This window comes from Rhea pennata, chromosome 1 (assembly GCF_028389875.1).
Source record: "Rhea pennata isolate bPtePen1 chromosome 1, bPtePen1.pri, whole genome shotgun sequence".
Classification (NCBI taxonomy): domain Eukaryota; kingdom Metazoa; phylum Chordata; class Aves; order Rheiformes; family Rheidae; genus Rhea; species Rhea pennata.
Genome location: NC_084663.1, coordinates 88,971,598 through 89,114,079, shown reverse-complemented (window position 1 = coordinate 89,114,079; position 142,482 = coordinate 88,971,598). Strand labels below are relative to the sequence as shown.

Genomic DNA, 142,482 nt, shown 5'->3' with positions numbered 1-142,482 from the left:
AAGTGAATTACCCTTCAAAAAGCATGAATCCCTTTTGATTGCCTCTTTAAACCTCATTTATATAGAGACCTCATGGTGGAACACATCTCACTTTATCTGCACAGCGGCTGCTTTTGTTGCCTGCTTTAGTGTGCTGTAGGTAACTTCATCCTCTAGAGAATCTAGAGATAAGGGAGAAATGGATGAGTAAAAATAGCTTATTTGCATCTAGCTGCATTCTCTAGATTTATTGAGTAAGTAGGAGCTGCAGGACCTTGTTATCTCTGAAGTGAATGGCACTGTACTGTCCAGAGGCAAATTGCCCCAACATTCACAGATGTATTTGCCACTGAAGAAGAAGATTTTCAAGGTGAAGGCCAATGTGTGGCACTTGCTGCAACATAGGCAAAATGCTGGTGGACACAGAGGATCCCACAGGAAGCACTAGGTAGGAGATAGGATTCTTTCCTATTCCAGGTAGCATCCACTACTGGGATCTAACATCCTAGCTGTCCCAGCAAATGCAGACTTAGGCTGTGACAGTTGCAAAGGGGCAAAGAAGAGTTGCTTTCCTGTGTCTAGCTACTAGCTACATGCAGTTTGTTGGCAAGAGCAGGAATATCACAGAAGGGTCAAGGTTGGAAGCGACCTCTGGGGATCATCTAGCCCAACTCCCCTGCTCAAACAGGGTCACCTAGAACATGTTACACAGGATCCCGTCCAGAAGCCTTTTGAGTATCTCCAGAGAAGGAGATGCCACAACCTCTCTGGGCAACCTGTTCCAGTGCTCTGTCACTCTCACGGTAAAGTTTGTCCTCATGTTCAGATGGAACTTCCTGTGTTTCAGTTTGTGCCCGTTGCCTCTTGTCCTGTCACTGAGTACCGCTGAAGAGTCTGGCCCTATCCTCTTGACACCCTCCCTTAAGATATTTTTATACCTTGATAAGATCCCCTCTCAGTCTTCTCTGCTTGAGTGGAAGCTGCTGTATCCAGCAACAAGAGCAAAGGGCTTTCCAACCCTTGGACTCTTACCTAGAATCTGCTAAAGTTTTTCTGCATGCCTGCCTTCTTCTCTCCGTGACTCTGCTTTCCCATCCCTAAGATGGGCACAATAAAACTCCCTGCTGCAAAACACTCTCTGGGTCTCAAAGTAAAAAATGCTACAGAAGGATTATGTGATGTACATGCTATTAATAACAGCAGTAGGCATTCATATAATGCCTGCACTATTTTCATAATGCCCATCTTCTCCACTCATTGCATCTAGTACTACCTACCCCTAGAATTTGAGCAGCCCACAACTGCACCACAAACAATGAAGGGTTAGAAGGACATTTTATATATATATATATACATAAATACATATACGTGTGTGTATATATACATATAAAACACCAAATCTTCAGAAAAGATTCACAATTACTCCCAGCCTGAATTGAGCGGGACTCACAAGCCATAGAGCAAGAATTTTCAGGTATTGAAACCTGACTGGATTTAATCCACTGGCAAGAGTGAAGTTCCCTGCATGTTATCTCTACTTCTCTCAGTCATCCTGCCAACATATCAAAAAGAGTTTCTAATTGCTTGTAGATACTGAAATCAGAACTTTCCTGTTTTTTCTAAAGCTAATCTCTCTTACAATTGTTTTGGGAGGAGAATACAAGTACTTTACCCTCAATGTCTGATTTTAAACAATGATTTTTCCTTTGATCCTTATGGATTTGATCTTAATTTAAATCACTGCCAGTGAGAGAACTGGGATGAATTTTTCTCCTGAAAGAGATACTAGGTGTAAGTTTACAACATCATCATTGCACACTACAGTTTCATATCATGAAGAAATGGCAACACATCAAGTATCCCAAAGCAAACAGATCAAATTTACACTATTCCAACTCAGCTATACTGTTTAGGCCATAGCTGTTTCAATTCAAGTGGCAAAATGTCTTGGAAGTTTTTTGGAGGTTTTTTAGTGTCACATATAAGATGCTTCACAGCTACACTGAAAGAAACTGAAGTTTAATAAGGAGTGAAAATCGAATGAGTAGGTGATTTCAGTTCAGAAATTTCTAACCAGTTCCTAATACCTCCCTCAGCTGGCAAGATCTAGCCCTTTACGGGAAGTCTTAAAAGAAAGCCTGAAAGATGAGTAATGAGAGCTAAATGAGAGCTCTGCCTTGGGGTCAAGATGGTGCAGCTTTGGAGGGGGACTGCTGTTCAGACGCCATGTGTTTTCTAGGTAAATGGAAGGCTTTTGTCTGTAAGTCTGTCAAAACAGTGCCAGATCCAATAAAGACCTTCAGCAGCATAAAACAGATCTCAGGCAGAAGGCTAAAAATGTGACTCCAAAACCCCCTTCTTCCTTGCCCTCTAAAAATGCATCTGAGCTCACCACAGGTTTTTAAAGTTGACTATATTCAGTCCCAGCAGTGCCTCAGCACCCTACAGGCCAAGCCATTCGTAAGCCCAGCTGGAATCCCAAAATGCAGTATTCATTTGTCTGCATGGCATCAGCTGTGAGATCCACTCATGGCTCTCAAAGAAGGTCTAACAGGCAGTGACAGAACCAAGCTTCACAAATGCTGTGGAGCCTCCTACCAACCAGCCAGGAGATGGTTTTAGTGGCATCTCTGTCCCTTGCATACAAGGGTCTGTTAGCAAACAGGTTGATCACAAAGCTCTTGTCCAAGACCTGAAAGGCTTAAGTTTGCTGCTGAGGGGAGTTTCAAACCCTGCTTACTAGGATAGTGGTTAACTACCTGAATGCAAGTTCTTCTGTGCGAGAAAGTTCTCAGCGCTCCCAAAGCTAATCCAGTGTGTTCTGGCCCACAGATGAAGAAACCTCCTGTGGGGAAGAGGCCCCTGAAACACTTCCATGGTGGATTGGGTATTTCCCAGCTCATACGTGGTCCTGTAAGCTCTGCTAAATTGTCATGAACAAAAAACAGCAGATGCTTTAATTTTCTTTGCTGGTGTACGAAGACAGAACTAAAAATCAAACTGATCACACACAGAGTAGCAACTTTGGCATCCATCTGTTTTTCCCAGATTTTTAAGTACAAAAGGGATGATAAGGATCACCTAGTCAGACTTCCTGAGCAATATAGAGCATAGAAGCCTGCCCCATAACTTTTTGCTGAGTTCTGACCACAATCTGTAGTAATTATTGAAGTTTAAAGCCTTTAGAGCTATTTCTGTCAAGTTTATTCACATCTGCTGGCATACAGATGAACTTTAACCTTAGGTTAGCAGGTTTCATTTCAGGCATCGTGTCACCCCAGCCTTCCAAGCATCCAATGTGGTAGCAGAGAATAAGAGAGCGACTTTGATGGAAAGGCACTGCCTGAGGTCTTGAATCATTAAAGCAGAGCTGGCTTCAAAGTTAGATGGGATTGCCCAGAGCCTGGTCAAGCCAGCCTGTGACACCTGCAAGGATAGCAATGCACCTGCCTCTCTGGGTACAAGCCCCAGTGCAGCACCACCCTCACAAGCAAAAGAAGTCATCTCCAAGTCAGAACATCCTTTGCTAACACTTATATACTCTGTGACAAGCCACGGGGCCAGATCTGAGCACATCCCATTCCTTTTGGTTCAGCCCCGTTGCAGACCAGTGATCAGGAACAGCCGTACAGCGTGCGTTCCTCCCTGCGGTGCTGCAGAAACCAGAAAGGGGAAGAGCATTGCGAGGGAAGCCCACGGTCCTCCTCGGTGTGACCACGTCACCATCCTGACACGGCATTTGGCACTAAGCAGCACTGCTCACCCACTGCTTCAACTCAAGCAGGGCTTCCTGGTTGTTCTTGGGGAAAAACAAGAGCTGTGTTGCCTCCGGGACTGTGTTTTTCAGGGGAAACTCACTAGCTTATCTGCCCTTCGGTTCTTTCTGATGTTCTGTCAGGGTATCAATGGAGAATGGTTGGATTTCGGAAGGCAAGGATCTTCCTACCTGTGGCTCAAAAACGCCAGGGAGTGATTCAATATTTGCTTAAGGAATGCAAAGGATACAGCACAGTCGGTTCCTACTGTGACCTTGGAGACTCCTGTCGCCACGTAATTTCACTGACTGTAAATAACGGCCGTTAGCGATAAATTACGTAAATCTCACCCCACTTCACAGTTCCTGGGAAAGCCGGCGCAGTGGGGAACGAGCCCAGGCACCCTCGGGCCGGCGCGGCCCGACATGGCGGCGGCTCCGGCGGCCCCGCGAGAGGCTCCGCGCGGCCGGCGGCCGCGCCGCAGCGCCCCCCGCGCCGCGCCGCGCCGCGCCGCCGCGCAGCGCAGCGCAGCGCCCTCAGCCACCCGCCTCTGCACTCCCCGTTTCGCCCCGGCTGCCGGCTCCGGGCAGCCAAGGTGAGCCCCAAGGAGCACCCGCAGCCGGCGGGAGGGGCCGAGCCCGCTGGCAGCGCTCCCGCCTACGAGTCGTTTCCCCCCCTTCCCCCGCGATTACCGCCGCCCGCGGGCGCGGAGGGGCGGTGCGCAGGGGTGGGCCGGGGCGGGGCGGCGCGGCACAGAGAAGGCTCTTTATGCGGCGGGAAGCTAGCCGCATTTGGAACAACGGGTGGCTGCAGCGAGAGCGCGGAGCTATCCCGGCGGGGGCAAGGGCAAGGGGGGCGGGGGAGTGGAAGGGAGGAGAGGCGGCGGCGGCAGCAGCAGCAGCAGGAGGAGGAGGAGGAGGAGGAGGAGGAGGAAGGCACGGAGGAGGACGGAGCCGCGGGCGGAGCGCCGGCGCTGCTGCTATTGTTCCGCACCAGGCGCCAGCCGGGACACGTGGCGCCGCTGAGCCCCGCACCGCGCTTGCATCTGCGGGTCCCGCACGCAGCCGCCCGGCACCATGGGCAAGGGGGTGAGCAGGGGCGGCCGCTGAGGGGATGCAGAGCGGCTGAGGGGCTAACCGGGGCGGGCTGGCGCCCCTCGAGCGCGCCCCGGCGGCGGCGTGAGCCGCGGCGGGGCGGAGCGCATGCCCGGGGCGTGGGCATGCAACCGGGAGTGGGAAATTCAAGGAGCCGGAGCGGGAGCCAGGGCTGGTCGCCGGGCGGGCGGGTCGTGGGGGGGGGCAACGCCGGGTCGGGGCAGAGAGGGGGGCCTCCCCCAGGGCCCGCCTGCGGCTTGCGCCGTGGCTGCGGGGGCTTTGCGAGCGCCTCGGCAGATGTGGCCCGCCTTTGTCTGCCCCGGGCTGGGAGACGCCGGGGCCCTTCGGGCTGGCAGCGGCGGAGGGGGAGGGGGCGCCTGGTGCCGGTGCCGCTGTCCCGGGGTAGGGGGGGAGGCTGTGAGCGGGGGGGAGGGAGGCGCCTGGTGCCGGTGCCGCTGTCCCGGGAGACAGAGCCGGGCGAGGGGAGCCTAGTCGGGCGGGGAGGGAAGGCGGTCGGCGCTCCGGCAGCCGCGAACGGTTGCCACGGCGGCCAACGGCTGCCGCAGCCGTTGGCGGGTGGTGCCCTCCCTCCCCCACGGCGTGCTCCGGGTGCCCGCGTCGGCCGCCGGCGCCCTCGGGGCGGGCAGCTTGCTCCGTGAGAGGAAGTAGCGGAGATGTCTGCGAGAAGGGGGAAGGCAAAAGCCCGGCACACCGCGGGCGCCTCCTCCTCGCCGGGAAGATGGGCGGAGGGTGGGGTTGAATAAGACGTGGTTGAAGAAATGGCCGCGCGGCGCTGTCAATGGGCCCCTTATTCTGGTGGTCGCAACGGCGGGAATCGCGTAGCGTTTCTGTCCCAGGGAAAGCCGGGCGGGGAGGGAAGAGCGGAGGAGACAATTATTTAAAAGTTAAACCTCACAGCCAGAATATATATAAATAGGAACCTGAGGGTTTCATTTTAACTTAAACTCTTTGGGAATAGTCTCCTAAAATTTATCCGGCCAGGTTGGTAGCATTTGCTTTGTGTTCGCTCCCGGTATGGTTTCTGTCCACGCAGGCAGCATAGAGGATGGAGGTTAGGAGTGCTGATTTTTAAAAGCTGGGTGATGTCCTGTCCTGGTATGAGGTTTTCCACAGCTTGTTCTGTGGAAAATCTCTCGGCTACGGTTCCGAGGTGATAAACACTCCTTTTCGTTATGCATGCTGTTGGTGAAAGCGTGCTCCAGGTTGAAGGTTAGCCTGACAGTTTTCTAGTCAGCATGGAAACAGAAATGTGCTCTGTAAGTGATGTTATCTGATGCCCTTTTGGAGCTCAGCTTGAAAGTGTGGCTGCTCTAATATCTTTTTGGCTATTATAAGAGTACTTTAGACTTCTGGAGGCACGAGGCCTGGGGGTAGGGGAAGCTGGCAGGCTAAAAGGCCCTGCTTATTAGTGCTAATTTGCTTATTAGTACCAGTGAGGATATGATAAGATTTGATGGACTAGAGAAGGTGATCATTCAAGACTTTATCATGTCCCTCTGGTTAATTGGTGTGATAAAGTCTCCTAGAGTGCTGTGCGGCAGTTCCTGTATACTGGGGTGAGGAGTTATATCAGCACTTTGTTTCCTTTTAGTCTTCTACCTTATAACCCACAATGAAAAGTCCTTAATTCGGATTATTTCTTTTTAATAAAAGTATGTATTTGAAAGCTCTTGAAAGCAGAAGTCAAGATTCTGGTTTTTGATCACTGTATCAAATTTTGCCATGTGGGGAGCAGAAATACCTCTTGAGTTGCTCTGATTTTGTTCTTCTGATCTTGTTCGGAATAAACAAAAGCAATTTCTCTGAGTATGGGTTTATTTTTTTATTTGTAAGAACTTTGGGGTCTTCTCATTCCAAATACTTTGCTTCTAGATGTTGTACAGTTGGGGGAGGGGAGTAGGTAGATTTCTGTTTACCTCCCCCCCCCAACTCTTTCCTGGAAAAATTTATAATTTCTCTACTTCCATGAAGGCAGCATAACTGCAAGGTTCCCAGAGATATAGGAATAAAAAAAGATTATTTCCACTTGCTTGTTAGTGCTAGCTGCTTACAGTTGTTCTGCATTTTCAAAGCGCTGTTCAGATGTTGATCTGGACAATGTAGAGTTAGTCAGTGCTGTATAGCAATGGCAATATTGACAGGAGTATGTGAATGATAGGAGAACAGCAAACACAGCTGAAAAGACAATTATTTGAAAAAGGTGCCCTGAGGAGCATTTCCACCACCACCTATTAAGCTCAATTGCCCAGTGTAATGTATTTCAGTCTACTGTGTAGTTTAACTGGTAGTAGTCACTTGGAAGGAACAGACACGGTGCACAGTACGAGGTCACCTAAGAGATAAATATGGGGTGGTGGGGGAAGAGTTAATAAGACTTCTGGATGTTCTAGTTCATCAAAGAAGGATGCAGAAGGTTTCAGTGGGGAGTTTAGGCTATCTCTACTTGATCACTGAGAGTTAATTTGTGATGAAAGTAAGATTTACATACCTTACATGCATAATAAGCAATTTGGGCTGACACTGAACCTCCTACATGAGGGGTAATACAGCAGTGTATGGCTGCCTCACGCTTTCTGCTATTAAGTCACAAGATTGGCTCATTTAGCAGTGAGGAAAGCATGCTCTAATAGGCACACCCTGAAAAAAGTGGATGTGAAAGAGCAAGAAGCTGGAAAAGACTGTATATGATTGCAAAACTGAACAGCAAATGCCTGTTCTGACTTAGGGTTCCTAAAAAGTAATTTTTTTTTCTTTCCCATGGGAAAAAGAGCCTTAAAGAGCGAGAGAGAGAGGTGTGTGTGTGTGTGTGCATGCCCTGTGTGAGACAATGTGTGACACAGATCTCTCTTTAAGCGTTTGCATTTTTCTTTCCCATGGGAGCCTAGCATTGAAAAGACACTAAGAGTGTGTGACACACAGATAGACCTCTCTGAGTGCTTGCATGTATGGGTGAAGAAAAGCTGACTGGAGCATCTGTTTTGCTTTAAATGGTAATGGGGCTAAGGGAGGGGGCCCCAAACAGGAGATTTATCAAAGGCTATGTGTAGTGGAGAAAAGCAGACAATATTTCATTTCTGCTCAGTATTTGCCTGGAAGCTGTTTGTGGACAGCAGCATGTTTCATTATATTTGCCTTGCTACATGTATGTAGAGTATAATCATTAGTGTATTCAGTTGCTTCAGGAGAACAATATTAATGCCTGAAACTCAGTTAAGCTTGTCTGCTGTTAGAAACTAGGAAGACTTATTTCTTAATGGATCAACTGGGGGAAAATTATGCAAATCAAAGCATTCCTTATCTAGTGTGCTTAAGTCTTAATATGTTAACCAGCACCACCTCCAAAATCATCTTTGTTCCCGCTTCTGTTAGTATGGGGGGGTGATAGAATATTCTTTTTGCCAAAGAAAACCCTTGGCCCCAGCCAATACTTTTTTTTTTCAAGACAGTGCAGTGGAATAGGAGGGTCTTTGACAAGTGTTCTGTACTTGTGTGTTGCAGTCCCACAACATAAGGGGAATCCTGATGTGCCAAAAGCACAAAATAGCACACTTCAAAAACCCAGACCCTTTCAAGGGACAGTTGAAGCTGTTGGTTGTTGTAGGGGAGAACTGTGTCCAGTCCATTGATCCTTCATGTGTTTGACAACTATTAGAGAGTTCTAGGTTGACAGTACACACACACACACTAATGTTCCAGGTGCAGAATTGTGGCAGATAACACTTCATAGCTGGCACAGCACCAAAGAAAAAGGAAGGGCTCCTCAGTTACACACCAGTAGTGTTTGGAAAGCTAGTTCTGCTCCTGAGTCTTCAAGGAGCAGGGGAGACTTTGGCCCTATTACTCAGAGGGCTTGGAGAAAACGTAGCGTATGAATGGTCACATTTCAACGTTGATGGCAAAGCCTTGCTTTTTCATGTGAGCAGGGGTTGTCCTGCAGGAATTTGGGACTATGAAGCAAGTCTGCTTGCTCAATCCCAATAGGATGTGTTCACAATGAGAAATTACGGCTGCTTAGTAAAAGTTACATAGTACTGCCATAGTTCCTGAGAGTCTGTTCAACTGATGCAGTCAGTTAGACTTTTGATTAAAGATGGGAGATTGAGCAGAGCTTCTGAAAGGGACTGAGAAAGTTCCAAAGAGGGTATTTATGTCCCTTGCTAAAATCACGTATTATCTCTACAGAGCAGTGTCTCCAATCCAATAGTAACAGTTACTAACATGACTCATCTGGTTAATGTATTTACTTAAGTTTGTCTCATGAGACAGCAGGACAGTAACTTTTCCATTTGTTCTGCCCAGTTAACTACCTAAATACTAGAACAGACTGGGTCTCCAGAGACTACTTAAATCATCTTTTACTTAACATTGCCGGTAAGGGTAGATGATATCAGAACCGGGTACTGCTGAAATTGTCTGTTGACTCGCACTCCTCCCATTTCCTTGTTAATGATGGTTCACGTCTCAGTATCAACCATAAACGGCTCAATTAGCACAGAGTGGAAAAACACAAGTTGTATCTTAAAGACAATAGGGCTTTGGGGAGGGGGTGGTGCATAAAACTTCTTGCATCCCTGTGTACAAATGTTCTGCTTCAGCCAATGGAAAAAGCTTGCATGAAAAAAAGGTTATATTCTGTGGCTTTTCTTGTCACAGTTTTGATGAGTCACAGTTCCTCAGCTAAGCGAAATAGCAGAGGGGGCATTTCTGATGAGACAGACCTTCCTTTGTGTTCAGACCATGTGATTAATTCTTGATAAGATGTAGGTCAGGAGCCCCATATGTTTTCTTCATTGTATGGCAGGAAAAGGAAGGGGAGAACAGGGAAATTTTACAATGACAAGGGGGTGGGATGAACCCCTCATCTCCTTTCAGTGCAGGCTGCACAGGCCTTTGAATATATCCTGATCTTCTTGCCAGAAGAGAAGCACTGGCCATTAAGGTAGAAACAGGGTCTATGTGTCAAATTCAGATTTGAATGATGGGACAGGAAGTCCAGTTTCTGACTGAAGTAACCCTATAGCAAGAATTGTAGCTGATGCTACTGTCTTATATTTTCGATAAAGTTGGGATGCAGTAGCAAGGCAACGAAGGAGTAATATTTTTTTAACTGAGGTGCTCTGAGCTCCTCAGTAGGATGACAAGTACTCAGAGGCTGAAGGAAACAAGTAGCTTCACTTTTTTTTTTTTCTTGATTGCAGCTGATGGCTTTTCTATTTCTTTTTGCAAATCATGCTTAAACAGAGGCAATGTGCTTCTTAATGTTTGTCTGCTTGTAGATTGCCTTTCTAGCTACAAGAGCTAGAAGCTCTTACATTCTTGGGTTGTTTTCTTCCTTCCCCTCTGAGTGTGTTAAGTAACTGTAGTTCTCAGTCTTCTAAGAACCAGGGCTCCTAGACCACCTGCAAAAGCTTGCTAAGCTGTTTATGAAGAAGGGAGTGAAATAAGATGATAGAATGCTAATCAAAGCCCCAGCTTAATCACCTTCATTGGAAGCTACTTTTCATTTTGAGCAGTAAACAGGAAGCATGTGTTTTATGTGGGACTATGTCTGGACTTTACTACTACTCAAGATCTAATATTTATTTGAATCTGAGAGTAAAGTTAAAAAGGGAAGCCTCATGGTGACTTTCTGCAAGTTGCCCTGTGGCAAATTCTTGTGATCCTGGAATGTGTGGACTGTGCTGTTTTAAGTTCTGTGGTTTTCTCTCTTTTTTTATTTTTTTTAACAAAATAATGAAATAGGAGTTCTGGTGCAGAAAGGAGAATGTCAAGAATGCTGACAGTCTGTAGTCTTGTGCCTTTTTTTCTGGATAAAAGGAGGCAACAGCTAGAATCTGTTGCATTTATTTAGTTTCCATTGCACAGCTCTGGCTGCATGCAAGGATATGTGGAATTCAAAGTTTATTTCCCCTTATTTGAGGAGACTTCTGTGTCTGAAATGTATGAATATGTTTGCAGAATGGTGTGCATGGGGCTTAGAAAAGAAAGAAAGAAAGAAAATGGTCTTGTCTAGATGTGTCTGACGGGTTCCTTAGAAGTTGTGATTTGTTTCATTTGGGCAGTTTCACTTTTGTTTTTGGTTTCTGCATCTATCAGGGTAAGTAATAACAAAAAACCCTTCCTGTGTTTGTCATTCAACAGGTCAATTCTTGGATTATAATAATAGTTTGTGTCCGGATTGCTGTTGCTCTAGGGAATCCAATTTGTGGTTTGAGGTGCTCGTGCAAACAGCAAGGCAGTGACTCAGAACCTTCTTCTTAATCTTGTTACTGGTTTGACTATGTTGCTGCTAACTGCTGTTTCATCTCAAAGTACTCCTCAGTTCTTATTGGGTGAAAGTGTCATGGCATAAAACTTGGAAGGGGTGTAATGTCTTCTGCAGAAGAGAAGGGAGGAAAAATCTGCTACTGGAGGCTTGTGAGAGCCTGGAAATCTGTAGAGGGTTTAAAGGAGAAACTACATTACAATGCCATACTGGTGCTTGGTTTTGGTACCTTATAGAAGGGGGTTTACCTTTTGTTTAGGATTATACTTAGGACCACATCTAAGTATAAGATAAAAACTTCATGCAGAAACAGTTACAATTAAAGGAAATAAATCCCTCTGAATAAAGATTCCAGCTGAAATACCAATTTGAGAAAGGCTGTTTGGAACCTGTCCCCCAAATTTGACAAGAGGTAATACATTTGACAATAATACATTTGATGAGGTAACACTTTAAAATCTTGATGGGGTGGTACTTCCCCTCCTCAAAGATGTGAAAGATTGTGAGGGAAGAGGAGTTAATGCTGTGAAGGAAACGTACATTTGCACCTATGAATTAGATTCTTCTGATCTTCTACTTTCCGCTTGAGCTGAAGCTCACGTGTGAAAACTAATCTAAGAGCATGCAGTCTGATTTCCTCCTAGCTGATACTGTACAACATCTGGGTGTAACCTGTGCATCATGGATGCTGCTGAGTAGTTGTCCGTTTACTAGCCTATTTAAGAGGCATAACTTTATTTAAACCATAATCATTTTATCTGTCCCACAGTCTTATATGTACAATTGACTCTGCTGTAGAAGCTGACTGTAGGTGTTTCTTACAATACTATGTCTTTTTTTTTAAAGGCTGGAAGAGACAAATATGAGCCTACTGCTACATCAGAGCATGGCACAAAGAAGAAAAAGGGGAAGGAGAGAGACATGGAGGAGCTGAAAAAGGAGGTCTCAATGGTAAGAGTGTGTGACAGGAGAAAGAGCAGCTTTAAGTTTGTTCACTACCTCCAAAGCTCTGTATCTCACACAGTTTTAGGAGGAAAGCTGTTGAGCTGACAGCATGGTTACTAATGGCACTGATCTTCCTTCTGGTCCCCTGTGTCTCCAAGCCAGACATTCTGCAAGTATTTTAGCATCCAAATGAGTGCTCAGTAGCCTCTGAAAACGTCACTTCTTGAAAGGCACTTGACATAAAACTCAAGCGTCTGATTGCCCTGTGTTACACACAGCAAAGTATAGCTGCATTTCCTCACTCAGGCTGTCTAGATAGTGGCGGTTCAGACCTTATTGTGCTGTCATGTGGATGAAATTGCTATTTTTACTTCAGCTGAGGAGTTGAATCTGTATGGCTTTATTTGCTGTTGGCCTCTGCTCAGACAGACCTCAGTAGCAGCATTCCTTTTAATCACATATGATGCCATGGAGAGATTCCCATGCCTGTCTGAATGTTGGATGATGCTGTACATCTGTGTACGAGCAGCATCCAGCTTAGAACAGTTCTTCTTGAAGTTGATAAGGTTTTGCTGATGTGCTGTGGATTTTGGTCTGGGCTCTCACTTTTTTGGCACTGCTTGTTAGGAAGAGGGGAGGCTGAAACTTGTTCTAGGAACAGATTTTCTTTTCAGTAGCCAAACTGGTTTAAAGTCTCTGCTCCCTCCAGCAGAAGTGTTTATGCAAGGCAGTGCTGTTCACCAGTTGGGAGCTTGATCCAGTTGAAGAACCTGGCTATAAAAAGGAGCCTCTTTAGGGGAAGAAACACTGCTTAAGCTGGCAGTGTTACTGAAAGCAAGTGTGAAATTACAGGGCTAAGCTTCTGTATACTTCTGCATTCTTTCCTGACACCCTCCTGCCTGAAAACTACTGAGGGTTCACAATCTGCAGCAGAGGGTGGGAGAAAGACTGCACTGAGATGTAGTCAGGTTTTTAGAAAGCTGTCACGTCATCTCCAAATAGCCACAAGAACAAGGATAATAAGGCTGCCTTGAGTTGCTGAGTGAGATAGAGATTCTCTTTGGAGAGGAAATAAGCTAGAGCCTTGCTGTCTCACTGAGCTGTTACTGATGGTGGTGGGAATTGGAGGGGAACAATCACTGAGCTCTTGCTGACCAATTTGCAGGGACTGTTATCTTCCCTCACCTTTTCTTGTCTTTCAGGATGATCACAAGCTGAGCCTTGATGAACTCCATCGTAAATATGGAACAGACTTGAGTCGAGTAGGTAGACTTTGTTTTCCCTCCTGCTTTGTCCTGATCTGAAAAGGAACAATCTCACCTGAAAGCATTTCATGAAGGGGAGATCTGAGTGGTCTTTTCTTTTTTAGTCTCAACTCCTCCTGTTAAGTTTCTTAGACTTTGGGGAAAGTAGTTGAGCTCACAAATATTTTTCTCAGTCCTCCCACAATGCAGCCTGGCTGCAATACTTTCATGACTTTGTTAGAAACAAAGTCACTGTTATCTGCCTCTGGATTGTTCCAAGGTCAAATTCATTCTTGGATTTTTCCCTTAGAAGCCTTTAATAAAGGCAAATGTTTGTCTCCTGTTGCAAATAGTCTAGTGAGCTAGCACATGCACAGAGACTAAATGATGGCTAGTGGCAGTTAAAATTTTATTATTTTCATAAAAAGAGGAGTGTAAGTGGGTTGGCTAACCTTGAAGTCCCATTCAGTAGCACTGCAGTGGTTTCATGGCTTTGCTCACTTGCTTTTTATTTACTAATTTTTTTTGCAGGGTTGCATATAGCAACAAGTCTGTTCTTACTCTGTAACAGTGTAGAGATTTGCATACTTCTGTCAAAGGCCTTGGCTTCTGAAAAGCTCAACTTCCTGGAAAACCAGCTGTCATCTTCGCGGCCCCCAGCTTTCACTTGTCCTATAATTTGGACTGGGATGCTTCTCAAAGCTTGAAAGTCCACTGTTGTAGCTTTCTTGTCCTGTGCTTCTTCAATGCTTTTTAGTCCTATGGTCTGCAGGCTCTTCGTGTAGCATGCAGCTTCCTCTAGCTCCTCTTTCAGTGTCAAGCTTTCACATCCTGCAGTTGTGTTGCACAGTCCTGACAGCTTTGCAGGCTTTGATTCCCTGTTACAATCTCCTTTTTGCTGTGACAAGACTCCTGCATTCTTGAGCTGAAGATGAATGAATTCAAAACTACCTTTTCTGGTCAGTCTTGCCACAATGTCTCTGAAAAGAACTCCTCTTTTCTCTTCACTTCACTACTAGGGTTTGACACCTGCACGTGCAGCTGAGATTTTGGCTCGTGATGGCCCAAATGCCCTCACCCCACCACCAACCACTCCTGAATGGGTAAAGTTCTGTCGGCAGCTCTTTGGAGGATTCTCGCTTCTGCTGTGGATTGGCGCTGTTCTGTGTTTTCTGGCTTATGGCATACAAAGTGCAAAGGCGGAGGAGACCAATAATGATAATGTAAGTAAAAATGTCTACTTTACCTCAAAGGCAGGCTGAGCAGCCTGTTTGGCTTCAAGCAGATCTACTTCCTGTAAGCATTCAGTCCAGAAACTTTTCACATAAGCATGGGAAATTTGGTGGGTGAGCTTAACATGTCTTGGAATGCCTCCACATAATGAAAAAACAGCCATCTTCCTTCATGTTGGGCACTTAATCACTTAGCAACTGATCTGGAGAAACTAGGCCTTTCAACCAGATCATGTTCAGTCATTCTTTCTATTCCTTGTAGCTATACCTCGGTATTGTGTTGGCAGCTGTGGTTATCATTACTGGCTGTTTCTCTTACTACCAAGAAGCAAAAAGTTCAAAGATTATGGAGTCCTTCAAGAACATGGTGCCTCAGGTATGAAACAACTCATTTGCTTGACCTTCTGAGCTGTAGCTTACTTGGGGCTTTTACCTGGTTTAAACATGGGTTTTAATTGCGAAAGGCCTGCATTGATGGGAATGGTGTGTATTGGCCTTTAGCAGGCAAGATGTTTCCTGGGCCAAGCTGTTGCTGTGGGTAACTTGCTCTGAACATTGAGGAGTACAACACTCCCTCCAAGTATGCTCCCAGTGATTATGCTAATAGTCCAGGGCAGTTCCTGGCACTGTGAGTTCTGCAAGTTTCCTAACACTTGTAGGATACTTTCTAGATAGTCTGGAGAGTAGAGTAATTTGTGTAAGCCTTTCATAAACAGTCAGTATCATGCTTAACCATCTTACTACCATCCTGGCAGCAAAGAACTTTATCAAAAAACAGCTATTTTTCTTAAATCACATGCCTATCTGAGGGCATGCTATTACTCTAAGCAGAAGTTTTCTAGAACCATAGAACAACTATTTTAAGAAGGTGCATGAAACCTCTGAGTGTCTTATGAGCTGCTTTTGACATAGATTGTTTTTTTACTATCTTTCAGCAAGCTCTTGTAGTCAGAAATGGTGAGAAGATGAGCATAAATGCTGAAGGTGTAGTAGTTGGAGATCTAGTGGAGGTGAAAGGAGGAGACAGAATTCCAGCTGACCTTCGTATCATATCTGCTCATGGTTGCAAGGTACAGTGGTGACCATGTCTCTGAAAACCTCATGCCATAATGAAGGATGATAAACTGATCTGTTTCGAAGAATGTCTTCTATGTTGTCAATGGGTGGTGGAAGAACGACCCTGCTTGAGCAGGGGGGTTGGACTAGATGATCGCCAGAGGTCTCTTCCAACCTTACTGATTCTGTGATTCTATGAAAGGTGTGGACTGCATGGTGTTAGCCTTCGTCACGGAAGCATCTGCTTGCTTGTGTATGAAGCAGTAATCTCTTCCATGCAGGTGGACAACTCTTCTCTCACTGGGGAATCAGAGCCTCAGACCAGGTCTCCAGACCTCACCAATGAGAACCCACTGGAGACCAGAAACATTGCCTTCTTTTCTACCAACTGTGTGGAAGGTATGCAACTATCCTAGTTGTGTAAGGTATTAATAGTGCTAGGGAACAAACTGCTTCATGCTTAGTGTGCTAGTTGGGAGACCAGTCGTATTGCCCAAGAGCAGACTGGAAGTTCCCAGCAAAGGCTTTGTCTGTTCCAACTACAACACTGTGCAGTAGGCAGAGAAGACTCTACAGCACTGCTAACAGGTTTCTTGCTTCTCCAAGAGGATGTGTAACTTTTGCAACTCATGCTGGAGAGAGTACAGTAAATAGGGATTGTACTGGCAGCTGTGTGGTGGATCTTCAGGCCTGACTGTCTAAATACAGCAGTGTTAAAGTATAGATACCAAGCATGAAGCAAAATGGTCAGGCAGAGTTATTGGAAATAATACAGCTGTTGCAGAAGGCAGGAATTCTAGAACATTTCAGGCAGAACTTCCAGTAGCAGCTTTGAGTGTGGTAGTAAGCACTGCATGTGTTAAAGCCCGTGGTATCTTGGCTGATCTGCAAGGGTATAAAGGTATGACTATCCAGGGATGGTATAATCCTTAGCATATCATGTTCTCTCTTGACAGCAAACGGCCCTAAAAATTAAAATGTCTTTTGTACTTGAAAGCTTCCCTACTTTTCCCCCTCTCCTTCCCTCCATCCCCACCTGCCCCAGACTTTGCAGTAAAGAGGCATATTCTTGATCCTCCTCAAGAGTCTTGGTGAGAAAAAATGGGCCTCCTATCAAGTAGGTGGTACCCTCTTCCCTTCTTAAAGATGGCTTCCTGTAACTCCCTATGTAATTGACACTTGAACCAAGTGGATTCTTGATTCCGTGGGAGAGAAGGGAGAGGACATGCCACATAGTCATACGGGAATTCTGTGCCAGCCCTTTAGCAAAAGTAACTGGAGCTAGACAGTAAAAAGCTTGCCCATCTGCAACATTTTGGATAAGGCTTGCTGAGTTCTGGGACAGATCGAAGGAACCTTTGCACATCTGGTATTAGTTTGTACTTGTCCTAGAACATAGTACACTAAGTATTGTTTTCTAATGCCTCCCTCTCTTCCAGGCACTGCCCGTGGCATAGTGATTAGCACTGGAGACCGCACTGTGATGGGCAGGATAGCCAGTCTGGCTTCTGGACTGGAGGGGGGGAAAACTCCCATTGCCATGGAGATTGAGCACTTTATCCACATCATCACTGGAGTAGCTGTATTCCTGGGCTTCAGCTTCTTCATCCTCTCACTCATCCTTGAGTACACTTGGCTGGAGGCTGTAATCTTCCTCATTGGGATCATTGTTGCCAATGTTCCTGAGGGACTGCTTGCAACAGTCACGGTGAGTGAAGCTGGGGGGAGAATGTTGAGTGGAATGGGTTACACACATGGTTCTTTAGGAAACAGTGCTTTGTGCTTGGTGTGTGCTCTCAGAGGTAAACTTTATTCTCAGTGCTGAGTGCATAGAGCCAAGTCTTACAGACTTACTCAAACCAGTCGCCCAAATCAATGAGGAGCCAAAGTCATGTAGGTGCCAGGTCTTGCAGCTGTTTAATATAGATGTGTCCCTAATTTACTGATGTGCATGGAGGCTTAGTATCACAGAACTGAAATGAGCAAATCCAGGAGTTCTGGACTTGTCTTTTTTCACTTTTTCCACAGCAGGGAGGGGCCCTTCCATTAGGAAAACAGTTGATTTAAGGTTTCCTCTGCACACATGCGCATCAGCCCCTCCAACCTGAAGGACTAGCAGAGCATCCAGTAAGTTTCACTTGAGTCCAGCTCTTGATCTGGGAGCTGCACAGGGCCTTAAAAATCTAAATTTCACAAAGAGATAGTGGGAGTACCTAGGCCTGCTCAGCTGTAGAGTGGTGGTGGACAAGGCTAGAAACCATGAAACCTTAGGGTGCAGAGCAGCAGCTGAGTTGAGGAGCGAGGAGTCGGTAGCTAGCACCAGACAGAACTTTTGGTGAGAAAGGGTGCTGGGGCTGCTTGCGTGCTATTTTGGGCCTCCTTGTACGTGGCCTGTCTCCACTTATTTTCAGAGTTTCTGTGATTAGAGTTGCAACACTAGCTAAAATGTTAGTCTAAGGTGTTTCCTTCCTAATGCACTGAGAAGCAGAAGAGTGTACCTTGTGAGTCCTTTTTCTTGGAGCTAAAAAGCATTTAGCTCTCTGGCCTTGTGCCCCAGAGCTCTGTTGGGACTGTTAAACTGGATCTCAAAGACCCCACTCCAATGAGAAATGGGTCTCTTCTGCAAGCAGCATACCTGTGATGCAGTACCTGTAAAGAAGTGTACAGCACTTCCTTCTGGAGGCTTTGTGAAGTGCAATATCATCTATACCTAACTGCTGGGCCAAACTGGTGCTGCTTACCTTGCAGTGGGAGGGTGAGCATGGAGTTAAGGAATCATTGCAGGGCATGGAAGTTTGTTATCCCAGGTCTGCAGTGAGTTGCGAAGCAGAGCAATGGTGCACAAGGATATATGAGCTGTTGTCTTCTCCCTTGCCTCCAGGTATGTCTGACGCTAACAGCTAAGCGTATGGCTCGTAAGAACTGCTTGGTAAAGAATCTGGAGGCTGTGGAAACCCTGGGCTCCACGTCAACCATCTGTTCTGACAAAACAGGCACTCTGACACAGAACCGCATGACAGTTGCACACATGTGGTTTGACAATCAGATTCATGAGGCTGATACTACAGAGAACCAGAGTGGTAAGCCTATCTCTTTGCACTTGAGGCATCTCATTGTAAAGGGCTTATTGTAGGCCTTTCTGTACACCTGTACTTCTAAGAACTCCTGTGTTTGTAGCTCTCCAGTCAAAATCTGGTTCATAGTGCAAATATTTGTAACATGATCTATAACTAGTGTTAAAAGGCTTAGCGTGAGCTGTAGAGAGTCTTGCACTATACCATGGCTACTTAATCTATTAATGCCATAAGCTGCTCTTGCTCCAAATTTCTCTATTAGAATTTGAGATTCAGGAATGTTCAGCCCTTTAAGTTTGTCTTGTAGGTAAAAATATTTGCTGTTCTGTTCTTGAACACCTGATTATTTTTGCTAAAATATACCAAATGGAATTGTCCATCTTAAGTCATACATATAGCCTTGAAAGTGCAAACAGGAGAGGTATGGACCCTGATAATAACTACTTGAGATGGGTCATAAGCTGGAAATTGCTATGTTGAAATAGTCGGCTACCCTTAAGAACAGAGGTTTTCCCAGAATGTCCTGGCTGTGTTCAGAGTGGTAGCAATGAATGAAATGTCTGTAAGACTTACCAGTATCTGGAAGAAACTTTCTGTTAAGAATTCGAAGTCTCGGCACACTATTTAATTGAAAGAAGTACTTACCTCTCCAGAACTATGCTTAGTGCAGCCAAATTCAGAATTTCTCTAGCTCTACCATCCACCTTATGAAACATTGTGGTTGTACCACATTACTAACATAATCTTTTTTTCCTACTCCCTCCCTCCCTCTACCTCAAAGCATCAGGCTTGTAGGAACCATTTTTGAAAGCTGCTTTATTCTTGGTTGGTACTTTGTACTGGTGGTTTAAAAAAAGCTATAAATACAAAGTGTTATTTGGAAGCACTCAGGATCTACTTTGGCAATGCTTGGCTGCAGTAGAAATAAAGATTTCCCTTCATGGAAAGTATATTAGTTAATCAATTATCTGTCTGTTCAATTCATCTCCTTTTGAAGACAGCTTAAGAGCCAGCAAGGGTGAAGTAGGATCTCTCTGTGTGTAGGCATCATTCCTTTGGGAGCTATTCCATTCAATTCCAAGTGAAAGAAGGTGAAACAACCTAGAGATGGAGCCCAGTATTGCCTTCTTTGTCCTACCTGAAGGGATGTTATTTGTCTTGATTTTTTTGTGCTTTTTTGTTGTCAGCCAAGCTTCTGCTGCTGCTGGATGTAGCTATTGCCTGAAATTTTGAAAACAGAGGTATCCCCTTTCTGTGTAGCTACTTTATCCTCAGATCTTCTAGTAAAAAGTTACCAGATACATGCAAAGTAGCAGGGAAGGGAGAGAAGAAATGTAGTGTGCTAACAGGCTATAAGCAAGTTTCATTTTCCAGTGAGGTAAAGACTTCTCACCATTAAGCCTGTTTTCTTGACACACTTCTGCTTTCAGGTGCTTCCTTTGACAAGAGTTCTGCCACTTGGACAGCCTTGTCCAGAGTTGCAGGTCTCTGCAACCGTGCTGTGTTTCAAGCCAACCAGGAGAATGTGCCTATTCTTAAGGTGAGTTCTTAAAAGAAGCACTTGTCATATTCTTTCTCCCCACCCTACGTGACAGTGAGGCTAAACACCATGTGTTGGGAGCAACTGTGGAGTGGACAGGCATGTGCTGCTTAGTCTTTCATTTACTTTCATTCACTTTAATAGCCTGCTTGCTGCAGGCAGAGTAGATGAGACTGGGAAGACGCGTTTCCCACAACAAGCTCCCTGCTGTCTGCTACTATCTACAATCTGTTTGGCAAGCAGGATATTTGACAGAGCTAGGTAGTGTGATTAGAGCTTTTCTAGGCAGTTTCCACTGCCTAGCATTCCAAGAATTACCCTTTCAGCATTTGTATGTTTAAAAGCAGCAACACTGTTTTGGAAGCTGGGAGAATTGGACGCCAGAGGTGGGGGAGCAGCAGGTCATGGGATTGTTTGTCTTTAGCCATTCTGTTCTCACTTGTGAGTCTTAGCTTTCTAAGCTTTTGCTGGTTCAGCACTAGTGCAAATTCTGTAAAATCAATCCAGATTCCAGCATCTGAACTGTGGCCTAGCCAGAACAGAAATTAATGTCCATCAGATTTTTTTTGTCTTTGTACAAAGGGGACAGAAAGGAGAGGAACAATGGGTTTAAATTACAGCAGAAGGAATTCAGACAGGACATTAAGAACATTCAGATCTCCAGGGCTGAGAACTGTCACCCCCAGTTTCTGCCAGTGCTAACCTTAATCTAGGAAAAGCAGGTTAAACCTTCTGTGCCAGATGCTTTCTAAGGTGATCTTGTATTGAGGTGGGAGAGTACATAAGGGTGTGTTTCTTTGTGTCTCGTTAGTGCTTACTGTATGTCACTTGCCATGAAGAACAGCAGGTGAAGAGAGAAATCGCCTATTCTAGTTCTTAAATTTCCCTTCTAGCTTCATGTTTCTGATTGCATGTAGTGATCTGACTTTCTTTGCCCTTTAAAAAGGGGCTTCACTGGCATCAGAAGACTACTGTTCTTTCAGACTGGAAGGTCTGACATTCTGAACTGCAGTGTTTGTTGTCAGTGCTAGATAACAGAATTATTTATCCTTTGATGCTCTCCTATTACGTTATATTGAGCTAGAATTGGGCTGATATGAATATGCCCTTTCAAAATGTCTGATCGTCTGTGGTGAGTCCACTGGTTTGTGCTCTAGTTGATTAGTCTTTTCTCTTTCCTCAGAGGGCAGTGGCTGGAGACGCTTCTGAGTCTGCGCTTCTAAAATGCATCGAACTGTGTTGTGGTTCCGTCAAGGAGATGAGAGAAAGGTACCCCAAAGTGGTGGAAATACCATTTAACTCTACCAACAAGTACCAGGTAAGTGTGCGCCCTCTTGAGGGAGGGCTGTTACTTGAAGCATTTATGTAAGTTCACATGCAGTGTCCCAAAGCTTATTTTGGTACCAAAATCTTACCTCACCAGCACTACCTACAGAGTACCCAAGACTTAAATTAAGTAACAAGTTATGCTCATTTACACTGTGTAAGGGCTTCCAGAGCTGCCTTGATGCTGAAGTGTCAGCTGCCGGAAGAAAACCAGGCATGCTTTCTGCCTGTGCTGTCAGGATATAGGGAGAATAGAAGAGCTCAAATCTGGGAATTTGCGTAGAAATTTGCAGAGAGATGATCTTAAAGATAGAACTTGGATACAAGAAAGCCCTGCCACAACTGTGGTTATATGATAATGTTAAAGAATATTCAATAACTCCCCTGTTTGCAGGAATCTTCATAGTGCTGATGAATGTGAAAACTAGAGCAGAATGTTGCAAATTGTTCTAAGCTACTGTAGTCACAGAACACTAAGTGATGATGGTTGTTCATGGATTTTGCTGCACATGTCTAGAAAACTGTTCAATTTCTTCTACCCTAGCTGTCAATTCACAAGAATGCAAATCCAGCAGAATCACGTTACTTGCTGGTGATGAAAGGAGCCCCAGAGAGGATCTTGGATCGCTGCAGCTCCATTCTCATTCATGGCAAAGAGCAACCACTGGATGAAGAAACAAAAGATGCTTTTCAAAATGCCTACCTTGAGTTGGGAGGCCTTGGAGAGAGAGTGTTAGGTGAGGAAAAGCAGTCCTAGCAAATAACAAAAGATCTGTCCCTCCCACTCCTGTGTAGAGTCTTGCAGATTAAATGTAGGATTGTGCTCTGTTCCCACAGTGTAACCATAGCACTGAGTCAAGGTCACTTCAGCAATTCACATAGGAACCGTCCTGGCTTTAGCCTTTAATCTAAAAGGCAGTCTGCAGGGTCTTTTCTTACCAGCAACTGGGTTGCTTAGATCAAAACGAAGCTAAGCTTTTGGGACCTTCAGTTTCCATGGGCCCACATCATATTAGATTTGCTCCACTGCATGTGAAACAAGTTGTGGCTGGGTACCTAGCAACAGCCATTAGTTATCAGAATATGAGCGTGACTCCTATCTCAATAGCCCTGGCTAAACTCCTAAACACTGAAGCTGCTCTGTTGTTCTTGCATAGCTGTTTGCAGAAGCAGTAAATGTTCAGTGCTCCCTATCTATGCTTCCCAGTATGTAGGAATAGAATAAATGTCTTTAAATGTGTTGCAGGCTTCTGTCACTTGGCTCTACCTGATGATCAGTTTCCTGAAGGCTTCCAGTTTGATGCAGATGAAGTAAACTTTCCTGTAGAGAAACTCTGCTTTGTAGGACTGATGTCTATGATAGACCCTCCTCGTGCTGCTGTGCCAGATGCTGTCGGCAAATGCAGAAGTGCTGGAATCAAGGTAGCTTCTTCCTGGGCTAAAAATAGTCTTGCTTTTTTTTAAACCTGTAGGTATAAAGGACTTCCCATATCCTGTGCAACACTTAAATGTCAATGAAGGGAAGTATTGATCGGATGTATTTCTAAAGATCTAGTTGTTTAGGGTTTAACAAATTCTTCAGGCTTAGTGTCCTCGAGTTAAATTCCAGGGATGTTGTTATGTGCTGAAAAATGAGTTAAATGCCAAACTTAGTGCTCTAACAGGCCGCTGATTGTTTGGGGTTTTGTCCCAGAGCATTTGATTTGGCCTAGGTGTCCCATGCTAATGACAGAGCAGAGACGAGCAAAGCACAGATTGGAAATGGAGCTGGAAATCTGACTCAGGACTAACAGGTTTTGTCTTCCTTCTACCTTAAACCCTTGCAAGTTGCTAACATGTTATATTGCTTCTACCTCAGACTTGCTCTTTGCCAAGACCTTTTCGTAGAGCATGCGGCCTTTGGTGTCAAGGGACCTTATCTCTGGGGCAGTGCTGCTCCATGGTATAGGCAAGGCTTTCACAGCAGTCTGCTGTTTGCATTTCAGGTTATCATGGTTACTGGAGACCATCCAATCACTGCCAAAGCCATTGCCAAGGGTGTCGGCATCATCTCTGAGGGCAATGAAACAGTAGAAGATATTGCTGCTCGGCTCAACATTCCTGTCAGCCAGGTCAACCCTAGGTACTGACTGGTGGGGAAGGGCAGGCAAGGTTGCCAGAGCTGCACAGAGAATAATAATCCAAGACAATAAGAAGCAAGTGCTTAATCTCTCAGCATCTCTCCCCAGACATGAAAAGCTCAGCATCTACTTGGCTCAGCATGTTATAGCTCTTCATGTGCTGTGTAAAGAATGCACAAAGCTGTCTTGAATGTTTGTAAACACTAGTCTCTTGCACAGGGGAAGTAGTTAGGGATAAGGCCTATATAGAAAACTTGAGCAATTTCTTTGCTCCTTCTGTTCCACAGCTGCCTGTCCCCACGTTAGGACAAGAAAACAACTGCCCCCCCACCCCTTCAAGCTGAGGATTTCCCCCATTGGTTCATGTCACTTGTAAACTCTATGTGTTGGCCCAGTGTAGAGGGCAGGTAAGAGTAGCTAGGAAAAAGGATATGGGGGAGGGGGATGGCTGCCTGGGTAGTGTTGAAGTGCTACTACAACAAAGTCTGAAACCACAAACTCCTGTGATTTCAGGTCTTTTAAATAGAGGCCAAGTCTAGTTTTGCCCCCAAACATATATTTAGTCAAGCTTATTTAGTAAGAACTGCTTATAGGTTCATGGGAAAATTCTGAGAGGAATTGAGTAGTTAGTAACAATGCAAACTGAATGGGCTGAAAAAGGGTCAACCCAAGTTAACTGTTTTATACTATTTAGAGAAAGGAGCTGAAACACTGTCTGTGGACTTGGTCACTCAAAGCGGTGTTCTGTCCCTTTTGCTCTCAAACTCTGTTCTGGGTCTAACTGCAGCTGGACAAATAGAGCAGGTCTAGGGCTAGGTAGAAGAATTGATGGTAATTGGTTACTATAAGCAGAATCAAGGCATTTACTGTTAAGATGGTATTCCCTTTCCTTTTAGGGGTTAATGTTTGCCTTCATAGCCTCATGTAGAACTGAGACATCCTAAGAAAATGTGGTTTGGCATAAGCAGGCTGTTTGCAGAATGGCTGGGCTGTCTGCATTGCTTAGCTTGACCCAGCCTCTGTTTGGGTTGGAGGGTAGCCATATAGCTTATGAACTGTGAATAGAGACACCCTGTGGACTGAATTGCTTGGTGAAGACAAATATTGTGGCTGAATTCCTCTCTTTTTATTGAGGGTAACTTCATAACCTAGTAATGCAGGCTGAGGATCACTGGGCTGTGTGACTGAGCCTTTTAGCAGCTGGCTGTAAGGGTGGGGAAGGAATTTCCATGTCTAAACTGTGTGATGTCACTAGCTGCAAGAGTAGTTTACTGGACCTATAAGGGATGGTATGCTGGGTTAGAGAGGTGCTATTTTGCTGTAGCATGCAGGGTACCAAACTAGTCTAAATATAAATGTTGCATGCTTTTTCTTGCTGAAGAGCATAAAATAGAGACTGAACTGGCATAGCAGGAGCTCTATGAAGAGCCAAGTGTAGATGAACAGTTTGTTGCAAAAAGGATTGCTTGGAGAAGACTACAGTGTCTCTTCTGATGTTGAAAGCTTACTAAGTCAGATGTTCCCTTCTGCAGGGAGAGCAAGAGCTCTGAAACAATCTTTCACTCGATGCCTTCAAAACCATAGAAACAATTAGGCTGCTCATAGGCTTTTGTTGCTTGGCATGGTCATGTTGCATTTTTCCTTGCGTTGCCCTTCTGTTTTTAAACTTGGAGCATCAAACTTCTGTGCAGGAGCTACCTGGACTGGCATTTAGTCCCATGCAGCAGGAGCTAGGTCTCTCCATGACAGTACTGAAGAGTTCATAGATTAGTAGAGGTGAATGCAACTAATAAAAGTTAACTGGTGATTACCTTGTCTCTTGATTGCAGGGATGCGAAGGCCTGTGTTGTTCATGGCTCAGATCTGAAAGACATGACTAGTGAGCAACTGGATGACATTCTGACTCATCATACAGAAATTGTCTTTGCCAGGACATCTCCTCAGCAGAAGCTTATAATTGTTGAAGGCTGCCAGCGACAGGTAAAGAGGAAGAGAGCCCAAGGATTTACAGTAGAGAAGTCCTTGGACTTGCATATAAACTACCAGCCAGTGTTGCTTGCTAAAATGGCAGGGCGTAGCCATCTTGATGTCTTCAGATAAAAGGCCAGACTAGAATTTGGCCTTTGTCAACAGCCATGGCTGTAAGTGCATGCTGCAGGGTTAGTTCTGGCTACTCTGCAGTGTAGAAATGGGTCTTGCAGGAAGCATTGCAAGAAGCATTGTTGCAAGAAGTTAATATACTTAATTTCTAAATGCTCTGAAGGTGCTTGGAGGAGAAAAAGATGCAATATGGCTATAAACCATTCAACATCTCTCTTGGAGAGAGCAGCATGATTCTCTTACAAGCCTAATCATCTTCCCTGCACCCCTTTCCAGGCTTCAAAGAGAAATTGAGGTCTCCCTACTGAGGTCTCCCTACTGTAATGTGAAATAGCTTTCTGCTTCTCCTAGAAGACAGAAGACAGGTTTTTGTTGCCCAAAACATCATATACCTGTTTTCAGTCTTTCCTGCCTCTCTCTTTGTGGCTAGGGTGCAATTGTAGCAGTCACAGGTGATGGTGTAAATGATTCCCCAGCCCTGAAGAAGGCAGACATTGGTGTTGCTATGGGTATTGCTGGCTCGGATGTCTCCAAGCAGGCAGCTGACATGATTCTGCTGGATGATAACTTTGCTTCCATTGTCACTGGGGTTGAAGAAGGTGAGTTTAACTTGTGAGCAGTAGCATCCAGAAATATGTGGGCATGCTACAGCAGCATTACTTACTGATTCCCTCTGGCATAGAGGTGTGTGAAGGGCTTTCCTTCATTTGAGTCTGTGTAATGAGTGTTTTTGAGAGTAGGAAGATGTTTCCCCCCACCACTAATCTTTTGTATTTCTATGGTACCTGCACTGCCCTTTGGAACTGGTAGCAGTGGAACAGGTTCCTGAATTCCAACCTGGCTATCTAAGTCTCCAGAGGAGAACAAGGTGGGAAGCAGTTGAATATCAAAGACTACTTTGTCCTCTTGCCTATCACTGTGACCTCACAGTTATCTTTACCTGCTGAGTCTGACAGATTTCATTCTATGAGGAGCAGAAGAGAGGGTACCTCTAGGGGCCCTTATTTGATCTCTTAAAAAGCAGAGTCTGATACCCTACTACAGTATGCAGAGAACCTGGACTGTGCTGACCAGGAACATTGCTCTGCATAGATGGTAGCTTGCTTGGAGTACACAGGCCTTGCATCTTCATGTAGCACCCTTGTGTGTAAGAACTCCTCAATTTGCTGCACTAGTACTTAGCCCTAGAATGTTGCCACTGAAACTGCCTATGAGCTACCTGGCTACATTCTGTTAATAGGCAAGGGTTATTCATTTCCCTATTCCAGGTCGTCTGATCTTTGATAACCTGAAGAAGTCGATTGCTTACACCTTGACCAGTAACATTCCTGAGATCACACCCTTCCTGATTTTCATTGTTGCAAACATACCCCTTCCACTGGGAACGGTCACTATCCTCTGCATTGACTTGGGCACTGACATGGTGAGTCTTTCCATCATGTGAAAAATATGTTCTAGGTACCCTTGAAAAGACAGGTGGAAGGAGAAAGCTGAAATACATTGTTTGCTTTAGTGTTCTGACTTAAATAAGTGACCACTTGATGCTCCTGTAACCTACCATTCCAATTTCTTGACTCTCCAAGTCAGAGGATGCCTCAGTCCTATCTAATGACAAGCTGGCGAAGGGAAGTCCTTTGAATCCTGCAGCTGGGGCACTGGAGCAGTACTGTTTTTCAGGCTAAAAACAAGATGCAGGGAAGGCAATGTGTGGTGGAGAGTAACAACTGTTCTAACAGCTGTTCTACCACCCCCAAGGTTCCTGCTATCTCTCTGGCATATGAGCAAGCAGAGAGTGACATCATGAAGAGGCAGCCCAGAAATCCCAAAACAGACAAGCTGGTGAATGAAAGGCTGATCAGCATGGCCTATGGGCAGATCGGTAAGCTGGTCCATTTGCTCTGGCACCAATTTGAACCTGGTGGTGGTGAGGCTTATGCACCATCCTCAGTCGGTGACTGGTCTGCTTATTTTAGTGAAGCTGCGGCTTTGGGATTTGTAAATCAGAACCTTGGGCTGTTGAACTTGCCATGATTCTGCGCACATGGCACGTAACAGTGGCTTGTGCAGCTTGAGCCATTGAATCGCTTTCACAGTAATTTTGTTTAATTGCTTAGCTCTGTAAAGAGCTGGCTGACAACCAGCTCTCCTCTGGTTCAGACTTGTTTAGCAAGAACATAGATCTCATTGTTAGTTTAATTAGAAGTAAAGGATTCTCTCTAGCATATCCCTAAACACACAGTATTAGGAGCCTTGATTAAAGGCAGCTACAAAGACATGCCCAGTTCACAGGATGGGAGCTCATGCTTAATTGCAGCAGACCTTAGGAGCCTTTTTGACTGTATTTTGCAAGGGGTGGGAGTGAGAAAGGCTTAATAAGAATACAAAGGGAGTTTTATCTGGTGTCCTCGAGTACCATGCCTTCATGGCGCACAGCTGAACAGAGGTAACTCTGTACAAAGTTGGGAGAAGGAGCTGCTGGGCAAAAGGGCTGCAGTTGGGTTTGATCTTAGTGTGAACTATTTCTACAGCTGCTGCTTGGGAGACTGAGTCCCACAAGGAGCTATTTCTGATGTGATTGGAGTTTCCAAGAAAATGCTTGTCTCTTATGACTGCATCATGCAGTAGCTTTATCAGTTTTATTCCTCCTTTCTCATCTCATCAGGTATGATCCAGGCCCTTGGAGGTTTCTTCACCTATTTTGTAATCATGGCAGAGAATGGGTTCTGGCCTTCTGGCTTGCTAGGGATCAGAGTTCAATGGGATGACCAATGGATTAATGATATGGAAGACAGCTATGGGCAGCAATGGGTACGTCTCAAGGCAGAGCTTGCCAGCCAGAGTGCTAACACGTCTGTTGGACTTAATGTGAGCATGAGAGGAAAGGCATTAGTTCTGACACATTGATGCTCTTTGCTTTTTGTCTGCTTTCTAGACTTACGAACAGAGGAAGATTGTGGAATTCACTTGCCATACAGCCTTCTTTGTGAGCATTGTGGTTGTGCAGTGGGCAGACTTGATCATCTGTAAGACCCGAAGGAACTCTGTCTTCCAGCAGGGGATGAAGTAAGTAAGGGTGTCCATGAAGGATTTAGGTTGGAACTCCATGTTTTCTGCAACACATGGCATTGTAGTTCTTCACCCCCAGCAATGCCTTAGTAGTGGATAAAGGACTAGGTGAGTTTTTTGTAGTATCTACTGCAGTCTGTCAGGCTGGGACAAAGTGAAATGCTGATCTCCAGTGGTGGTGTCTGTGGGAACTGGCCCAATTCTGCACCAACTGTGCACCAAGTAGATTAGCTGTGGTCACCAGAGATCTGGTGACATGAGTCCAAGCCTTCTGAACTTGTGATGAAGATAATGGCTGGTTAGTCTGGTTGTAAACTGGATTATCTGCCTCTCCAGAGATGAAGGCTACCTTTGTGACAACTGTGCCATCAGTTTGAATGGCCTGATAGCATCAGCCTGATGGATTGTTGGGCTAGGTCAGAATGTCTGCTTCCACCCACTACTCTGTGGTAACTAGGTGGCTTTTAGAAAAAGTCATCCATGAAAATCTTCTGTCCCTGACTGCTTTCCTGTTTCTTCTACTAGGAACAAGATTTTAATATTTGGTCTCTTTGAGGAGACCGCTCTAGCTGCGTTCCTCTCCTACTGTCCTGGAATGGACGTTGCTCTAAGGATGTATCCCCTCAAGTAAGTTGCATTATACTTTCATGAAACAGAACTATGGAACAGTAATGCTTGGGTGGGGGAGGCAGGTAAGAGGAGATGACTTCGTCTTAACCCAGAAGATCTCAAGCTAGAGGAAATGAGTGAACTTGTATTCTGGCACAACAGGGATTTGTGTTCCTTTATTGCTTGTAAATGCTTGTGGAGATCTTGTAGTTCAGTGCCTTCACTAAACATAAACAGCACCACTTCAGTTGTACTGGTATGTTTTACAGCTGCTGTTGTACTTGCTTGGGATTTTTTGTTTTATGGGTAAGGGACTGTAACTCTAAAGAAAACAATTAAATTGCTCTGAATATAGTCTAGTTTTTTTCTGAACTGATGACAATATCTTGTGCCTTTTCCTAGTCCCAAAGAATTAGTATAGGCTTCAGAGTTTTCTTTTTTTGAAAGATGCTACATCAGTGCAGGTGACCGGTTGGTGCATAGGAATTTTCCCAGTAGTTGGGAGGATGGCAACATTTTAAGCATTACCAACAGTGTTGCAGTGTTTCATGGCAAGATTTAGTCTTTAACAAATTTTTAACAGCCCTCTGGTCCATGAAATTCCCATGGCAAAAAGTTCTAGTACATCTGGCATTCCATTCAGAAGTGTTGTTTGGGGTTTGGTGTTGAAGCGTTAGTGTTTTCCAACAAGAAATCTGGCATCCACCCAAAGCCTACAGTGGCTAGATGTTAGCACGTTTAAGTTGTAAGAGGAAACCAATTCAAATGAGCAAGGCTATGGGCACAAAGATTACGTGTACTTAGAGGAAATATTACTAGATTAATAGTGGGGAGGTACTGGCACTGAGCTGGTCAAAGGTGCTACAACATGCCTTTTGTTGGAATTATAATCTGAAAATGAATTAATTGATTACAACAAGAAATTTGGTGGTCATTGTTGGCTCAGGAGATTCTTGGCTGAACCACAGCCTTATGGGAGTTGGCACACTGGCAAGCCAGGACCTGCTTGCCTTCCAAGATCTCCCATTGACACAAACTCTGTCAGGCAAGGAGTGTCTCTGCAATGTACTGCCCATGTTCTCACTGACTCGTCTCCCAAACAGACCGACCTGGTGGTTCTGTGCCTTCCCGTACTCCCTCCTCATATTCCTGTACGATGAAATCAGAAAGCTGATTATCAGACGCAACCCTGGTGGTAAGAATGTGCTGCTAAAATATGCATGTTTCCTTCCGCGGTCCCTGAGGATATGATCTCTAAGGACTTTGACAAAGCCCAGGCCTTGCAGTGCTGAGCACTGAGAAGGGGCATAGAAAGTCTCTGCCTTGTAGATGTTCAGTCCCTGAGCAAGATTGTGGAGGGGAGCTGTAGGGTTTTGTTACTTCAGCAAACCTGCTGGATTTGCTAGAGTGAATATAATTAAAGGCAGACAGGACAAAAGTTGGAAAAGGAGCAATAATGCTAACTGTTTACTGACTGTCATCCCTACTCTTCATCTAACATGTAAAACATGTGGAAAATGTCCTGCATGCTCAGTGCTCTGCTAGGATTTTTTGGGGTGTGGTTTCCCTTCTTTGCTCAGCTGAGCTGGTTGGGACTGCAGTGAGCTTCAAGGCAGTTCTTCTCTCCCCTCTTGGAGACTTGCTAGTGTTGCTCTCAGCATCGGAAGTGGTTCAGATTCAGGACTTCCTTTGTCATCACCATCCTGCCTTCTTCCCTAGCATGTGGAAGTACCAATATGCTAAACTAGATAGAAAATAAGAATTAATGCTTGAATAGTTCAAGAAGATCAGAGCAGGACCTGAAAGCTGTGGAACATCGATTTGGCAAGATTTTCCATTATGCAACAGGGCATTTAACTTGGTGCTAAACATACGTGCTAGTTTCAGAGCCTAAAAGGAGCACTTGTGAAGTTCACATCCAGTCTATCTTGTAAGACTAATCCTGTTCTTTTCCCTTTTCCTTTAGGTTGGGTGGAAAAAGAGACTTACTACTAAAAAGCAATTGTAAAACATTCCACGCACAGCCCACCGCCACCTCTCCGCCATCTCCCCTGTGTGCATACTTCATCTTTGCGAGCGCAGAATTGTGCCTGGGCAGGAATGAGCTGAAACTGAAGGAAACATGAGGAAGCATGGACTGGAGGAGAAAGCAAGGGGGAGGGGGAGGGAGTGTCTGACCATCAGTCCATGGGGACAAGAGATTAGGTAGTTCTTATGTGCCTTTTTGTTTTTGTAAAAGGAAAGAAACTGAAGATTTTATATGTGAATTTTTACAAATAAAGATGGATTATAAGAGGATGCCCCCACACAGTCTTAGGCAGATGTTTTCTCAAGGCAAAACTCTGTTCAGGGCAGTGGGGAAGCCAAGTAGAGGGCCAAACGCTCATTAAGATATGAGAATGACCATGTGCATTAGTACTTGGCTTCCTATCTCCAGCGGGGAACCAGAGCTGCTTGACCTGGAGACAACAGTGCAGTTCTTAAAGGCCTTTGTGATCTTGCTTTGTAGAACAAACATGTTGCAAGTGCTTGTGTTTTGGAGCCTTAAGTCCAGGAAGCTCTCTACCCTCTATAATCCTATGTCCTCACTGCCTTCTGCAAAGTCTTCTGCTAAGCAAATGTAGCATCAGAGGGAGAGAAGAGCTTGTGGCTGCTCTGAGAGGCTGCAGTGTGCTTTGTTTTCCAAATGAGAACAGACTGCCACTGACTGGCGGTTAGATCCAAACCTCCCTGTTCTTAAAATCCCCAAACTATAACTTTCCTGGCTGCTTTGCTAAGCAGACGCTAGTCCTCATTGCATGAACACTTATTTCAGAGCCTGTTCTGGAAGAGTATTGCCTCAGTCCTGCTGCCATTGGCTCATGTCTGCAGTGGATGGATGGCAGAGGCTCGTTGTGGATAGAGTACAGGCTCTCTCTTCCGCTATCCAAAGTTTTCCTCTCCCTCTCTTTTCTCTATTTTGTTCTGTTCTTGGAGTTTCCTGGCCTCAGCTCTGTAACCATACTCAGCCAGAGCAGACAGTGGGAATGAGGAAGAGGAGGGACGAATAGTGGGACATGGGTGTTAACATTTCTCAGCCTTATCTCACACCCAGCAGTGAGGGTGGGTGATGGCTGCAGATAGGCCTCTCCCTTCAGCCAGGTCGTGTACTTTGAGTATGGTGCCAGGGTTGCCGAGCTGACTCAGTGGGCCCTCAGGCTGAAGTGGGAAGGTTGTGCTGCTTTAGTCTGGCTTTTTAAACAGTAAATCAAAACATATGGGAAATTGCTTATGTTTGTATGGTTGGCTGATGAAAACTTAATAGGAGAACTGGGCTGTTATCACATGAGCACTCAGCACCATGAAGTCCTAATTTTACATGGCTTGTACTGTTTTGGTAGAGCTGAAGGTACTCCAGGTCCTTGGTCCTCTTCTTGAACTGCCTGTCTTCGCTGCTCTTGGACGTGCTCCTACCTCTGCATAGGGTCACTTTAAACCTGAACGTTGATAGGGTCTGCAGCCAAAACTTGTCATCCCTCAGTTGTTTTAAACTTTTTGAAGAGTTATTTTAAAGCCAAGTCATTTTCCTGATCTCCTGTACAATACTGACTTGCAAACAGCTGTAGCAGTACAAGCGGGAGGGAGGGAGGGATGAAGTGAGAGGTGAGGGTGGGACCTCTGTAAACTGTCTCGGACACTGTAATGTGGAACCCTCAGCTGGAGGATTTAAAAATAAAGTGCTCCACTTGTCTGAGTCTACTCATGCTAAAAATTGATTTAATGCAACTGAGGTTGAGATCATCCTATCTGTGATGGGGAGATGAGTTGTGCTAGAAGGGGGAAGGAGGGAGGTGGGGTGAAGTTTACTGGATGATAGAGCAGTGCTGAAGAAATTACACTTACTGTACCCAGAAGTGGCATTTGCTTGAACTTTTTAATCAGTGCCTGAGAAGACTTCCTCTAAGAGTCCTGCTGCAATGAAGTTGTGAAATCAGCCTTACTATCTGATACAAGAGGAAGCTGTTCCTCTTCACCCTGATATATCAGCTTTAACCATCCTTAACTGCAAACCTTTAAGTTGAATCACATGAAGGTTTAGGCAGGAAGGGGCCCTGAAGGTTTCTAGTTAAACTACCTGCTCAAAGCAGAGCCATTTTCAGTTTGCTCAGGTTGCTGATGGCCTTGTTGAGCTGAAGTTTGAACATTTTCAAGTGGGATGAGATACCATACCTCTCTGACATAAGCATCAGAACTGAACCAGCACACTGCAATTAAAAGCTTCACTGATGGGCTGTGCTTGTGTCAGTGTAGCCAAGGCCCCTTTGCAGCAATAGCTGAGCACAGCTATGCCCAAGCCATGACAGCAGGAATGCTTCCTTGTTATACTGACTGCTTAGGAGTCGCATCTCACCTGGACACCAGCTCAGGAGTGTCTCCTGCGTTTTGTACTATTGATTTGTCATTGTAGTTGTAATCTGAAAAAAAAAATACTGTGAAGCCACGTCTGAAATAACTAAATTGCTAATGTTAAAGGAAAGCTTTATCTACCTGTGGATTGCTGGGTGCTTTATCTTACATAGCGAGGATAAGACACAGAGGAAGCTGTAGCTGGAGGCAAATGGGATTCTGACGATTAGGAAAGGGAGCAGGAAACAGGGAGGGGGAGGGAGGAAGGCGACATAAGATATTTTATATTGACTCTAGATGTTTGTCAATATTTACAAGCTCAGCAGCATATAATAATCAGAGACCAAATGGTAGCAAAGGTGGAGTGCAAGGCTTGGGCTAAAAAAAGTTACAGATTTATATAATGAATGGCCTATACACACTCCTCATACCACTTTGGGAAGTCAGCAAGCTACATGAACTAAGCCAGACAAGTCCCTTCCTTCGAGGCACAAAGGTTAGAAGGCTATTTAAATGCAAGTTCGTTTCAGCAGAACTTTCCCAACTCTGATAGTACGTTGGAAAGTTCTCCAGGGCTAATGTTTGCTGTGTTCCATCTTTTGCTGCATTCACAGAGTCCGCATGAATTGCTCAGAACTGGGCAGCCATTGCGAAGCCAAAGGCAGAGGTATGGTACTGCTCTGCACCGAGCAGAGCTGCAGCTGAGATGACCCAGTGTCTGGCGTAAGATCTGTGAGAGCAGCACTTGCCTATCCCCCTTAATTTTCTGTTCTAAGGGGAACTTAATGCACTTGCAAGGTCCAGCCCACATTGCAGGATTCTTAAAGCCTTAAAAAAGTCTTCTTGATTGGGATCAGTTTAGGCAAAAGTCTAAATGAAACAAAAAGTGTGATGGTGATTTCTTGCCACATAGTTAACAACGTGGACGAAGAATTTCCAGACTTTTGGCAAGTTGATATGATGCCTAAATGGCACTGCTCTTGAAGAATGGTGTGCTGGCTTTGCTCCCACGCTGACTCACCAGTCCCCTTCAGCCAGACCACGGAAGGAGCGAGGCTCAGGTCGACCCTTGTGGGGGCTCTTGTTTCACTGACATTGAAGCTACTGTGGTAGGACACAGGGCCAGGCAGAGCTGCAGGCACTTGCCAGCATATAGATGTATGGTCAGAAAGGCAACCAGCTGGGGCTGCATCCCGGAGAACTTGGAGGGTGCCTGGGCGTTGTGCTCACTGCCGGCTCGAAACCAGGCTCACAGGGCAAGAGATGTGCAGAAGGTGGCTCAAGCCTTGCAGCTTGCCTGCTTTTTGGGGAAGTGAGCTTGGCCACCCCACTGTGCAGAGGTGAGATCCACCTGAACTTGCCCTGCCAACGCCAGATGCGGAGGGCTAATCACTGCTCCATGGCAGGCAGGCCAGGCAGGCAGGTGAAGCAGGCAGGCCAAGAAGAAACACTAGGCAGCCTGCATAAACAGTAAAAAAGGAAGAACTGGAGCCGCTTCCATGCACCCCTTGACCATGGCTTTGATGCAAGGCTTCACCCACAACCCAAGCATATCTTCATGAGCAGTGGTTTTGCCAGAGGTTGTGTGAATGGCAGAATGTGGCCAGATGCGTGCGTACCCCCAGCCGCTGAATACACAGGTGGACCAGCGAATCCACCCACTCCTTTCTCCCCACCAGATAGTTATGCACTTCTCCACTGCCCCCCTCTAAAACGAGACAGTCCCCTAGCAGCTTCCGGGTGGGAGGAAGCAAGACAACCAGGGCAGACTTGGGATTAGCTGGCACAAGGACAGTTGTGAATAACAGGAAGGTTGTGTCTGCTGTTATTAAACAACGCAAGACCTTGAGTGTCTGTCGGCAGCCGACTCGGCGTCACTACACTGCCGACATTGTTTTGCCTGCGGTTTCGTTGCCTTGCCGGGGAGAGCTCGTGCGAGTGGCCTTGGGAGCCAGCTGAGGTTCTGTGCTGTCCCTTTTCTTACAACTTTACTGGCTCTGAATAAGGCTCTGGGGCTTCCTTTTGTTTCCAGCTCAGGAACTGGGAGCTTTCCTAGACATGCTATGTGTTGGCACTTCAGAGAGGCTTGCTGGATAAGCGTTGGAATGTTTTTCTAAAGGAACAAGGTGGTTTTTTTAGGGACCAGATTAGAAACCTCTCTTGTGAAAGCACTGTGGCACTTTGAAGGGTTCAGACCCTCCCAGGGCCTTACAAGCAACGAGGTGTTAGAGCAAACATCTGCTTGGCAAGCCTTGAGGTCACTGGGTCCTTAATGTCTGCATGGCACAGCTGCCCTCAGTATTTTCCACAGAGTGGTGATCCTCCTTGGTGACATCCTTGGGGAAAAGCTCTTTCAGCTCAGGTCTGGCAGAAGGGGTAGCATTTACAATAGCTCCTCTTTACTGCAATGAACTCTTGCCACATGGCTGAGCTCATCTTCCTGACTTTTTCCACCCTCAGACAGCAGAATGCCCTTCTGGTGGTAACAATTTCACCTTCAGCTTAAAGTAACAGGAAAGGACTTGTATGAGACGTCCATGATTCACTCCCTCTCGGTTGGGCAATGGAATTGTAATAGCAATATTATAGCAGAGCGGATGTACACAGAAAGGCTTCTAGAAGGCAAAGTTCAGAGAGGGCAGAGTGACAACAGCAGTGTATGCCTGGCCTGCACTTCTGCTTTGCTCAGGGTGAGACTCTGGGGCAGAAGGGCAAAGACTGGGTGACAGGCCAGCCAGGACCAGCTCACCAGGCTGGTGATGCCCACGAGGACATGGGAGTCTCAGCAGATCCCTACAGAGAAGTTTCTTCTCTTAGTGCTAGTCTCTAGCTGAGGTTTGGCATTTCCCCCCCCCCCCCCCCAGTAATCCTTCATTTTCATGACACCCATAAGCGGAGAAAGGAGACAATTCATCCCAGGGACCTGCTTCCCAAGCATCATTCTTGAAAGGATGAAGTACTTTTCTCCCAGAACTGACAGCAGGAGGTAGAGCAGCTCCAAGTCTGCTTCACAGCTGTACTCTCTCCTGACTCCACAACATGAAAAGAGAGGGAGGGAAGACCACCAATCTATGAGGCCTCTGAACCAACTGATTAGCCCAAACATGAAGCAAATCAACACCAATTAGGTGGCAATGTTTAGACAAACATACTGGGTAAAGCCGAGTGATTAGCTGAGGGCCTTTTGGATAGACAGAGAGCCTGAGTGAAAGCATAGGGAGCTGGGATCTTTTCCGGCCAAAGACTAGGGCCACCTTACCGTTGTCTGAGGCAGCTCAATCTGCCCAAAGGGTGAGGGCGACTGTCAGAGGAGGGCAGGAAGAAAATGGCTTTCTGGACGACTGGGCTTTACTGATGAAAAATTTGCAGAGGCTCCATATCCACAGGAAGGTTCATATCCCTCCCCGTCCTTCTTGTTAAGCTCATCTTTCTTCCAGTGAGATCATCTGTCCTTCTGCTTCTTTCCCCTGGTTGTCCCAAACACAGCAACATATTCACCTGGGTGAACTTTTGAACCCTCCAACTGTTCAGACAGCTGGAAGGCAAATGCAGCGAGTTTGCCCAGCTCTAATAACAACAGTGGCAACGGGATCTTGCATTTCTATGGCTCCTTTCACTTTAAAAGGCCCCAAATTTCCTTCAGAGTAGACATAAAATGTCCCTCCAAAAGGCTTGTGCTGCTGTCAGTCAAAGAGCCAGGGAGGGAGGGGAGCAGAGAGATGTGATCAGGAGACAGATACAGAATATTTGTACCCAAGTGAAGTGCCAACTTGCCCACTGCAGCAGGACGAAGGTGTGCTTCCTTGGCAGCCTGGGACTCCTGTGGCCTGGAAAGTTGGTCTTCCACCCGCAGAGACTTGCCAAGCTTGCACCCTCCACCCACCCCCCCCCCCAAAAAAAAAAAAAAAAAAAAAAAAAAAAAAAAAAAAGTGTGTTTCCGTGTTTCCAAACTGGATCTGTGCTGTATAAAAACCAACTGGGGACAGAAATTGGTAGTTTGAAAACTAGTTGTGAGGAACAGGAAACCTCACTGCCCCAAAAGACCAAGTCAATTCCTTGCTGTAGTGCTACATAAAGGAGGTAGGAAGGCCAGCAAAATTAAGACAGAGATTTTTTTAAAAAGTTTTTTTATAAAAAGAAAAAAAGTGTTCTTGACTGTGTGTGACCAGTATGGGCTTGAACCCATAGGTGCCTGAAATTCAGGTTAAAAATAGCCATTGACTCTAACGGGCTGGGGCAGCTTTAGGTGAACAAGTCCCAAAGTGAATTACGAAATCTAATATGCATTCTCTCCATAACGAGTTTGTTTTCTATTTAGGGTTATTTACCTTGGTCTTCATACCTGCTGGAAATAGAATACTACTCTCAGATTTCACACTAAACAGATCTGGGCTAGATCAGGAGACAGCCATGTAGCAGACAAGGGAAGTATTGTTACGGAGAACACAACTCCGTATGACCTCTTCTTAGCAATAGTGTTAGTCAAAGGAGTTTCTGGCCATATCTTCTGGCCAGGATCACTGGCCTAGCTGAACTGTGATGCTACTCAGTGAACCTGGGCTTCAGACAAACCCCTGATACACTTTATTTATTTAATATCTGTCTAGCCACAAATATATTTGGCAATATATTTGGCAGTGAGGATCTGATTATTTATCCAACCAGTGCACTTCTGCATTGCTCAGCAGTATAAATCTGATCTGGATCAGGCAAGATGATATATCAGTCAAATTAGCTAGAGCGCTATATGCATTTGTGTCAGCTTTGTGGCATCTTTGGGAAGGCAGGCAGCACCTGATCCAGAAGAAAAGAGCAACACAGGCATAAAGCCTGGCAATACTGAGTTATTGTGTCAAAAATTCATAAGCAATTTTGAGCCAACCGAGCAAGTTTATACTCATCTGCCCTTTGTATTGCATGGCCAGGGTGTGTTTGATCTGATGTCAGGAGCCCAGCAGTCAGATTTACTACATTGTCGAGCTACAACCTGAATCAGCTGGGAAGACTCTCCCTTCAGCTCGTGCTGTCCTAGAGCCTGAAGCTGGTCCCATGGGCAGAGGCAGGGTGTACAGTGTAGGGAGAAGAGGCTTGACAGGTAGCAGGGTTTTCTTATCCCCAGTAAGGCTATTTTCCCCTGTGATTTTCAGTAGTAATTACAGCTAGTCACCCAGACCTTTTATTTCCCCTCATTTTCCCCCTTTTAAAACTGTTTTCTAAAAGGAAATCAGTGCAACAGCCAGTCTGAGACATCACTCTCCCCCAGCCTCCTTCTCTTTCTCACATGCCTGCGCACGTATTCTTATTTGCCTGCTCTCCCATTTTTTTTTAGGAGGCAATCTGTCCTCAACGAGACTAAAATAGAAATGCAAAGAGCTTTCCACTGGAGAAAAGAATATTTTCAAGTGATCTTCTTTCTCCTTCTCTGTAAAACTTTACCATCTTGGATGAATTGCTTAAAACGAGAGCTTATCCATTGCAGGCTTTCAGCCAAGTCATCTCAGTACTGTGCATGCACATGGTTGCTGGCTCTTCAGCTAACACACACAAACCTGCCCCTCCCTGCCCCCAAACACATGCATGTTTCAAGGAAAAACCATGCTGTAACATATTTATTGGACTAGGTAGGCCTTTTCTGTCTCTGATCATACACTCCTTAAGGACTGTGCTGTCTTCACTCACGTCAGTGAAATATTGACACCTGAACATCCCTGCAGGCAAAATCTGGTTGCTTAAATACATGACCATCTCCAGATATCATAGCTACAGAAATACTTTTGTATGACCACCTTTCAGGCTTGAACAGACTTTTCCCAGCACCTAGGTAGAAGGCAGCAGAGCTGTTGCTCCCATGATGTTACTGGCCCTGACCCCATAAGCCTGGCTGTGCCCTCCAGGAGAACAGGGAGCTCGCACTGGGCATCTGCTGGGAGCAGCCTTGCAGCTCATTTTCATTCTTTTTCTCATCAAAAAGGGGAGTCTGATGAGGCTCACTGATTGCTTTCTGTCAATGTAAAGCACTTGGGAGCAGATAGCTTTTGCTTTAAAAGACAGCTTTTTGCTGATCCACAGGGAAAACAGTATCACCCTTGATCTGGGAGTGCAGGGCTAGCCAGATTAGAGGTATTGCTCTGTACTCACATCATTCCCAGCTCCCTAAACTTCCCATCACCAGCCAAGGCATGGGGAAATGCTGGTTAGGGTTGGCAGTGGAGGAGAAAGAGTTCTTAGGAGAAGATCAAATCTCAAAGCATTGTAATTGCACTCATCAGGAGGCAATAAAGAAGCTAGGCAGGCAAGAGAATTAGAGATAAGGGCAAAAAACACGCTGTTCCCAGACCGATGTCCTGCCCACTGGTAAAAATGGGGGGCGCAGCCCGATACATTCTTGACATTTTGTTCTCCCAGCTGATGCCAGGTCAGTCCTTATCAGATATCTCCACGGCCAATGATTTTTCACAGTGGATAACACTGCCAAACTCTATAGGAAAAAAAATCATAAACTTCTGTCCTAAGTAGCTGAGCACAATGTTCCCCTCCTAGCCTTCATGCAGAGAGTTTTTATAGTTTTACCTTTTCCACTGCTCTTCATTTAACCTCTTTTCTGCCCTGCATATTGATGGCGCTGAGCAACATGAAGATGAGGCTGGGCGGTGAATCTTTACTAAGTGTTCTCGAGGTTTCTACCGCTGCAGCTGTATTTAATGTGCAGGCATGGAGTTGGGACAGGGCTGCACAGCCAGAAGAGGGTTGCCCTCGTGGATCGGGTTAGTAGCCCAGAAAAGCTGTGTCTAAACCCAGACATCCCTATCTCTCCATGGCAAAAAAAAAAAAAAAAAAAAAAAAAAAAAAAAAAAAAAAAGCCCCATTCCTCTCTCCGCACTGAGGTAAGCCACTCCTGTGCTAGGGTGTTCCCAGATCTATAGTTTCCAAGGACTCCACGTCCAGTGTGGAGGTGTGCAAGCGTCCCCCGTCATTTCCGATGCACCATGGGGATCGCCCTGCAGTGAGTGGAGCCGCCTCTGGCAGCAATGTAGCCCTGCGTGTGTGAGACTGGCCTCCCAGCCAACGTGGCACCCAGAGCTCCCTCTTGAACAGCTGAGCTGATTTTGGCCAAATCTCAAGGCTGCTTTTGCTGCCGCTCTTCCTTCATGCTGAGCTACATGAACCTGGGCTTAGTGTCACTGCATGGTGTGAGAGAGACACCCTCCTTGTTCTGCTGGGTGTCAGATTCTCGGTCAAAGCAATATTTGGGCAGTGCAGTTATGTATGCCAAAGCCAGGAGCGCTGGGGAAGCAGGTTGAATGCTACCCTATAGGTCCTGTGCACTGAAATAAGAAAGTTTTTCATTATTACAGACAGTCAACAGCTTTAAAAGCTGTGCCTTACCCAGGGCACCATGTGATGATATTGTTAAAGTGAGCTTTTCTTAAAGTGAATTGTTAAGACGCTGCTCTGCTCTCCACCAGCTCATGCCCCAGTTTGTGCTCCAGAGGACTTTTCAGCACTCCCTTGAATGGGTCCTCCTAGCTTGGGCAATAAAAAGCATATTAAATTTGGCCAGGCAGCCCTGGCCTCAACCAACCCAGGCTGCTCTGCCCTCCGTGGAGTAAGGAGCCTGGCCGGGCGGATAGGGGGCTCCTGCCCAGGAGGCTCTCAGGAAGCAGCATCTGCACCCCAAGGTGCCAAGCACAGGCCCTCGGGCTCCTTGCAAGAGATCGGCCTTATCCTGGGCCTCTGCTGAATGTGTTGCAGCACTCTGCCCAAATCATCCGGGCTGTACTTAAACATACTGTGCCCTTTTCCTCATCTTCCTTTTCAGACCAAATGGGAAGAATAACAGCAGGGTTCATTAGTGCAGGGCATAGCTATAGCCAGGCAGAACAGCCCACCTGAAAAACACTGCCTGGTGCAGCACCTAGTGCTGTTGTTCAGACCTGCAGGATTGCTCCAGGACATCAGATGCTGCTAGCTGGAGCAGGCTTTTTGCTTGTCTGGCTGTTTCCTAGCCCCTGCAGGACGCAGAGATCTCATCCTTTTGTACCACTTTCCTGCTCTCTAGCCTCAGATTTTAGGGGAGAGTTGTGTTTGCTGTTTCATCTTCCTTGTCCCTTTATTCTGCTTCAAATCCTTCGTGCCTCTGACAGCAGGGTGTCTCTCCTCAGATTTCTGTTGAAGGTGATGTCAGCTGGTAGAAACCAACTCTTCATTAAGAGCTTTACTGTAATAAATATAATGTATATTTTATAACATACATAATGTGCATACTATATATATATATACGCTGCCTGTGAATGTGAATATATATCCACACACACAGTTACTTGTCTATAATGTGTGTATTTATTTATACACACTATACTATATATTACTAGTTACTCTGCAGTGCTTTGCAATAGGCGTTTCTTTTAACCATGATATAAAGGCACTCATGGGTCAAGCCTTGTGGCTTGATCATTTTATCAGATGAACTGATATAGCTCATTAACTAGGCAAGTTTCTGGGCCAGTTTAAACTGTTCTTTGGGACTTTCTGAAAAGAAGAAGGATTATTTTCCATTTTGTCTATTCCTCCACTGTACTGGCAACAAGAAGCGCTAGCAGCTACCAGTCTGTCTTCAGTGCAGACTGCTCTACCGCAGACCCTCTGAACTGTAGCCAATTTTGTGCATAATCAGATCATAGCATAAGATATCAGCTATGTCTAGCCATATTCACATTTTCATGTCTTGCATAGTTTGCACAGGGCCCACACAGAGTCTTCCTTGACCCACACACTGAGCTCTGCAGTCCTAACTCCTTTGGTCCCTTTTGCTGTAGTGCTGTGGATCCCCAGCTGAAAGACTAGCTCCAGGACCCTACTCATGTGACTGTAGCCATTCTTCTGGAGGGGATGTGCTGTGTTGCTTGGCACAGCTGGGGTTAGTTTTGGCTCTCCAATTGTCTATCTAGTTTTAGGTTCCAGCCATGGGCTGGTCTCCTCTAAAGTTGTTGGCCATGCTCCCCCTTTCCTTTCTCCTCCTCTCCCTTCGCCTCCTCTCCCTGCGGTGTGATTTGCTCATTTGTCACAAACTTTGCTACTGTCATTTTCCTTTGATGAAAAAGGCATCTCTCATTTAATGTGGAATGTAGAATGCCTCTCATTTCTTTTAAGCTTAGCTTTCTTCACCTTAAGATGCAGCCCCCTGAAAACTACTAAATGCATCAAGTGCATCAGAGCCAGCTAGTGTAAGTACTAAGGATACTTTGCAAGGTCTTGTTATTTACTTGCACCTTGTACAGACACAGAGCAAAACTCTGACCTTCCTTGGCTGCTTCCCATGTTCTGGAGCTCCAGTGGAGCTTTAAATGCTCCATTCTTCAGCTCTGACATTTCCTCTGTATTTCTGGCACCACGTCATCATCAGTGTTTTCTTAGCATTTCAGGTATTAATTTGTAGGAAAGGGGCCTGCCTATGGTCAATAAAGAAGTGCCTTCTTATTGATTGCACTCAAATTCTGTCTCTTCTCTACTCCAAGACATGTTTCCTAGCACCCTCTAACCCATGCCAAGCCTTCAATACAAAGCACTGGAAGCCACAGGACTGCCTGTTCCCAGATCCTTGCAATAGCAGTACTGGATCTGCTAGATGAAATATCAGGGAAGCAAATTATACCCCCACAATTCTTCCCTATCTGACCAGGACAATTTTTTTTCCTGACTTCAAATCTGGACACTGGTTTATCCCTGAATATATGAACCAGATGCACCAGCGAGGTCTTTGAGAGCTTTCCCAGCTCACCCTGAGCACATACTACTCGGTCTCTATCTATGGTCAATCTCTAGGACCTCAGATGAGAGTCAGTTGAGACCATCCTGATTTTACTGGAATACGTAGCAATGGGGAGCAGTTAAACAAGTGGCAGGTGGAGAGGCACAAAATCTGGCCAGACTGCATGCCTTCCCTCTGACTCTGCAGGCAGTAAGTGCATCTTTGAGAAAGAAGGAGAGAGACATTTAAGAGAGTCTGCTTTGCACCTGGGTCACAGCTCAAGAGCAAAGGGAAGCTATAGCTCAACCAGCTTGTTGAGCTGTTGTATAATGACAACAAACTGGGCACCACATGGGCACTGCTACACGTGCAAGGGCTTGACATGGACAAGCAGAAGACTCTGCAATCTGTCCCCATTTCCCTTCACTCTACCGGCTGTGCAGGGCCCTGAAAGTGCAGTGTTCTGCCTTGTGCAAGCCACATGACCATAATACCCGTTTGCAACAAATTGAGGAAGCCACTTTTGCACAGGGCGGACAGGTGGAGAGAGCAGAGACAGCCCTCTCCGAGCAGGTGTCCCACACCAAGCTGGTGCTTGCTCCAGTAGTTGTATAATGACAACAAAAGTTCATCAAACAGTGGCCAAGCTACGTTGCTCAACACCCATTCAGTGTTCAGGCAGACAGACAGCATGCCACTGCTCTTATGCTTTACAGTCACCCTCTGATGCCCCCAAGGGGACCTGCTGTTGCTTCTCTCCCAGAGGAAGCTTCCTGGAAGCTCCTACTGCAGCGTTTACCCTAGTCACCACTAAAGCAGCCTGAAAAAGCAAAATGCACTGCCCCACTCATTTTGGGGGATGTGACACCACTGGTGCACACACTAATAATTTCGGTGGTTAAAACTGTTTGCTTCTCTGAGGGCAGCATTGGCAAAAACATTCAATCTCCTTAGCAATATAAACCCAAAGCTGCTTTCTCCAAACTGGAGGTGGATGGAAGCAAGCTGAGTGAAAGTGTGTGTGTACTTGTAGCACTCACGTTGCAGAGAAAGAGAGAGAGGAAATGAGTCTTAGTGCAAAATAGAGGAAGTGGAAGAAAAACAACAAAAAGAAAATGCTGTGTCCATTGAACGGAACTTGAATTGTTATCTGGGCTGCTCTTTGACTGACTTATGGTATCACTAAATCCCATTCTCCCTGCACAGGGAAAGAAACCCTGCAACTGTGCATTGTCAGTGTGACGGAAGAAACAACGGCAGCTGATCTCGGTTGGGGCAGTATTCCTCCCGACCTCACAGACTGGCCTTTGTTCCCAGTGCGGTGACAAAGAGCTCCCTTCTTTCTTTTACCTCCATCAAGTTATTCACTGACATGTCAGAACAGTGCATTTTTTCCAAGAATAAATCAATCCTGGCTTGGATGACTCGACCCATTCCCCTCAGGCCCCCAGGCCACCTCCCAGCTGTTGGGAAGCCCTCATCTTGTACACGGATGCCCAGGGCCCAACCTGACCCATCTCGGCACAGCTCGGCAAAGCCACATGCTCCCAGGAGTCCATCATTACCAACCTACAGTCAGAAGCAGGTCACAAGCCCAGAGCCAGCAGATCCCTGCGGGAGTTTCGCGTGCCAAGCTGGAAGTGTGCATGGTGCTCATATCACCTTCCCAGTCGTGTGTCTGGTTGCCCTCAGCACTACCTAAAGTTGTCACTTGGATGCTCTGCCCTCTTGTTCTCTTCCAACAGATGAGCATAGGGGAAAGGAGAAGATACTGGTGGATGTTAGCTGTTCTTCCATGTTACCACTTTCTCCCCTCACACGAAAGAAAAGATTACAGAAGATTTCACAGATTTTACCTGCACTTTCACCTTCATTACTTTTCTCATGTTTGTGGTATGCAAAGACGAATCCACTCACAGATATGCAGCGATACAAAACAAGGTCCGCACTCTGACCCACACACACTGGTCCTGATACACAAGAAGACACATCTGGAGGCATAGGCACAAACACCTACTTGCAGTGCAAGGACCTTTCACAAACAAAGATAATAGTACATGGAGAAAATGATATACAGATAGACAGACGTCTTATAGTCCTATCCAAGAAATCCTAAGCCTGTCATTGTCCTCTAAAGGAATCTGACAAAAGCAGTACAGTATATTATGGAATCTCATAGAATTACAGAATGGTTGAGATTGGAAGGGACCTCTGAAGATGATCCAGTCCAACGCCCCTGCTCAAGCACAGTCACCTAGAGCACGTTGCACAGGATCACATCCAGGAGGCTTTTGAATTATCTCCAGAGAAGGAGACTCCACAGCCTCTCTGGGCAGCCTGTTCCAGTGCTCTACCACTCTCACAGGAAAGAAGTTCTTCCTCATATTCAGGTGGAACTTCTTGTATTTCAGTTTGTACCTGTTGCCTGGCACCACTGAAAAGAGTCCAGCCCCATCCCCTTGACACCCTCCCTTAAGACATTGATAAGATCCCTGCTCAGTCTTCTCTTCTCCAGGCTAAACAGGCCCAGCTCTCACAGTCTTTCTTCTTAGGGTAGATGCTTCAGTCCTCTGATCATCTTCGTAGCCCCACATCGGACTCTCTCCAGCAGTTCTATGTCTCTCTATGGGGAGCCCATAATTGGAGGCAGTACTCGAGATGAGGCCTCACCAGGGCTGAGTAGAGGGGCAGGATCACCTCCCTCCACCTTCTGGCAACACTCTTCCTAATGCACCGCAGGAGACCATTGGCCTTCCTGGCCACAAGGACACATTGCTGGCTCATGGTCAACTTGTCATCCACCAGCACTCTCAGGTCCTTCTCTGCAGAGCTGCTCTCCAGAAGGTCATCCCCCAGCTTGTACTGGTGCCTAGGGTTATTCCTCCCTAGGTGCAGGACCCTGCACTTGCCCTGGTTGAACTTCATGAGGTTCCTCTCTGCCCAGCTCTCCAGCCTGTCCAGGTCTCTCTGAATGGCAGCACAGCCCTCTGGTGTGTCAGCCACTCCTCCCAGCTTGGTATCATCAGCAAACTTACTGAGAAGGCACTGTGTCCCTTCGTCCAGGTCATTGATGAGTAAGTTAAACAAGACTGACCCCAGTATTGACCCCTGGGGGACACTGCTAGCTACAGGCCTCCTACCTTAGGTTGTAAATATCTTGTTTTAGTGTCTCATTTTCAGAAAATGGGGAAATAATTTTCTAACCTCTGAGAGCATCAGATAGGAGTGAATGAAGGAACCTACAGCATAGGGATCACAGCCTCTGCTATGGTTTTGATCCACGACAAGCGTTCAGCAGGAACATCACACACTAGCAATCATTTACACACACAGTCAACACCACTAGGAGATGACTGCTCTCAAGTGAGCCAAAATCCGTCCTTGGAGGTTGTGTCTCCAGGCCCCATTTGTACACAAAAGCTCAGCTACAAGAAGTGTCCTGCCTTGAACAAAAGGTGAACATTTATGAATGGAAGTTAAAAAGTTGAGGCTGACCACATAATTCAAAACAAGGTGCTCCAGAACAAAGATGTTCTCCTCCTGTTCCATTATACCTCCCTTTGGAGCTTGTTTTCCTTTTTAATCTTTTGGCTGTGTCTGATGCCAGGCAACATCATAACTCACATGAAGTCTAGCAGGCACTAGCACATACATAGCGATGAGACCTGCCACTATCCTGAGGCTCCTCAAGCAACCCAAGCACATTCAGCACAGCCTCTCATCCAGGATTTGGGTTCCAGGTCTTTGATTTTTTAAAGCAGGGATGGGCCAGATGACTCCACAGGTAGGAAGAGGAAGCTCAGGAGAACAACAATGAAAAGGGAAGATGAAAGACAATTTGTGGTGCAAGACCTCTTGCTAACCCATGCATGTTTATTACGCTTACCTCTTGGGCTACTGGCCAGATCCCCATCAGAAGTGGTACTAATACATCCACTTGTACCAGAGAACACACAACTGCAAAGGCTGTGCCAAACCTGTGCATTTGTGGGAGGTCACTGAAGAAGAATTTCTTCCTTTGGCTTATAGCAGTCATCCATGCCTCCATATTCCAGGAGAAGTGAGATTGGGGCTGTATTTCATAGCTCAAGCTAAGGTGGGCCAAAACACTTAACTTTGCACCTACGTTTTTGGGGGGAATTGACCTTATGCAGTTGGAACAGCCTACAGCACAGCTTAGCTAATACTTCCCACAAAAGATCAGGGTCATGTAGGTTGTAATCTTTGTAGCAACAAAACCTTAGAGAAGGGTGAAAGAGATGTTTGTTATGATGTTATTTGGGGTTAGTCGAGAGAGAGGTGGAGTTTGGCTCTAACTGGCATTTATGGCACACATCTGAGAATAATTTACATGTGGCTAGAAAGAAGCCTCTATGTTATTATGGCTAAAATCATCCCTCAGTATCTAGCTTCTATTTTAAGTAGGTGATGTATATATGTTCTCATGCCAGTACTCTTCAGTCTTTTAGCTGAAATAGCAATTCTTCTTCACTGGGATTTACCCACCTGATGTATTAATAGGCAGCAATCATACACCCTCTTAACATTTATCTTGCTGGCTAAAAAAAGCGAAACCCTTCTAGACTCATATGATTATGTCTCCCTTTTTCTCCAGATTACTTTAGTGCCATTCTTTGCACTTGTTACATCTTTTTCTCTCCTCCTCCATTTCTTCTGGATGGCACTGCTGTCCTCCTCAGTGGTGGTAACACCATTTTAACTTGAACAGACACCTAACACCCATATTCTTCCTCCAAGGAAACACCTACATTTTTCCTCCAAGGTCATAAATGAAATTGACTGCTGCCAAAACCAGCCCATAAAGGAATTTCACTAATGGTTGCATTACAGACACTAGGTCAAACACAGCAGAAGCTCTGATCAGTTTGCTGCCTCTTTGGTGAAGAAATATGTCAGCTAGTGCCTCCAGGAATAGCTGGGTCCAGCCTTTGCTAGTCTTCTTTTATTCTACTCTGCATCTGGCAGGTTAAAATCTCAAGAAATAACAATTCCTCATACTGTATGTCTCTAAAAACTTTGGAGACCTTCACCCATATACTGATCCAACCATGAACAACTGCAGCAGAAGTCTAGAATCTTTCCTTAAGGTGATTTGAACCCAGGTTCTGTTTTATCATCTCTACTGCTTCATGTTTCTTAATAGTCGACCATAACATGAATGGGCAGTACTATGACACACCTCCACTCTTCTTCAGAACAGTGAAAATCCTTCAGTCTCAGCAGTCCAGCCATGACAGCTGCCTGCCATGCACCTGGGTAGACAGTTTCATAGTTCTAGCTTCACATTATCTTGCTCATAAGCTCCTTTTCTTAATGTTCAGTTGTTTCCATTGTTTCTCCCATTTTCCCACCTGGACTGGGTGGGTATAATATTGGATGGAGCATCTGCTTCCTGCTCCAATCACTGCTATGCACTTGCTGTCATATTTTCCTTTATTCATCACTGTATCTTAGTTTTTATGCTCTTTATTCAACTACACATCAAAAGCAAGCATGAAAAACACACAAATCCCAACTAAAAAGCACATACAAACTCACAAATCCTCCTCCCTGTGCCTTAATTTAAAGCCCATCTTTCCCACTTCACTCCCCAAAGGCTATGTTCCTGCACATGCACCCTCCAGCTGCTAAGGAGAGCCCTCTTTCTGTGGATACCATCAATGTGACAACAATTGGCAGCAGCTCCCAAGTGATCCATGACATCTGGTCCAGGGCTTTGCCCTTTATTCCTTTGTCCAAATTTCACTGAGAAATGAGCGCTGCTTTGTGCAGTGTCTCCAGTCATCCTTCTTCCATTTCAGTGGGAATCTGGCCATGTCATTTGCCTCAATATGAGGGGAATTGCTGGTTTATCATCTCAAGCTCCTTTTCAGTTCCAGATGTTTATCTCTGTTGTAATAGGGATGATGGTTTGTCTTAAAGAGTCCCCACTCACATAGGCTGTCTTTTCCTGGACCTCCTGGTGGTCCTTGGCTGCATTCTGGCCCTTTCCCATGGCAGATCATCCTGTAGCTTCTCCTCCTTTGCAGGTTCCTGGGTGTCACTCTCATTCTTGAGTATGTGCCTCTCTATACTGTACTTAGTGCACGGGCAGGTCCTGGGATGGGATGGCAGGATCCTTACTGCAGTGAGATTTCCATCTGGACCAGCACACACCTTCCGATAGCCTAAAATCAAATAAAGACCTCCTTAGCAGATGTGTGCAAGTAAGTGAAATATGGCAGCTGTTGAGCAATTTGAAGGAAAACTACCATACAGCCTTAGCGTTCAGACCACAGGGACATTTTATTCCTTTGAAAGTGCTGGCTGGAGCTAGTTAAAGAGGAAATCTGAACTCACAAAAATGGCCATGAGATTTCGTCAGTGTGGAAGCTTTCACCCTGATTTAGCTTTATCCAGATCCCAGCTCTCATGCTTACTTAAAATAGCAAGGGCAGGCTGCAACAGCACAACACCAGAACACACAACTGCCTTTGTCTCAAAAGATAGCAACTCTGGTTACAAGTTTTAGCTGAGAATCTCATTTCCCCAGGAAATTGGCAAATATTACTACACTTCTGGTATGGTGCAGTTGACTGACAGCTTTTAAGTGACCTGGTCACTGCTTGTGACAGAAGCCAGTCAGACACCACAAATCCAGACAGCTACTGCAAGCCCTCAGCCCTAAGTGAGAGCTTGGAGTGGGGCAGGATTCAGGTTATGTGCCTGTATGGCAGATGCTGCTTGAACATGTCACCTAGATTGCCTTTATGATCAGAGGAGAGACATGGGTGCATCTAGAGTATGAGTGCTCTGGTCCGTCTGAGAGGTCTCCTCAGCTGAGTCCACCCGCCACAGCAAGGACCCTCTCCTCATCTCTCTCCATCAGCTGCAGGGAGGACTTAGAAAATTAATTTAGATGGAGACAAAGTGGACACATCTTAAGCATCCTAGAACAAGGGTCACACCTTCTCCTCCCCAACACTACCCTTTTCTGTTGCAAGACTGCCAGTAGCATCACTCAGTAGAGCACGTGCGTTATTTCCATCCCAGACAAATCTGCATTGCCAGGGTGAGAGATATGGTGCTCCTACTTGCTGGCTGGGAAGCAAACTGCCACTGCAGAGCAAAGTGAGGTGGCAGCGTCATGCGACTGTGCCCCCCCCACCTCCTGTTGGCCTTGCTCAAGGTCGTGCTGCAAGGCAATGACAGGAATAGTGCTTTTGAATGCCACCTCCTTATCCCGCTTGTCCCAGTGCCAGGCGCCCGGATGCCCAGCCCTGGGCCCCACGGGGAAAACAACAACAACAAAGAAAAACTCGCCTGAGTGCCTAAGTGAGCACAGCGGCAATGGCTGGGTGTTGCCACGAAGTTCAAGAACAGGTTAACACCCGCACTGCAACACCGGCCACGTACACAATAGAGGTGCAAGGTGCCAGCGCTGGAGGTGGAGGCCCAGGGAAACATCGTGCTGGAAACCAGGGGCCCCATGCAGCTGTGTTGCCACTCTCCAGCCGTGGAAACGCAGACCTTTGTGGGCAATGCCCAGATGGGATGATGAAACAAGCCAGAGGGGAGAGGGAGGTCATTTACACTCCTTTAGACAGCTATCAAAATCTGTTAGTAAGGGCTCTGAACAGTTTGGAAGACTTGGGCATCTGTCTACTCTGTAGTAAAAATGTGTTTCTTTTACTTCAGTGAAAAGGTCACGCATCACAGGCTACTGTCAGCTAATGAGAAACGAGTCTGGACAATTAATCAATATATAATCTCCTCCGCTAATCATATTGATGGAAGATGAGCTCCATCCTCCAGGAAGGGCAAAGGCCATGGAGCAAAACCATTTAGTAGCATTTATTTATATACTCAGTGGCTCAGTAATTTGAGTCTTGCCTGATAGCATCAGGCCCCAAAGGGATAGGAAATACTGTCCATTTGGAAGAAAACCCTACCAGATATTTCATAAGAGAAAATAGCCTTTTAACAGAAATGAATACTGCAAAAGGCAAATGCATTTTTTTTCTTTAAATTTTCAACCACACGCATGTGTACACAAAGAATTACCAAAATACTCCATGCAAATGGTCCAACAAATGTCAGTAGTTTCTAATGGAAATATGCAAGAAAACATTAGCAAGATCTCAGGGCGTAGACTGGTCTCAGATGCATCAGAATGCTCTACCCTAGAGATCTGAAAAGAGAATTTGCCCCTCACACATTCATCCCATCCTTCTCCTCTAGCAGGCACAAACTGGCATGTAAAAAACTTGGCCCTTTAGATAAGGTGAGTTCATGCTTGTGCATTTAAAGCCTATGTTGTAACACCTACGTACCAAGGGACAAAGCTGATGTCAAGGCACAGCTGGTTTTGCAACACAGCTAGTTTTCTGGCACCCTGGCACAAGTCCTGCTCTTACCAAGCTGCAAAGAAGTAGGGGTAAAACTGTAAACTGGTAATTGCAGATTGTTCCTCCTTTTCTGTATGGGCCTAGGCTGCCCCACGATCTCCATGTACTCGCAAAAGCTAGCACAGCTCTTATATCCACCTTCTGCCAGACTCTGTAACCTGCAGAGAAAGGCACTGGTGCTAGCAAAGAAGCTGTTTACATACGCGGGTGCCTGCTGGGACTTATTTACAGAGCACTGCTGAGAGCCACCAAATCTGCTTGTATAGCTCTGGAGACTGTTCAAATCCTCTGTTCCCAGACCAGCGATTAACGCTGTGCAGAGAGAAGTTAGGACTGAGGATAAAACCGAGCTTTCAGAACAAGGGCCGCTGATCTCAAACTGAACAAACATTTCCCCTTGCCTGTTTCAGCTGGTTTGATGTCCACTAAAAGGGCAGATTGCTTTGGAAAGTGCACCCACACAGGTGAATTACCTTCCTGCTCGGCACAGAGAGCTCCTGCAAGTAGGCTGGCCTGCTCTATCAGGTCACAGAGGGAGCTCCCTCTGCAAGCAGCTAGCTCAGAGTAGGCTCAGGGGGAAGTTTCTCAGCTCAGATCTTGGCAGGAACAAGATGATACTCCTCAGAGCCTCACCCCCTTCATTAACCCTTACCTATAAACAGCCACAGGACAAAGGTGTGCTCGGAAGGTGTGCCTGACCCTGCTGGCAGCAGATCGCAACACAAAGGCATCGATGCAACAGCTAAACCTGCCCTTCGACAGGACTGCAGCAGCCAGAGCAGGATTGTCTCACATTTTGAAAGCATCTCTGAACAGGATAGACTTAATTGCGTTGGCAAGGATGTGCTGTATGTGAACAGGGTCTGCGGTGAGAGCCCCGTGATAGCAACAGCCTGAGGCAGAGCCTGTAAAACGCACAGTCCTCCTTAATACCGGAGTGCGCCTCCTCCACTGCTCTGTGTGTGCCGCACACGGAGCACACAAAATGTGGTGAATGATTACCAGCTGCCCTTAAAGGCTGTGTCCTTTAATCTATACATACAGAGCATACATGGAAGGATAGAAACATACACGTGTATGCACAGGCTATCATTCATACGCTCATACTATGGAAAGTTCATCTAGCCAGCAGTTGTTGCCTTCTCTACTGCCAATGACTGATGAGGTCTTGCTGAAAAGTGCTCTCAGCTTGCATGTGTTCCTGTTTAATTTTGTGTTAGTCTTTCCCAGCTGAGTTCACAGAGAACATTGCTATTGTGCGGGCCAGAGCCTTTCTGCCATGCCAGCACACGCAACGGCTGACGTTTCATAAGCTGCCTGCCATCGGGAGGACAAAGTCTCGTTGAGTGGGCATTGGCTCTGCCTTTCTTCACAGATAGCAAGGGATCAGCTGAATGCAAGTTTGGCAGTGTCCCAGGGCATGGCACAAGGCTAGCCAAGCATGTGAGGCAGAGTCATTATCATCAGAGCCCTGTTCCCAACAAAGTGAAGACATTCATTTTCGTCTCAAACTAATATTTGTCCATACTCTTTCCAAGTAGAGGAAGAAACACACACACACACACACACACACATACACACACTGTGTCAGATCTTCTGCTGTGATATATTTCTCCTAATATGTTGCCTGTATGGTTACACCACTGTACTCTAAAGGGGCTGCAAACATGGGAAAATACCTTAAAATCCGAATCCAGGGATCACATCCAATAGTGTAAAGTAGAAACAATAAATAAGAAGTCTTTAGGGAAGGAGGCTGGAAAAAATGACTTAATTCCGTGTGTTTTCCACTGCAATGGCTAAGGAGGCTAAGGGAAAACTAAAGGGCAAGTGAAAAAGGCTTGTTCATTCTCCTTTAGGTGAAAGGAGGTGTTGGCGTCTGCCCTGGTATCTCCTAGTTTTTCTTTAACACCCGAGGCAGAAAAGATGAAGTGCTAGGACCTGTCTCTGCATTTTAGCTCTGGTTTAGGGTACAGGCCAGTTAGTCGGGCTCACAAGCTAGCCAAGATTCTCAAGGAACTTCTTCCTGTTGAGTATAATCCTAATTCCTTATAGCATTTGCTTGTCTTCTTTGTAATTTGACTCTGTCCACGAACCAGATTCGCTCACATTTATAACTAAACAAAATCTTTCTTTAAACAATGAGTTAGGACAAAGCTGAGCCTGAGTGATCTGACACATACTGGAGACACTTTGCTTCTGCGGGGGCAGCAAATACATTATGCAAAATTGTCCTGGGGAACTTCTTGTATTATCTACTGCCCACAAAGTAGTGGGGATGCTGGGAGTCCACAGAGTGCTGAGTTGCAATGCCCTGTCCCAGGCAGGCAAGACAAGCTGTCTGCCACAGAGAGGTGTCTCCGTGTCGGCACAAGCACTCAGTCCAGAATGATATGAGAATGATCATTGCAGACACCAGGGTAGAGGGAGGCAGGATACAACAACTCTGCCATGGGGCTCATGCAGCTACACACCCCTCTCACCAAAAAAAAAAAAAAAAAAAAAAAAAAAAAAAAAAAAAAAAAGTGGAGCTGTTTTATATCCAACAAGCTCAGAGCACAGGAAAAGAGACAGGGGCTCTGTCCCCCATCTCTGCAGAGATATATCCCTTGCCTGCTTCAGACAGGAACAAAACAGAGCAGTGGACCTGCAGCTGGGCAGCTTTTCAGCCTTGCTGTTTATTCATCTCCCAGCTTTCCATGGTCTGCATAGATGTGAGTCCCTTCAGATTGTCCCAGCATGATGATGTCTGGAGAAGGTGGTTGGAAGCAGAGTGAGAGTCAGTGACAGAATGGACAACACAGCTCTGGAGTGGGCAGGTGTCAATCCCTTTTCTAGCCAACTTCCTCTCCTTTAGCAGCCTGCAGGACATCCTTTGCAGGTTACCACAGACCTCTCCTACACCATCTGTGTCCTTGAGAGGGAGGCAGTGGAAAGGTGTGCAGTGCACACAAGGAATGGGACAGGACCTCACCCTGTGCCTCAGTCTTCCCCCTTCACCAAGGTCCTCACCTTCAGCTGCAGTCTGGGCATTAGCTGGCCTGCACACCCAGCTAACCAGCCTGCAGCTGGCCCTCAAGCTTGCATGCTTCTTTCCTCCTCAGCTACTTGGTTGGCATCTGGAGGTAGGTGTCCTCACTCAGCTTCTCTGAAGACACAGAGAAACAGCTGCTAAATGGGCCAGCCATTTTCTTATCTCTATGCCTAAGCTCACTGCCCTCATCTTTAGGGAGGCCCCACGGGGCTCCATTTGTGGTGCCATCTGAGTGGGAAAGAGGTGACTGAGAAGTAAAGCCATGGTCAATGCAAGCTGTTTAAATGCATGCTGCACGGGGCTGGGAGTTGGGCAGTGCAACAGGTGGCTGAGCTGGAGCTAAGCTCAACATGGCATCAGGTGTGCAAGGGCATCTTGCACCTCCCTGGATGCCGTAGATGCCAGGCTCTGAGTTGGGGCTGGGTGCAAGGTTGGGTGGGTGCAGGAGCAGCTCTGTCCTGCCCATAGGGCCCACAACCTGCTGAGGTGGTGGGGAGAGCTGGAGAAGTCACACAGGGCACATATTCCTCCCTCTGTTGGGGGCTGCCCTTGGGCTGGCAGCAGAGTTTGTCCCCTCCAGGCACTCCTTTTGCATCCGGGGGTGACCAAGGTTGCTTGAAGTACTTTCACAGGGTGCAATGAAGAAAAAAGACAAGGGCCAAGTTAAGCTTGTGAAGAAAGGCAAGAGCCACCATAAACACAGCAGAGCCTGAGCCCAGCAGGGGCAAGGGCTTGCTCTGTGTTGTCCCTTCAAACAACACTTCACGGAAGCAGGATAAGCCAGTGATTGGCTCCCAGGAGCCAGGATTTCTGAGTCCCCTGGCCTGCCTTGCCACTGACCTTGATTTTTGACTTTGCCTCTGTGTTTCTGTTTCCCTGCTATTGCAGTGAAGGGAGAGGGCACCATCCACAAGACATTTGCCCCTGCTGAGAACAGCAGCAGAGGGTCACTTCTGCTTGGCATTGGCCAGTAAGGAGAGGGAGGGCGTAACGCCTTCGTCATGTACCCAGGCTGCCTGCCAGAGTGCTGCGAGTGCAGAGCTTCAGGAATTAAATCCTTGGGGAAATGGCAAGTTTCGCCCATCTGTTTCCTTCTGGACACCCAGCAGTGCCCTGTCTCTGCAAGGCTGCTCTGGAGAGCAGGGAAAATCAGCAGCTCAGGAAGCTGCTGCCGCAGAGGAATGTAAGTAAGTACCTGCACACCATGCTGTAGACATGAGCCAAAAAGCTAAGAAACGTGTTAGCCTCACAGAGCCTTTGATCTCCTGCTGCTCCAGCACCTCAGCCAATGCCCATCTGCAGCTAGGGGGGCATGCTTGAGCTCTGCTGGGCCTTAGCAGTCACTACTGTGGGACAGGCTCTTGCTATCTCTAGCTCAAAGCGTGTTTCCTCATCTATGCTACTGCTTTACAGCCTGCTGGGGCCTCTGCACTCAGACCAGGAGTTAATATTTCATCTCGAGGTCCAGGAAAGCTCAGGGAAAATTGCTTTGAAATGCCAAAGGTACCTTTAAAATATTCCCTTCTGGACTCTGAAATGTTTCTATTAGAAGTGTATTCACTGATAAGGAAATGGCGCTGGATCTAGGTTAACAGCTGAGGAGGTTATTCATGGAAAGCAGTGTCACGATTCTCTCTTCATTGTTTTCATTTGTCTTTCCCAAACTCTACCTTTACGAAGACTAACCACATTGTTCTTGTAGCTCTAGGGAGGTGAAGCGAAAGCAAGCTCTCCAGCAGAGGCAAATCTGGTCATCCTGAAAAGGTTTCTTTGTTCTCATTGCATGGGATCATTTTTCTACCATGAAGCGGATTTATGTGAAGAACAGTGGTTGCACAGGGAATAATGATACCATTTTGCTTAATAATTAACCTGCGTGGTTGCCTGGTGCCTCACGTTCCAGCAGACTCTCAAGACAGAAAGAGAGTAGTGTCTGGAGAGCTAAGCACAAGGTGAACAGTCAAGAAAAACTGATTTCTCCTCCTTCTGCTCACTTACTTTGTGCCTTGACCTACCTCTCTTTGCCAGTGTTTGGATTTCTCCATTAGCAACTTTACAAAGACACTAGCACTTATATGCCTATCTTCCTACCTACAAAGCACTATCCTGACAGTGCTTTGAACTCTGCATACACTGTGTGCAACACTGCAAAGCAAACTATGCTGCAAGAAGTAAAAAGAGAAGTCAAGAGAAATTCAACTCCTTGAATTCTCTAGCTACCGTGAAAAAGCACCATCTTGCAACCTACCGCTGCTGAGTTCAAAAACCACCAGGAATGGCCTCAAAGACCCAAGATACAAGTTTCAGTAGTATTTGTTGGAAACTTTCAGCCAATCTTTTTTTTTTCAAATTCCAATACTATTTCATCACAACCAAAACATTTCCAGGGAAATAGTTGCTTTCAAAAAATTTTTCAGCCTGAAGTTTTTGGAGAAAATTCTTTTTGTGAGTGTGAGAGAAAATTAGACTTTTTTTTTTGAAGTTAACCCCCCCTAAAATTAATAATAATATTTCTAATATTTCTAATATTTAATATTTCTAAAGAGAATGTTCTAAAATTACTCAAACAAAGCATTTCAGCTCAAGTAAAAAGAGCTTTTTTTTTTCCAATAAAACATCAATTCCTTGAAATCTTACAGACTACAACTTTTTATCCCAACTCAAGATACAGAAATTTTCCTCAATATCTGGAATCCTGGGAAGAGGAGGAATCTATCTCCCACTTTTCTTGAGTTTTAGAGAAGTAGAATTCCAGAAAGGAATTTGGCTGCAAAAATCTCAACCTGAAGCAGAATACTTTACTTTGGTGAAAATGAATGCCTGAGATATTAGCACATAGCCCATTGCCTATGACCTGAACTCTGTTCCTGTGTCTCTGTCTATTTTAAGGGTGTGCGATTTGCTGGTGCCTCATGGGGAGAAATGTGATTCCTTCTGGAAACCATCTGCTCGGCAAGACAGCTGTGCTTTTACTGAGGGCCAAAGCCACAACGGGCAATGCAGAACGTGAGGGGTGGGTGAGGATGCCCCAAGCAGTGCTGTCAGCAATAGCTGTACAGGCTGAGTGCATCTGCAAGAGGTGTCTCAGCACCTCCTCGGACCAGATTTCCAAGGTTTCACAACCTCGGTATTCAGGCTAGACTAGTGAATGTGGGAGAGACTTTAGTTTATTCAGTTCACACAACTCCCACTTCTTTCCAGTCCTCTGACATCAGGCAATCTTCAGCTACATGCTAACACCCACATCCTCCCCATCCACCCCACACAACTTCCATGTGCAGGCCTCCTCCACCCTCTGCAGGCTTTAGGCCACAAGGCCTCCTGACAGCTTGTGCCAGGTAACTGCTTCTCCACATCTTGTGGAGGTTGCCAGCCAAGCTTTGCTGCCCTGCTAGTCCGTCTGAACTGACCTTCAAGAAATTGGCAGTCAGTTGGAAGTGCACAAGCAGATTGAAGCTGGTTATTCAGCATCCAGAGATCAGAACAAAAGAAAGGAAAGCTGGTCTAACTGTCTCCTGCAAGGTGTTTCTGTTTAAGTTGGTTTTGGAAGCCCCAAAGAAGAAGTTAAGTGGACCTGAAGGCCAAGATAACCAAAAATTCAGGGTCCTGGAGGGCTTCTGACTGGGCTCCCCGAAGAGAGAATGAGAACCAGTGACAAGCTGGAGCATATTATTGCAGACCATGTCTAATGTGGATACTGAGGTGTTGACCCAACCACTACCCTGCCTTCTCTGCATTTCCTACAGTCAGCCCTAGGGAAATTTTTGTACGATGATGTAATCTTTGACTCCTTAAACCAAAGTGGGAGAGACAGCAGTCCAAACCAGCTACAGGAATCGGGAAGTTTCAGAAGAAAGCCTTGAAAGCCTCCCCCCCGGCCCCACCCCAACCCATAGTCCTAATTGTTCTTGAGAGCCCTAATGCAGGTTTCACTTACTCTGCAACCACTGAATTGTACTACAATGTTCCCTTCCCATACCACCTGGAGAGCTTGCAGAGTGCACTGGCTTGTGGCGGTGGGGAGGCAATTGAGAAATTGCACCCCAGGTGCCTGGTCAAATCACATGGTCGTGCAAGTCCTTCAGAGCAGAGGGGAATGATCTGGGGGAGAGAGGATCTCAACCCCCCTGCTTTTTCTTAGCACCACCGCAGGCCTTGAGCAATGCCCAGTCTGTAAAGCTGGTCCCTCAGCTAATGGAGTACTAAGGATTCATAGCTAAAATTTTCCCTTTCCAGGCCCTGAATAAGCAAAAGTGTCTCATCCTTCCCAGCCCATGAAGCTCGCTGGTGTGTGACTAACTCTTTCATTGACCAAAGCCCAACCATTTAATTCACGTGACCTTACATAACTGCTCATCTATTTAGTTAATGAATGGAGCTTGAGAAAATTTCCATTGCCCAAGGCCCTTGGGGGAAAATGCGTGAGCACAGTCTCCACCTTTTGTGTGCCGATGTGGGATTTTCCTATGGATTAACTGAGTACAGTGGAATTTTTTGTTGTTGTTGTCACTGGTGCCTGAAATGGCAAGCAAACAGCAGAGCACTATGGAGAAAGGAAAAAAAAATAGTCTCGTGCCTGAGCCAGAGGAAACAGGAGACTCCCTGTCCCAGGAGAAGCGGTAGGGACAGCGTCATCTCTGCAGTCAGGAACTGCTCCTATTCCCAGGCAGGTGGCAGCTGCCAAGCAAGCACCGCTGTGTTTGCTTAGTGCTGTACAGAGCCAACATACCTCCCAGGCCTCTCACTTCCCTCCCCAACCACTGACCCAGCAGCACGAGCCTGCGGGTGTCCTGGGGGCAGCAGGAGAAGTGGTGGATGGGCCAGAGCCAGTCTCGGGGCTGGCATGTGGCTCTTACTGATCTACCAAAAGCAGGACTGAGCTAAAGGGCTGCCAGGGTTGCTCTGCAAGCTAAACTCCTCAGCGAGCTGTACAGCTTTTCTTCTGCTCACAGGGAAGGCATCCATGAGCCTGCTCTTCTTCCCTCAAATGCTCTGTACATCTCCACCTCCCAGTTTGATGGTGGGCAGCAGTGAAGCAGGGTGGAGTATACCCACCTCCTATATAGGCATTTCAAAGGCAAACACATCAGTATTTACTGCAGGTAGGAGCAGGATGGAAGCTGGGGATACTGTGGTATCTCTATAAGTTCATACTCATGCTTCAAACTTTCCTGTTTTAACCACTGTTCTGTGAGGTTGCCTAAGATGGAAATGAAGGTCCCCCCGTGGCTGACAGGCTGTAACAGGGGAGTTGTAACGCTTCCAAAGCACTGTTGTGCAAAGCAGTTTGTAAGTGCTGGAGACATGATTTTTCAGAAACATGATTCATGCAGTTCTCTGAGGATGTACTTTGGAATAAAGGTATTTGTCTGGTGTGCAGTGTGAGCTCCTCACAGCACAAGCTGCAAATCTCATGGTCAAGAGCGTGAGGAATGCTGCTGAAGTAGACAGGGCAGATCAGCTCAACTCCTCCTGGACACTAGGTTATCGTGGCAGATGGAAGTGGCTGCACTGAAATACTGGAGGATGCTCTTTCCAATTCATAGAGGGAAAATGCAAATGCAGCCCCAGCCTTTGTAACGTCTGGTCCATGTGCAACGATGAGTGAATATTTAACTGCAGGAAGAACATTCCCTTCCAGAGATCGAAGTGGCCAAGTTAATCAGTTCCAGACTATATTCAAGTCACAGGTGCCAAGAGGACAATGCAAGTTCAAAACTTGGAGGATGTTCAAAGTCTTCTGCTACTTCCTGGGCAGTTGCCAGGACACCCCTGAGATGCTAAAAAGGAGGATCTAGTCACCTAGTGGGAAGGGTGACAACTAACTTACTCAAGGACATGTTTTACAGAGGGAGGGTGAGGTGGAGAAACAGCAAATAGGGAGTTTGGAGATCCTCCTTTTGGATCCCAAAGGGGCTTGAGAAGCTTGTGAGCAGAGGCTGCCACTGCAGCTGGGCAGGGAGGGCCCTCAGACAGGTCTGCTGAAGTTTCCCAAACAACATCTTTCTGGATATTCACAATTTCCTGCAACGCTGAGCTCCTCATGACAGAAGTTGTCACTGAAAGACTTTTCAGGCTTTGGAAAGTCCTAAGTTTCTGCTAAAGCCTCCTTTTACACAACAGCATATTTCCAATTATTCTTTCAGCACAATATAGTTAATTTGCCTTCATCTGCCTCTCCCCCACAGAGCCAGTCAGTTCCCTTCAGAAATTATGTAGTGGGGAGAGAAAGGTTGTTAGTACTCAGCTTTATAACAAAACAAGCTCCTCCAGATGTTATGTGACTTCACTTAAAAGCCAGCAGTGGAGTTTTAAAGGCATATAATTACTTGTAATGTCTGTAGGGCTGGCATCACAGCCCTGGAGGCCTCAGATAGACATTTAGATATTTGCCCTCTCCCACCCTGTCACTGGAGGACAAGCTAATGAGCTGGGCTCATCACTGCTCACCCCTCCGCTTCTCTCTGATTTCCCCCGCACTTCAGTGCAGACACGTCTCTCCATAGAGGAAAAACACTTCCAGAACTCATTTACTTGTAGGCTCTGCTGTCTTCCCTACAAAATCCCTTGAGGTCCAGTGTGAGTGGTTCCAGCGCCCCACACCAAAGAGTAGTCCTTTCTCTAGGGCCCATTTGGTTTGAAAGACCACCATCTGAAGCTGGAAGAAGGTGGGAAGTGATGCAGTGGCCTAAGTCCAACTGGATGGCTGAGCCTCTCTTAAGCACTTCAGTCAAAGCACTTTATATTTGCTTTGTTGTTGTTGTTAACAGCCAAAGAGGCAAAGATTTTGCCATACAGTTGAAACTTTCATTTATTATTCACTCTTTATTATTCCTCCTACAGGAATGATAGATTAGAAGCTGTAAACTGCATGCCAGCTACAAAATAATAGAAAAAAAGTCTGTGTTGTTACTTTTCACTTTGGATTCAGGCCCTCTGGACTGAGCTGCCCTAGCCAGGCACTGTGAAGGGTTTTTTCCTGAAATAAGATGACAGGTGTAAGGGGCCCAGGCTAATCTGATTAGCACAGCTAAAGCTGTAGCACATTGCCCTGGTGGGGCCATACGATCGATCCCTGGGGTGAGGAGTGAGGAGGCTTCCCAGGGAAGCAGCAGGCACGTGATGTGCTGGGGAAGCCAGGCAAAACGGGCACTCAGGCTATGCCACCACAACGGCCCATGCACTTTTCGAGGGGGTGGGGGGGCTGCAGCCACCACGGGAGCACGGGGACGGACGACAAGCCCTTCAGAGAGCCATTTCCTCAGGAAAGCGGCTGCGACAAGAGCACAGAGGTTATTTGGGAGGCAAGCAGATTAGCGGCTGCCCCCTCCAGTGACGTTTTTATCCTCGCCTGTGCAGCTGCCGGGATGGTTTGCTGGGCCTCATCCTGCCTGGCGGTTCCCGCGCTCCTAAATGGCACTGGGAAAAGGCCAGGCCTGAGGCTTTGGAAAAAAAAAAAAAAAACGTAAGTCAAAGAGGCCACAGGCAGTGGAAAGTTAGTGCTCAGCTGCTTGGGGAACCTGTATTATTAAACAGGTGCAAACAGCAGCTGCTGCTCGCCCTGGGAGTGGCGTACGGAGAAGGCGGCTTTCCGCAGCGCCTTTGCAAACCCCTGCTCCTGTCACGCTCGGGAGTTAGAAGAGCCAAATCTCCAAATAATGTTGGAGCTTCACCACAGTTTTACCTGCTCTCGTTTCTTTGCTATTTTACATTCCTGCCCTGCTGTAGACTAAGATTATTTGCCAGCATCTGCCCTCCAAAGCAAGAGCGAGCACTAAGCAAGCAAGCAGGGGCACAGAGAGTGGAAGAGATCAACCTCTATTATTTTGCTAAGTCTCTATTGACTTTGAGGCAGGACTCTCAGGGAAAGGTAACAGCTGGTATTAGACAACTGATACAGCTCAAAAAACCAGACAAGCTTTTAGATACACAAATCCTTCTTCCGGGCTGAATCAAAAGACTGTAAACATCAAGCTAAGCACAGGCTGGAAAGGTTTGCTTGAAGTCTTCCTTTTTCAGAGGAGAAATGAGTCTCCACTGTGAAAGAATCTGCCTCTCGACGTACAGCAAAAGAGAGGATCCCCGATGAAAAAGCTCGCAGGTTCTTCTGCCATGAGATGGGACTTCCCCATCCATGGAATTCATCGCTGTGGCTGGATCCAACAAACAAAACCTCCTGTGACATGGAAGTAGCAACTTCCTGCAGCACTGGCAAATCTTTGCCCCATTTCATGACTGCCCACCAGCAGTGCACAACTGCAACTCAGACCAAACCTTGTAACACAGAGCTGTGGTGTACACTGGCTCCAGAGGTTTCAGGTCACTTCATGCAACTGCTTCACCTCAGTCTTTACTGCAAATAGTCATTGCATCTTATAAAAACAGAACAGTTTGCAGTCCATGGGGGGAGCCATCAGCACTGAGCAGAGCTCAGAAATTGTGCTGGCGCTAGAAGAAGCAGGTGAGTTAGAGGGGGCATAGCATGATGACACTGTCAAGCTGCAGCTCATGGCCAACGAGGCAAGCTATACTTTGTCTTTCTGAGACAAGCACCAGAGGCCCTATCCCAGATGCAGGAGCTAATTACATTGCATCCTGGGATCTGTAGTTCCACTTTAGGCCAGCATGCTCAATTTGAACTGCAGCCCCTTTTGTCTGTGGATGGACGCCTTGGCTTGAGTATTGCACAGTGTGATTTGCACAGAAATGCATTGCATTTGGGCATAACCGCCTCAGGCGTCACAGGAGAAACTAGCCTACAGGTGGCAAATGCTGGCCCTGCAAATTATTACTCAGCTCTGCAATTTCCCATCGCACGGTGTGGCCATTTTCAGACCTGCTGCTTCAGGCCTGTCTCACCCGCTGCTTTCCCTGCATTACGAAACCTTTGTGATGCTTCCCCAGAAACAACACCATTTTGAGCAGGAGAGAAAAACCCAGAACCGATTAACGCTGCTATCAACAAGCAGGTGTCTTCGGTGGCAACAAAAGCAGCAGCATCAATAATGGAGAGGGCAGAGAGAGAGAGAGAGAGAGATGCAATGAAGTGGAGAGAGGGAAGCCAATCAAGTTAATGAAATAAAGCGCAAGGTTAGTGAAGGGCTATTTATAGACTCCAACTGGTTCAGCCCTGTGCACTTAGAGGCTGGTTCAAACTGGCTCCTTAACAGCAGTAATAATCATTACAGAAAAGAGAAGGGGGAAAAAAAAAGTGAAAGCTTGGAAAATTCACTGCCGGAGGTAAAGCTTTAGAGCCAGGGCTGGCTGAAGTCAGAAGTAACTGCATTACTGAGAGATTGAAAGGTTAATAGGAAACCAGCTGACACTGAAAGGGAACAATTAGAGAGGTTAAGGGGCTTAATACTAGATTAATGGTTGCCTGGAGGAACAAAAGCAGAGATTTCAGGAAAACGGTAAGTGGTGCGCAGAAAGCTGTTTTTCATGAATGGAGATCCCCAGGTCTGCTCCTGCAGCTCCCTGGGTGAACTGGAAGAAGGTTGCTCCTCTGCTCCGCAGCAGTCTTGTTCAGTGTTCCCAGTGTCTCTCTCTCTTCCTCTCCTATCCCCTGTGTTTGTCTCTTGAACTCCCTTCAGGTTTGCTCTTCCCCCCACATGCTGTCTGTGTGGTCTTCTCTTAATGTCTTGTTTGTGTTCCTCCTCCATCCTCCCACCATCTCTTTAAAGGTCATAATAATAAAATGATACTTAGCCTTCCCATGGCCCTGACATCCGTTTTCAGCATGTTGCTCTCCAGTGGCAAAGGTGATGGGGATGGGACATGGCACATTTCTGCCCACTACCCCTAATAAGAAATCTAAGCTTCAGAGAAAAACAAACAAACAAACAAAACTGCCAAAGGTCTTCTGGCAGGGCCAATCCCACCTCCCAGGTCTGTGCCACAGTAGCTTCTTCCCTCTGGGTAGATAGATGGACAATACTGACAGTGGTGGAGCCCCTGACTACCAGCAGCCATTTGAAAAGGTTTTCTTAGCAGGAAGGAGTCGGAGATACTGCAGGGAACAACGATTTAGGAAGATACAGGCTTGTGACATGGATTGATGGCACCTCCAGGCCCAGAAGAGGGACTGAAGTACTAAGGAGGAGACATTCAACCCATGGACAATACTACTGAGAAACTTCAAGGAACATAGTCCAGTCAGATGAAAAGCCACGTGTTTGCTGCTGCTGCACGACATGCTGAATACTGCACAGATTCTCCAGCCATAACCCTGGCCTGTCCCATGTCCCCAGGATCACTGCTGTTGCCAACATACTCAGTCCCCTGAGTTCCCCATACTTTGTCGCATAGTGTGCAACAGCTGCTGCTTGGGACAATGCTGGGAGCATTAATCTGCTCCCTGTACCACTCTGAGGCACTGCTGAGGCTCAAGGAGAAATTCTTCCCTCCTGCAACACCCCCACCCCCCACCCCACCTGCTGCACTCAAGGATCTTCCAAAGGCACACGCTCCTCCCACAAGATTGGGAGAACTTTCCCAGAGTGCCTGGCCATTGGCTGCTGCCTGTGGACTCAAACAAGCACAAGCTGGCTGGATCCATCCATATCTTACACTGCTTCCCAGAGCACAGCCTCCCCTCTGAAAATGTCCCAGGCAAGATTAGAAAGCAATGCACTCAGCATTTCCTTCTAGGGCTGTAAACGCCAGCGTGGACTCAGACACTGTGCAGGCACCAGATAGAGAAGTTTCCCCACTTGTGATAATGACAATGAATGCCCCACCCTGGACGAGCTGTGGCCATTTGTGGCACACTAGCTCCAACACACGTGAAATGCTGTGCTCTGCGTTAGTACAACATCTGGAGGCCAGCCAGGGGGATTCACAGGGAAAAGACCAAGGAGACCAAAGACAGCTCGGGCTGTTTTCCTCTTATGTGCAAGGCAGTTGAGCACCAACTTCTCTGTTCCACCTGAGACACAGCTAGAAAGACCATAAAATTGCTAGAGATACAGAGGAATGTTCAGGGGATGGACTCCTCAGGCCTTTCTTTCACCTGCTGAAGAGCAGCAACATCTGCTGAAGAGCAGCAACCACAGCCCTCTAAAAGGACAGGCTCTCCCTCACACCCTTCTAGTCTACTCAGGAACATTTTCTAGGTCTAACAGAAACCTTGCCTGTGTCTGGCAGGCCGCATCCCTGGGACTGCATCTCTGCTCCTGAAGAGCTGATCCAGTTCCAGCACTGAATTGTGCCAGAGGCTGTGGATACCCATCACCACCAGTTTACAGCACCCCAGAGTTAAAAGCATATTTCAACTAAGGATCTCAAAGTGATTTACAAACATGCATTAATCCGAGTCATTCCTAGTAGCCAGGCCTGCATTTATTTCGCTTATCATTTGTCTCTGGAACTCACTGTGCTGTTCCCCTAGTCTGGAGAGGAAGAAAAGTAAAACAATACCCACCATTTCGTAACAAATTGCAAATTAAATCGACTCCAGCTCAACCATTAAGCAAAATGCTACCTTTTCCATAATCACCCCCTGCAGGCAAAAGCCTAAGAAAATGTAGCAACAGCTATTCTTTAACAGTTAGGTAATCTTTGACACAAAATTTTGGTGATATGCTCTGAGTCAGACAGGCAACAATGGGCAAATTTCTGAGAACAAAAATCAGGAACCCTACCTCTTGGTTTCTTGTTTTACCAATTGTAAATCTCAATTGTCTTCCCCCCCCCCCAAGATAACCATCTAGCAAAAAGAAATGCAGCGTATGCCCTTTTTTGTGTCTTTATAATAGACTAAGGAGCCTGTAGGATTTCAGTCTAAGGGAAAAAGATTAAGTAAGTGTTTTTCCACTTGCCTTCTTATATTAGAAATGCAAGTATTTTAGAGCCTAAAAGTCTCCAGTCTGTTTAGCTTAGATCATGACAAAACAGGAAAAAACGAAAGACAGGAGAGCAAGAGCAGGGCAGAGGGAAGGGCTGGGGAAATTGAGTGAGACTCCCCAAGTGCTCTTTACAAGCTACAACTGCATCAACCTAACACAATGATGAACAAAATATGGGTAAGAAGAGAGATGCCATTGATGACTTTACTCTCTCGCTGCTTCATCAGGGTGTGAGACCCCGCAGCAGTCAAGCTCAGAGTAACCCAGAGGTCTACCAGGAAGAGCACATAGGAAGACCAAACCAGGTATTCTTGACATTTCAAAGGAAAGAGGGGGGGGGGGAGATGAAAAGGACCCTCACACCTTCCTGTTCTCAATGAGAAGGTATAACGGCATGAGATCTTAGATAAGCTGGACCCAGCCTACAAGAACGGGAGGGCTAGGGCAGAAAAGCAGAGCCATGGCCGTCCTTTTTGTTTCTTCTGAGCTGGCTGGGTTCATGCCAAGGGCTCCCTAGAGAGGAGATGCTGAAGGGAAAGAACATAGAGGTGAGAGGGAAAAACTAACAGTACAAAAGGCAATTGCAAAGTGAAGCAGAGGTAAAGAAAGTGGCTGGAGGACAGGGCTTGAGCAAACATCAGTACACACGGGAAATTGTCCCACTCCAGTCTGGAGCACGGAAGGGTCACTCAACTGTTTCTGAGTGGCAAAGCTGTGCCTTTTGCAGACTTTCTCTACCCTCTTCCTACACTTCCCTCCCCTAAAGCCTCAAGTAGGCAGGGTTAGACCTGCTCAGGTCTAAGCCCAGAAGACAGAAAAGAATAATTCCAGCAATTCCACCTCCTCTTGCCTCTACCCCCAATTCAGTTGTACCTGTTCAAACTACTTCTGTGGCTGAGAGATTTAATTACAGTCAGGCTGAAATATACAGGCTTTGGGCTGCTTTAATAGTCTGGGATTGAAACCTGAATGGTCATGTCTGGAGGTGGCCAAGGGATACACAAACTGTGTGGGTACAAGGGCTCAACATTTGTAAATCCCTGAGAGCTCTAAGGGCTGCAGTCCGATTCTTTAAGTAAAAACCTTTCCTTAGGAAACCTATTTTTCCCAATTTCCTTGAGAATCCACTCAGGTAACTCCTGCAGAAACTCTCAAGCACTAAGCATTAAACAACAATCTGTTTAAATCTCTCCCCCCCCCCCGCCCGACTCCCTGCCAGGAATATGCCGTTGCTATTTCTATGTGCATTGAAACATAGAAATCCTAAAATTGTCTGCAGTGACTAAGTGCAAATCTTGTGGGAATGCCTTCCCAGAGTCAGGGAGCAGGTGAATCCACACAGTGTCCAGCTGAGAGCCCCCTCGGACCCAACCTGGGCTTTCCAGGGCCATCTGATGTCTTGAGCTATGGTCCCACCAGCCAAAGAAAGGAGCTGGCAGGCAATGTGAGGGGCTCTTGCTGAGCACATGCCACGGCAGCAAAGTAATTGCTGATGCTAGAGCGGTGCCTGGTGGCTGGTTGGAGCAGAAGCACTTGGAAATTTTTTGACAGGATGAATTTGCAGTCAAGTTTGGGAAAACGTCTATAGGGAAGAGTGGCTCGTCCAGCCCAGCCGTGTTTCTGCCCTGCTGGAGGGCTGCCACTGAAGTTCCTACGTGCTGCAAACAGGATACCCCAGTTTTATGAATCAGTCTGGTATTTATTTTTATTTGATCCCTAGCCCGATGCCGCTCCTGGTCTTTCTTTAGTTTTTTAGGTTTTGTGATTTTTTCAAGCCAGTCTCAAGGTTATGGGAGTCTTGATTACTTTGGAATAACCAATGTAGTTTTGATTATGCAGCTCCTCTGAAAGTCCAGATTCTGGACAGTGTAATCCCAGCAAGCCCCTCAACCTGACAAGTGATAGATGCTGAAAACATAAGGCACTCCAAACCACTGTGAGCTTTTGAAAGCTATGCCTTTCATTTTAAATACTTTAACAGAAACCTGCTCAAAATGCCAATACACCACTGTAGGTGGAACAGGTATGAAAAACTCTGTCCTTTTACTCCTTTTCTAATTAAAGAATTATGTGCTGGGTGAGAGAAATCATGCTGCAATTGAAACAGTTCTCAACACAGAGGGAGTAGCTTGGATGCTCAGGAAATGATGTATATGAAAAAAGGGAACCCCAAAGAAATAATCTTCAGCATAAAAAACTTAGAAATGTTGTGCCACCTCTGCAGAAATGTAACAATGAATTACATTAGACTTTGACCTCAGTCCAAGGATTTGGAGGCAACTTAGATACGAATGAAAAAAACCAGTTAGTATGTCATGTAATTTGTGAATTTACTGCATAAAAGAACTTGGAGTTCTATCAGAAGATTGGGATTATGTCCTCCTGAGCCTATAGCTCTTCTACTGCTGAGTGACAACACACACTTAGACACACACACACATGCAGAGTAGGAAAGAGGCTCTGTTCCCAAGGCTGTAAAGTTTAAATGGATGAGACTTGTAATGGCAAAGAAGGATGTATGCATCTGCCCAGATCTGCAACAGTAAACTCTGTCTTTTGGCCAATCTCTGGCCCGTGTTTTCTCACTTATGGCAGGCGGTGTCGTGTTAGTCAGCCTCAACTAGAGACTTCCTTTTATTCACAGTTGTTTGCTATTTTGCCACACTTTTAAACTGTCAGGCTGGCACATTGCATCCTCAGCAGAAACAGGGTAGATGTAGGCAGGAGGTGGGCAGGCAAACAAAAACAATGATAAAGCCTTCCTGAAGAACTGGCTGTTATCTTTGCTGATGTCTGAGCAACTCTGTGCTCTATAGAAACCCAAAACATTCAGAGTGGAATACATATTTAAGGTAGACACCAGCCAAATGCTTGTGTGGGGCCTGTAGTCCCCCAGAGTTTAATCATCTTACTCTTTCTGCAGATGGTAGCACCGTTCTCCTCACAGCTGCTCCAGCACCTTTCAGTAGAGACTGATAAACCTCAGAAAGAGAGGCCAAACACTTCACAGGCCAGTATAAGCACTGGTCTCCTGGCAAATACTCCAGTAACCTAAACACCTTCTACTCTTAAAACTCCAGTGCACTAAAAGGCTAATAATTTACTTCTTCAACATATTTCCCTCTCCTCCATGAGCAGCGCACAAAAACAGATGGGGACATTCATATGTGCATGTAGAGAACGTAAACATATGCGCACACCCAAACCACAAGATTTCCAAACACCACTGCTCTTTACTTAACAAGTCAAAGCATGAGCTCGAACAGCTCACTTACTTAAAACCAACAATTCTCCTGAGTGCAGCATTACTCCTTCTGGTAGATGAGGAGAAAAGAGCCAGAGGGAACTCCATCTTCTCTGCACCTAAACCCACAGAGTTTCACCACCAGACAGAATTCATAAATGGGCTGTCATTCTGCAGCTATTTGTATATTGTCCATTTCCCCACATGTGCAATAAGAGATCTTGCTAGTATAATCTCTGGCTGCTTGCAGCTGCAACTGAGGGTGAACAGAGCTCTACTTTAACCACCCAAAACCACTTGAGCAGGATAGAAAGCCAAGACTTAGTCATATGAATGCATGTTCCCTAAATCACTGAATATATCTTACAGACTTAGTCGTAATTCATTGTATCTCACTTTTCCTACCTGTAAAAAGGGGACAATACCAACAGCTACCATGAGGAGTAGGGGTAAAAAGACCCTGAGGGTTTATGAAATGGTCAGATGCTATAGCATAAACATTGAAACATCAACACACTGAAAGGACAGTGAATTATTTAAGAGTAGGGCTTGGACTGTGTCTAATAAGGAAAAGCAGGGGCTACACAAAATAAATGCACTAGTTAGAATGAAATGTAGAAACAGGATCCATTTACTGCCAGAGACAGGGATCTGCTGAAAATACCAAAGCCACTTTCAGAATGTGTAAGTATAGGGGGAATAAGCAAAGACTGTGCAGGAAATCTTAAATCTAGCATTCTCTAATCTGTCACTGTTTGATTTTACTAGAATAATTAACTTTTATCATCATTTATTTGGCTCTAGAAAACCAGAATTGAAAAACAACATGACAATGTTGAAATATTAATATGGAGTACATTCATTATGTTTCAATTCACCAAATACTTGTTGTTACTACTGTGATTAGAAAAAGAGTATTAATTCAGTTCTGGCTGATATGCTGCAGAGCTGAACCAAGGAGTATCATATTTAACTGGCATGATAGAGCAAAGCTCATGGTTCAGAGCTGTGAGCTCGTGCTTCAGCGTTGTGACAGAGACAGAGAACAACATATTCTGGCTGCATTTGATACATGACTGTGGTACCAAATTAGGTATTATTTCCTAGGACCTATTTTTCCTGCCACAGGCACCATACCCACAGCAAGCTGATGAGACTCTTCTGTCAATACTGGCAAACTTTGGAGCAGAAGTAACTTAGCAACTGTTTGAGGATATATAACAATACAATTTTGCATGGAGACTCCTCTACTCCACAACAACATAGGCAAAATTTTGCTGCCCTGGGGCCGGTCTGCTCCCACAGAGAGACCAGAAAGGAGGAGTGGTGGACATGGGAAGTGTAAGGGCTCCCAAAGCTTGGCACATAAGCATAGGACACCAGCAGTTTACAGGTAATGGGAGATTTGATCAACAGTAACCCTGGGTCACCACATCTTTTTGCAAGGCTGAAGTCCTCCAGTTCTGGGCTGGCCTTCAGCCACACCTCAAAGTCCCACAGCCAATTCCTCACAGCTTTCTTCTTTTGAAATGTGGACTTTTGCCCATCTTGCCTGCTAGGCCTTGCATTACCCTTAAGTCAATATGAGGCTTCTGAGATCATTTTCTTGATCATTTTCTCCAAGGATCCAGACCCTTCTCTGTGATGATAAAAAATAATAAAAGAAAATCTTGAGTATCTCAGTCAATTTTAATCCCTCCCCAGAAAATTCTTACTGGCCCCTGAAAACATCAGCAACAAAACATCCCACAAGGTGAGCTCCCCTCATCCTTGCCAAATGTCCCTTGTCTGCTGAAGTGAGTGGCAACCAGTTTTCTACAGCTCTGCAGGCAGAATGGCGTTTTGTTCTCAGAAGCCCGTTTCTCTCCCACCTCTAATCAGATCAATGGACTTCTCTACCTCTCCAAAGTACAGAGGGGTAGGCAGTGCAGTAACCTGAAAATAACCCACATCACAGTTACTCTCCACGTTCTCCATTCTGCCATCAGGTTATTTGCAGCTCCAGGCAAGGCCTGCCCCAGTCAGTCACTAGGCTGGCAAGACCACCTGGAAACCTGGAGCTTTTGAGCTGCCGCTCTGTTAGCTAAAACTTCATGCTTTTTTTCTACTTTTACATTATCTCTCTGGGACAGTCCTCTAGCTGGAGTGACAGACACCACCACCACCAAAGGCCCTCCTTGATGAGTTTAGTTAATTTAGTTCTTTAGGTTACTTTAACAGTCACAATTAAGAACTCCAACTAGAAGTAAAGCTTCTGAAGATGCAATTCTCAGTCAGAACTAATAGGGAAATGCCAATATTAATGGCCAGGAAAGGCCTCTTGTGTTGCCAGGACAGCAGGACACAGCCAAGGCAAACATTTCAAGAGATCATATTGATACAAATTTGCCACTGGAGCCCTGAAATGCAGTTTCTTTTGCACTACTGTAAATAGAATTTGTGAACCTTATCCAGACTTCCCTCCACTTACTGTTCACCACTAACCTCCGCTCTGTTCCATCTTCCTGTTCCAGTTCTCAGCTCTCCTTGTTCCCCGCCCACTGAGAAACAAACAAGCATAAAAGGAGAATCAAAAATGCATGCTTGAAGAGCACGACATCCCGACATCCCTCAGTGAAGAGGATGGCAAACAAGCATAACTAGACATTATAGAAGCAAAATAGAACAATATTGAGATTTGTAAGGCTGAGAATTAATTTTCTAAGTAGACAGGCACAGTTTGCCTAACAGCTAGAAAAAGACAGAAGCTGCATTATTTGGGTCATATAAAACTTGACAAAGCAGAAATGTAGATGCCTCCTTGGGCATAGGATACACTGATTTCTCCCATGACTGAGCTAGCTAAGTCACAGTAGTCCACGCAGTGCTCCAACGGTCAGCTCTGCTCAGCTGCTTTCACTTCGTGCCTCAATTGCCAGTAAGGCAAATTGCATCAGCCACCAACCAAGCCTTCCTACACTCAGACCCATATACCTTTCATGTAAAGACAGCTCACAAAACTAGCATTTCTGTCTTCTGAGAAGATAAGATAAACCTGAGGCTAATATTGCAAGGTACTTAAAGACAGGCAGAAGCAAAATCCTCTTGAGATTCAGCCTTAAGGCAAAGCTCTTCAAGATTTTGTTCACATGCTGAGCAGGGTCCTTAAAATTGTTTCATGCCATTGTGCCTATGCTGCAGTTTAAGGTGCACCAGAGACAGTGGGAACACACAAGCTCACCTCCCCCTTGCTGTTTTGAGTGTCAGTAAGCTTATCTGCTACCACTTGAAGACCATTGCAAACTTACGCTCCAGCAGCAGCATCTCACATAGGATTTGCATCATCTCCTTGCCCTCTGGTAGGCCTTATCAGTCCATAGTTTTAAGTCATAGATGCAAGTCTGGTGGGCAGACTATCTATGCCGTCCATCTACACTGCCTGTTGATGTTCCTACTGTCCCTTGCTTTTGCTGTAACCCTGCTGCTGGAAGCCAGGGTCCTCACTAATCTGTCTGCAAAGCTCTGTGAAAAGTTGACTGTCAGGAATTGAAGGCTCTTTCAACCGACACAACTGCTTTCACACTGCATTTGATCGGAGAGCTTTTCTAATAGTCATACGGCCAACGACAAAGCAGGGATGATGTAATTTTTCAACTAGCGCAGCTAGATCCAGGAAAGGGTGCCTGAAAATAACTGAAAGCTAGTTTACACATGTCAGCACAAACACAGCTGCCTTCGTTACTGTGGTTTAATAGTAAAAAAACACAAAATCATTTCTACATCAGTACTCTCGTTCTGATCTCAGTTATTCTGGGATAAATGAAGAACAATGTCTCCTGCAGGTCATTGCTTCCATAAGTTAAAACCAGCATAAAGAAAGGGAGAATCAGGCCCAAGGCATCGACTGGGATGTGTATTATGAATATAGCAAGCATTTATCAGCAGCTCCTACACAACATCAGTTTCTGTTAGTAGTAGTACTCAGGTCTTAGCAACAGCTGGAACTCTTGGGTGTTGGAGGGCAGGCACACTTCCTGGAACAGAGTCAGTATTTCCTGGACTCAGGTCACACACCAGAGAAGTAACTGTTTTCTTCTAAAGTGAACTTCTGCTCTTTGCTACTGAAAGCTGCTTCTTTTGTGTTCACTGAGAAGTAAGACTGGACACAATTTTTTTTTTGCAGAAGGAATGTTTATTTTTCCTTAATTGTTGTGCAGGAGATATTCAAAGAGATAGCCATGGGGAATAGTACTGTAAATACTGTCACCAGAACTGGCAGCAAATCAGCCTAGCTTGTTCTTCTAAATGTCTGGCTTCACATTCCTCTTAAAAAACTACCCATTTTAAAAAGCAAACAAAAATAACTTGTAAGCTTTAGTCTTGCTTTGAAAATTGCCAAGTCTATACTTTGCAGCCTTGGTAGAAGCCACTGACATGCACACCAGAAGCTGTGCAAAGTTAGGGGTGGGGAGAAAAAAAGGCAGTGAAGTACTGGAGAGGCTATAGTTCTTGGTCTTATGCCAGACTACCATAACATGAGTTTCTCTTCTTCTGCTGAAGCCTCAAATTCCATGAATCATGCTGAATTCATCTCTTTAATAACTAATTAACCACTACAGTGTACTCTTTTTGAAGGTTATGGGGTTTTGCTTTGGAAAGAAAGTAGATATCCTCAGGTGTCAATGAATTTTCAAAACCATACTCTATGCAAGACTTTTGCATCCTGTTTTGTATTAAATTGCACAAGATGGATGCAGCAGAACTTCTCAACATGATCCTGATAAACCTGCTGAAGCTGCAATGGAGAAGAATGCTTTGGGCAGAAGCTATATGTGACTTGCAAAAAATGGTTTAGGGTTAAAGGCACATTGTTTTAATGATCAGTTACTGAACTTCAGGATTAATTAAAAGAGTATGTATCTGCATACTGTAAAAAGATACTGCAATGTCTATCCATTTTTACAAGAGTCTTTTAATAAATTATGAGCAAATATTTACAGAGAGCAGCAGGACAGGCCATGGGCATAAGTTACCTACAATCCTTCTCATAATCTTAGTTATGCATTTGTTGGGTTTTACTACCACAAAAAGCACACAGAAGCAGCTTAAATATCCTACAGAGCTATCTAATGTCACATCTTTGTCAAAAACTGAGTAACTTGGTAGGAAAAGCCTTAAAATAAGAATGATGGGAAAGGGAAATCATAGGGATAGTTAGGTTTAGCTCAGTTGGTTAGAGCGTGGTGCTAATAATGCCAAGGTTGTGGGTTCAGTCCCCATACAGGCCACTCGTTTGCGGGTTGGACTAGATGATCTTCCAACCTTACCAATTCTATGATTCTACGGCCCAATTAAGTGAGGTAACAGAGGTCAGGGGTCCAAAGCAAATGGTGCAGGCTGACAGGAACAAAGGAGAACTCAGGTGTGATAAAATAGGGCAAAAGAAGACCCATCGCAAGTGTATGTAAAGAAATACATGTAGTCTAGTAAGCAAGTAGGAAAAATTCCAGCTCTCCATGGGCTCACAGAATTATGACATTATTGGAATAACTGAGACATGATGAGGCAGCTCAAATGACTGCAATGCTGTGATGGATGGGTATAAGCTCTTCAGGAAAGTCAGACAAGGAACACATGGAGAGTGGCTGGCCCTTCTGTAAAAGAGTGGCTTGACTGTATAGAGCTCTCCTATGGAACGGGTGACGGATTGGTTGAAAGCTTCTGGATCAGGATTAGAGAGGCCAGTAAGGGTAACACAGTGGTGGGAGTGTGTTACAGACCACCTGATCAGGGTAAGGAGGTGGATAAAGACTCGTTTAACAACATGAGAAGTCTCTGGATCATCACACCCTGGCACTTAGTGGGGGAATTTTAACTTCACTGACATGCTAGGAAGGCAAGAGGCAGGATGCAAGCAGACAAAATGACTTCTGGAGGGCTTAAGGGACATCTTTTTCATCTAGATACTAGGTGGGCCAAGAAGGGGCTGATGCACAGTGGTATCTGCTGTTAACTATCAAGGAAGAACTGGTTAGGTTGTGGTAATGAACATATGCATTGGCAGTGGTGATCATGAAATAGTGGAGTTCAAGAGGATGGTGAGGTGAGGGGTGTAAGGTAAAGGTAAAGCAGTACAGATCCTACATTTCAGGAAAGCAAATTTCAGCTTACTGAAAATTATTTCAGGAAATTAGTAGATGGGACCTCATGGGAGGCAGCTCTGAAGGGCAAACTTGCTCAAGAGAGCTGGCATGCCTTTAAGGATGATGTCCTCCAAGCATGAGAACAGACCGATCCAATACTCAGGAAAACAAGCAGACGTATCAGGAGATCAGCTTGGCTAAGCAGGGAACTCCCAACAGAGCTCCGGTGTAAAAAGGAGTTTTGTCAGAGGTGGAAGCAAGAACAGGCTATAATGGAGGAATTTAGAAACACTGCCTGCACAGGTAGAGATGGTGCCAGGAAATCCAGGGCTCAATAAAGGCTGAAATTGTCATGGGACAAGGGCAACAAAAGCAGTTTCTGCTGCTACATTAACTGTGAAAGAACAAAGGAGGAAAATACAGACCCTTTCCTGAATGGGGTACGTGATTTAGTGATAATAGACACAGATAAAACAGATAAAAGGCTTAATAACTCAATGCCTTCCTTGCCTCAGTATTTATTTGAAAGGTCTCACAGGCTTCTCTGCTTATTTAAAGGGTTCAGGGAAGACTACTAGCTGTTAGGGATAACTTGAGAAAACTTGATCCATACCAGTTCATGGGACCTGATCAGACGTATCCAAGGATACTGTGAGACCTGGCTGATACCATGGCAAAGGTGCTATCATCTTTGAAAGGTCATGGAGATTTGGAAAGGTCCGTGACAAAATGAAGAAAGTGAAATGTTGTACTCATCTTCAAAAAAAAAAAAAAAAAAAAAAAGGCCAGAAGGTCAACCCAGGAATCTGCAACCTTGCTTTGATTCCTGTGAAAATCATGGAGTAAGTTCTCGTGCACTGTATTTCTGGACTTATGAAGGAGAAGGTGGTTGGAAACAGTCATCATGTATTTACCAAGGCTAAATCATGCCTAATCAACCTGACTGCCTTCTATGATGATGAAATGACTAGATTTCTGGATGAGAGGAGAGCAGATGATGTCTTATAGCTTGACTTTGGCAAAGCCTTTGACACTGTCTCCCACAATATTTTTTAACCAAGTTAGGATGTTATGGTTTGGATGGGTGAACAAATAGGTAGGTAAAGAACTTGTTGGATGACTTGGGTCAGTTGGTAGTTGCTAATGAGTCATGCTCTCCCTGGATGGAGAAGACAAGTGGAGTACAACAGGGGTCTATTCTGGGTCCTGTCCTGTTTAATATCTGCATCAATGACCTGGAGGAGACAAGAGAATACACTCTTGTCAAGTCTGCAGATATTACCAAATTGGGGGGAATAAGTCAGTAAGCTAAAGGGCTGGCATTCAGCGAGACCTAGTCTGGTTAAAATTCATCAAGGACAAATGGGAAGGAGGAACTTCTTGCAATGATACAGGCTGGGGGCAGCACTGCTGAAAAGGTCTGGGAGGTCTTGGTAGGCAACAAGCTGAACATGAACCAGCAGTGGGCCCTGGCAACAAAGGCCAATAGCACCCTGGGTTGTATTAAAAAGAGCTTAGCCAGTAGATTGAGGGAAGTGATTATCCCCCTCTACTCAGCACTTGTTGGACCATATTTAGAATACTGCATCCAGTTTTGGGTCCCTTCAACAAGAAAGGAATTCATAAACTGGCACAAGTTCAGAGGAGAGCTGCCAAGATGGTCAGGTGCTGGAGCATTTGCCCTCTGATGACGCTAAGGGCACTGGGCTTGTTCAAGCCTGGAGAAGAGATGGCTTTGGAGGATGTAACAGCAGCTTCCAGTACCTGTGAGGCAATCATCAAGATGATGGAGCCAGGCTCTTCACTGTGATGCATGGTGTAACGACAAGAGAAAGCAGGCTAAAGTTGAAACAAGAGACATTCACATATAAGAATATAAGGAAAAGCTTTTTCAACATGAGGACAAGCAGTGAAATAGGTTGCTCAGAGAAGCTGTGCAATCTGCATCCTTGGAACTTTTCAAGCCTAGATAAAGTTGAATAACCTGATTTCATTTCAGTGTTGACCCTGCTTTGAACAGGGATTTGGATTACATGACCTCCTGAGGTCCATTCCAACCTGAATTTTCTTATGATTTCTAAACCTGCTACAGGTTCCCTCTCCGCTTCTGGTCTTCTCACTGCCTTATTCATAAATATGAGGCCTTAACATCAAGCCATTCAGGACCAATTCCTTAAATATAATCATAGGTACTAAAAGCAGACCTTACCTGCATCGGAATTGGCTAAGAGATTTGAATAACTGACTAATTGACTAATAATTCACTTGAAGATTTCCAACAGACAAGGTAGCATAGCAGAACTTAGCACCATTCTAAAATCCCTTTCCACTCCTAGCCATTTACAGATTGAATCCCTGAACAATTACTTTGTACTAAGAGTGTGGACATTCCTCACTACTACACAGAGCAGGATTTGATTCCTGCCTTGCAAGCAATTCTCAGTCCAGTAGTGAAGAAAAAGGGGGAGTTCCTGATCTCTGATAAAGGTTCATGATTCTTTACAAATACAACTTCAACGTGAACTGAAATTGTTTTCAGCTTCAGAAACAACCACCATGCAGAAGTCACAAATCATGCACCATATCTTGATGTTCTGAAAACATTAATACATAGTATTCTTTTCTCTTTGCTTCTTTCTGAGCCTTAAATATACACAAGCTCGGCTTTCAACTTTTCTCTCGAGTTGCAAGCAATATAAAAACATATTATTATTCTTTTAAAATGGGTAGGTTGACATTCTCTTAGAATAATGTGAAACAGAAGTGAAGATATAAAAAATAATCCCACCAAAAAACATAAGAGTGCAAAAAAAAGTTCAAGGAAAAAAAACCCAAAATGCTGCTAACAGCAGCAGCTTTTGTTCCAATGCAAAAAAAAACCTGAACTGTAGCTTTATCTCACAAAGTCAACCATCATTAGAAGATCACAATTTGCCAGCCTTCTGCTGACTCCAGGAGATAGCCATCTTGGAGAATATGTGTCTGAAGCATTGAGTTACTGCTGGAGAACTGAAACTAGTACATACAAACGTCCATCCGTCTGGAAATGCTGAAGAATGAACCATCTTTCTTCTCCTGTAAAAAGCATTGATCTGAAGTTGCATAGAAAGCTGATTAGTTTCAGATTTATCATGTGTATGGATATGACTTTGTTAATTTATAAATATCAGTTATAAAAAAAGGTGGCCTTGGCTCTTTTATTTTGTATTAGTAGAGCACTGTTTGTTAAAAACTGATACAAAACAATACGAGTTTTTTCCATGATTCAGCCTGTTTGTCATCACGAAGTTACACCAAAAATGGAGGCTGTCCATTCTGAGAAAAGAAAAACAGGCACGGGAAGCAGCTCAACTGGCCTTCAAAACACTTCTTTACGGATGATGGAAAACCTCCAGGACAAAAGATAGCAGCTCCTTCACCACTGAATTCGACCACTTCTCTTCCATCAGGTCAAAACGCTCTTTGGTCCACAAGGCAATTATCTGTTTATGATTTAAGATCTGAGGTAAAAGAAAATAAAATGCACAGGTAAATTATTATATCTTCTAGCTAGCAAAATTGTACTAATCATACAAAAACACTGCAGGTTTTAAACGTTCATGAAGTATGAACTAAGGCATTACTGTATGATCCAAAACAATCAAGTTACAGCAGCTTAGTGACCTGTGCTAACGACTAACCATTTACCCCAACTGATATACTCAAGGTTAGACATGTGTCTTTGCAACTGAAGCAGGTTAATAACATTCTTCATCAGTTATTGCTGATAAGCAGCTGGTAACCTGAAAGGCTGTTCTGACTCCATGACTTTGGATCACATAACTAGTCTATTAAAGCACCATTTTTCTGCAAAGACTCTGATTTATAATCTTAGTACCACCCTTGCACTACATATCCATGTGATGATGCTGCTGTTCTTTCCACACAGTAATTCTAGGTGTTTCCAGAGTTCTCTCTTTTGAGGACTGCAAATAGAGCTCTTACTTGACAAGCAGAGAAACTGAAGCCAAAGGGGAGTTACAGGCAGGAGGTTCAAGAGTATGTGCCCAACCTAACTCACTGTGCACAACAGGCATCAATGTATAATCAGACTGATTTCCAACAAAGCATACACCAGGTCCACTTAGATCAGTGTTTCTTGCTTCACACACAGCAACAGTGCAAGGAGAACTATCTGGATGTGCAAAGGCACTGGGTCATTCAGCTTTTGCTCCTGGTTCTGATAGCACTGCTCCTCCCTTTCACTAGTCCCTAGCTTAGCACCACTCCCACCTAACACAAGACACCTGGAGATAGTCTAGAAGAGCAGCACATGGTGAGACGTGGCAATCTTCTCTATAGCCAACAATAAGAAGAAAGAAGTCCCTGGTCTGGTTCTCACAGGGCTCTTCCATGGGTCTAGAGAATTTTAACAATTTCTATCCCTAAATCCCAAGCAGATTTACTGCTTTACCCACGACTGACTTATGCCAGCTTAATCATGAATCTAAAGAAAAATGACAGAGCAGCCAGCCTAGGGGGCTAGTATTTGCTGTGAGGTGTGAGAGCCTGAATATAAAACAAGTGTTCCTTTCTCATTTTATAGCTCTGGTGATAAGCATCAGGCTCCGCACTCCCTACAGAACATGTGAAATGAGTCACACAGCTTGCAAACAGCACCAAAGAAAGCACAGCTACTTCTGACATGTTTCTCTATGCAGCAATGATGCATAACATAATAACATAACTATTTCAAATGCCAAACCCTTAAGTATGACTTAGCAGCATAGTGTAGCCAAATAAGTAATCTGTGCAGACTGGCAACTCATGTAGCCCAGCTCCAATACACTGACTTAATTTACTTGGTCTTCAGTATTAGTCATTGGCAACTGACAGGATCTGACTCAGTTATTCAAAGATACCGCAGCTTCCTCCTCAGCTATTCAGCCCCATTTCAAATCCTAAAATTGGCAGCATCTTCTGCATCACACAGCCAGGTTTCTTATCCTTATTCCCAACTCATTCTCATCTTTGCACCCATCTTTGTTTCCATATTCTGAGAGTTTTTGCTTTTGACATTGTCTTCAGTAAACATCTGAACAGCATTACTTGGTCATTCAGCAGAGTCAAACCTGACTGAACAGAAAACTCTGCATCCCCAAGGTGCCCCAGCATATTCCTATAGGTTTTGAGAATCTTTAAAAAGATTATCCACATCAAAAAAGCAGAAACCAGTACAAAACTCTCATAGCTGCACCACTTAACTAAGGGCTATGACAGGCAAGACAGTGAGTCCTTCTATGGGACATTGAGAGGTTACCATGCCTGCCTTCTTCATACAAGTTACCTCCCCTCTGACAGAATCAGAGGACAACAAAGCATTGCTGTCCTGCAGCCTGCCTCAGTCTGCAGTCTGGAATCTCACATAAAATGTACTTTGGAGAGCTATGGAGGTACAGCCACCCAGTATGGAAATAGCAGTGCCACTGCAAAGGTGCTTATAACCACAGAGTTCATTCTTTAGTGAAAAAAAAGAATACTCCAAATTGGTGAGATGACACATTTTATTTGCAACAGTTTAACTCTAAATAGAGTACAGGCTGTAACTGATAAACACTTGGTAAATACCTTGGATAATAAATGCATCACATTAAACTGATAAAAATGGTACAGAAACTATGGCTGAATAAACATTTTGTTTCATGTCATAACTGATACAAACAGAAAAGTGCCAGTTTTAGGTAGAATAAAACCCATTTTACCTATTGTTTTGAGGAAATGAAATTTATTTCAAGCCAACCTGCAAACTTAAATTTCTTTGAAAACATGCTTTAGTCCACACTGGCTTATAGTGCACATTTCATGCAGGCTTTTTTATTTTTTATTTTAACATTTAAGTCAAATCTAAAATTTCAAGACAAAAAACCTGGTGTCTCAGCTAATAAATTTAGAAACAAACCTTTCAGTCAGCAAATATCAAAACATTGTTCTCCTACCTATTCCCTCCTTCCCCCACCCAGCCTGCTTAATATAGTTGACCTAATTTCACAGCCCTCCAAAACCTTTCTCCTCACAGACATCTTATTTGTCAAATACTTTTTAACTAGCTCTATGTAGACCAGTCAGCGCTGTCAAAGTTCTAAGCTCCGGGAGACTACTTCACACTCTTTACTATCAGGCCCATTCTCAGTTAAATTATGGCTATTCTACAGAATGCTAGAAGTACAGTAAAGCTTTACACTGTGAAAATTGTAGCCTACAAGGAGCAATTTTCACCCATCCACAGAGAAGGCAAAGTTCCCTAAAATGTGCCTGAACTGCAGCAAATCACAGTAAATGTGGTCTTATCTCTCAGACCCAGATAAGCTGATTGCCCTGATTAGATGGATTCAAGGTTCAGCAATGGCCCTCACTATTGTCTTAATCTGTGTAAGCTCCACAAATAGACCAGCAATGAGAAAGTTTTACTACATATTTACTAACAGGTTTACTTCTGAAAATCTTACAAAACTGCAATGAAAATTTTTCTAGGCAGGCCATGAAATTCAGCTATATCCTGTGGGAGTCAAGACATTCGTAATTATTACTGGCAGCTAGTTACAGTTCTCCACACAGCTATTTCTTCACTTGCTAGGTTGAGGAAATAATTTTTATTATCCTCGCCTGGCTGTCACAAAGACCAAGACTTTGAGACATAGCACTATGCTACTGCTTCTTCTGCTGTTTTGCCTGGAACCTTCCTGTTTCACAGCCAGTCATTCTGCATTTTTCACAGGTAAAAATTCAGCAGGACTTTCTGCAATACTATAAGGTGTTTTAAAAGCCAATCTTATGGTGTATTAGTGCTCTTTTAATAAGCCAGATCTTTTCACATTCTTTGCCAAATACAGCTACATCAGCAGAGCTTTTAACTGTAAAATTAAGCTAAATGGTTTCAGTTCCAAACCTATGACTTTTAATACTTCTTGGGAATCATAGCATGAAAAAAATTAGGAACAGAGTGTAACAGATTAGTTTTCCACAGGTTTTCTCTACTCTAGAAAAATTCTACGGAAATAGTATTTTAGTCTGGAGAGATGACAGACTAGTTTAAGGCCTTACCTATACTTAAAGAATAATTTTTTGCTTCTTCAACTGGAAGACACTATAATCAATTCTAGGCAACCACCTTCTTATACCTCCATATTTATACTGTATACACAGACTACATTCACGCTGTTTGTTACACTCAAACAACTGCACAGCAGCCCTTATATCCTTCTCCTATCGGATTTGGGACTAGACTAAACTGAATTTTGATATTCTCCATGCTGATATACTCCAAGAAGCAGTTACATGACCTCATAAGACATTCTGGTCTGCATATATACACCAGAGAAAACAGACAGATCCTGAAAATTATTTTACCCTCTCTATGAACGGAGGCCTGTTATACCCCCAAAGTAAATGATACAAAACAGATCATCAAATAAAAATTTTCACTAAGTTAAGCAACACGAAAACATTATTAAGAAACAGATTGCACCTTGCAGTCTGAATTTCACTAATATCCATTCAGAAAAAGAATAAATCAGTATTCTTGCATACAGAGTAATAACCAGTCTTCTTATTCCATATGTGGGTTCTTAGGCTCACTGCTCTATAATCTAAAAGAACATTCAAATCGCATCCATCTAGGGTCAAAAGCAACAAACCTCAAGAAAAACACATACTAAGTCTGCATTCCTTGTGACTAAGCAAAGGCAATAGCACACCTAAGCAATGAAAAAAACACTCAGCATTATACGATCTTGCCTTACTTGGGTACCATGTTCTGAAACAATGATGATAACAGAAAAGAACTGTTGTTTAGATGTCTATTGGCAAAACATATTCATATTGTTTTGCTAAAATTTAAGCCATTAAAGCCTGTAATCAGTAGTCAGGGCATAAAAAGAAGCATTTAAAATTTCTATTAAAAATGAGTAGGAATGTACAGAACCTGGTAGTGAAGAAAGCTCAAGTAAAAATAAACGAAGTTTCCAAATTGGTTTTTAACAATAAATCAAGAATATAGAGAGGGCAGAAAAACAGCAAGCAAAAGATACCTTTCAAAAACACAACACACTGTCCACAGGACAGAAATTTCCCCAACACACTTTAGCTGAGATTGGAAGATGAAAAGTACCACGAATTTAAAAAGCCGGGATCACTCTCTATCTTCTCCAGCAAACAAACTACACAGCTCAACACAGCCACAAAACCCACAGCCCGTCTGACAAGCACGCGACTCTTCTCTACCCCGCTTCTCCACAGCGGCAAGAAGGGGCAGGTGACACGCACGGTCCCAAACAGCATACGCCAGCACTGCTGCCCCACGCCCCTGCACTAGGCTGCACAGTCTCCCCTGACAAGCAGGCCATCATCCCCACATACCTTCTTCACTGCGGCTGGGAGAGCCGCCCAGATGCTGCCCCCTGTCGTCTTCTGCAATCTGGGAGGCACCTGCAAGGAAGACAGGCAATGCTCAGGCAATCCTGGACCTCGCACCGCTGCCCACCGCTGCCCACTGAGAGCAGCCCTCGCCAGGGAACACGGTGAGACACTGTGGAAGAGGCAAGCAGCAAAGAAAGCCAGCCCTTTTCCCCCAACCCTTTGCCCTTCACCCAGACACGCCTGCTACGGCTGCAGGCGCCTTTGCGCGCTCCTCCGACGCGAGTCAAGAGCAATCACACTGACAGCTGGGCCATCAGCTCAGCATCGTCAACAGCCCCCCAACACATGCCCATCGCACAACGCCTCCCCGCTCTCCTCCGCACTGCACTCCGCGCTGGCCTCTCGCGCCCTTCCACACCCTGCCAAGCCCAAGCCCAGAAGGCCCTCAGCATACGCAGCATTGCCCACAACCTTCCAACAAGGAGCCCTACGCAAAAGCCAACGCCCAAAGACCCTCCCACACAACGGACACTTACCGCTCCCATTCACGCCACGCTCGGCTGCCTGCGTGGCACTCGGGCCGCTCTCCCACGCGCTACGGACATCTGCAGACAGAAGAGAGGACCACTACAGTCCCCAGTGGTGCGTACCACTGTCCACCTTCAAGGGATTGCCCTCTCTGTAAAGTGAACTAACTGCTACGGTGCATCAGGAAGCCAACACCAGCAACGACGTACAGGGAGCCAGCACCCCCCGCCACCTCCAAGCCATCACCCTCACTCGCTCTGCCCCCACGTGCCACAACCCCACATGGACAGCTCCAGCTGTTGAGGAAGCCCACTAGGACCACCGCTCAGACGGAAAGCCACACACGCACAGACTGCCCTCTCCCACCAGACACACAAAGGGCGGCTTGTCTCCACTTCGGCAAGCACCAGCCACCACAAGCACCCACGGGAGCTGGCAAAGCTTCCTCTTGCTCACGCGTGCTCTTGCTTCCCTGCAACTGCCACAGAAGCGCCTATGTCTGCACTAGTGCTTGTGGGCCAGCACTGACAAACCGACGGCAGACCACAAGTGCTCTCTGCCCTCTCAAGGAGTCCCCCCATCTCCTGGCCCACGCGCGTGCACCTGGGGCCCACAGAGCCCCTGCAGAGACCTCCCCATGGCAACACAAAGCAAACGCCAGCACTCCAGCAAGCACCGTGCTAACCCAGAAGCAACGCCCACTTCTATGTTGCAGGTAACACCCTTGCGATCTCGGACGGCGCCTGTCATCCTTCCACATCAATATCTTCTCCTGCCCTCCCACACCACAGCACGACCAACAACCACAAGGGCTCTCACGGCTTTGGAAACCTTCCCTCGCTCTCAGCCAGGCTCTCCAGGTCACACATTTTCACAGGTGGGAAAGAAACAGCACAGGGAGCAACTCGAGGTCTGAAGCGCTGCCTCCATCGCCCCCGTTGTTAAAGATTAGCCAACAGGTCTATCTGCCTTGAGAGCACCAAGGCGACCTGGGGCTTCCTCTTCAGAAAGGCTCCTTTGCCCCGTGTGGCTGCGACACGGGCACCCAGAAATATCGCACCGTCCCCCAACGCCCTGCCTCGCTCCCCACAGCCCTGCAACACCTCAGCACCACACACCTGCCCTCCCAGAAATTCTTCCACAAGCCCACCGCAACACTGCCACGGTTCCTCCAGCAAACAAAACACGCAGCTCAGCACAGCCACAAAACCCACAGCCCGTCTGACAAGCACGCGACTCTTCTCTACCCCGCTTCTCCACAGCGGCAAGAAGGGGCAGGTGACACGCACGGTCCCAAACAGCATACGCCAGCACTGCTGCCCCACGCCCCTGCACTAGGCTGCACAGTCTCCCCTGACAAGCAGGCCATCATCCCCACATACCTTCTTCACTGCGGCTGGGAGAGCCGCCCAGATGCTGCCCCCTGTCGTCTTCTGCAATCTGGGAGGCACCTGCAAGGAAGACAGGCAATGCTCAGGCAATCCTGGACCTCACACCGCTGCCCACCGCTGCCCACTGAGAGCAGCCCTCGCCAGGGAACATGGCGAGACACTGTGGAAGAGGCAAGCAGCAAAGAAAGCCAGCCCTTTTCCCCCAACCCTTTGCCCTTCACCCAGACACGCCTGCTACGGCTGCAGGCGCCTTTGCGCGCTCCTCCGACGCGAGTCAAGAGCAATCACACTGACAGCTGGGCCATCAGCTCAGCATCGTCAACAGCCCCCCAACACATGCCCATCGCACAACGCCTCCCCGCTCTCCTCCGCACTGCACTCCGCGCTGGCCTCTCGCGCCCTTCCACACCCTGCCAAGCCCAAGCCCAGAAGGCCCTCAGCATACGCAGCATTGCCCACAACCTTCCAACAAGGAGCCCTACGCAAAAGCCAACGCCCAAAGACCCTCCCACACAACGGACACTTACCGCTCCCATTCACGCCACGCTCGGCTGCCTGCGTGGCACTCGGGCCGCTCTCCCACGCGCTACGGACATCTGCAGACAGAAGAGAGGACCACTACAGTCCCCAGTGGTGCGTACCACTGTCCACCTTCAAGGGATTGCCCTCTCTGTAAAGTGAACTAACTGCTACGGTGCATCAGGAAGCCAACACCAGCAACGACGTACAGGGAGCCAGCACCCCCCGCCACCTCCAAGCCATCACCCTCACTCGCTCTGCCCCCACGTGCCACAACCCCACATGGACAGCTCCAGCTGTTGAGGAAGCCCACTAGGACCACCGCTCAGACGGAAAGCCACACACGCACAGACTGCCCTCTCCCACCAGACACACAAAGGGCGGCTTGTCTCCACTTCGGCAAGCACCAGCCACCACAAGCACCCACGGGAGCTGGCAAAGCTTCCTCTTGCTCACGCGTGCTCTTGCTTCCCTGCAACTGCCACAGAAGCGCCTATGTCTGCACTAGTGCTTGTGGGCCAGCACTGACAAACCGACGGCAGACCACAAGTGCTCTCTGCCCTCTCAAGGAGTCCCCCCATCTCCTGGCCCACGCGCGTGCACCTGGGGCCCACAGAGCCCCTGCAGAGACCTCCCCATGGCAACACAAAGCAAACGCCAGCACTCCAGCAAGCACCGTGCTAACCCAGAAGCAACGCCCACTTCTATGTTGCAGGTAACACCCTTGCGATCTCGGACGGCGCCTGTCATCCTTCCACATCAATATCTTCTCCTGCCCTCCCACACCACAGCACGACCAACAACCACAAGGGCTCTCACGGCTTTGGAAACCTTCCCTCGCTCTCAGCCAGGCTCTCCAGGTCACACATTTTCACAGGTGGGAAAGAAACAGCACAGGGAGCAACTCGAGGTCTGAAGCGCTGCCTCCATCGCCCCCGTTGTTAAAGATTAGCCAACAGGTCTATCTGCCTTGAGAGCACCAAGGCGACCTGGGGCTTCCTCTTCAGAAAGGCTCCTTTGCCCCGTGTGGCTGCGACACGGGCACCCAGAAATATCGCACCGTCCCCCAACGCCCTGCCTCGCTCCCCACAGCCCTGCAACACCTCAGCACCACACACCTGCCCTCCCAGAAATTCTTCCACAAGCCCACCGCAACACTGCCACGGTTCCTCCAGCAAACAAAACACGCAGCTCAGCACAGCCACAAAACCCACAGCCCGTCTGACAAGCACGCGACTCTTCTCTACCCCGCTTCTCCACAGCGGCAAGAAGGGGCAGGTGACACGCACGGTCCCAAACAGCATACGCCAGCACTGCTGCCCCACGCCCCTGCACTAGGCTGTACAGTCTCCCCTGACAAGCAGGCCATCATCCCCACATACCTTCTTCACTGCGGCTGGGAGAGCCGCCCAGATGCTGCCCCCTGTCGTCTTCTGCAATCTGGGAGGCACCTGCAAGGAAGACAGGCAATGCTCAGGCAATCCTGGACCTCGCACCGCTGCCCACCGCTGCCCACTGAGAGCAGCCCTCGCCAGGGAACATGGCGAGACACTGTGGAAGAGGCAAGCAGCAAAGAAAGCCAGCCCTTTTCCCCCAACCCTTTGCCCTTCACCCAGACACGCCTGCTACGGCTGCAGGCGCCTTTGCGCGCTCCTCCGACGCGAGTCAAGAGCAATCACACTGACAGCTGGGCCATCAGCTCAGCATCGTCAACAGCCCCCCAACACATGCCCATCGCACAACGCCTCCCCGCTCTCCTCCGCACTGCACTCCGCGCTGGCCTCTCGCGCCCTTCCACACCCTGCCAAGCCCAAGCCCAGAAGGCCCTCAGCATACGCAGCATTGCCCACAACCTTCCAACAAGGAGCCCTACGCAAAAGCCAACGCCCAAAGACCCTCCCACACAACGGACACTTACCGCTCCCATTCACGCCACGCTCGGCTGCCTGCGTGGCACTCGGGCCGCTCTCCCACGCGCTACGGACATCTGCAGACAGAAGAGAGGACCACTACAGTCCCCAGTGGTGCGTACCACTGTCCACCTTCAAGGGATTAGTTCCCCTTAAAATCCCTCTTTCATTGCATTTCCTCCCTCTTTGATTTGTCTTTACTGGGCCATGACCAAGAACCTTATCAGATTTTTTTATCCTCCAAACCTGTAAAAACATTAACTTAATACATTAAACATATAGCAACTTTCTTCAGAGGTGACATGGTAGTTTTTAACCCTAGAAGCATATTGCTCTATCCTCTTCTGAATTTCACTAGCTGAAGTAATATACCCAAGTCAATATCCCACCTGCAGCTACGCTCATCAAAAACACTCCAGGAGAGCACTCATACTATTGGCAGGAACTCTTACCATTCCTTCTTCGAATAGAATTTGGTCTGGTGACCTCTGTTGCAGAGAATTTTTGAGAGTCTTCACTCTCCTGCACTCTCCAGTTTTCTTGGCTGCCTAATTTCCAACTTAGTTTCGTTCATAAGAATAGACCACAGTGATCCTGGCCCCAAAACACATATTAACACTGGAAAACAGTATCATCTGCCTGACAGGCAAGAAGGCTCTTGGAATTTACAGTGCCCGCAAAATAGACCAAGAACGCATCAAAAGGTGCTTCTAACAGATTTTTTCCAAAACAATTGGAAGGGCTCAGGGATGTAAAAGGAGACAACTGCAACTTGACAGCCTGGAGGTAAGCACGCTTCAGTGTTTTTCCGTCAACACAACAAAATCAATGATCAGGCAGTTCTGCACACCAGACTAACAGCGTGTCCTCAACAGGACAGCCTCATTACCACTTGGATGGTGTTTCAAGATATAACCAGCTTAAACTAATAGTCAACTCCAGCTAGTCTGATGTGGTAACACTTTTGACAGTCATTAAATCTATTGGTACACGTACAGTAACAACACCCACCCACTGGAAACATCAGCATTATAGGTCAAAATCAATGCACAGATAAACAGGCTTGTTGACCATCTTCCAAGACCAGCTATCAAAAAATTTCCATGAGGGACATTGCTCATTCCTAACATAGTACATTCATGCCCAGTCTGAAGTACTTCATATGAATACTGGGTTTCAAAAAATGACAAACCAAATTCCTGAAAGAAATTTATATGAATGGGACAGGCTGATAAGATTAAAAGAAATCAAAGAAATATTAACCTCATATTTCAGCACAGAAAAAAGCTCCTAACCAACAAGTAAAGAACAAGTTCCCCAATTTTTCCAGCCCTCATCCCAAGGCTATCTCCTGTTCTCCATTGTCAGAATTCATCCCGAAGAGAGATACTGACCAGGCTTCTCTCAGGCCATTCATTGTTAGTAATTGCCCACTCCTACTAATGCATACACAAAGCATAGGTTCCTATGATTCTCCACTACTGCACCTTATCTGAGACTTTAAGGCTGAGTGTTCTCATGCTGAAGATTACCTTAGAACACCTACATACTGCAAGAAAGGGAACAGCAGATTAGACTCCTTGTCCTAACCAACAATAGATGTTAGAGAGAGCCACTAAACCCAAGAAGTACCACCAGAAGTATTGGTAGACAGTTAAAGGCAATGACCTGATAGGCATTGGCATTTCTCATCTCATACCTGAGCTGGACTGTACTTGGCTGTCTACGTTTACAATTGGCTCCTCTTCTCCTATAAGAAATAAAAATTTTTGACATATATATTAATGTCCTGGGGGGGAAAAAACCCAAAACATATTCTGTAAAACAACTAAGGCCCAAAAGAAAACATGCTCCTTTACCTCTCCAACAAAAGACTGTAGTACTACAGAGAAAATTAAAAGCCTACAATGAAATTAATGCAATAGTCCAAATTCCATACATTCATGACACTCCAGCTCTCTTACCTGAACTATGCTTCTGAAGACTGTGTTTATGTCGTCCTATTTTAGATTGACGTCTAACTGCATCAAAACAACAATGAAAAAAACGATAAAGTACTCAGAAATAAAATCCAGTGTTTTTGTAAACTTGTTGACAGCCTCCACCCCCCATTAATAAAGAATATTCACTGAGGATATGCAATGGACTAGATGACTTGGGGGAAAGAAACCAGTGAAATAGGATATTGTGGCAAAGGAAAGCCATGAAGCCCACCATAACCAAGCAAGTTCCCATTCAATCACTCTAAGATCAAAAGATGTAGCTCTAGAATGATGATTCTTTCATTTTCCCCAGAAGTATGACTAAGTCAAGGACCCAAGCAACAACTGTCGGTATGAACAGACTTCCCCCTCTTCACTGTCCAGGAATAATCTACAGAGCTGTAAGCACCCAATCCTAGCTATCACAACTGTTTACAGGAAAAGATGTGAATGAAGGGCTCTTCTGACCTATTCACCAGCTCTCATTACAACATGGAAGTGTCTCCTAAGGATTTACATAGATCTACTCCCACAGTGCCCCTATCATGCAGGGTATCATTGCCCTGAATTCCATCATGGTAACACATAGGAAATGGCTTTTTTTTTTTTTTTTCAAATATGATTGTCTCTCCTTGAAAGCCAATGATCCAATCCACTCGAATTTTAATAGAATATACCTCATAACCTCTAAGAGCAGGCACTAAACTGTCAGATTACACTTGGTACAAGGTATTCAACGTGCTCTTGGAAGAGCTTGTTCCAACAGTAAATCTGATCGTGAGGGCAGCTTCATGATGCACCTACTTGGAAAGTGGAAACGCACAGTAAACAAAGCATCCAGTCTGAGGGAGAAATTTGCAAATATGCACTTCAGTGTCTGGCAGGTCACAGAGTCTGAATGTAAGTTGTACTGGTTTCTAGTAATTTAATTACAATCCATCCCATGTCCAGGCACTTTAATTCATTCTACAGGACCTTAGACTAGCATAATATCAAAGCACGTTGATCTCAGTTAGTAAGTGCCATACATACCTTTTTTGTACAATAGTGGTATTATCACAACTGCAAGTAACAAGACAAAAGCCACAATAAGACCAGCTCTCCTCCTTTTGTAATATCTGTCCCCTTTAAAAAGTAAAACAATAATTGATCAGCTAAGAAGTAGCATTTTCATGTGACAGACACAACTTCATTAGAAATATCACTCTGTGTATGTTGTATAGGTAGTCGGTTTTTGCTTTTTTAAAGTAACCTCAAGAAATGTAAGCACCAGAGTTATCTGTTAGTGCAACAGCTATAGCAACTCCAGGAAAGTCATGTAGTGACCAAATTCAGTGAAGACACATTACTTCTTGACAGGCAATGGGGTTCCCATTTTGAGGGGCCTAAGAAGGGCCAAGCCAAATCTCAGCCAACTCAGCAAATCTCTTATTTCTAACTGATCTCTAGTGCATGCTTTTGATGACGAAGGAAGAATTTTATACTAAAAAAACATGAAATTTGCTTTTGCACAGAACTGGAAAATTCTGTCATTTAGTGACTGCCTTACACACTCCACAAATCAGATGGTTCCAAACAGGTATTTTCATCCTGTGTAAAAAGCACAAGTCTCAAGTTCACTTCAAGCTGAGCTGAAGCTGGGCTGAAGAAATAACCAACAAACGACAATTTTCCTTTCTCTATCCAACTGTGAAGAAGAAGCATGCTCTAAAGCATCAATTCATACACATTCCATATGAAAAGTGACTTTATCTGATAGCTCTAATGACTCCCTTGAAATGATTGAGTAGTTTCACTCCAGTTCATGGAAAATAGTAAAAAGAGCACCTGCAGTCACTAGCATTAATTATACTATATGAAGGCCAGAAGATTCAGAAGAGAGATCTGCTAAGTGCACAGAAAACATGTTCCTCCTCACTCTAGGTCCCTCCCTCTCTACCACTCATGTCAAAGCTGACAGCCTTATTTTGTTGAGGTCCTTGCAAAAGGCTCTTCCTAGAGAGTTCAAACTATCAATACAGTACCTTTCACCAATCTTAAACATATTTTTATCAAATAAAGAATAAAAAGCATTGGAAGTCTTTTAAATTCAATTTCCTGAGAAGTCAGCAACAACCTTGCTGTCAAAAGCCATTCTGTTTCTCAAATCAGCCTCTCAGACTTGCGTATATCACCTGACCCATTATCTTTATTACCTGGAAAGCATTCATTCAAAGAAAATTCGGAGTTCTTTTCTGTTTGAGAGATTTTAATGAAACATGTCGTTTTCTCTGAAGCATCAACGTTACTTTTAAGGGTGACAACATCTTGGTGCTGCTTATACTCTGTTATGCTACTGAACTTCCAACTATATTTCAGAGGTTTCTTGAAATCTGCTGCACATTTTAATATAAGGTCATCACCACTGATGTTGCAAATTATTGTAGGTTCAGAAGGGGGATCTGAAAGGAGAGAAAACATTCTATATTAGTTTGGTTATATACAGCCTTGCATTTTAATATGTGATCAGGCAACATAAGCAGCAGGAGCGTGCATAGCAGAAGGGTAAGGTAGGGATGTGCATGACACTGACAGAATGCTCAAGCATATTTTACGTAACTTCAGCATAAGATACAGATAAAAGGACTACATTTCTAGAAGTGGTCTCTCTTGTGGTTCTTCATTGCCTAGTTTGAGACACTTCATGGTTGATTTTCAGCAGCACTAATACAGGTGTTGGCCACATATATTTTCCAAAGATGATCAGTGGAACTGTGTAGATCTGTACAGGATAATGCCATTTTGTACTGATACTCCAGAAAATATAATAGGCCTGCAAGAGCTCCTTTAACAGTAGAGGCATACTGCCTGAGGTAACTGAGTCACTTTGTTTGGTTATCTCTGTCTAGAGCTGCACTGTGCCATCTAGACACACTCTAAAAGTCATGTTAAGGTGAGTAATGATGGGCACACAAATTAGATGGCACCTTTGAAAGATTTCTGAAGTGACTAAGCAACTTAACAGCCGAGCCAAATAACAGAATCTCCCCTCTATTTGCTTCCCTGACAAATAAACAGTTCTCTTTCCTGTCTTCTTAAAGAAAAAAAAGTTGTGCAAGTTCTTTACACAGTTCATCCACTACTTACCTAACACAGTAAGTATAAAGGTTAAGACAGAAGTTCTTTCATCAGAAGATAAATACTCTAGCGCATATGAGGCAGTATCATTCTTCTCTAAATTAAATATGGTCAAGCCGCCGGTCTCATTGTTAAGTGATCCTCTATTCCGGAGAGAATTAAAAAACACTGTTTGGCTTTGTTCTTCCCATTCAGCAACTTTATCTTTATTTTTCTTCCAAGTAATTTCCATTAGCTTTTTGTCTATTTTTACTGGAAAAGTAAAATTTTCTCCCAAGATGCCAAACACCTCTTCACAGTGGATGTATACTACAGGGGGGGGAAAAAAAGGTTATTTTACTGATTGTTTTCTAAATTATTGTTTGACCAATGCTGTATCCAGTATCAGATTCATCAAAGTTCTATTAAAAGCACATCATGGATGTTGTAATGTTGAGCACCTGTCAGCTAAGAAGTATGCAAATCCAGCCTGTCTACACAAGCATGTAACAGGCATTACAAAACTGTCCCACTTCTACACCCAGGTCTCCATGAGTCCAGCTAGAATCATTGTCCTGATCTTCTCCCCTATCCTAAATCAAATATTTTCCCTCTGTTCATCTCTATTAGGCCATCTGCCCCTGCTCATGGCCTGGTCATAAAGACAAAAGGAAAAATTATTGTCACTAACAAAAATCTATCTCAGCATCTGGTTGGAGAACGCATAGACTAAAAACCCTGCTGAGCAATTTTTCAACATCTTGTTATTTGGCTGAACAGTCACAGAATTAGTAAAAGGCACAATTCTGACAAAAAATTAGTATCCATTCAAAGTGCTTGCTGTGAAATCATGCAGGTATTACAGATTTCCTCTGGAAATGTCATTTAAGATATTTTTAACATGGAAAAAACAATGTATTTTTCACAAATTTAATTCTCAGAAATGGCCAAGCCTTTGGGACAAAATGTTTTCTCCATTCTGCATTATATCCCACAGAAGTTCGTTTATTTCATAGCCAAAATAAGTGAAATAGCATCCAGCCTGTGAAAGTCCACTAGAGCTGCAAGCATAAAGTGGGAGCTGTCCAGAACCCTAACTGCTGACTAACAGTTCTGAAAGCAATCATACTTTACTGGAGGAAACAAAAAACAAACAAATAACAGAAAAAACAAAAAAATCAAACAATCAGGCATTACAGAGTTTGATAGTTTACATTTGAACTAACCTTAAAAAAAAATAGTATACTCTGGATACAGTAGAATCGGAGACAAGAAAGGCAGGGATCCTTCTAAAAGGATGCCTCCTCAATCTCCCTGCTTCAGTCTTCAGCTAAGATCTCCTGCTCCTAAATGCCTCTGAGTGGGCTTAAAATCACTGAGGGGAAATTCCCAGTATGCATCATCAAAAACTCCCCTTAAACAATGATCACAGGTAGTGAAAGAGAAATACATTAGAAGCCTACTCTCAATTTCTATAAGCCAACTGTTCCCAAGTGATGGCTACTTCCTTTTTGGTTTTGATTCTTAAATAGCATCAACTCAAGAGCTTCACAGTCAGCAAAAAAGAATACTTGTCAACATACCACATGTCCTGCTCTTCTGCCTAGTGTCACACCACAAAAACAAAGATTTTCTCAGGCAGGAGGTAGAAGGCAAAAAATGATAAATAGCGGACATCATTTCTGTGTGTTTGCATAGAGAACGGTACATATAGGTCTTCTGTGTGCCTTGCCTCTCATGGACTTTATAATATAGTTTGTTTATAATTTACACATGAATGTATTTTTTCTCACTCTGCTGCAGTTTCTAGTCATCCTTGTCTAGCACTTCACTTGTGCTGTAGCCTTTTCCAAGCACAGGGACTGGATAAGTAAACAAGGCTTAGCTAGCACTCTCACATCATTTCAACAGAGCCTGCCTTTCTTTATCCTCTATCCTTTTCACACAGATTTAAACATCTCACTTGCTTCTGCCAATCCAAAATGAGTATCACTATCCATTCAGATCAATCATCAGTTCCCAGAAGAGAACCCAAAACTCCAAATTCGTTTCTGGGGACCAGTAGAAGGCAGGATGTTGTTTTGACCTGAGGAAGCTTGGAGTCTTATCAGGGACTTTTGTTTCATAATAGCAATTTCTGTGAGCATAGTTCCTTGAAGAAGTCGTCTTCAACTGCCCAGAGACCTACAGCATTCATAGGGCAGAGCAGAAACCCCTGCTCTAACCACTGGGAAATTCTGCCTCTCAATATCTTCAGCTCACAGATACAAGCTGTGGTGGCATAGCCTGCCAGCATGAGTAATCCAAGCCACAGTGGCCATCTGCACATCAAGCTATTGGTAAGAGCAAGATAATGTGCTTCCCTCCTGGGAGGAAAGCAGCCACTTCCTAAGAGCTGAAAACACAAGCAAGGACGGCCACCAGAGCTCAGCAAGCTCCTAATAACTTGGTAAGCCTAGGTGTGGATGCATGCAAACCATCAATGTCTTTGCTGTTTTTCAGTTAGTTTTAAGGGCCCACTGCGGTTATGAAGGTAACACTGTTTCTCCTTCAAGCCTGCAAAACAGACTGGAAGGCAGAGCTGAAAAGGAAAGAGATAGTACATTACCTCTGCACAGCTTTTGTTTGGCATAGGGGAGCACTGCTCTCTACAGTGCACTCTCTTCTTTCTGGCTGGTGAAACAAAGCCTCTGCAGCAAGGAGCTGACAGGTTCCTCCACAGAAGGTCATTTAGGGCTCCCAGGAGCAGGACACTGGAGAGATTATCCCTTCAGGAGGACTTTCACCCTCTCTTGTCCAAAACTAGCCATCAGACACCCCTACTTCCCTGCTTCACTGCTCTGGTGAAAATGTAAAGAAACTTCCCACTCACCCCGTCAGCTTCCTTTTTACAAAAAAATTACATGTCATACAGAAATATTCTGTAAAGTCTCCACAACAACTTTTTGAGCTTCTAAAGAAAGGATATGGCATCAAATATTTTCTGAATTTTCAAATAAACCTTCTTCCTCTTTTGTATTTGATTTGACAAAGGAATGGTTTTCCCACTCCACTCCAACTAACTTCTCTATTGTGGGCAAATCAGAACAAAGAACAGCCAAATGCTCTCCCTTACATGCCCTGTTTGGTTGGCTTAAAGTAAGAATGATGTTTCTCTCCTTTCTCCCTTTCTCCTTTTTGTATCCTGCAACACAGTGCTGCACTAGGGCCTTCAGTAGCCTCTACAGAAACCATGAGACTTCTACCCCCTCTTACCTCCTTCAATACATTTCAAATTCCTTCTCATACCACATCTTTGTGTTCTACTCCTCAAAACAAACTGCACGACAATGGTGTTATTTATAAAGAAGAAAAACTGGCATCGTGCAAGCCAAGACTCTTCAACAACCCCACAAACTCATTCTGCAAAACATTCTTCTGCCGGTATCTTTGCCTCACAGCCTACTTGTTCTAATCAGGACTCAGAGCCACAGTCAGTCATCATCAGCTGAGCCACGGTGACTGCCTGGGTGTATGGATTTGTCCTGCAGCAAACGGAAGGCCGTGAGTTTTAGCCTGGTTTGCAATACATGAAAATTAAAATATTTCAGATTATCTCATGTTTGACAAGAGCTCAGCTGCATGCATTACCACATAACCTGGAACTCCTCGCTAACGGAATAATTTCTCTGAATGTGCAGGTTAGATTGCAGCCTTTTCAAGACAAGGCAAAGTCCTTCACACCCATTGTAACATGTGCCACACATACAAACCAGCGTGCTGTACCTAAGTTGTAGTACTTACCTGAACGTTTTTCTTGGAACTAAGGATTAGCTTACCTCAATTTTCAGAAATAACTAACTCCCTTTTTTAATGCCACCACTATAATCTCTTTGGTATCAAGTAACTGTTAGAAATGCATATATTAGGTTTACACAAGCATCAGTTAGGCTCCCTTATTATCATTATTAAAATGTTAATATCCCATCTGCTGAAGCTGGGTGGCAAAATCCTTACTGATTAGCTTATGGTAAGGAACTGCCTGCCTCTGCAGTTGGGCTTTTTTAAAAAGTGATTTTTTTTCTATTTCTTGCAACTTTCCAACTACCCCTTTTTATTTAGTTTTTTTAATTGTGAATTCCTCAGCTACTGTGAGTAGCATTCACCCTAAAGACCAGAATCTTAAATTGTAGACAATCCTGGAATAAATGTTTAGTCCAGAAGGGCCATCAGATTATTTACCTCAGTCCCCCTATTCATCCAAAGGCCACAACCACAACTCATATCTTAACCTCCCGTAAGAAAGTGTTTAGACTCATTGTATAAAATCAGAGGCAAAAATCTAGTCAGGCACAGCAAGAGTGCAAAAGACAGTAAGCTGTACCTAGTGTCGCAGGCTATTGCAATAGCACATCAGATTTGTAAAGGAGGGGCTGGATGAAGACACCTGCTCGGCAACTCTGGCATACAACATCTAAAGTAGAATTTTTTGCTTGATTCCTCTAGCAAGTTCACAGAGGTGTGTGTTGCTGTCCCTGGACAACATGGGGCTGCCTGCAACTACAGAGCTCCACACATCAACAAAGGCAGGTCCTAAGGGGAGTATCTACAACAAGCTTGGGCCCTTGGCCCTTCGCTGTCATTTTAAAATGACTTTGCTGATTAAAAAGGTGGGAGCATTCTGCCTGCTCCTCCTTCTCCCTTGCTTTTGTGTTTTTCCCACCACCTTCCATACCTGATCATTGTCAACCATACAGCACAGCCAAACAGAGAGCATGATCAGGAAATAACCTGGCTGAAAGTTAACATGACCAAAAAAGCAACAGAAAGATTAGAATTCCTAGATTCGACTTGCTGTTGGACTGCAGGAGCATCGAATCAGAATCAGTAAGGTTAGAAGGGACCTCTGGAGATCATCTAGTCCAGCCTCCCTGCTCAAGCAGGGTCACCTAGAGCATGTTAGCCAGGGTTGCATACAGGCGGGCCTTGAAGATCTCCAGAGAAGGAGACTCCACAACCTCTCTAGGCAACCTGTTCCAGTGCTCCGTCACTCTCACAATGAAGAACTTCCCCCTCACATTCAGGCAGAACTTCCTGTGGTTCAATTTCTGCCCATCGCTTCTTGTCCTGTCACATGGGATATCAGTGCTGGTGCATGGGCCAGAGCAGAAACTAGTGAGCAGAGGAAGGGCATGGGGTAAGACTGTCCCTTTAATCAGAAATACAGGGCCAGTTAAGACTGTGGCGACAGCACCCACACCCTAGAGCAGGCTACCAGGAAGTGATAAGGACTCAGCTGTGTCTTAAGTCCAACCCCTTGTGTTTATGCACTTCATTGAGGGCTCTTGCTTCTCTGCACTCTAGATTTACAGCTCCAAGCCTTCCCAGGATGGAAGCACTGCTTTTCAAAACACTGTCAGAAAGAGATGCTGCCTCCCTTTTCTCCAGTAACTCACTGATCAAACCATATGCTCAGGACATTTTCACACAATAAAAAGGCATGCTTCACTGGAGGAGAGCCTAAAGTCTTCCCACTAGTGTCCTGACCACTAGACAGAGACACAGCCCCCTCACAAAACCCTCTTGGGTGCAGCTGCATTACAGCTCTCTGTGCACACTGGCACAGCTTGGAAAGGAGGAAGAAAGCATACCAACCACTGTGCATCCAGGAAGCCTATGGTTGGGCTAACAAAACTTCACTATGTAACTCACAGAGAGACTTTTTTGTGGATCCCTGCAGAGTTTAAGCACATGCAAAATGCAGAAAATCTTGGTGCTGATGAGGACTAGGCAATTCTGGACATTTCCAGGAAAGAGCTTGAGGAGTAGGGAGAACAGAAGATCAAAACCAGCTTCTCAGAAACATACATCCCACCAGTCAAGTGCCAGCTTGGGTGGGCTATTCTGTTCACAGTTTAAGGTTTGTGAGTAGAGGGCAGAGGTAAGAGTCTCTGATAACTTTTCTAAGTTTAGCTCCACAGATTGATTTTTTGAGAGTTGAAATAGCAAGAACTTTCAGTATGGAAAGTCTCCTCCTCTTCCCTGTACTCACATTTCTCTTCTATTTGCCAAATCCCACAGATCTCTCCAGCTCCCTAGACCTTGTTTCATGCCCATGCCTCTCAAGCCTCTTCCACTACCCTTGTCCTGTGATTACACATCCAGTCTCATTTTTCCTAATAGTTAGGAGAATCTAATTAACTCTTGCTTCAGCAAGATTTATCTAGCATACCCTTACTGCCTGTACTTTGAGGTAACCTGAATTGAGCTAGTTATGTAGTCACGAACATAATCAGCAAGTCCCTTTTGCAGGTCTCACATAAGGGGAGGCTAAATGTGAGAACTCTTGTTCTGAAAAGTATCCTTTGCCCTCTAGACTTAGCTCATGGTAGTTAGACAAACAATTAAACCCACTAGCTAGTGAAGGGAAGGTCCTGCTCTCCCTCTCCCCTCTTGGTTTTCCCCTCCTTTTCTCCTGCAGTCTCAGGGTCCTGCTCCTTTGCCAAGCTCACTGGACTGAGCCAATTCCATTCATCACCTTTCCACTTTTTAGCCAAGTTACACTGCCACTAGAGCACTGAGATAAATTCAGTGAATGAGGAAGCCAACACATGGCAACACAAGGGAAGGGAGAGAGGAGGGAGAACTGGGCATTTCCACTATTGGCAAAGGTGAGCTATTAGGGAAGTTCACTGTATCTTGTGAAAATTTACTCTCAGAGTTAGAACACTGATTACATTTGATCTCTATGCTTTCCTTAGGAACACAGTTGACTTGCATTTAAGCCTACCCTTAACTGCTAAAAAAAAACCCATTTACATCCTCTGGCTACTTAATCCCCACATCTGCATAGCACTCCCTATGCTGTGGTAACACAGTCTTTGTGTAACTTTATGATCAATAGGACTGAGAAAACTACCTGGCCAAATAATAACTTTTTTCCTTTGACTAAATTATTTTTTGGCCAGATCATCTTTGTAGTTCAGTTCATGAAGAACTGCACAAACACATGGCACAGAGAGGGAACTACTTCTTTCTTCCCTGCAGCAGCACCAGCTTAAACATATAAACCATGACCTATGTCTCTTTCAAATTCTTCATCACCTAAATGGCCTACAGCTACACCACCATGAAGTCACTCAAACCTCTCATGAGGCTGTAAACTCAGAGGAAGGGCACTTAAAAAAAAATGCATGCACACACACACACATGGTCAAATCATTACTTTTTGACAAGCACCCTTAACCACACAGTGAACTCAGGGACCAAAGGAGTCTGTACATATAAATCAAAGATGATCTTAGGTTTCTCATGATTAAGACCATTAATGACATTAAACCAAGAAACTACCAGCAAGACTTTTCACTCTTTGTTCTACTTGTAACATTAACTACTAATCTCTCCAAAATATTTCTTTTCTTATGATGTAAGAGCCACAGCTGTGGAGGCAGTGATTTATTAAGAGCTTTTAAGCAGAGGGTGGGGGATTTTGGCATTTCTTTTTCCTTTGCTAGAAATACAGAACTTCCTCTGTTTATTCAGGATTCATGAGGAAGGTAACAAGACTAGAATATCAGATATATGAAGCAGATACCTGATGGCTGGAAAAGATTTTTACGTTCAGACTATTTAAAACTCTGTGTTTAACATTTCTGTTAGCAATCTACAGAACTAAAAACACTCTAAAAGCAAGCTGAAGAAAACATTTGTTAGGATAAATATAAATAAATAAATATAAATAAATATTTGTCTTCATAAAAAGAATGCTCTATTAATCACACAATATTGATGCTCGTTTAGAACCTTATCTGAAAAATTGCTACAACTGAGAGACAAATCAGGAACTAGTGGCTGAGGCTTAGATCCTGCGGTTGACTGTGGGCAGACTGATTCCTACAGACACGCAGTCATTCTCCATTGGTCCTAGGCACTCTTACAGCTCTGGAGTGCAGAACAGGATCTCTCAAGGGTATTGAAACAAAGCAAGCTGAAGTCTTCTGGAATGCTGTAACAGGAAATCTCAGGGAGTTGTTCTGAATGTTTTGTAGTGGAAACTACTGTTTTAAACCATCAGGAAAAACAAGAACAGACTGGTCTTAAAAAAAAAAAAAAAGAGGATGCAACACATCCTGTTTTAAGTACATCCAGTAAACTCCCAAAGCAACAAAAAGTCACAGAGAAATCCCTTAGTCTAGAGAAACAATAAGAAGGTGTATATAGAGCAAGCCACGCTGCTTGGCCAATCTAGCAACAGCAGCCATCTCTGACAAGTCATGAAGCAATGAGAAACTTTGTATACCTGTCTTTAACTACTCCAGAAATGAGTGATTTTTGATTGCATACTTCTCATGCTTGTAGTCCTACACCAGTTTGCTGCTCCTCAGGTATATAGGTTACACTTAGCTCCCACTTAGTATTTCACCAGATTAAATATTAATTATTTACTTCTACAAGAAAAAGAAGTCTAAAAAAGAAATCACAGAGAACCTCAGTGGTTTTTCCTTGAGAAAGAAGTAACCTAGAAAATAAAACATACAGTCTTTTTTCATGTATCAAATCCAACTCAGGCCACTGAAGCCATACCCTAGAAAGTATAAATTGCAGTTTACCAGCCAACATAGTGATGACAATCGCCTCCCACGATCAAGAATGATGGAAAATGAAATAAACAGTTAGGGACACAACATGATGCCTAACTTTCTTCACCACAAAGCGTAAAACAAAGCGAGCAGCTCAGAGCAAGAGGGCAACACCACCGTTGCCACGAGCATGTATGGCGCCAAAGATCGCCCCGCAGAGCCGCCAAACACCGCAGCTGCTCGCAGAAACTTTCCTCCTGTGGCCGATGCGCGCACTGCAGCACCCTCCCAAAGCCCAACCCGCTCCGCAAAGCCTGAGGGCCTGAACCGCGCCTGCCAAACCGCCCGCCGCGCGCCCGGCCAGGTCTCTCGCTAGGGCACCACACGGCCGTTAACGGTCGCGCCCCGCCGCGCTGCGCCTCGGGGCCCGCGCGGTGCGGAGGCAGGGCGGCACGGCCGCCCGCCGCCTCGGGGCGCCCAGCTCCGCCGGCTGCACCCGGCCGCCGCCCCAGGCACGGCCGCCGGGGTGGCAGCGCTGCGGGGAGCCTGGCCGAAGCGAACGAGAGGGTGAAGGGCTGAGGGGGCACGGGAAGAGCTTCCCGCCGTGCCCCGGCCACGACTCACCTAGCGGGCAGCCCAGCAGCAGCAGCTCCCCCAGCACGAGCGAGGCTCGCAGCCGCATCGTTGCTTGTCCCAGCAGCTCCCTGGAAATGCTCAAACAGAAACCGAAAGGGATGAGGAGCCACTGCCCGCCTCCCGGCCCGCCTCCTGCCTCAGCCTCCCGTCCGGCAGCTTTCTCCTCCGCCTTCGCTATCTTCGCCATCCACTCGACGCCCTGCTGCCCCATGGAGGCTTCGGGCAGCGCCCCGCGGTCGGGCGGTGCAGGGTGAGCCCCTCCTCCCCCCGCCACCGGGGCTGAATTACTGACGTTTCTCTGGAAACCTGAGCCTGGCTTTAGGAAAAGGGGATTTCAAGGTACAGGGCCACCTCCGGCGTTTCTTGGCAAGTTGAGACTGCCAGAGGTCGCATAGTAAGGTATGCGATGTGTGAGGTAGCATAGTAAACTAGGGTTTCTGGTTCTTGAAGCAGGACACCAGAAAGCACCTTGGGCTGAAGTGGAAGTGTTGCTCTTAGAATAGGGACGTTTCAGCTCATTTGCCCCCAAAAGCTGAATTTAAAGCAATTTAATGTGGAATAGGAGTCGCAAAACAAATTTCACCAACTAACATGCAGCTCACCACCTCAGAAGACTCTGATCCTCAAAATCTGGTATTCAAAACAGTTTTCCCCAAAACATCTACTAGTCTTTCTGGGAGACACCTGGCAATGCCTTATGGAGGGCTGGGCAGTTTATCATCCATCATCTCTAACCTATGCTTGTCTGTGTCACCTCAGGATTGACCCAGGCAGCATTCTCAGTGGGAGCCAGCAGGGCTGGGCTCTGTAGAGCTAACCATTCTGCCTGAGTTAAGAGAGGGGGAGAAAAGGAAAAGAAAACAGATACCACATTTAACTGCCAGGAGTTTCCTTCAACTCTACCTGCTCAAAACCCCATTCACATAATTAAAGCAACCTGAATTACATGCCCTGCGCATTTTGCCAGTGAATGGCTTTTCAGTAATATAGAGCAGTTTTGAGAAAGAAAGGGAAAACACCACAACACTGGGAAACTTAACAATCAGCAATGTCAAGAGTTGTTACTCTGCCAAATACTCCAGCAGCCCCTGTGACCTAGCTTTTCTCCTACAGCTGTAAGGGACTGCTGAGATAAATTGATGCTTCAGTCTCCTTTCCCCATATTTCTCTGTAGTACACTCACAGTGTACTGTCCAGACTGAGAAAAATCCAGCTGTTGGCCAACTGCACATCTTATATTCTCAAGGCATGCTCAGTTTCCGGGAGCTCTACTGCCTGTCCCAGGTGAAACTACCACAGTGTTAGTGATGGATAGGCAGGCTCTCAGAGCAGGTTCATCCCTTGGCTAACTTTCTAAGTCCGAATGCTCACTGCTGAGCAACTTGATCAGTCCATTCACCACCCCTCACAGGGAGCTCAGCTCCACTCTTCATGCAACAGTGCCTGCAGTGGTTCAGAGAAAATTGACAAACACAGCAATCTCTAACCAGAGGACCCCCCCCAAAATCAACCTCAAAGATGCTTCAACACTGAGCCTTTTTTTTCCTTCCTTCTAGGAATTACTGAAAGCTCTTTTGGTTCATCGCTAAAGGCTGTAGCATGAACTAGAATGACACTACTTGGGCTGAACTATGCCATCTCATTCAGTTCCTGTAAAATCAGAATAATACTGAACAATTCTCCATGGCTATGTTGTAACAACAGGCTTACTTCCATGACTCATAGCTGGCATGCAAATGTAGTTTGACCCATTCCATAAATTCCTTTGATAGAAACCAGCCATTTCAAGTCATAGACATTTCAGTGATAGAAACCCACAGACAACTTTCTGTCCCTCAGTTCTCTTTCCCTGTTCTCACTCTCTGTCAGGCGTCAAAAGGGAGCCCCATTCACCAAGGAGGTTCCAGGTCACAGTGTTTACACCAGAAATGTAGTATGGCCATCTTCTTGCAGTATAATACTGGCAGGAAGATCTGTTCCCTGCTGCTGACCAGTCCTCCTGCCAGGTAAAACATTCTCCCAAGATGTCAGAGGCTTTGGGTTAGACCTTATTGCTTGGGGAGATACCAATTCTCACACATTACAGCCTTCCTGTAGTTATGAGGTCTGGGTTAGCAGAGAGAAATCTGAAACACAGACAGACACTGTCACTTAGAAATAGATTATTTCAGGTTGGAAGGGACCACAGGAGATCACACACACACACACACAGAGAGAGAGAGAGAGAGAGCAGGTCCAACTTGTTCCTGCTGCAGCTCTTCCATTCCATAGAGAACAATTAGGGCTCTGTGGGCAGCAAACTTGAGACAGAAACTTGAGTACAGTGGCTAGGACCCTCACCTAGGCTCCTCTGCTCTTAGGGACAACAGGGATACGTGCCAGGGCTGCATTCTCCCTTCTTCTGCATAGTTATATGTTGGTACTAAATGAGGAGTGCGTAAAGTATTCAATAAATATTCAAGGTAAAGACTGTTTTTCCTCTTTTTCTGACTGAGTACTGAATCGGACTTACCCATGCTTTCCCTCCCTCTTCAGCCAAGCTGACCTTTAATGTTTTATTTCCTACTGTCTGATAGGTAGGACAGTCTTCTAAAAGTCAGGAGCTTGAATTGCTTCTTGCTGAGGTGAGACTCAAACCCAGATCCTCTATCAATCCTGGGGACAATAGGTAGGAAGCCTAGGTGCCTAACGCTAAGCTAGGTATTCTGCTGCAAGGGCAAAGAACAGAAAATACAGAAGCTGGCATACTAAACACTGCAGTGCTAGTGTGGATCTTGGCCTTAACATACACTGAGCTAAGCTACACATGTATTTCATACCCTCCCTCAAATACAAAAACAACAGGGGTTTTAAATAGTCACCATTTGCTTAAATCATGCTTGGTTTTGCCCAAGGCCACACATGGCTACCCAGGCTGCATTGTTTCCATTACCAATTAATAGCTTTCAAATCTAACTGAATTTCCTCATGAGCAGATCTCCACTTGACTGCTTGACATATTGCAAGGCTTATATGTCTCATTCAAGCTGTTACTTTGTGGGTGGGAAGATGACATTTTCAGCTGAATTAGGTATATTTCTAGTATTTGCTTGAATGCACAGACAGGTCAATTTTCAAATTTTTATCAAAAAGAATTTGTGCATAAAATTAGATTTATTTTCTTTATTTCCTTTTCTCTGACTCATCCTCAAGTGAGTCATGCTGTGTATTGTGATAGTACACTGCAAGGAAATGTTTAAAAAAATCTAGTGTAGTTTAAAACTCCTTATTGTTTAAAAGTCCCTATTACCATTATAGTCACTCCCATAGGGAAGTAAAATAAGTGATACTAGCATATTTCTGAACTAATATAACTGTAGTTACTGAGTAATTAAATTTGTAAACACAAAAAGAGAAATCTTCATAATAAAATAGTTTTACTGGTAAAAGTATTTTAAGCACAGAGGAACTAAATGGCTTTCTGTGATTGCATGAGAGACCATGACAGCATGCTGACACAATCAAAAATTTCCTGAAATTACTGAATCTTAAAGTTACAAAAAAAAAAAAAAATGTTAGGAAACCTACTTTTCACTTTTATAAAGATGAATCTCTTTTAACATACCGGGATGTCATTTAACAATGTTGAAAGTACCCACAGTACAAAACCAAATCAAATGGTACATCTTGGCTGCAGTTTTGTTTAAAAGTAAAGTTGTAATACCAATGCCTACCTTATATTACACAGCATTTCGAAACTTCCACAGAACTTGGCAAAGAGTAACAGTTGCATCATATTACAAAGTGGAAGAGCTTACTTTCCTAATTTTAAGTTAAAAAATGGAATGAAGTGTTTGCTGGTTTTCTTTAGGAGGTCCCCTTTGCTTTACTCTAAGGAATAACACATTTGCCATTTTCACAAGTATGCTGTTACTCTGGAGGCTAAACAATGTTTTCTGGAAATGTTACTGTTTACGGGTACGATTTCACAAATATATTTATCTGCTTCTTGATTATTATCGGGCTCAGTGAAATCTGTGAGTGTAATGAAGAAGGAATGGGCCCTTTACAGTCTAAGAGCTAGCTTTTGTCTCACATTCAGAGAATCCCAGAGTCTCATGCCGAGGTCAGAAAGAAGTGTGGACTGAAAGCCAGGAAATGGCTATTTTTATTGCAACTTTCAAGCTTGGAAAATGGACAATGTTGACAACATCAGCAGTGTAACTGTAGAGACACTAAAAACCCACTTCTCTAACTGAATCCTGTATGACAAGGAGCCAAGTATTTCAGGAGCAAAATATATCTGTATATGTGTCTCTGGGAAGATGCAGATGGAGCAAGGCTTCAGTAGCGCTCCAGGCCAGGCAGCTGTTGCTGCCTAACTTCCTTGGGAGAATGAGAGGATTTTCTCTGAGAATAGCCTTGGAAGTAAAGCTCTGCCTAAACCAACTTCCCTTCCTTACAGCCTTTGGCTGGAGCAAATTGGGGCAAAGAAATGACAGCTCTCTCCAATATTTGTAAAAAAAATAGTATTTGATACTTTTGGAAAGACCTTTTCTCATCTCTCTGATCAGACTGAGCCAATCTCTCCATGTGTTGTTCAAATAAGCAGCTATAGAATAGTGCCTGGACAGGCACACTCTTCTCACTACTTCTTGCCATTTAACACAGGCCAGAGGAAAGTTGTCTTGTTCTTCAGTAAGAAGGACCAACAGGCACTAGTGAGACTTAGGAAACAGATGTGTTATTACCTCAAAGGCTAACACAGCCAGTGAGAAGGTACTGCCATCTCTTGAATATAGTGTGACAGACAGTGTGACAGGACTCCTACTTACACACAGATCTGAGTGTGGTTGTGCACTTAAGCTTCCTGGTCTGTACACAGCCAAGGCCTGTTGGAAGTATTTACATGCTTATAGTACTGGTATATAACTGAGATCATCCTTTTGATTTCTTGTAGTATTCGAAATGCAGTCTCTAAAAAAGGTGAAGTGTGTCCCTACTCCAAAAAAACATACTGTCTGAGCATATCACAGTGATTTGACCACTGTTTACGTTTTTGCCTGTCCTTCCTCTCACTTTTCGGAAGCAATCTGTTGCTTTGTCTTTATTTGGCAGTCAGTGGAACCTGACCAAAAGTAGAAATACAGGAAAGAGACAACAATGCAAAAGATCAATACGCAGATCCAAGGCCAGTCAGTTCCCTGCTACAGATCTTCCTGTCATGGGCATATTTTAGCCTTATGACTAAGCTGTGTCCCCACTCAGAATTTAGCAGAAAGAACTAGGTGACAAGGATAAAGCACTAACTCTGTCAGTTGCTGCAACTGGATTCATTAGCTAATGAACTGATAACTGCCTCAGGTAAAGAGAATGAAGAGGAAAAGGGGTGTCAGCATCATTTTTAACCAACATTTCAGTGAAGCCCTGTGCTGAAACAGACTTTGGTCAATCAACAGCAGAAGTGATTGCCCCTACCCTATTTTTCCCAAAAGAACACATGCCAGTTGATCATTAACAGAGCCAAGCTGATCAAGCAACTCCACAGTCCTGCCCTAGTTGTTTTCCTTTGTATAGTCCTTGTACTTCTAGCGCTGTGGACTAACAGGAAGATGGTTGAGGAGCTGAAGAGAAAGCTTCTAATTGTTCTTGCTGTCATCTTGCTGCTCAGCTTAGCACAAGCAGGTAAGAAAGACATGATTACTCTTCAAGCAATTTAATGTTTTACATAGAAGGCTCTGAATTCAATTCTCCCCAAATAACGTGTGTTTCAAGAGGTCCCTGCTACAATCTAATTAGACGCCAGCAGACAGAGCTATGCAGGAATGGCTCTCTCTTATCCCATGCTTTGATTCCATCAGTGATTTTGTTCCCCTGACTTACTTTAAAAAAATGATTCAAGATTATCCTAAAGAGTGAGGAAATGGGAAAAGGACTACTTGACTTCTTACATTAGCATTGTCTGCCTTGAATGCTGAATAAATCTAATTGCAGTAGTCAAGAGAAAATAAACAGAAGCTACACTTTCATTTCTTTCTTTAATTGTATCTTCAATGAAAATTGTGTTTCTTATCATCACTATGGTTCCACATCACCTACAGCTTCACAGTAGTGGACCTCCTGACTTACCTTCATTCATGATCCCCATCATTCATGATCCCTTTACGCCATTTCTGGCATGCAACGTGCTTTCACTGAACATGCCCTTTCCAGTTAAGTTGACTCATGAGCTACGCTTTTCCTGAACTGAACCCAGAGAACATCTCTTTCTTCTTCCCCTTCAATATGCTAGAAGACCAAAACAGACAACAGTAAGGGATTGTCCCATCTCACAGAGAAGATCTGAGGGTTAAGTCTCACTTCTCTGTGCTGACTATTATGCCATGTTTTGCCTAGCTACGGTAAAGTATCTTTTGTGGGAATAATCAGCAACTAAGAAGCTGGTTGCTTGATTTTTTTTTTTCACATTTTATTGTTTCTGCAGATTCAAGGCTGTTTTACTTCCTCTACTCCTGAAAAGGGAAGGGGCATGCATTGTTATTTCAGCAGAATGCAGCTATGCCAATGCATACAGCAATATTTTTTAGGCCAGAAGAGATCATTTAATCAATTAATTGACATCCTGCTCATCACAGGCTAATAACTTTCACATCATTAGTCCTTCAGTAATCCCAACACTTTGCCTTCAGTAAGTCTTCAAAAATGGCAGCCAGTCATACCCTGAAGTGACATGAGGTGGAGAATCGAGCTCTTCTGTGGGCAACCTATTCTATTCACTAGCTGTATACACTGCTAAACTTCTTTGCTTGATTTCTAGCCTAAATTTGTCCAGTTTCATATTAGTTATAGGTTTGCACCCTTGTGGCAAAGAAGCCTTGTAGTATCCTGCTCTATATGAAGAGTGTTGCCAGCAGGTCAAGGGAGGTGATCCTTCCCCTTTACTCAGCACTGGTGAGACCGCATATGGAGCACTATGTCCGATTCTGTGTTCCTCCATGCAAGAGATACATGTACATACTGGAGCAAGTCCAGAAAAGGGCCACAGAGATGATTAACGGACTGGAACATCTCTCATGAGGAGAGGCTGAGAGAGCTGGGACTGTTTAGCCTGGGGAAGACAAGGCTCAGAGTGGGGATCTTATCAAAGTTTATACATATCTGAGGGGAAGATGTAAACAAGACAGAGCTATATTCTTCTCAGACAAGACAAGAAGCAATGGGCACAAATTGAAACACAGGAAAATCCATTCAAACATAAGAAAATATTTTGCTGGGGGGTGGTTGGCCATTGGAATGGGTTGCCCAGAGAAGTTGCGGAGTCTCCATCCTTGGAGATATTTAAAACCTAACTGGACATGGTCCTGGGAAATCTGCTGTTGCTGACCCTGCTTGAGCACATGATTTGTATCAGATGATCTCCAGAGGCCCCTTCCAGCCCCAACTATTCTGTGATTCTGTGATGATTTTGTTTGCTAACTAGATGAAAATGCCTTGCAATAGCTGCCTTTTTCTTCCCATAAACTATTTTCATCCTGTAAACTGATTGTCATTGAATCATTTTATCAGCAGCATTCTCATCTTTATTTCTGGATTTTGACACAAATGTCAGTTGGACTTGTACCCTCTAGTTAACCCAGCAGAATGCAAATAGAAATATCCTCAATCAATGACTACCTATTGGCAACCATCCTTTTGTTTATTTATTTATTTATTTTTAAGAATATTAGCCAGCTCATAAATGTATTTAGTTGCTGTTCTATGCAGTTGATTTGGAAAAGAAAAAATCATATTGTCATTCACTTCTCAGTAAAACAACTCCCAGAATTCAAGGCTATCATGACACCTACACTGACTTTCCCCAGTCAGAGTTGGAATTCCCTCAAAGAATAGAAACAACTTTTTGGACAAGATACGTTTTCCAGAATAGGCCGATACTGATTTATGTTCTGTCTCTTTACTCTTTATTAGTCAAACCCAAATTGCTACCTTTATTTTCCCAGGGAATTAAAATGGCCTTTTCTTTTTCCCCCATTGCACAGACAAGTTAGTTATACTTCTTGCTTCCTTCCATGGCAGGGAATACAGACCAAATCTCAGGTCATCTCTGCACTGACTTCCAGAGAGCAAATTTCCTGCGAGGCAGTAAACTTAAGGTCCAGTTTCTTCTATTCACCTCCTCCAGACCCAGCTGTGGGGAGCTGATTTTTGCTGACGATGGCATCAAGAACTCCAGTTTCAACAGCAGCCTGGAAACCAAGATCATAATCCATGGCTTCAGGTGAGAGAAAGAAGAGCATTGTGGCTAAATTTACACTAGTAAATTAAGCACTGCCTGTGGCATTCCTAGGCACTGAGAGGGGCTGGCATGGAAACTCCCTGTTCACATGACCCTCTTAGTCTCCCCCAAAAAGGGCAAAGGGCCTGCTAAGAACAGTGTCCCGAGTGCTCCAGCTCCTGAACAGTACCTGGGAGTTTTCTGGGAGAGTGCTGGTGGGTGAGGGGCAGAAGCATGGAAAATGCTGCTAACGATTCTCATTCCAACATGTGAGCAACTGTCTAAGTAGTGTGTGTTTCACATTTTCTGAGCCTAAAACAAAATGTAGAAAATTATTTTCTTTCTTTCAATTTCTTTCCTCTCTTCTTCCCTTTTTATTTAATAAATCTTTTCTTCAAGATTTTATTCCCTTTCAATTGTCTTCTTGCAGCTCAGGTCCTGACTCATCAATACCCTGGATTAGTCAGTCCTGTGACTTCTAATCTTGAAAATGTACAGATTTGAGCAACGGTTTTTTTTACGCTATCACCATTGTGCAAGCTTATTCTATGGTGCCACTTTCCCGCCAGCTTGTGAACCTAAAACATTGTTTGTTTTGACGTGCAAAAGCCCGAGTGGAAAGTGCATAGAAAACCATGATGAAACCACCTAAAGTATTACAGGAGCTTTTTAGAAAAACAGCTGTTCCCCTCATTTGACATAGCACCCCCACACAAACACATACCAGGTGATGTTGGGAAAATGGGCAGGATACAGCTTCCTTGATTTTCCTGGTATTCTATAAGAATATAGATATTTTTTAATCTTCTGCAGAGGAGGAAATGTAGCAGTGAGACACTAGGTGATTTGACCAACGACTTCCTGCCAGTTGATTACAGAACAGGACTCAGGTGTCTCTAGTCAATTCACTTTCCTCAAACTAACTCTGTGGTGGCCAACTGAAGCACCATAGAAAGACCAAGATTTCAGTTTGCGCCCTGCAAATGTTATTCTCACTCATTAAAATATCTAGTTCCTTTCTGAATCAGGCAGTGCTGGAAAGAGTTTGTTATTAGACTGCTGCAAAGAAATGCCAGGTGTGGCTGTCTGGAAACAGAAAAAACTTTCACAAACAATCTGGAAACCCCCTCTCAGACATGTGAAGCTCCAGCACCAGTGAACAACACATTGGCACATGCCCTGCTTTGGAAGATGCCTAACAAACTTGTTTCTGATGACTTGGCAGGGCTTTGGGTACCAAACCATCCTGGATTGAAGGGCTCGTCCATGCCATACTGCACGCAAGCCATGCAAATGTGATTGCAGTGGACTGGGTTTATGGGTCTACAGGAACCTATCCCTCTGCAGTGGAAAATGTCACACAGCTGGCCCTCTCCATCTCACACTTCATCAGCAAGCTGCTGGTAAGCTGCTATGCATTTCCAGTGGTGAGGGAACATGGCCAGAGAACATCATTCAGGCAAACAATCCAAAGAGCTGCTGCCAACATACTGTCCCCAGGAGCTGGTCAAGCAGACTCTTTATTCCAGACCTAAAGAGGTTTCTTTTTCCTTTCTTTCTCAGCCAGGCTTGAGTGTGCCACTGTTCTTCTTCCTCTTGAGTTTTGACTTTTTCCTGGAAACACATTCCAATTGTGAACTACCTCTACAAGCCTAGGACAAACCTGCAGGATGTCTTGGGTTATTGCAGGTCTATGCTTAACTGGACAGATCTTCTTCCTCCTCTTCCAAGAAATTTTGTCCAGGGAGCTGGATGGGGTGATGTTTGAAGCTATTTTATATTTGCTTTGGAGCTTCAGATACACTTTCCAGTGACAGGAAAACCCTATGTGTGTCCCAGTTTGCTCATGTAAAGCGCAGCTGAACAACACACTAGGAGGAGTACGCATCTTTGTATTTACCAGTCATATGTAAATTCTTTCTGTGACATTTGCACTTCAGACCAAGGCTACACAGTATGGGAGTTCCTCGGTATGCACCACATTGTGCACAGGCACACATTTCTATCCAGAACTGTGGATAGAAAGTAGCTATCCATATCTTGGAGCAGCTGTGTCATTTGAAGGAGGAGAGTATAAGGGAACTGTCACCCCACATTACTGCTCAGTCACTCAGTGAACAAATGACTGAGTTGATATTCAATCTCCACCATCCATTCCGTGGCTGTGTTGAGCTCTAGCTAGCTATTTAAGGCCTTTCTCTGCCCAGCCTCTCCCACTACACTACATCAGAGCACCATATTGTGCTTCTCGTAAGCCTCAGTACTGCTCCAAGATGTAGCCTCACATATGTCAGAGGTATCATTTATCATCTCACCCTTATACTCTCATGGAAAACAACAACAACAAACACTGCAAAGTCCTGGGATATCAAAGTGGGTCAGACTTTGGCTCCTGTTGCACAGCATCCTCTCTCATGGTATAGTACTGCATCGCACAAAACAGCCTGCAGCCAGCTGAATTCCTTTGGATGGTGTCATCTCACATCATGACTAAGTGGCTATGCTTTACCTGACAGTTCAGCCCATGGATAAATACTTAATCTCTGAAAATACAAACTTAAAATTATAATCAGGGTATGGGTATGATGGTGATATAAAAATGAAAGAAAGCAATCTTCATTTGGTTTACTGAGGAAGAGATTATTCACATGGAGAAGATGTATAACTCAACTGAGAGAGGAGCAACTTCAGTCTAAACCAAGCTGTGGCGAGAGGAGCAACAGGCCATGTAGTTATGAACAGCAGCATCTGACAGGCCTGGTTAGGGTTGGTTTTGCCTGGACTCCAAGAAGCACTCTGAAATATGGTGAGGGCAATATCCATCATTTCCACCTCTCTTTGGTTCTCCACTATTTACACTGAGAGCAATCCTTCAAAGAGTTATGGAACTGCTGGGTGAGCTGGGACAAACTATTTCAACATTCTACTACAGAAACACTAAATCATATTATCATCAATCTACAGGCCCTGGGAGCCTCAGGGACATCCATCCACATTATTGGGGTGAGCCTCGGTGCACATGTTGGGGGTCTGGTGGGGCACTTCCATGGTGGTCAGCTGGGACGGATAACAGGTATCGTAAAACTGGGTCTTGAGTTCTCACCTGTTGTTCAAGGGAGAGAAGGAAAGAGCAGGGAAGGGGGTTATCCACAGTCATCCTATAACTGCATAAAGGCTCATTAGGCCCACGCTTATGGGTTTCTTCTTGGCTTCAGAAGAGCCTGGCAATGTCTTTGCAGCTGCCATTAGTCCCCCATCTATTGCCAAAAGAATGCACATGTTTGCAAAAGAGTCCTTCTGCCTCTGCCTCTGCTTCACCCTGAAAAATGGTGCCAGCTTAGAAGAGTACTAGGCTGCAAAGTCTAGCTAGCTGGTGACTACTGAAACCCCACAACATCCACAGGCCTTGCTTCCACCTTTTAGCATGTACAGCTGTGGTTCCTAAAATTAAAGTTCACAATGCATATAATTGTGGAGAGCAGCAAGAGTTGGCTGTTCTTCAAGGAAAGATGAGCTGGAAAACAAAGGCGACAGCAAGGCAAGCAGGGTAGTGGCCTCACTGGCAAGGGACGTGGTCCTGCTGTATCTGGGCAGGAAGAGTAGAGCAAGTCTGGTGACAAGAACCAAGGTCAGCCACAGTGCAGTGATCACCAGGCTGATCTGTAGTGATAAGTCCAAGCTCAAGCAGGAAGTAGGTCAGAAAGCCAAAGGCAGGATCAGGAAGGCACAGGTTTGGGCATGGCATCCTTCCAACACAGCTTAGGTGGGGGCTAAGGGCAAGAGCCTGAGACAGTGGGGGAGGGGGCAGGTTGCCAGTGAGGCTTCTTGCTGCTCTTCCTCACAACTTGACAATTTTCACAGACAACTTGTCCAAGGCCACCCCATTGTACCATATTAGAGCTGATCATAATCGTAGACAGCCTCACACTGAGTGTGAGGAAGAAGCTGCAGTTGAGTGATTACAGAGAAACATGGATACAGGCTGATCACGGCATTTAGAGCTTTCGGGTGCCCTCAGGGCCCTGCCTGCCTTTAGGCTTGGGACACGCATAGACATACAGAATGTTTTGGGTAGGAAGGGACCTTGTGAGGTCTTTAGTCCAACCCCTCACTTCCAAGTCAGATCAGGTGCTGAGGGCCTGAGGGATCCCCAGGGATGTGAGTCATCTGGATGGACAGTCAAATGCCACCAAAAGCACCAAAAGACTGAACACAGTTCCCAGTCTGCTGAGCTGCCTCACAGAGGTACTCTTAGCAAGGGTCTCACAGCACAATCAGCAGGGCAGAACACAGAAACATTGGCTTGGCCTTCACATGTCACAGCTACCCACAATGCATGAAAAAAAAAAAAAAAAAAAAAAAGGCATTTCTTACCAGGAGATGAATTTCAGACTTTTTTTTTTTTAAGCTGTGAATGAAAGTACTTGTTTTAGTATGGGCTTTGGACAATCACACTCCTACACCAGCATTTTGTCATCAGCAACATCTTCAGATGAGCAGAAGCAGACTCTTCCAAAGGAAAACAGGGTAATTAACCTCAGAGTCAGAGACTCTTCCTCTTTATGTTTTCTACATAAAATAAAAACTCTATAGGTTCATTTATTCCCTTCTTTTTCAGCTCTGCCACAAGACAATCCTTTTCCACAGTCCAGATTGCCTTATGATTTCAAAGATACACTGGACGTTGCAGGCTGCAGTTCAGACTTTGGAGCTTAAGAAAGGCGGAATCAGACCCAGGATAGCTGTCTGATCTTATCCCCTGCCTTCTCCCCCCCCCAACACACACACACATCCACTCACAAACACACATATAGAGCTATGTGATCCCAGAGCTATAACTTCCTAACTTCCTTAAGTACTTTCAGTCACCTGAAAGGAGCTGTGGAGCAAAAAAAAAAAAAAAAAAAAAAAAAAAAGAATTAATGTCTTGGAGCTCAGAGCACAGACACTATTTTTATGAAGTGAGCATCTTTAACCCAAGCTTCTTCCTGTGGATATCTCCTTTTGCAGGAAGGCAGATGGAATAGGAATTGGAATGGATAGCCCATACACAAAATTGCTGAAGAGCAATTTCTTTCAGTTCTTGCAGAGGAAATGACAAACCCTGAGGGAATGCAGCTGCATAGAGAGAGTTCAGGCTTCAATGAATTGTTTTCTAAGCTTCTGAGAATGTAGATCTCAATGAAGTTCATGCAGCTTGTGCTTGGAGGAGGTAGACATAGAGAACGGAAGATACAAAAGTGCTTGAATTGCAGCTGTGGTGCTAGAACTAATTGCTGTTTGTCTTAAATGTTCCACCATCCTCAGGAATAACTTCAAGCTATATTGAACAGCATTTCAGTCTCTCATAAAATGCTTAGTTTAAACTTGATCTGTAGAAGCAGGCAGGTTTTTTCATATGTGTAAAGATAAGAGAACATGGAAGAAAAGAAAAAAAGCAGTAAATTCTTCTTCTGATCACTTCTCTTTTTATTAGTTTTTAGTTTGAGAAGTTTAGAAGGAATCAGAAATACTTCTTTTTTTCTTCCTTCTCCTCCTGCCTCCCCTTCACACATCATTTTGTATTTTGTTGGTACTGATGGGACTGAGTCCAAGGTAGTGAAAATGGCCAGCTCTGAGGCTAAGCAGTATGCAAAGCCGAGCTGCTTCTTAAACTATTGTTCTTGCCTGGGGAGAGAAAAAAGTCTTGTGAGATGATTTTTCTGGGCAAAGTCAACAGGACAAACCTCTGTTAGAGTAAGAAAATTATCTTTAACCTGTTCTTTATTACTGCCAAGGAAAATTTTCTTTATGCCCTTGACTGCCCAGAATATGCTCTAGGAGCAAGTTTGAGGCAAAAATGCAGATGGTTGCTTGAGAACAAGATTTTATTTAGGAGGAGAGGCCTCAGAAGCCCCTTTGTTTTAAGGATGTTTGATAAGTATCAAACTTTTGTAATATTTAGATTGGTTAATGCCTTGGATGCTGACTGCATTATCTTACTCATGGTCTTCAGTGACGTTTCTCAGACTTTAGTGTTAATAGAGATAACAGTACAAATAGAGAAGGTGTTACAAGTGTGACTGGATCTCTTTCACTGCAAGTCCAAAAGACACTCTACATTCACTTCTGTCAGATCTGTTTGAAGCTTAATCACGGCAAATTTGAAGTTTCATAGGTTGCTTGGTACAGAACTGCTACATAAGGATGGATGCCTGGGAATAGTAGAGGACAAGGGAAGGAGGCTGTAGTGGAACTCTGTGGGGACAGAAAGCGTTTTGGAGCATAATTGGGGCAATATGTGAGAATAACTTGCCACTTCTGTCTAGCAACTTTTTAAATGTTTGGATAAAATAATTAGTCCAGATATAAGAAAGAAAGGATCAGAGGAGCATTGGTTGAGACGGTTGTTTGATTTGTTACAGGCCTGGATCCTGCAGGCCCTAAGTACACCAGAGCCAGCCCTGAGGAACGCTTGGATCCTGGGGATGCCCTTTTTGTGGAAGCCATTCATACCGATACTGACAGTAGGCTGGTTTCTATCCCTCTCAGACTGTGCTTCTGTTCCTTCTGCCATCATTGTTGCTAAGGACCATGTAGGTCATTGTCCTCTTTAGGCAAGATGACTGTGAGTTCAGGTCAACTCTGAAGATGTCTCTTAATTAGCTAGGCTTTAATTAGAAGAGATTAAATCAGGCAGCTATCTATACCCCAAAGCACTTCACAGCAGCACAAAAGGAAACTTCTTCCCTGCTGTAGACGCAGGGCAATCTTCCAGGAAATATTTCTTCCTTAATCCTGCTACACCAGAGGAATTTTCTGCTAGTTCTACTGGTGTAGCTATTAACCACCTGGAAGGAATTTACATACTCATTCTCTCTTTGCTTTTTCCCACCTGATGTCAGAGAGGTGCCACTGGGAGTGCCCATGGAGAGAATAACAGAGTCAAACCCACAGCTTGTGCAGCAACAGAGTAACTTTTCTAAAGCACTTAGGGTCTGTGTAGGTAGAACACATCTGAAGAATAGCCTTTCAGTCACACTTTCACCTGGAGAGCACAAAACTCTCTATCAACATAACTCTCAATCATACCTCATAATTCCCCATTAGGGTTGTAGTCAGTTGTGTTTTCATTTTACAGAATTGGGAAACTGAGTCACAGACACGGTGATTTAGTCAAAGCTACCAGCCATTTTGATGGCAGGGCCAGGAGCAGAAGACCTGTGGGCACTTTCTGCTCCATGCAGCAGAGCTCAGAGATGGCACTATCTGCACAATGCAGACATGTAGGAAGGAACAGGAAATCTGTCCTTGCTATGTTAAAAAATCAGGTCATGGAGGGTTGGCTGGGTCTGGCACTGCTAATATTCAACCCAATTACTGGGGCCTGTGAAAAGCATGTAGAGTACAGCCTGAGGCAACAGAAGCATCAGGAATAAGAATAAAGCAGAATTTTACCTCCTTTCAGATTTTGGTATTCGGATACCTGTAGGCCACATCGATTATTTCATCAATGGAGGCAAAGATCAGCCAGGATGCCCCCGATTCATCTCTGCAGGTGAGAACACTCTGTGGCCAAATGAAGGGCTTTCATGGCCACTTAGCAGCCTGTGAAAATGCTGTTTAACAACCGGCTCCCACTACAGCCAGGGCAGGCATCAAAACAGGACAGTGTATTTGTAAAGACATGGCAGAAGAGCTTCATGGTTCACATCTCACAGAAGTACATCAGGCATCTGGAACAAAAAGCACATACAAGTCAAGTCTCTTAGCAGTACTGCTGGCAAGAGATGTGGTTTTGGTGACACTTCTGTATGAGCCAAAAACCTAGCATTGGTAGAGTTATAATAACAAGGAAAACATTTTTTTGTCAGAAGGGCTGTCAGGTACTACCAGCAAAAGGTCGCTTTTGTTTTAATGCTGCAAACTGTGTCTATACTCAGAGAGCCAGCTTATATAATTATTGCCTTTTCCTTCTAGAGAGCAGAATTTTACACAGTAAATAGTATGGCTAAATACTCAGATACATTCTGGATGAGCCATTTCCACTGACGGTCAGATGACAGGGGACACCTAGGTCACGTTGTGTTCCACAGCCGGGTCACAGTGCAAGTGAGAGTCAGGCTATCCTACTGTCTCACAGGGAGCCTGGGGCCTTATTGATGGCATGCTGACAGAGACGAGGCAGCCCTGTGGCTCCCCTATTCTAGGGCACTCTGCTAGTGTAGGAGGTGCATTTCCAAATTCCTTTGTGACTTCCCGTGCAGAGGGATATAGGCTTTTAATCACAGAGGTACTCTGCAAAGTATTTGATGAGGAAGTTGCTGCAGAATCAGTAGTAACGTTTCTTGACTATAAGTTCCTTAGAAATGTACAGAAAGACTAAAGCAGTCTGCTCATGGCTGATTTTCCCTGAATACATTTTTTCTTATAGGCTACAAGTATCTGATCTGTGATCACATGAGGGCAGTACATCTCTATGTCAGTGCCTTGAAACATTCCTGTCCTGTTGTGGCATTCCCCTGCACAAGTCATCAAGAATTTCTAAACGGACACTGCCTGGATTGTGTGGATCCCTTTGTAGTCTCTTGTCCTCGAATAGGTATGGTACCAGCATTAGCTCTTCATGGGACAGGGGATAATCCATTGCTGAAAAGGTCTCAGTGCAGAGCATGGCACACGGTTCAGATTTCTTAGAGGAAGATTTGGTTAGCATCTCTTTGAGAATGATGAGAAATTTCAGTTTTCAGGTTTCCATAGAGAAGCCCTAAAAGCTCATGTACTGCCGGAGGTAGAATACTAATGCCTTGAATATTTCTCATCTTTAAACATTTCATAGGTCCAGAAATAAGTTGAAAGAAAGTCTCCAGAATCACCAACCTAACTCAAAAAAAGTTGTCTTTTTTAGAGAATCAACTAGAATTTTTAGCCCAAGCCTTAATTCCCATTCTTCTGCAAACTACTCACTTTTGCTATCCCACTTCATTCTCACAAAGCTCCTGCCATGACACCCCCCAAAATGGCTGTATCCTTGCATTTGGAAAAGGCAGTATCTCCTTTTAGGCTTCCAAAACTGGGCTGTACTAAAAACCTGGAAGTGTGCTCTCATGCTACTGTTTGGAGTTTGGCATCAGAGGAATATAAGGAGAGGCCTTGTTTGGTACAGGTGCTCCCAGTTCAACCTCCTGTTCCCCACTTCTCCAAAGTCAAACGGTCCGTTTGTCTGTGGTGCAGGCCTCACACTGTGGCTCTCTTAGTTGATTCAGAAATCCTATTTCCCAGCACCTTTTACTTAAGTTGTCATTTATGTCTGTATTCAGTTTCCTGACTTGGTAGTTTTTAAGTCTCACTCATTTTGCACAGGTGCAAATGATACCACAATTCATTAACAGCAAGATAAAACAAAGCAGCTCAGAGTACCTTTTTTTTCTTTTTTCTTTTTTTTTTTTTTTTTGTTTTTTGTTTTTTGTTTTTTTTGTTTTTTGGTGCGTGTGGGGGAAGCAGGAGGAAAGGGTGTTAACTTGTCAAATTGGCACTGCAAATTTGTGTTTGCTCTCATTTCCACTGGTATAAAGAAAGGGTCTATCCTCCAAGCCAGTGGAGTAGGTGAAGTGAACCAGGCCAATTTTGTTTCTGTTCCAGATCACTCATGTCTGATGCTTCACCTGTACTGGCTTTTTATTTCCTTCTACAGGTCTGCTGGAGCAGGCAGGTGTCAACATGAGAAAGCTGCCCAAGGAAGTGAAAGTTTATTTAATGACCAGTCCCTCTGCCCCATTCTGTGGTAAGCAGCAAAGTGAAAAAACAAGTTGGAAGGGGATTGGTTAAATGAGACAGATTCTCTGGTAAAGCAAGGTTGTTGCAACCTACCATCCCCATGAAAACCAGACCAGATGCTCTGAGAAACACCACTGAAGAGCAATAACCCTGCACATCTCCCCCATAAAGCCCTTTCTAATGAGTTTATTAGTGTGGGCATAGCCTTCAGTTAACACAGCCTCATGGCTTCAGGACAGAAGTAAGGATAATGAAAATGTCTGTCTGTTTACACTGGACTATGCAGACTTGCCAACAGTCTCTCTCATTATAGAGACTATATCCTTTCTTTCTTACATCTGCTTAATCTTCTCTGTGCTTGTGAGATCAAAGAGTGAATGCGGGAGGCCTTCCTTTGGCAGGATTGGTCCAGCCTGCAGCATTTGCTCTCACTCCTGTCTCCTTTGCCTTTTGCTCAGTCCATCACAGCCTGGTTGAGTTCCACTTGCAGAAGAGAAGAAAAATAGTCACGAACATTGAGATCACTTTCTGCAGCAACAGCACCAAGGACACTGCGAAGATTACTATGTGAGTGACAGTGCATGTTTCTGGCCTGGTCTTCCCAGCTCCATGTGTGAGGATGTTGGTATCCCAGTCCAGGAAAGGCACTATGGTAACATACTGCCCTTAATGCAATCACTGTGTGGCAAACCACATTTCTTCTTGAGTCCTTCAGACCTCTTTAGGTCTGAGTTGACCTAAAATGCCATAATCAGGCATGTGCTGCTATTACTCAGTAACCTTGGCTAGGTCCATCTCTTCCAAGAGCACACAGAGCAGAGGGTATACTCCGGGATACCCAAGTTTGCATACCTTTTTGTGGTTAAAATGGTTTCTTTTCCATACCATATCCTTGCCTGGTGCCAGTTCAAATTGCAGTCACTGTCAGATAGTTATTAACACTACTTTGCCAAAATTTGGATGGCTACAGCAAGCTCCCATCTGTGAGAGGTTCCAGACTGACAGACTTGGTGACTCGTGTATTTCTCTCTGTGCCCGTTAGGACAGCTGTTGCAAAGAGGAGACAACTGTATCTCTGCTCAGTCAGAAGTATATTACAAAACCACAGAATGGTTGAGGTTAGAAGAGACCTGTGGAGATCATCTAGTCCATCCCCCTGCTCAAGTAGGGTAGTGTCCAGTGGCTTGCTGCCCTTGCAGTAACTCAGCAAAACTCCCAGGCTCCCATTGTAGGAGAAAAAAAGTCCATTAGGCAAGGGAACAAGACCACATATGTCAGATCTCCCTTGAAATCACCACTCTCTTCCAAACCATATTAAACCAATCAAAGGACCAGACCCAGTGTGCTGTTCCACTAGCTCTTGCATAAGTGGGGATCTCCCTACCACAGAGAAGTTCCCCAGAAGACTTCTTCCTACATCTTCCTGCCTGCTCCTGTGGCTCAGGAGCTGCAACGCAGACTTGCAGCTAGTATACACTGCTGGCTGCTTCAGAAAAGCAGGTGGACCATCTGCTAAGGACTCCAGCCAGCTCTCACAGGATAACTAGGGCTCTAGCACTGGCTCCCACACAGTCCTTACTTCTAAGACAAAAGATTGTGGCCTGAAGCTTGGAACTGCACTCGTTTAGTCCTCAGCACTAGGAAGTAGGGGTGAAATCTGGGGAAGGGGAGGCCTGCTCCAGAGTGCTCTCCCACCATTGCCAGCTGCTGCATCGTGGATTTCCAGCCTAGCATTGCAATGTGGAGTTTACACTATAGCCTGATGGAGCTAATCTATCTAACCCCTCCCCAAGGCAAAGGCATGTCCTAGCAGTCCTGGAAACTTGGATGCCAAATCTGCCTTTTCCAAAGATGCATAAGGGAGGAAACAGTAACACAGAGATCAAGTCAGGACCAATGATTTGCTCAGATGGACATGCAGCACTTCCTTTTCCTGTTGTCAGACACATGGTGTTCAGTGCATATCCAGCAGGAGGCATATGAGCTTTGGAGAGAAAGGTTGCCTGGGGAAGTGAGACAGGCAGGCAATTCCAAGGCTTTACTCTACCAGCAAGTTCTAGCATGACAGCACAGTTAAAGCAGAGTAACCTATCCAGAAGACACTCTTAGCCTAGGAGGACAGCAGCTCTATCCGTTTCACTTAAGCAAAACAGTAAAAGGCTAAATTGAAAAACTTACAGCAAGACTACCGATTTGACTGTACATTGAGACAACCCTTTTAATTCACATTATAGCTAAGAGCAAAGAAACTCCCCCTCCAGGTGAGGTCAAATCACTGAGTGCAGTCAAGCTCACAGCATCAAACAGGCATCCAAACATAACTTCTCACATTGTGGTTTAGGCACTGATTAATCACTGATTTATCATTTCAGCTGATTTGACTTGCATTTCAGCCTGCAGATCCCAGAAACTGCACAGGAACTTGGGAGCATTCCCCTAGTCTCATACCTTCTGCCAGTGACTTGCACAGTTGTCCCCTGCCTCACCACCATTCTCTCCTCTCCCCAACACAAATTCTGATCTCACTCCCTGGGATGCTGCTACCCCACACCTGCTGTTCATAGTCCCACAGGAGACAGATTCCCAGGCTCCACGGCTGCTGTGGGGCTGACAGAGCAAGGAGCTCATTACACAGCATACTTCCCAGCTGTAATACCATTCCTCACACATCACATGTTGTAACACAGTGTCCTAGCCAACACCCAAGAAAACATACTTCTGAAGGTCTGTTCAGTTAGCCAGTCCTACCTCCAAAGACTTGGTAGGTTTTAGACCAAATATTAATCCCAGGAGTAAATATAATCAACCCACTTAACATTATTATGCTCCTCTGTCCTAGAGTGGGGCTGGATCCTGCCTATGGAAAATATGCATCAGAGAGACAGCTTCTCCTCAGTTTGTTTTCCATTCACTGTCTGTTATTCACCTTTATAGTGACAATTTGATGATGTGTCCTATTTTTGGCAGCTTCAAGCCAGACACAGACATGTATATTGTCCAAGATCTACCAGTGCAGTCTAAGGAAGGACTGGTTGCTGTGATTTGGGTTGGCTCCACTGGTCTAGGAGGACTCTGAGTCCAGCCCTTGGCCTGCTCCCTGGAGCAACTTTGGCTAGCAGAACTAGCCTGTTCCAGACCCTTTTCTCACTTTTTTCCTTTCCCTACTATCACATTCCTAAACAGGCAAAGTCAGTCAGGCACTTCTGGGATTGCGCTGAGTCAGCTACACACATATTCTTTACAAGCACAGGGAAACCAGTGTTCTTGTGTAACACTACGCTCCTAGAGGTGCCCCATAGAACAGACGTAAGAAGGCCCATTGGATGCACTCCATTAGGGTGGCAGCCCACCTAGGTAAAACAGCTGGGTACTGCTGCTTTGTAGCACAAGGTCTGCCACTTGGCTCTGATCATTAGCTGCTTACTCCACATCTGGTATTTCTCAGTTCATAAGAAGACCATAGAGACAGACAAAGGTCCCTCTATCTAAGCATACTACCATCAACACGATCAAAATCAAATGCCCCGAGAAGAGTACAAAAAAGCAATGTAAACATGTAGCAATACTTCCCCCAAGTATTCTCCCAATGCCTAAGTAACTACATCTCAGGGACTTTCTGAGCCAATGGTGAAATCTTTGTCTTTAATAACTCCCGATGACTATCTTCCATGAAGCTGGCCCCCCTCCCTTGAACTCATGAAGCTTTTTAGCATCTGTAACATCCTGCAGTAAGGATTTTTATGGCTTGAATGGAATGGTACCTTGTGCAATGTGCCTGCCAGTGTGCATTTTAAGCCTGCCACCTGTTAGCTTCCTTTGATGACCTCCAGTTCTTGTGCTGGAAGAGATGCTGAACAATCAATCCCTATCCATGCCATTCGTGATTTCACAGATGCTGATCGTATCTACCACTAACCTCTCCATAGCAATCTGGGCAGTGTTGCAATTTATAAATAATAGCAGGAAGAGCTGCTGTAATTGTGTGATAGAAGAAAGGATGTTTTCGTATAAATGTTCCTGACCACAGAGATGAAACAAGGAAAGAGGGACAAAAAAAAAAAAAAAAAAAAAAAATATTAGGTCCCAAATTTTCATGCAATGCCTTGATTTTAACAAAATGAGTGAGAAGACTCATCTGTTATGTGGGAGATTCACATTAATATCCCGGGGTTCCTCCAGCATTTCAACAAATCTAAATTCAACTGTCCTTATGGACTGTACCTACAGTTTCATTAAAAACTCTGCCTCACAACTCTCACTCTGCCTTGCAGACATAAGCAGCAGAAGATAGGCAAACGGCTTCTGGCCCACAGGGCTCCTTTCTGCCAGATAAGCAATGTGACACTGAAGTATCTCCCCAGGGATCGATTTTGGAGGAAGGATGAGTCATCCATCATCGGCAAGTTCTGCACAGCCCCACTGCCTCTCACTAACAAGTAAGCTACAAATATCCCTCAGGGATCCACTGCATATATGGATACAGCCTATAGCTTGAGCAAATGCATTCTCATGTCCACTTAGATAAATATGTTAAGGGTTTTTTCCCATCCCCTCGATATCCCTATGAAAACCATTTTTTACCTGTGAGAGGGAAAAACTGCTGGGGTTGGCAGTTTTCTTCAATTCTTCACCCAGGATGAAAGTACTGTGCCATGGAAGGAAAATGGCTGCCATTTGCATCTTGAATACACCTAAGTCACAGACCATGACAAAAGCTTGTCCAACTAGGTATCATTTTTCTGTCCTTGCTTGCTCTCTCCTTCTTTCCCTGTCTACAATAGGACCCATTTTGAGACATGCCAGGCACTCATATTTTTCAGGATGAGACAGCAGAAGACACATAATACATTTCCATTTCTTACACTGCACAAGCTTATAAAGCACTGAGGCTAAAGACAACCATTTTGACATCATCTGGGCCAGACACTGCAGAGTCTTTATATTGATTACTGCCTTTAGCCATCATTAATTTCTCCAGGGTAGAAGCAGCCAAGTCCTTCTAACCCTCAGAGAGATAATGCATAATATGATAATTTTGCCAATAGTATTGTAGACCCAGAGTTGTTGCAAGTAAGACAAAATAGCTGGTTCTGTACTGACACATTAAACTCTGATTATCTAATTTGCTTGAGCTAATTCTTACCCTGGCTCTATACTGAAGTAAGCTAGTGGGCACTGCAAGTAGGGAACCCAGAAGCAGAAGGGAGTCTGTCTAACATTCAAATTCTGTCTCCACAGGCAATAAGGACACTCAAGCACAAGTTGGGAAAAACATAGCCAGGAGGCCCAGACAGAGATAGTTGTTCCTAAGTAAACATCAGGCGTTCCCCTGTGCATAAGGATTATTCCTTACTAGCATGCTCTGCAGAGCAAAGCACTCCAAAAACGGGGTGTAGGTGCAGGTACATGGCTTTATGCCACTTACTTGAATGGGACAATGTAACACAATGCCTTGGGTGTGTGCTAATCTGCATCCCTGAAAGAACTGGCTTGAGGGATGCAGATGGAGAGCTGCAGGATTGCAAAGGTTCACAATTGCTCTTTTATCTCAAAACAAGAAACACTCAGAGCAAGAAAGATGCTGCTGGGAGAAGGTGGTGGAAGGGTGAGGGACAGAACCCCCACACTCCTCTGGCAAACTCATCCCAGCTGGGGCACAACATAACCTTGAAAAAGCAACTCGAGGTCCATCAGCAGTGGGCTTACTCCTGTGTTAGGATAGCAACCCCTGCCTGCTCAAACACAGCCTGACTTCCTTGTGCTCCTCCCCCAGCAGGACCATATTCTGCCTGCCCTGGAACCTCACCCTCCTGGGCAACACAGACCTCTCCTTTGAACTGCCTGCTGCCTGTGCCTAGCACTGCCTTCCAAGTATGCAAGCATACCTGAAACAGAAAGGAATCCAAAACCTATTGCTTATCTCTGCTTATGGACAATACTTTGACCATAAAGAATTAAACTGGATGGGTTTTTTACTCCCTGCATTAAGGACATGATGTCTCAGAAAAGTAGTGTGTAGTATGTTAACAAAGGCAAGATACACTGGTTACTGCAAGATCTCTAAGTTAAAAGGGTGGAGTAGAACTTCTATCTCAATGATTCTGTTCCCAGCGCTAAAAGCAACTTTAGGCAAGTCATTTAATCTCGATGTTTGTATCTATAAGAAAGAAAAAGTAGAGATAAATGTCACTCCTTCTACACAGAGAATGTTGGGATGATTCATTTGTGTTTTATTAAAGCTTCCAAAGTTCTTCATATTAAAGGTGCAAGTTATTATTTTTCCTCAGCATGAGGGGACAGTGTGGTTAGCCAACAATTCCAATGCAAAACTCATTAATTTCACCTACAAGATACTTTCAGAGTGAGACCCTATTGATTTGATGTTAGTATTCCTGCCAAGCAATCAGAATGGATCTCCTTCCCATGACAGGACCGGAGCAGCTCTTCTGGCTGCTGGCTCGTTCTCTCTGAAGCTCACATGAAGTGAAACAGTTCCAGGAGCATAGTAACCTACTTACATCCATTTTGCACTGCTTTGAACAATTGCACAAAATAGAAGGTAATATGAGGAGAAAAGAGCATCCGAGCTACAGGGCCATCAAACACAAACTAGTCCCAGGAACTCAGCATAGCTCTTCATACCTGGAAGAATCTGGAAAGAACTGGCTAGAAGACTACAATGTGAGGGACACACTGACACAAACAGAGACAGCCCTCACTCGTCCATCCATTTTCCATCCCCTCACTGCATTGATGTATCTGCAAATTAAAGGAGACAAGCCTTCCATTACTTTTGGCCACAAAATATTTCTGTAGACCATGGTCTCTGGATCCCTGAACTGGCTATACCAGGTAATCCAAAAGTGCACCATGAACATTTTAGTCCAGAGATGGGGGCATGCTAAAGGCATTTCTGCCTTGAGAAAATCTCAGTGACTTGGCTGTCAGTACTGCTTTACTAGACACATCACTGCAGTTAGCTCCTGCTCTCAGCTCCTGCTCTCAGCTCATGTCCAAGTTTTTGGGCCCTGCTATGTGGCTGTTTGCAGGGTTAGTTAACAAATACCATCTCCAGCGTACAGTCAGGAGAGGGTTAGAGTCCACCTCTGACAACTTGGCAGAGATCCCAGCTACCTAATGCTGTGATTGAAGAGGCAGGCACTTATGGGCAGTGGGAAATTCAATCCACTACTTGAGGCAGGTGTATAAGGTATTGTGATAGGCCAGTTGTTTCATTGCACTAAGCAGCACTTCACAGAATCACAGAATGGGTAAGGTTGGAAGGGACCTCTGGAGATCATCTAGTCCAACCACCTGCTCAAGCAGGGTCACCTAGAGCGTATTAGACAGGGTTGCATCCAGGCAGGCCTTGAAGATCTCCAGAGAAGGAGACTCCACAGCCTCTCTGGGCAACCTGTGCCAGTGCTCCGTCACTCTCACAGTGAAGACATTCCTCCTCACATTCAGACGGAACTTCCTGTGGTTCAGTTTTTGCCAACTGCCTCTTGTGCTGTTGCATGGGACAACTGAAAAGATTTTAGCCCCATCCCCTTGACATCCTCCCTTCGGATACTTGTACATGTTGAGAAGATCCCCTCTCAGTCTTCTCTTCTCCAGGCTAAACAGGCCCAGCTCTCACAGCCGTTAGGGCAGATGCTCCAGCCCTCTGGTCATCTTCGTAGGTAGCCCTGCGCTGGACTCTCTCCAGTAGCTCCATGTCTCTCTTGTACTGGGGAGCCCAGAACTGGCACTTCCTTGCAAAATGGACCCTAGCAACTCTTGTGTCAATTTGCTGGAAACACTTCCTAGCTTTGAAGGGAGACAGGGACAGGCAGAAGCAGAAGTGTACAGCAACTGAGCATGGAGACAGTCATTACCAGGATGATCTCCAGAGCTGGGGCCAGCCCATTCTCCTGCACATAGGAATGCTGACTAAGGCTCTTTGCTTTTCCCCTGGAAATTTGTGCTGGAGAGTCTTCGAGGCTCACCTGGTGCTTTATGCTCTGCCAGATAGGGATTTCCTCCACTGCTGTCTCTGTAATTCCCTGACAGAGGAAATAGCCAGGGGAACTTGTCAGCCAAATCCTGTTGCAGCTGAACTTGGAAGCAGCCTTCAATTTCTGTACCATTTTCACCTAACACATTGCACTTCTTCCTCACTGCTGGTCTCCCCAGACCTTTCACACTCACTCATTTCTTCCCTCTGCCTCTGTGTGCACCTTGAGGCCATCCTCCACTGAGCATGAAAAAGAGTTCAGGCTCCTCCTGCCTAAACCTGCCCCCAGCCTCTTGTGTCAGGAGAGCCCAGAAATATAGTCCCATTTCCTCCCTTTTCTTATCCAAATAAATTAACTCAAACAACTAATCTGTCATCTGCCTCAGAAACTGGTAACTCCATTGCTAAGTGGTGCTTGTCATATATGAAAATCCCTGGAAATAGAATTTCAATCTGATTAGAGCAGCTGCCCATTAAGACACATTACACCAAACCTCTACCTAAAGCTCTGCCATCTCACGTCTGTTATCGAAACCTTCATCCATCCCATTGTCCACTGTCCTCTCCCCCACACCTTGATAATACCCTTCATCTTTCAAAAAGTACATCTACCTCTGCAAATCCTCAAACACCAACAATTGCATCTCTGTCTTTAATGGGAGCCATCAAATCAAAGGGAAAACAGATTCTGTGAGCAGGCTAGTATTGTTTCTGGTGAGATCAGTGCACCTTGGTATTGGAGCTGCCAACACACCTCAGAGAGACAGGACTGGAAAACAGAACAGGGAAATGCATCGAGGCAGGCAGCTCTGGTGAACAGACCATGGGGTGGGAGGTGCTGGAGTGTCACACTGCAGTCTCACAAGTGTGCTTCACATGCTGCCGAGTGTACTCGTCTGCAGGCAGACATTTCAGCGCGTGCTAAGGAGTGTCTATCTGATCAAGAACATATGTGAGCATACACCTCTCCAGAGGGGCTTTGGGATCCAAACAGCCTGTTGTTCCCTATAGTTCAGGGGTCTGGGTGGGAGCCAGAGGGGCTCGTCCTTTGAAGAGAGGATCAGGGTAACTCCCAGGAAGGTTTCCAGGGCCTGCAGAAGAAAAGCAGTGGAAGGGAAGGAAAAAAGAGAGAAAAAGAAAGAGAGACCACCATTATTATCACAGCAATAATTCTTACCTGTCTTCCAAACTTTTCCAACACACAAGCCTCATGGACCCCACTGTTACCTGTCCTTCTCCCCTCCCCTCTTAAATTAGCATGTAAAATTACATCATTCTTCCATGCATGTTATAAATCAGAAACTAGTGCTACATACAGATTCTGAGACAGCAAAAGCAAACTTCTCACAAGCATCCCCTGTCATACCAGTGACACCAAGATTGTAGTTCCTTTGCTTTTGCTCCCAGAGCAGTTCTTACTAGTTCAGATATCAGGCTATAGGCCACGAAGCACTGGGGTTTGATCCTTACGTTGCGCCCATCACACAGAAAACCAACCCACAGACATAATTGTACAGCAGTTCCACATCCAGCAAGCATCTTATAGCAACAAACTGGAGCAAACACCATACGAAAGGGAGAAAACACAGATGGCTTTGGTTTTTTGAATGTCTATTTAAGATATAAAACTTAATTTGCTAGGGGTCATTGAGCTATATCACAGTACACTACCAAAGCAAGATTTGAACAGAATCTTTCAATGTGTTTATTTTAAACAGGCAGCCTGTAAGTTCTTGAAACAGTTCTCCTCAGGAGAAGAAAGTGCTCATCAGTGGGATATCACAGTCTATTTTATTCTTCACCTGACTAGAAACTCTTTCAACGAATTAGGTGATAAATGCAGTAGGCCAATATATCTCCCAAGAACATGTCTTGTTCTTCATGATCTGTACAACACTGGACATTCAAAAATTATTTCCAGTACTGTAGCATAGCAAGGTGGCTACTGCAGCTACAGATAACAAAAAGGAACATGACGCATTGAAACGCTTCAGCAAGGGGAATTTAGAGAGGCAGAAAGTAATTACCCATGTTAGAAGCTGCTTGGGAAGCAGATGTGAGCACAGAACAGGGGAAAGCCCCAGGGGAGCTCTGACCTCTGGAACCGCAGCTATGTTTCACTTCGAACAACGGGACTGAAGGGAATATCCGCATTTAATATTAGCATTTTCACCACTCCTAAAAGACAGGTTATGAAAGTGCTCTCCCCAGGCCATGGCTAGCCTGCTAAGATTGTCTGTTGAGCCGTGATGAGTGCTTGGCCAGAACAGAGAACTGCAGCTGCTCTTTGTCACTAATTTATGCAAGTAGAAGCTCAGGTCACTATGAAATACTGTCCTAACATTGACTTGTTGTTGAAGGCAATTGCTGTTGTGAGGTGACATGCCTAGGAATACCTAAGAGGTGAGCAGAACAAGGAAATTACCTTTCTACTATGGTGTCACACTAAACGGTTTGCATTTCCTTGTCTAAGAACCTTAGATATTAAATTACCACACTAGGCTGTTGTCTCAATACTGATAGACAAGGAAGGTCACACCCCCACATCCACTAAAATGCCTGCTTCTGAAACATTTGGGCTTGCATTGCAGGTCTCCACTCCAAATATTAGCACACCTTGATACTGCCTCATTCACAAGGTCTAGAAAGACAAAAGCTTCTAGCAAGTTTTAAAGGGACTATGTAAAAGAAAGAACAGTTTTGCATCATGTCCCAGAAGCTCTCCCCAATACACATATGCACACACAAATACACATACCTCTTGCATATATGTTCACAGTACTGTCTGATATAAAAAAGGAGAACTGAAAGGTTAGAGTCAAAAAAGCTGTGATATTCCCTGTCTCCTTCCCCTCCCCCCCTTTTTAAAATTTCTTTTGAAATTCTGATCTTGTTGAGCTTGATCAGCCAGGAGAACTCTGCCAATGACCTGAGAAAGGACATCCTTCTGCTGAGGAGACAACATACAAGCAAAGTCTAGGCAAAGTGACTTTACTTCATTTACAATACTCACTGCATTTATTTTTGATTACATCTGTTCAACACAAATGCCTGACAGTTAGGAGGACGGCTGTCTCATAAATGATTCAGTGTTCCTACTTCTCCAAGTAAGGACTGAAAAAGCTTCAAATCTATATTCCCAAGCAGTCTACCAGCAAAGCAAGGACTGGTCAGACGTGACATTCCTAGGACTTCTAAGCTAGGAAACAAAGGAAGAATAATCTTTTTGTTCTTTCTCCCTCTATGCCTCTTATTAAAAAAATAAATAAATAAATAAAAGCTAACTTTTTAAAATCCAGTTAAGGGAAAACCAGATACACTTATTCCTTTTCTAGTCAGTTCTTTCATATCCCAGATTTAAAGTCTGGAGGCACAGAAGCAGTACAGGAACGGGCAAGAGACTCAATGCAAAGTATAATCGTACAAAACAGGAAGACCATAGTTCATTTTCAAAAACTAAGAACAATAACTGAGGAAACAGCCAACAAGGCCTCTCCCACCACAGGCCTATTGCACATAGCAACTGCTATCTGATCCAAAGATCTTTTTTATTTAGATCCCCTAGGAGGGACAGTCCCCTTGCTATTAGAGCAGTGAAGCTTGCACCGCACTGCAGAGTAGGGAAGATTATTGCAGACTTCTCAGGGCTTATACTAACTGTGTCCTGTTTCAGGCTCCCCTCTGGTAAGGCCATGACGAAGCAGTTGCAGCACAGCCTCAGATCATCTCTCTGCTTCTTAAGCCCACCCATTAGTAGCCCCATCTGGGTGCAGGGAAAGCTAGAGTGCTGGACTACACAGTACTCAAGGATCCCTGCTGGAAGACAATCTCCCCAGCCGCAGCCCAGCACCACCACTTCCTCTCTGTCATATGAACCCAGCTGGCACGCACATACTGAAGGGGAGAAAATAGGGCAATCTGCTAACACCAGTTTCAGCTTTCATGTGCAGGGACTACCTACCAAGAAGCACAGGGGGTCTGCAGAATGCAAGGGAGCACAGAGATCCACCACTGGCCATACCGCAGTGGTCACTTCCCAGACAGAAATTCTGGGCCCAAGCTCAGTGTCTGGCCACTGGATGCCAGAAAGCAGTGATCAGAAGGTGGCAATAGGAATGCAAATTCAGGGACTGCAGCTGGCATGCAGCAGCTGGCATGCAGCAGCTGGCTAAAAGTAGCTTAGCATGGAATTTGAGTCTTGGCCATCTGAATGTGAGTTTCAAGCACGAGTCACCCTAGTATCTATTTCTGTTTGCTTGAGTCACTCCTCTGCCCCAACATTCACCAAGCTCAGGAATTTTTCTCTTGCAGAGCAAGAAGTTAGCATTTTAGAAGGCATCACATTATTCCCGCTCCACAGAAGACAGGAAGAACATTTCTGTAGTATTTTCCCTGTGGACTTGCACAGGAAAGTTTGGGATGCATTAAAACAACACTTGCCAGCCCACGCAGGGTCGGCGGAGATAACGGCTCTACCACACAGGGCAGTCTTGTCAATAACCTGGCTGAGCCAAAGCTTAACAGAAACAGTGAGGACAGCAAGTGCTGTGGTCTGCCACCATGGGCAGGCAAAGGAAGGACTCTGAGCTCTCTGTGCTATTCAGATTGTGCGCTTGCAAGAAGCGCAGCAGCCCCCGCTGTAAATCCACCTTAAACCCAGCAGCTGTTTTAATCAATATCAACCTTACCCAGGCTGTCTGCTTTAGTGCCTATGGAAGTCTTCCTCAGTTCATTACTGGCGTATATCCAGGCACAGCTCTACCTCACAGCAAGCCAAGCTGAACCCATTCTGTATTTGTGGGTAGTCCTATGCCACCCACCAGTCTGGACACACTTACAATTCCTTTTCATCCCCAGAGAGATGGAGAGAGGATACAGCCAGGAGCAGTTTCCTTTAGTCAAGTTGCCCATCCTTCTTCCACCTCACTCTTTGATGCCTGGAATTAAGTCTTACCATACTTTTCCTGAAGAAAATTCTCACAGATCCAGCACATCTGGGATTCTTTGTGGAAGCAAGTGAAAAATGCAGCAGCACAGCAAATCTCACAGCAGTGGCACAGACTTTGCTAACATAATTATGACCAAGTATGTACATCTGGTAATCATGTGGTTATTTTAGGTGATTTCCATGAAAGAAAAAGAAAAAGAAAAAAAAAAAAAAAAAAAAAAGAGAGAGGTGCAGAGTTGATACCTAATTATGGACTCATCTATATACTTATAAACAGAGACAGTGTTCTGTGCTAGTTTAACTATTCTGTGGTAGGAAACTTCTAGGAGGGAACTGATAAGGCCTACTAGTCACCTGCTTTCAACCTCCTTCTGGGGCTGCCAGGCACCTCACTGAATGTATCCCAGCACCTCAGGACTTGAGGGAAGCCACGTGAACTTCTAACACTTTCTCATGTTTGCAAAGAATCAAACCTCTGGCAAACAGGGCCAGAGACAAGGGTGTGTTAGGCCTCACTTCTTCCAGGTGGAGTTAATGCTAAGCTTTGCACAGGCAATTGCATTGTGAAGGCCCAGGCAAAGAGAGAAGGACCTGCTTCCACAAGTGAGTACTTACACCAGAATCCCACAAAGGGTGATGCGTGCCCATGCTAGGAGTGCCCTCACTTCATGTACTCCCCTTCGCTCACATAGTCCATAAAAGACCCTGGCAACTCAGCAAAATCTTCCAAGACAAGACTGGTAGAGTCCTCACCCAGCAGGTCACTGTCAGGCCGGGAGACCCTGGGGTGTGGAGCAGGCGGAGGCGGTGGTGGCTGAGGAGGAGGCTCTGAGGTGCTAGACTGGATGCAGTCAGGCGAAGGGTGAGGTGGCTGCTCCTCACACTCCTCCAGCTCCCCTTCTGCCTCTGAGGAGGCTGGTCCTAGGACGTGGTAGAGGCTGGGCAAGCGGATATCAAAGCGAAGGCCAAACTTGGCAAAGAGCTTCTCATTGAGGGAGTACAGCTTCTCTGAGATGTCGTAGCCAAGGTGTGATGAGAAGAGGCGGGCAATGTAGCGGTCCTTCCTCAAGAGGAGATATAGCTTCTTTCTTGGCCAGGTGACATAACTGCAGTCGGTCTCAGCCGTCAGTGTGACCTGCGGGGCAGGGAGAAGAGCAGCACAAGGGAAAACAGAGTAAGTCGCACTGCTCTGGTGAGAGCCACCCACCGTGGGGATGTGCAGCTCCTCTCTGATAAAAGACTTTACCCCCTTTACCCTGCTCTCTTCAGGGATGGCAGAGGTGGAGCGCCATCTGTATGATAATCATAGGTCTTTACCTTCCTCTGCTTCTTTCTTGCTTCCCCCAAAAAGATGGAGATCTGGTTTTCCTAAGTTTTTACTTTCTCACGTTCAAATGATGATCACTGTTTACACCTGAGCAATGCAGCTGAAAAGAATAGGGTAGCAGAGACAGCATGGAGGGCCTTATCCTGCAGAAACAGAGGGGCAGTTCTGCCTATCAAACATGCCCAGATGACTGGCTGCCACCCCTTCCCCAAGCTGGGTCACACACCCCCAAGCTTTGAGAAGTTCTGGGGCATGGGAAGTGCCAGCTGGTAAGGTTGTCTTCCCTCCCCCCCCCCCCCCACTGGAGGGGCATTGCTTCTTACCAACTCTCACAGGTGCTGTAGGGCAGAACAGCATTTAACAACCCACAGTGGCACAGGGCAGATTAGCAAGAGAAGACGACTGTCACAAGCAGTTTTTACCATGTTTGCATGTAAAGAGGGAACAGGTAATTAGAGGATGTCAGATATCATAATCCAAGGTGGAACAGAGCCCATCTCAGGCTATTAGAAGTTTCATTTGGTTGATTTTAAGTACAGTAATTTTGCTTTGGGTTTTACCAACACAAAAAAGGCGTTTTTTCCCTAGCCATAAGATTAAGTTATTTATAATAATTTTAAAAAATCACATATGGTATATGTGTGGAGGTTGAAATATAAAAATAGTAATAATAAACAAACCATAACATAGAGAAACACATGAAGGGTCAAAACAGAGAAGAACATCCGAGTGTAACAGAGATGCCAGCAAGTGAACAAGTGATAGAGCCAAAATATCCTGGGGGCTCCCTTTCATTCTCTATCAAGGGGTATCCTTGGCCAGCCACCATGGCAGAAGGCCACTAGGAAGCTAAACACAGCTTAGCTACAAGCATGTGTCCTTGGGTTTGATATTTAATGCCACAGCCGTTGCAAGCAGCTGTCTTATGAAAGAAATATAGAAATGAAAACCTGACAACTTTCCCAGGCTGAGGTGAGAGGGAAAGTAAGGATCACACGGAAATTTGAATGATGAGTTTCTCATTTTCCTAACCAATGTCTGGCAAAGTTATTGAAACCCTCTGCTTCTCACAAGGCATAAAGTAAAATGTAATGACAAAACCTCTCTCTTAACCAGGGCAGCAGGACAGAATTCACTTGTGAATCCCCCTGGCACACTTGCTCCTGCATCAGAGCTCATAATTTAGTCTTCTGGGGGAAGAGTGCCAGTTGTGAAACCCAACTCCTCTAGACACTGGGAACCAGCAGTTCTGTGGGAAAAAGACACAGCCAAAGCAGAAAACATAAAGAAACTGGATTGTCTGATGGAATGAAACATTTTGTCATTTTTTGCTAAGCCCAGAATTGAAGCTGCTTAACCCAGACAGCAATGAGGAGAACTTGAACAAGAAAACCCTTCTCTGCCTTCCTACAATGAAGTCCTAGAGTCTTCAAACATGGTTTCTTTACCCACATGATTTTGGTGTTGGGAATAAGATTGAGATAAAAAATGGAGTTTTGTTAACTGCTCAGATAAGAGGAACTGATGGGTTAAACAACTGTCAAAAGCAGCACATCACCATAACTAAGTATGGCTGTCAAAAGTAATGTCCTGCCAGGAACGAGAACTTGTCACGTCTCACTTAATGAATGCCAGTCTCACATAGCTTGCTCTTTCTTCATGCTTCTAAGTAAGCAGACCTGGGTTTGAGGCATTTCCAACACATTGCTGCAGCCTTTCTCTGGAATTGTCTCACGTACCACACAAAGACACTCAGGATGTGTGGGAACATTCAGTTCCACAGAAATTACCTTAGAAAACATTGCAGATATCTTTGCAGGTTGCATGTCATCTGGCCAGCCATCTCCTCCCATAGAGGGAGTATTTTCCCCCAAGAAGCACTGGGCAGCCATCATGCTCTCCACTTGGCTCTTGTGCAAGCACAGTGCAAGAGCTAGCAGCAATCTGCCACTGGGTTGCAGATCTGTGTGTGGGGCACCACCACTGCCAGAACAGATGTACTGTTCCTACCCTTATCTGCCCTGTTATCTTGGCCTGACATCCTAGTTTCTGCTACCCACCTCCATGCAAGTTGTAGCTCTGTGCCACATTCACAAGGTCAGTCATTGCCTGCAACTGTTTTTCTTGCAAGACCATAACCATTGGTATAGCTTTCAGGAGTGACAGCCATGAACCCTCTCACAAACTACAAGGGCCAAATTCAGAGCCAAGGGAAGCAGATTCTGAGAGCTGCTCTGTTTTAAGCAAGTCTAAACTTGGCTGACCTCTTAACAAAGCATCATCGTTCCCTCACGACTGTCCTGTGCTCCCAAGGGATTAGCAAAATCCCTCCTTATATGCCCTAACTGGCATATTCTAGAGACACATCCTGATTAGGGATCAGCCTATCCTGGCTTGCAAGTTAAAGGCAGAGAGATGTGGGCTTGAGTAATCTTCTCCAGAAGGAAAGTCAAACAAATACTATAGGGTTGAGCACAAGGGCAAAACCCTGTTTTTCATTTGCTGCAAATAAGAATTGAGTCTGACCTCTAAGACCTCTAAAAATGGAATTCTTATACTCAGAAAGAGCGTATATATGTGAGTATTATACTCATGCCGTACTGTGCTGTCAGCCATGAGGAGGGGGTAGGAAATTATTCTTGGTTAGCTTTGAATAGCAGATACGAACCCACTCTGTCCCTTTCCCAGGCTGTAAGTGGCAAGGAGAAAGAGTAGGCTACTACAGAGCCAAGGCAGTGGCACAGTTACCTGGAAAGTTCCTTCCTCAGAGGGTCGCAGTGACTCCCATTCCGGAGAGTCCAAGAACTGATATGGAAATATATAGTGCAAGAATTGTCCATCCTGGCTCACTCGGATCCTGCGGAGAGGATAGATGAGACACACAAACTTAAGCTGCAAAATAGATGGTGCATAAACCTGACTAGCTCACAGAATGTGCAGGCAGCCTGTCCCTACCAGGGAGGAATGGCCTTCTCTCCACCTGGCACGTGTCATTGCTCCAAGTTGCTCCTTTTTAAGTACTTCTAAGTCTGACTGTGGCTCTTTGTACTTACCTCTTCCTCCTCTCCTCCTAATTGAGGGGAAAAGGGGAGGGGAGATTCACAGTTGGGGGGAAGGGGAGGGGCGATAAACTGCCTTGATGCTGGGAAGCCTCTATACTCAGAATCCCCCAAATGACACTGGCCATCCTTGCTGGCACATCACACGGCAAGCTTATAGTTTGCTGCCATTTATCATTCAATCTCTTTGGCCTCTTTGCCTTCCAAGTATCCCTTGTATCCCTTTCTCCTATTTTTGCTGCAATTGCCTGGCAATGTCAAGGTCAAACTTGCACTCAGCTCTGCTGGGGAGCAGAAAGGAAGAGCTGCAGAGGCCTGGGGCTGTGGCAGGAACTTTTAAACTCTAGGGAATGCAAGATCCATTTCTGACTCTGCACCATCGCATTGCTGTGTGATTTGGGGCCTTTTGCTCCCCGGCCCCATGTTCCCCGGCTGTATGATGCACAAAGGCAATTCTAGCCTTCAGGAATCATAAGGCTCTGTTCACTGTTAGTAAGTCAATTGAAAACACTGTGTGGAAAGGTCAGGGGGTTGCAAGGCAGGCCTTCTGATCCAGGAACATTTTGCCCTTCCAAGACTCTCCTGTCTTGATACTTTTTCAGTTTAAAAGGGGAGCACCATAACAGCAGCAATGGTCTGTTGGGTCTGCAAGGACCTCACAAGCTCGTTGCAAGGCAGTAGTCTGGGTACCACAAAATACAAATACAGCTCATACAAATACAAATACAGAGCATAGTATACCAGAGGAGATGCATACTTCCCACTGCAAAAGAGAGCAGAACTGCTCCTCCAGCATTGTCTGGCTGCTGCAGCACCTCCATGCTCACACAGCAGCATCAGAGCACCCAGTGTGAAGGAAAACAACACAAACTCCCCCCCCCCTACACACACACACACACACACACACTAGCATTATTTGCAGATATGCTACACTACAGAGGAGGCTGCGCAGCACAGCTGTTTGGTGAGGGGAAAGACACCTAAAGGAAATACAGGCACTCAATTTCCTCCTTCAGCTAATTCTTAGTGAATTAGCTCTTCTTCAGATAGTGGAAGTAAGGAAGCTGGCAAGTGCACAGATCTGCTTTCCTCATATAGAGCCTGCTTTTTATACAGCACCCTCCTCCCAGCACAGCTTTAAGCCACGGGTGCAAGCCAAGAGCAAGATGCGAACTGAACAGACACCTGAGAATCAGGATTCCCTAGGTTTGGGCTGTGATTCCTCACTCTTTTCTTGCAGTGCACCTTACACTTCTCCTCTTTAGGCTTCAATTTCTCCCTTTTTCAAAAGGAAGGAAGAACACTACTTAAGGCAGAGAAGGATTTGAATTCTTGGACCAGGAGAGCTGTATAAGCACTCTGAATAATTAGCCTTGAAACATCAAGCACTTTCTGAGCACACAGTAGTTGTGCTAGGTGTCTTCAGCTATGACTACCTTGCAGAGCAAGGCTTTTAAAGGCATTATTTATGAAGTGCTTTGAGATCAACAGAGAAGGGTTGTTAGCGAAGTGTTTGCTGCTGCCTTTTGCCATTTGGTGTTGGATAGTGGTCCCAGGATGCTCTTAACACATCCTAAAAAGGTGGGAAAAAAACAAACACCAAGAAAAGGAAGGACAGCCATTCCTCTTTAAACCTCCCCACCCTCAACAAGGAAGATAGACCACTGCAGTAAAACACAGAAGCTCCAGGTGACACTGGGTTTGTCTTCCCAACGGAAAATCCTTATGAGCTCCTACAACTTAACACTGTTCCCATTTGTTGGTCTCTTTCCTTTCCTACTCTCAGCTGATGTAGATGCCAAGTGTCTGGCAGCAGGTAGAAAGCTAATATCGCTACTACCTTTCTACATTTTGATTTTGCAAATTGGAAAAGAGATAAGCTCATAGAAGCATGCCACGTCCTTGATGATCCAAAGAAGGAACATCATGAATGGATGAGAGCACAGGGAAAGAAATAGTCTAGTGAGGTGGGATCCATTACAGGAGAGCTCTCTCTCTTTTTAACGAAACAACTCTCAAAGTGAAAAATTTCCAAACCCTGGGAATAGAAGGGTAGAATCTTTACCTTCAACACTCCTGGCTAAGGTGAACAGATGAACTAAAGACTACTACTCGTCATACTTAATGCATGGCCATTCACATCACAGAGACGTGTCCAGTACCCACAGAGACCACAGCTTCAAGCACATCTCTTTCCTGCCTTGAGAAACAACCTCTCAAGGCTTTCACACTCCAGGTCTTCTTCTGTCAGAAATAACATCACTTTAAAAGGACAGAAGAAGAGATAAGGATTCCCCAACAGTACCACAAGCAGGGCTGAGTTGGCAGCTTCACTGTATTTGATTATACAAATCACTCCATGAAATATTCTAACTTTAAAATAACCCCCCAAACCCTATCCCCCAACAGACATATCTCAAAGCCCTTTTAGAAGAAGGAAATCATAACCACTCATTTACACAGAAGGAGAAAGACTAATGCCTAGAACAGTAAATCACACTGCTCCCCTATCAAAATTTGTTCAGAAACAGGGAGGCCTTTACCTGCCAGACAGCAGCAACGAGAGGCGGTCAATGGGCGTCTTGCCCTCCACTGCATAATTCTGGTCTCTAACTAATGACTGGACTTGTTCTTCGCAGCACTTCACAACTTCTTTGTAGACTTCCAGGGGCACCTGCAAGGGCAGGTACATGGTCTTGTAGAGAAGGTCAAACTCTTCTGGGATGATATCCTTGCGGAGCCGGTAAGCCAGGTGAGCCAGCTGAAGCAAGCAGACTAGGACGAGCAGCATGTTCCAGATGAAGATATCGAGCCCACAGGCACTCAGCCAGCCCCACAGAGCATAGCAGAAGTAGCCTGGGGCCAGCAGGCCAAAGATATAGAGGGAGCCAAAGATGCCGCTTCCCCCCATGTACCCCAGAAGGACAATGCAACTGGCCAGCTGGTAGGCTGCTCCCTCCATGTGCTCCTTCCAGGTGTCGCACATGGGGGGCTGCAGAACTGCCTGGTCCCAGGAAAGGCTGCTTCCACTCATCGTTCCCCACTCCCCACCCTCCCTGTCTGTCCTGCTTTGCAAATGAATTATCATACAAAAAACCTGCAGATATCTGAAAGCAGAGCCTCCAGGTAGCTGTTCCTCCTCCTTCTCTTGAGTGCCAGCCAGCCGGTCACACAGCAGCGTGCTTCAGAGCAACACAGTAAAGTGCCTCTGGACGTTTTTGCTCTTGATAATCCAAAAGAGCTTGCTTTTCCTCTTTACGGCTCACAAACTGGCAACTGGCCCTCACACTAGCCACGCCAGTACCAAAGGAAGCAGGCAAATACGAGACCAAAGAGCTGAGTCAAAGAAAGCGTGGAGGCCATTAGCTGGAAAACTCACAGAGGAGAGGACTGGGTAGAGATCTTGTTGCACTGTCTCTCTCGCCAGCCCTCCGGCAGTGAAAACAGAGACTGTAAGAGCGCGGCGGGGCGGGGAGGGGAGCAGAGCAGAGGGAGCTTGTGTTGAATTTGGAATGTATATCTCTTGGCAACGGAAAGTGGAGAGACCCCAACTGGATAACCATGTTTGGAACTGAAATCCAAGGAGCAAAAGCAGCGAGGAGAACAGAGAACAAGCACGCACCCGCTACTTAACATAACTCAGACACCCAGATAAGCCCAGCACAGTACAAAGAGGAGAAAGAAAAACAGCAGCTAATTTATTGTGGGGAATTTAACCACATGTGAACTTACATGCTGCTCTTCGCTTTTGCAAAAGAGTGCCTTTCATCCAGCACAAAAAAGGAAAAGGGTCATCTCCTTCTTGAACTGTAACTGGCAGTGATGGCAAGAACTCTAGCAAAAGAAGGGAAATTGATTCTTCGGAAATATTTTCCAATGTTAAGCTGTGTAGCACAGTCCCCCTTCCCCCCCGC

At 45.2% G+C, this 142,482-nt stretch overlaps 4 protein-coding genes across 7 annotated transcripts; 2 read left to right on the top strand and 2 right to left on the bottom strand.

The window, feature by feature from the left end:
• Window positions 1-4,639: 4,639 nt before the first annotated feature.
• ATP1A1 (ATPase Na+/K+ transporting subunit alpha 1) lies at window positions 4,640-33,164 on the top strand. 2 transcript variants are annotated; one of them, XM_062595206.1, is made up of 23 exons: window positions 4,640-4,822; window positions 11,961-12,065; window positions 13,262-13,321; window positions 14,323-14,526; window positions 14,798-14,911; window positions 15,471-15,605; window positions 15,873-15,990; window positions 17,031-17,299; window positions 18,473-18,671; window positions 20,096-20,205; window positions 21,389-21,523; window positions 22,076-22,268; window positions 22,778-22,953; window positions 23,517-23,653; window positions 25,481-25,631; window positions 26,182-26,350; window positions 27,020-27,174; window positions 27,507-27,630; window positions 28,414-28,559; window positions 28,684-28,814; window positions 29,343-29,444; window positions 30,530-30,621; window positions 31,393-33,164. In XM_062595206.1, exons 1-23 carry the CDS (start codon window positions 4,811-4,813, stop codon window positions 31,419-31,421), a joined length of 3,066 nt encoding a protein of 1,021 aa, XP_062451190.1. In that variant the 5' UTR covers window positions 4,640-4,810; the 3' UTR covers window positions 31,422-33,164. The 2 variants fall into 2 exon arrangements, with proteins under 2 accessions (XP_062451190.1, XP_062451180.1); XM_062595196.1 differs by lacking the exon at window positions 4,640-4,822 and having other exon boundaries at window positions 11,943-12,065.
• Window positions 33,165-73,968: 40,804 nt separating this feature from the next.
• CD58 (CD58 molecule) lies at window positions 73,969-103,292 on the bottom strand. Of its 2 annotated transcripts, XM_062595174.1 has the most exons (13): window positions 103,217-103,292; window positions 94,065-94,364; window positions 93,134-93,379; window positions 91,971-92,063; window positions 90,921-90,977; window positions 90,656-90,706; window positions 88,965-89,033; window positions 88,429-88,497; window positions 87,055-87,123; window positions 86,519-86,587; window positions 85,145-85,213; window positions 84,609-84,677; window positions 73,969-79,714 (listed from the first exon to the last, which is right to left on the bottom strand). In XM_062595174.1, exons 1-13 carry the CDS (start codon window positions 103,272-103,274, stop codon window positions 79,701-79,703), a joined length of 1,233 nt encoding a protein of 410 aa, XP_062451158.1. In that variant the 5' UTR covers window positions 103,275-103,292; the 3' UTR covers window positions 73,969-79,700. The 2 variants fall into 2 exon arrangements, with proteins under 2 accessions (XP_062451158.1, XP_062451165.1); XM_062595181.1 differs by lacking the exon at window positions 87,055-87,123.
• A 7,984-nt stretch (window positions 103,293-111,276) lies between these two features.
• Window positions 111,277-127,096, top strand: PLA1A (phospholipase A1 member A). The gene is made up of 10 exons (XM_062573000.1): window positions 111,277-111,485; window positions 112,708-112,885; window positions 114,447-114,555; window positions 117,887-117,988; window positions 118,930-119,019; window positions 119,896-120,063; window positions 121,156-121,245; window positions 121,697-121,805; window positions 125,510-125,674; window positions 127,012-127,096. The coding sequence occupies exons 1-10, from the start codon at window positions 111,277-111,279 to the stop codon at window positions 127,094-127,096; spliced, it is 1,305 nt and encodes a 434-aa protein (XP_062428984.1).
• Window positions 127,097-127,447: 351 nt separating this feature from the next.
• On the bottom strand, window positions 127,448-141,656 carry POPDC2 (popeye domain containing 2). 2 transcript variants are annotated; one of them, XM_062595169.1, is made up of 4 exons: window positions 141,112-141,621; window positions 138,258-138,366; window positions 134,936-135,317; window positions 127,448-130,325 (listed from the first exon to the last, which is right to left on the bottom strand). In XM_062595169.1, the coding sequence occupies exons 1-4, from the start codon at window positions 141,600-141,602 to the stop codon at window positions 130,240-130,242; spliced, it is 1,068 nt and encodes a 355-aa protein (XP_062451153.1). In that variant the 5' UTR covers window positions 141,603-141,621; the 3' UTR covers window positions 127,448-130,239. The 2 variants fall into 2 exon arrangements, with proteins under 2 accessions (XP_062451153.1, XP_062451144.1); XM_062595160.1 differs by having other exon boundaries at window positions 130,234-130,325; window positions 134,798-135,317; window positions 141,112-141,656.
• Window positions 141,657-142,482: the final 826 nt, after the last annotated feature.

Bases quoted from the DNA above. Each gene is read 5' to 3' on its own strand.
- CD58 (XM_062595174.1), bottom strand. From the start codon at position 103,274: ATGCGGCTGCGAGCCTCGCTCGTGCTGGGGGAGCTGCTGCTGCTGGGC. The intron at 92,064-93,133 runs GTAATAAAGATA...TACTTTTTAAAG, and splicing joins TTTGAATGAATGCTTTCCAG to GGGACAGATATTACAAAAGG. The intron at 87,124-88,428 runs GTATGTGGGGAT...TTCTGTCTGCAG, and splicing joins TCCCAGCCGCAGTGAAGAAG to ATGTCCGTAGCGCGTGGGAG.
- POPDC2 (XM_062595160.1), bottom strand. From the start codon at position 141,656: ATGATAATTCATTTGCAAAGCAGGACAGACAGGGAGGGTGGGGAGTGG. The intron at 138,367-141,111 runs GTAAAGGCCTCC...TCCTCTCCGCAG, and splicing joins TCGTTGCTGCTGTCTGGCAG to GATCCGAGTGAGCCAGGATG. The intron at 135,318-138,257 runs GTAACTGTGCCA...CCTGCCCCGCAG, and splicing joins CTGAGGAAGGAACTTTCCAG to GTCACACTGACGGCTGAGAC.
- PLA1A (XM_062573000.1), top strand. From the start codon at position 111,277: ATGGCAGGGAATACAGACCAAATCTCAGGTCATCTCTGCACTGACTTC. The intron at 111,486-112,707 runs GTGAGAGAAAGA...ATGACTTGGCAG, and splicing joins ATCATAATCCATGGCTTCAG to GGCTTTGGGTACCAAACCAT. The intron at 121,806-125,509 runs GTGAGTGACAGT...TCTGCCTTGCAG, and splicing joins GACACTGCGAAGATTACTAT to ACATAAGCAGCAGAAGATAG.
- ATP1A1 (XM_062595196.1), top strand. From the start codon at position 11,943: ATGTCTTTTTTTTTAAAGGCTGGAAGAGACAAATATGAGCCTACTGCT. The intron at 26,351-27,019 runs GTGAGTTTAACT...TCCCTATTCCAG, and splicing joins TGTCACTGGGGTTGAAGAAG to GTCGTCTGATCTTTGATAAC. The intron at 30,622-31,392 runs GTAAGAATGTGC...CTTTTCCTTTAG, and splicing joins TATCAGACGCAACCCTGGTG to GTTGGGTGGAAAAAGAGACT.